Here is a 140,994-nt window from a genome sequence, read left to right as displayed (position 1 = left end):
TCCCTGCCTCTTGGGCAAAACATAGAAGTTATGTAGACCTGGAACTTTTGTATGTGAGTGGTTTAGGTATCTGACTGTTGAGCTGGAGGTTACATGTTCAATTCCCCACTGTGCTTCCTGTGTGGCCTTGGGCAAGCTGCACAGAATGAGGATGCCCCTAAGGGAACGGTAAACCACTTCTGAGTATTCTCTACCCGGAAAATTCTGAAACAGATCACCGTAAGTCAGAACTGACTTGATAAGACAGCATCGTCATCATTATTGAACAGGAGTATTATTATTTTTTTCCAGGTGGTTAAGTAGGGATACCACTGATTCTGCCACATGACAATTGTAGTCATTGCATTATTTATTGCTGTGTTTTCCAATATTTTTACACACAACCACATTCGAGGCTGTCCTACCAAATACCCTGCTCTGCTTAGGGGAGCATTCTGTGCAACCCCCGGCTCAGCTCCCTTTTCCACTTTGAGTCAGCGGCTAATTTTGCTTCAAATTTCTCCAGATGCTAAAAGCCCCTCTCAGACCTCTAACAGCATTTCTAAAACTATTTTATCCATTTCCCAAGCAGTCGGTGTTGCTAATGTAGTCCCACCCTTAGTCTGTTTAAGCATATTGACAAAATTTAAAGGGAGGCAGCAAACAGCGGCTAATTTTGCTTCAAATTTCTCCAGATGTTAAAAGCCCCTCTCAGACCTCTAACAGCATTTCTAAAACTATTTTATCCATTTCCCAAGCAGTCGTGTTGCTAATGTAGTCCTACCCTTAGTCTGTTTAAGCATATTGACAAAATTTAAAGGGAAGCAGCAAACAGCGGCTAATTTTGCTTCAAATTTCTCCAGATGTTAAAAGCCCCTCTCAGACCTCTAACAGCATTTCTAAAACTATTTTATCCATTTCCCAAGCAGTCACGTTGCTAATGTAGTCCTACCCTTAGTCTGTTTAAGCATATTGACAAAATCTAAAGGGAGGCAGCAAACAGCGGCTAATTTTGCTTCAAATTTCTCCAGATGTTAAAAGCCCCTCTCAGACCTCTAACAGCATTTCTAAAACTATTTTATCCATTTCCCAAGCAGTCGGTGTTGCTAATGTAGTCCCACCCTTAGTCTGTTTAAGCATATTGACAAAATTTAAAGGGAGGCAGCAAACAGCGGCTAATTTTGCTTCAAATTTCTCCAGATGTTAAAAGCCCCTCTCAGACCTCTAACAGCATTTCTAAAACTATTTTATCCATTTCCCAAGCAGTCGCGTTGCTAATGTAGTCCCACCCTTAGTCTGTTTAAGCATATTGACAAAATCTAAAGGGAAGCAGCAAACAGCGGCTAATTTTGCTTCAAATTTCTCCAGATGTTAAAAGCCCCTCTCAGACCTCTAACAGCATTTCTAAAACTATTTTATCCATTTCCCAAGCAGTCGCGTTGCTAATGTAGTCCTACCCTTAGTCTGTTTAAGCATATTGACAAAATCTAAAGGGAAGCAGCAAACAGCGGCTAATTTTGCTTCAAATTTCTCCAGATGTTAAAAGCCCCTCTCAGACCTCTAACAGCATTTCTAAAACTATTTTATCCATTTCCCAAGCAGTCGGTGTTGCTAATGTAGTCCCACCCTTAGTCTGTTTAAGCATATTGACAAAATTTAAAGGGAGGCAGCAAACAGCGGCTAATTTTGCTTCAAATTTCTCCAGATGTTAAAAGCCCCTCTCAGACCTCTAACAGCATTTCTAAAACTATTTTATCCATTTCCCAAGCAGTCGTGTTGCTAATGTAGTCCCACCCTTAGTCTGTTTAAGCATATTGACAAAATTTAAAGGGAAGCAGCAAACAGCGGCTAATTTTGCTTCAAATTTCTCCAGATGTTAAAAGCCCCTCTCAGACCTCTAACAGCATTTCTAAAACTATTTTATCCATTTCCCAAGCAGTCGTGTTGCTAATGTAGTCCTACCCTTAGTCTGTTTAAGCATATTGACAAAATTTAAAGGGAAGCAGCAAACAGCGGCTAATTTTGCTTCAAATTTCTCCAGATGTTAAAAGCCCCTCTCAGACCTCTAACAGCATTTCTAAAACTATTTTATCCATTTCCCAAGCAGTCGCGTTGCTAATGTAGTCCTACCCTTAGTCTGTTTAAGCATATTGACAAAATTTAAAGGGAGGCAGCAAACAGAAACAAGTGGGGAAGCAAAGGCCAGTGTGTAGTGACACCTTAAAGACTAACCAGGTTGGTTTCAAGTGATCAAAGGTCACTTGATGGGATGGTTATGTAGCTGCTAGAGTGGGACATCTTCATGAAAGACTGGAAGCATAATTGCTGATTATGACAGTCTAAAACAGTGGGAATGGCAGAGGGCCTGTCATTAAACAGCAGCACGATTGCAGGGTTAAAGTGGTGGTTTTCTTCTTTAAACACGTTGCCTACATCACATCAGACAAAAACTCTCAACTTTTCAGAACCAATATTCGGTTTTAGAATGGCTGTCTTCTTTTTTCCCTCATCCCACGGGCAATATTTAAGAGCGAGTGACACAACGAGATGCAGAGATTATTCACAAATACCATGAAACCATGTGTAGCTGTTGCTTCCTTAAATCACGGTGCCTTTCCTCATCCCATCTCATTATATTCAGGGTTGGGTTGTTGTTTTTTAACAAAGGGCCCCATCTAGCGGCATTGAATCATATTTTTTAATCAGGCAAAGCCCAAAGGAAAATAATAGTAACACTATATTTTTTTAAAAATTCAATTACATTGAAAAATTAAAAAAAAAAAATTGGGTTTTGCCTGATATGGTTGCACAAACTAACACGGCTACCTCATATTTTTTTAGTGGATCTTGGGTGTGAGGATTCTTCCTACAGGAAATACAAATCCAGTCCTAAGTAAAAGCCTTCCAACGTGGCCATCATCTATGCCTAAGCTAGAGCTGTTTGGTCCCATAATAGGGCTATTATTTGGGGGAGTCATTCTCGGAAAGATAGAAGGATCTCTTTAAGGAGATCTCTTCTCTAAGCAAGAAGAAGAAGATTAAGACTTGGAAGAGCAGCAACAAAGGAACTAGAAAAGATAATCAAATATAAAGCTGTGTAACTGGAGACGAAGATCAAGATCATCCATATCCAATCTTCATGTTTCCAACCTCCATGTATGGGGTGTGAAAACTGGACAGTGAAGAAAGTTAACAGAGAAAATGAAATGCAGTGGTGCCTCGCTAGACAGTTACCCCGCATGACAGTTTTTTCGCTAGACATTGATTTTTTGCGATCGCTATAGCAATTCAGAAAACAGTGATTCCTATGGGGGAATTTCGGTGGACAATGTTTGGTCCCTGCTTCGCAAACCGGTTTTCGCTAGACAATGATTTCGCTAGACAGCGATTTCAGTGGGACGGATTATCATCGTCTTGCGAGGCATCACTGTGGTTTGTTTGAAAGTCGGTGTTGGTGGAGAGCCGTACAGATACTCTACACAGCTGGAAAGACTAACAAGTGAGCAAAATGGAGGCTGTCCCTACTTTGAGAACATCATGAGAAGGTAGGATTCTTTGGAAGAGACAATGACACTGGGAAAGGTGGATGGCAGCAGGAAAAGAGGAAGACCGAATAGGAGATGGGCTGACTTCCTAAAAGAAGCCACAGGCTTGAGTTTGCAAGAGCTGAGAAGGGCAGCTGAGGACAGGACATTCTAAGGATGGCTCATTCACGGGATTGCTGTAAGTCTGGGTTGACTTGACGACACGTAACAACAACAACTCCCAGTAAAGGAAATGTTTCTGGTGCAATCAAACACAATAGATCTTGCTGTCTAGCCACATCACCCTAATTTGCACCTTCAAGAGCTGAGCAAGCTGCAATAGAATAAACAGACAAATCTAGCTTGTTGGAAGAGTTTTCCTCATCGTGATAGAATCAGTGTAATGTGTTTTTTTTTTTTTTACTGTTACTGAATGCTCCAACCCTTCTCCACCAAAAAGAAAACATCTTCAGGAAGAGGTGGCCATCACTTGCTTTTCTGTGTGTTACTGAAATGTGGACTGAGGCCATCAAACAGCTGAGAATTCTGTTCATAGGAAGTACATATGATGTAATACTGAAATTGTCATTATATTCAAAAACCCAAGCGTAGGAGAGAAATCAAAGCAAAATTTTGGTAGTTTGGAAAGTATGATTTGTTCGAAAGAGTAAGAATTTTTAAATTATTTAATATTATTTATTGAACAGTTAGAAGTGGTAAGAGGCATAAGGCAAAGGAATGTTATAAATTAGTCAAGCTAGATATACACATGACTATAGGAGAATAGCCCTTTTTAATGTTCTTTTGAGTAGCAAAATTCAGAGTAGGGCTCAAATTGCAAAATGAGAAATAAAGGAGCTGATATCATTTCCACTTTGGCATTGTTTTCCCTTGAGAGAAGATATTCGTGTCGTTTGGAATCCAGTATGCCAAATCACCTGAAAATCCAGGAATGAAATCCCGTATCTCTCCAAGGAATTTTTTCAACTCTTTAGCAGAGGCATAACCTAGGAAACAAATGGGAATTAATGTACATTTTCCACCAGAACACCATTTTAAAACACAGAAAAGACCAGAAAAAAACAGGACTAAGCCAGAAGGAGGAAATCATAATGTTTGATCAGTGGAAGACCCATCTTTTCAGGCAGGCGTTTAACAATCATGATTTAATCTGTGAATGCCTTTTTAAAGTTAAGATGGTTTAAAAAGTTTTCTTGCTTTTAATTAATCAGTGATATTTTAATCAGCAAATAGTTTTAATTTTTTTAATGTTTAACTTATTATGTGTTTATTTCTATCCTTTTTAATATTGTGAGCCACCTTGGGTCCCCTTATCGGAAGAAAAGCGGCCTATAAACAAAATAAACAAATAAATAATAAATAAATTACTACAGGCTTAAAGAACACAATGTGAAAATGAATAGGGATACAAAGTTTCCTCCTTAGAGAGTTATTGATTTTTATTTACTCTACTGACTTTTAAATAAAACATCATCTTAGAATTGCAGAGCCAGAAGGGATCCTATAAATCATAAGGTCCAGCCCCTTTCAAAGAGGCAGAACCCAACCTCTGGCTTCACCTAAACCACTGAGCTGTCCATGAACAATTTTTGTTCTGAAATAGTTTTGCTGCTATATCAGGCCCATTCCTTATTACGTACAGTATTAGGCAAAATAAGTGGATGTCTGAAGTGGCAGAAAGGAGAAATACAAGAGGAAAAGCCATACCCTGTGGCCTAAGCAAGCCCACAATGGAAGAGTCTCCCTCAGCACCAGCGCTGAAGAAAGACAACTTTTGTACATTGAATGGGAGAGAATTATCGGTAAAATATCTTGGGCTGTCTCTGTATTCAGTCGCCACTCTTCCAAGCTTTATGTATTTTGGCCCTTAATGCAACACCTAAGCTATACCTTCCTCTTACCTGTCAACATATTACTTGCTGGATAATCTTGGAGCGGAATGTACAGCTGCTTTTTTGTTTCCAATGCCCTGGGAGCGTGACTGTCTTCACTGTAATAACAGAAATCATTGTATTGCCAAGGGTGTTGGAAAGTCTTTGGGTCCGTATCCCAAGTCCCAAGTCTGACTCTTGGGTAACAAGTCCCAAGTCTGAGTCCCTATTAAAAACAAGCTCCCCCCCCCCAGAAAAAAAGGGAGTGTGGATCAGTTCTGAGTCACAAGCTGAGTCCGAGTTATTGAAAAAAAATTCCAAAGTTGAGTCGGAGTTGACTTAAGTCCGACTTGACTGCAAAGTCCCACGACTCAATTTCCCATCCCTGTGTATGACTATTTACAGTTACAACATCATTTCCTTTTGTTTTTAAATTATACATATAATGTTAGTGAGATCTTTTAAGTTCAGCCACGCCTCCTTTCCATGTGATTGTTACCCGAGAGCCAAGAATCCCTGAAGTGCCCCGAAGCTGTCATTTAGGGCAATGCGGGGAAGCAAAGCGATCTGGGCCCAAATAACGCCAGCAGCCATTTTGCTGCTTTCTCCTAAAACTCACGGACTGCAGTTCTGCAGCAAAATCTTCCTTTATGAGCCTCCTCGCTATATTCTGATTCGTTCTGCTAAAATTAAAAGCTGAAATAAATCTGTTGGGGCATTGAAACGAAATGGTTATGATCCAACTGATGGAAAAGATTCTAATAGTAGCCATTTACAATGAAAAGTTAGAAACGGAGAATGAGCTGGTGGAACTGGCTTTGGCTACTCTCGTAGGATTACTGACAGACCCTTTTTACAAGATCACCACTACCGGTGGATTTTAGTCATTGCACTATCTTATAATTACAGAGCCATCTCAAACAACAATGTTTAGGAACCTTCTTTCCAGGCCTTCCTTGCTTGTTTTGTCTTCTTCTTCAATCCTGCTGTTTACTTCAGGTTGACCGCTCTGTGGATAGTCAAAATGACTGTGGTTGAAACTGTGCATAAGACTTTGTCCAACAGTACGATGTTATCAAAGAGGTCACCAGCCCCATCAGTGTTAATCTGATACTTCAGTCATTTATATATCAATATTGGTGCACAGATGATTCCTATCTGAGATGTAAGACTTAGGATGGAACTGTCCAGACTGACGGTTTTGAGTCTGGGGTCAATCTGCCACAAAAGGTCTGTTGAGGTCAGGGAAGGGAAGGAATGATGTGCACTTTGGTGTGCTCCACCCATCCAAATGGTAAACAACTCCTTCAAGCCTGATCCGCTGTCAACTAAGTAGTCTGCAGAGGGTCAGGGGAAGTGGATTTTTTTTAAATGTCACCCCTCTCTCCCTCTGTCAATACTGTTCCGTTTTTTTCCTTTTCCCCCTCCCTGCTTCCCTTCCCTTGTCCTCCCCCCACCTTTTCTCTCCTCCCTCGGAATCTGAAGTCACAATGGCAGAAGCTGCTATCTTCAGGCTAAACAAGTGTGCCAAAAAGAATGCATGCCTTACTGCTGGACCAGAAAGGTGCACAACAGCTCTTAAAGGGGAAGGATGAATCATAGAAACACCTGCAGCCAAGGTCCACAAACCATGCCACCAGTGATCTATATATCATATCTGTATGTCAGTGTGCACAGGCCTTTACTCTCGTGTTTCACTACTGGCTAGATGACTGTTGCACCTTTATCGGTGGTAGCAAGAGACAGGCTCACCATCCTTCCTGCCTAATGCCAAGGAAGGAAGGAAGGAAGGAAGGAAGGAAGGAAGGAAGGAAGGAAGGAAGGAAGGAAGGAAGGAAGGAAGGAAGGAAGGTAGGTAGGTAGGTAGGTAGGTAGGTAGGTAGGTAGGTAGGTAGGTAGGTAGGTAGGTAGGTAGGTAGGTAGGTAGGTAGGTACATGGAAACAAGAACAGAGACAACTCTGCAGAATGAGAGAATCAGGGGAGCACTACAAAAAGAAATTTCAAATAATAGTGGTCACATCCTCTAGTTAGCTCCAAACAAACAAAACATTGTCAAGATGAAAGATTCCCCAGGACATTGTAATATTTGCTGACTGTCTCAGGGCAAATAGTTTCACCTTGAGCATTCTATAATGGTAGTCAAATTGCTCCTTAAATAATTTTGCTGCATTCAGTCCCTACTCCCTGGCTGGCTATTTCGAGCACATTTGCTCCCTGTACTGAAAATGATTATATAAACATTCAATGCACAAATTTCTTAAATAGCAACATTAACAGAACAAATAACAAAACTGAAGTCATGTGCATTCAAGAGGTTCTTCTTACCTGCAGCTTTGGTGTATTAGATATTTGGTCCCATATAAAGCAACCAATTTTATCTCTAATTTCTGCAGAAAATGCAAAACCAAAACAAACCAGAAAATTACCTACACCCAAAGTGAAAACAACTACATAACAGCAACAACCAAGCAATGCAGCAGAGATTTAGTAGGTAATTCAACACAATGACCATCAGTGACTGCTGATGAAATCCTGTGGCACAACTTTATGCAGCACATCTTTGATGACATCATCAACCCTGGCCATTTTGGGAGAAGTAAACATTTCCTGTCTCCCCCATCCTCAGGTTCCAAGGAATTCTAAGGATCCCATTAACTCTGAAGAAGATGCAGAAATGTCCGAAATTCATTGTTGTTAGTCCTCCTGATCCTGTTGCTGGTCCCATCAACCAAGATTTTTGGACCTTAAAGCACCTCCTTCCTCTGCCATTTTATGGCTCCCAAAGGCTTCCTTAGGACAAAGAGGATCCTAATAATCTCTGGAATCTGCGGAGTAGAGGATAGGAAGCATTTTATTTCCCCCAAACTGCTGTGGTTGATGACATCATTCAAGTTGCATGGCTTGAAATTGATCAACAGGATCCCAGCCCATATTTCCCTTGAATTTCCATACAAAGCTGTCAATACAACAAAACTGGGCTAGTGAGCAGCAGAGGAAACCAACCAACAAGACTTCCTCACACTCATGTGATGGACCGGGGGGAGAACAATCAAAGTTCGGTAGTTTGTATAATAAAGTATTATATAATTAATGGTATAAGAATTGTAACCCTGAAAGTGTGAATTTAACATGCAGATTTGATGAACTGCTGGTAGAGATTATTTCATGACACACATATAGAAGGTGGGAAATTAATTTTTTTACAACTTAAAAAGTACAGTTTAAGTTGTAATATACTGAATGTCACTAGAGGCTGTTGCAGAGCTATTCCAAAGTATAGGGAAGTATATTTCAAGTTGCTGTATGAATGCGGCATTTTTCCAGATACATGTGATTAGCAACTTTGCCATTCTTGAAGGGTAACTACCAGACAACAACAGCAGTGAGTGGTAACACTGGTGGATCTTTCATAGTGACATTCAGGCTAACTCCTGCACAGTACTGTACAGGAAGAGAGGAAGAGAAAACCACTTCTGGGTAATTTATGCTTTGGAAACTCTATGATGAGACGGTCTAAAATGAAAAGAGAGATAGTGCTGGAATCAAAATGCCCTCAATCAGCTATGGAGAAGAGCTACAGATCGGTTTGAATAGCACTGTTGCTAATGAGACAACTAGATTAAACACAAAAAGATGTAATAGTTATCTGCATTAATTTCAAAATGAATAATACTGTATATTGAAATGAATGTGGCCTATTGGGTTCAGTTATCATTTATCTCAAAATAAACACATGAAGAAATCGTAAGTACAAATTTGACCATTGCAGCTATCTGGGAGAAAAACTGACCGCCCCTGAAGTCAGCTTCCCGGCTTACAGCCCCTGCAGACAGGTGTAAAAGCAAAAGTTTTTTAAAAAAAATTAAAAGAGCAACTAAACAATATCCACACTAGAAGTGAATCTACTGAATAAAATTGTGACTGTTTTAACAGTTTACTGGAATGGGTTTGATTTTAGTGGAGGATTTGCAGAAGCACAATTATTTATTTTGTTTTATTTTTTGAAAAAAATACCGAAATTTGGGGAGAGACTTATCCCAACCTGTTTGCATACATGCACGTACCTTGATGCAGGGAGGCTGGTGGAAGAAGAAAATGCCCCAATGGCACAGCGGGGTGTTTCATTTCAGAGTTAGCTATCGCAGTCAGATAAGAAGAATGAAAAACGGTAATTCGGTCTTCAATATAATCTAGGCTCTTGTGTATTCTAGAAGAGGAGAAATTATAAAAGTTAAAAATAAAGCATCCAAGCACAGTTATTTAAATTTGCTCTCAAGCAGGATGAGCCCATGCATTCAGAGGAATAAGGTGGCTCAAAGCCGACATGGAGGGTAGCGTTAAAGAATATCAAATTAAGTGATTTACTCTGTTATATTTTTGTACCACTAGAAGGGGTGCCACTTGTCCTCCCTTCGCACCAAAAGATCTCCCAATTTTGTGTTCGCTCTCAGCTTTTATTTTAAGTGGAATAGCTCAGTGGTTTATAAATACTTTTTGCAGGCTTCGTTGCAGAAAAGACTTTGAGAGCATAGTCAGAAAATATCCACTGGAAGCAGAAGGAGGCATAGAGGGTATAATACCCGGATCCAGACCATGATCAGTATTGATAAAGGCCGAGCCGATTAATTAGTGACAAAACATACCTTTTTGTATCAGGGTGGGAAGCATCGCTGCTAAAAAGATAATCAGCAGCTTTCTGAGTTGTGATCCTTCCTCCTTCAGCAACTGCAAGAAAACACCACAGGGAGACAACATGGTTCTTTATATGGTATGCTTGCTTTTGAAAGAGAGAATTTAATGATTCATAAGCATATCCCCTTTGTTATCAACTCATGGAGCATCATGGCTGATGATGTCATTGCCACTGATTGATGAGGTCATCAGCCTTATGCAGGGCAAACAAGATTTCAGCCACTGACAGTTTTGAGGGGTGGAAAGAAACCGATAAGGGTTGTCATTTTGTCTGCAAACATGGAGCAGGTGGGGGAGGCAGACCCTTGGCACATCCCAAGCTATAGGTTCAAAGACTGGACTTCTGAATGCCACAACTGTTGGGAACACCCATCAGTGTAACTGGGGCTGGATCTAAAGGCTTCACAGCCTGGGGCCCGCGGAGGATGATCCTGACATTTGCAAGAGGTCACCATGTTAGTCTTTTGCATCCAAACCATCCAAGTATTGGGTCATCTTAAGGGAGGGGGAAAATTGCCCACAAAAGCATCCAGAGACTGCAGCCCATCACATGCATGGACTGTTGTGTCTCTGTTGGCAGATCTTCTCAGCTAGGCTCAGAAGGGGAGGATGATGAGGAAACATCTGACATCAGTTCAAAAAAACGAACGGGAACGGGTCAATGGCAAAGAGGCCAGCTTCAGCATTTGGTCTAGCACAGCATGGTGGACCCAGAGCGTCCATGCTTCTACGACTCCTCCTCTTTCTTCTTCTTGTGACTACAAATGTTTATTTTATTGTTTTTAACCTCAAAAACATGTTGTCCTTTCTGTCAATAAAAAGAAATACTTCTTCTAAGTAAAGAGAAGTGATTCCTTCAGATGGCAGATGTTGGTGAACCGTAATAAACTCCGGAGCTCTTTCCTCTGACACATCCCTTACCCAGAAACTTTCAAAAATAGACTTTTGGGAGGGTATTTTCCCATCAGTGTTAAAGAAAACTCCCATGTCCAGCCATCTTATGGGAAGCACCCCTCTCATCCTTGGCCTCAGGCAGCAGCCGGTCTTGGGCTGCCCCCAAAGCGCTTGAAACCGCCGGTTGGGACGATCAAGATGGACCAACTCTTTTTTTGTTTGTTTTGTTTAAACATGAAAGCAACTGTAAAGCCTGTGTGAAGGAAAGGGATCAAAATGAAGGTTTCTGTGTTCTTTGCCGCTGAAGTGATACACTAGGCTACCTCTCTATAATAAGAACGATAATCATCTTCTAAACAACTTCTAAATTTGTTTATTTAATTTTGTGATTGTTTTATGATGATTATTTTATGATGTTTTATAACTGTTCGTAAGCCGCCCTGAGTAGACTCTGTCTAGAGGGGCGGGGTAGAAATCAATCAATCAATCAATCAATCAATCAATCAATCAATCAATCAATCAATCAATCAATCAATCAATCAATCAATCAATCAATCAATCATAATGTGCCGTCAAGTCAGTTCTGACTTCTACTGACCCTTTCCAGGGTTTTCCAGGTCCTTGGAAGTGGTTAATCCTCTTCCCTTCTTCTGGGGGGGGGATCCCTAGGACAGTGCAGCTGGTCCAAGGCTACCCAGGCTGGCTCAGTTCCCCCCCCCCAAGATGGCCACAGTGGGGATTCGAACTCCCCACCTCAGACTCCCCAGCCAGATATAGACCCAAACCACCCGATACCGATGGCTACAAAGAACCTGTTCACCAGCTGCAGGTGCCAAGAACTAGCCCTACGCCTGTGAAAATTAGGTTTAAGTTCCTTCAGGCAGGAATGAACGCCACACATCACTTACCCCCCCCACACACACGCCCCCCCCCAAGTAATTTGCCCAAAAAATCAGTGTTTGTGGGGCATGGATGGAGAGACAGGCAGCAGGGCCGCTTCAAGTATAATTTTGTTTGTCACCCTTGAGGGGGAAAAATCAGAATACTGTCTTTGGAAAGAAAGAGAGCTGTCTCTCCCTCATCCCATGGATGTGGGAGTCAGCCCCCCAATGTTCCCTTCCCGCTGAGGGGGGCCATGGAGGTGTTTCCCCCCCCAAAGGAGATCCTCCCTCACCCCAAAGGCTGCAGAGGTCCGGGCAGACGCTTTGGGAGAACCAGGCGCTGCAGCCCTGGAACATCTTGCCCTGAGGCAAAAGGACAGCTGGGAAAGGACCCATTTTCCCGCCTTTTTTCCCCCTCTCCCTTCGATACAGTGAAACTTGCATGTTGCGCACACATAGTCTCTGACCATGTCACGAGCGCATCCTTTAAAGCTGCCTTTAACCACGGGCGGCCCTGGAGGCTGTCCGTGGTTTTAAAAAAAAACTTTATAGGGCGATTTATATTCATGATTAAATCACTGTATGGTTTTTAAAGGCCTTTTTGTTATTCTTTTATTCATCATGGTAAACCCCCCTAACGTCGGCTGGTTTGGCTGTTGTTTTATGTCCGACTGATTGATCTTCTTGCCACAGTCTGTAACGGCTGCCATAAATAAATAAATAAATAAATAAATAAATAAATAAATAAATAAATAAATAAATAAATAAGTAAGTAAGTAAGTAAGTAAGTAAGTAAGTAAGTAAGTAAGTAAGTAAGTAAATAAATAAATAAATAAATAAATAAATAAATAAATAAATAAATAAATAAATAAATAAATAATGTTGTGACGGGGGCCCATAAATTGCTCAGGATAATGCTTGTGCTCATGGAGCAGTATATAAAAATGAATGAATGAATGAATGCCGGCTTGTGTACACACACACAAACCACAGGAAGCCACAAAACAGATATCCTGGTTTTCCTCTAAAGAGCGGATGGTGGTTTATACACGCAGGATAACCCAGGCAGTCTCACATCTAAACAATTTGTTTCCACAATAAACATGTTCCACCGTTCCTCTAAGAATTTAAATGTGTTCACGGTTAATCGTGACCAGGTTCAAGGTTGGAGGGGGAAATCAGCAATATGCCCTTTGAACATGGCTTTTACTCCATTGATGGGTTTAACTGGGTTTAACTGGGTCTGGAGGGCAGCGGTACCCTTCCAAGCAGAGCCAAAGTGTCAGTACCAGCGTTTTAATTTTTACAATTTCCCACATTGCCCAGATGGTCAGCGTGGTGGGGAATTAAAATACTGCCTAGACCCAGTCAGCTGGAGTTGTTTGGAATTCCTGGACAGGAAAAGAAAAACCCAAATATTTAAAAGGAAGAGCTGAATCATGTGCTAGTGATAAATCCTGCCCTATCATGTTCAATCACATTGACAAATAGACAGTATGCAAGAAAATCTACTTTAAAGTTTCCTACAAAAGAAGAGTAATGTTGGGCTTGATTTTCTGTTTACAGTAGTTTATCAGCTCTGCAATTCGATGATAATGATGATATCTGTTGCAATGAATAGTTTACTGAATGTAGAACACAGGCAAGAATGATTTCTAGACATGAACTTCTGCCCTTCAGAAATAATTCTTTCTGATGCTGCTTCAAGGAGTGAGTCAACATGCTGCAAATTCAACTTGAATGTTCTTTTATTTTCTTTCATCCAACCAATACAAAAGAAGGCACAAATACATCTGTTGTTAGGGAATGAGTCCTTTGCACAAAGTTATTATTTCTCAAACGTCACGCTTGCGGTATACTAGCTTTTCTGACTTCTGCTATTGTTTTGAATAAGCTGACCACCTCACTAAACGGTGAATTCCACCACAATCCTACCGCTGTGACTGTTAAGTTAAATATTTGCTAAGAAATAATACTGATAAGGCCCTGTATTTCCTTTGCCAAATGAACCTGAGTTGACTGGTTTTGATTTTTTTTTAAAAAAATTGTTTTTTAGATTAAAAAAAAGACAAAATACAAAGCAAACAAGGAGACGCAGAGAAACCGAAAGTACAAACTTAAAAAGAACAAAAATATTACTTTTTTAAAATGTTTGCTGTTTAAGGAATGGTGCGCGGATGTGTGGGGCATACACACAAACACACACCCTTTCTAAACAGCTCCCATGGAGTAAACTCTGCTCCTGCCTAATGTAATGTTTCGGAATGACCCATGTAAGGATTCCATGAATCTATGATGTGATGCTACTTATGGGAGTTGGAGCAGGGTGGATTTCTGCCCCTTTTCCAAGACCAGACAGAATGGCATAACCATCTTCATAGCGGAGTGGTTGGAAGGAAAAAAGGATCGTTATCAGCACTGGAGTAAATACGCTTGCATCACAGGGCCGGGCTGGATTTGCATCAGCTGCCTGTTCTCATCAAAACTTGAACCCAGTTCCTATGCGTTATCTGCCTGTAGTCCATAACAGCTTCAGGTCATGCTTTTCAGAGGGAGTTCCATCTAAATATTAAACCTAACAATCCGCAGCGGTTCGCTGTTTTCTCCAGCATCATTCAAACACGGGCAAAAGTACGGGTAGAGTTTCTCTGTAAAAGTGTCCGTGAAAGTATAGATGTGGGACATTTGGCTGGCGTCGTAAAAGGACACCTGGCCACCTTCGTAATCCAAATATATCCCAATTGAACTGGGATTCTTGGCCAGGGTGAGGCCTTTGGGATGGACATCCACAGCCTTGAACTCGTTCTTATTCCTCAGCTTTATCAGCCAGTGGCCATCTTTGGGGGACAGTGGATAGTTCCCCTTCCGGTTGACGCTCTCTCTGACCACCCCCAAAGTCCACTTGGTCTTCTTCTGCACGTCCACTTCCCAATAGTGCTTCCCGGAAGTGAATCCGGTCGCGCCCAGGACAGAAACACTGCAGTCAAACCTTTCTGGGAGGTCTGGCAGGGCTTTCTTGGCATCGTTGTGCCTCACACTGGTCAATCCTTCTGAAAGAATCAAGTTCGGATGTGCTGTTTTCGGGTCCAGAGTCATGCAGGAAATGTCTGGTTAATAAAGAAGAGCATAATTAAGGTAGCACGGGAAGCAAGGCGGTTTAACACACAATAAACAAGGACCCGTTGCAGGAATGTGGCATATGATGCAGTGCTTTGCAGCCGTGGGTCCCCCTCCTAATACAGTGGTGCCTCGCTAGGCAGTTACCCCGCATGACAGTTTTTTTGCTAGACATTGGCTTTTTGCGATCGCTATAGCAATTCGCAAAGCAGTGATTCCTATGGGGGAATTTCACTGGACAATGTCTGGTCCCTGCTTCACAAACCAATTTTTGCTAGACGACGATTTTGACAGCTCCCTCCGCGCTCGCAAACAGGTTTTTAGGATCTAAGCTTCGCAAGACAGTGATTTAAACAGCTAATTGGCGGTTCGCAAAGTGGCTTTCCTATGGCCAATCTTCGCTAGACAACGACAATTGTTCCCCATTGGAACGTATTAAACAGGTCTGAATGCATTCCAATGGGGAAATGCTTTTCGCTAGACAATGATTTCGCTAAACAGCGATTTCAGTGGAACGGATTATCATCGTCTAGCGAGGCACCACTGTAAAGCTTTTGAGTTAAGGGAGATATTTAAGGAGCGATTTGATCAACTCCACATGGTTCAGTGGGGACTCGAACCCAGGACTTCTAGTCCGCCACTCTCTCCACTACATCACGCTGGATATCTAATCAGATATATATCGGGGAACAAACATTCCATCTGGGTAAATCAGACGTTTCATTTCACTGAGGCAAAAACAGAAGCAGAAATAAATCTCTGCCTGGCCTCATTATATAGCACATCTATGCCTTTGTTAAATCCAGATTTTAAAAACTAACAATCAGAACTGGACATGTTTTTACCTGGACTAAGGATGGATTTCATTTCTTTCCATACCGCGTAATGTATGGGCCCCTTGAACTCTCCTGGGTTCAGGCTCCTGCTCACTAATTCACAGGGAGATGAATTTTCAGCTTTTTGGTCCATCCTGCATAGAATTCACATTCCGGTTAGTAGGAAATAATGTGCCTGGGTTTTTTTTTTTAAATCTTAAATAAATATATTATAACGGCCTGTATGGGCTAGTGTTGGATATCAGGGTTTTTTGGGTCTACTTTTTTTTTTCAAAGAATCCTGAGATCTATCAACCAGCCCTTGCATAGCCTGTGGTTTCTTTTAGGGAGCCAATCCCTCTCCTACTGTATTTGGTCTTCCTCTTTTCCTGTTGCCTCCCACCTTTCCCAGAATAAAATTCAATTAATTCCTTCTCGGCCCATGGAAATCACGTGATAATTAAGCAAAGTAAGGTGGCTGTATTCTCTTTCTAGACACAGATCTGTATCTAGCTAAGCTACCTCAAATACTTTTCCTTTGGGCAATTTAATACAGAAAAGAGGAAACAGTAGTTGCTTTGTTACTGCTTTTTTTTTTTAAAACGGAGATTCATGAATCATTGCTGACCTACTGCAGACTATCCAGAGATTTACCTGCAGGTCCAGGTGTGTGTGTTTTTTCCACTCTTAACATGTGGCCGAGATTCACATTTAGGAACATGTCCTGACATATGGGGAAACTCTTCTTTTGAGCAGATACGGCGTGTGAGGTATTTTTTCTGAATTAGCCTCCACACGAGTGAGAGTAGGAGTAAAGCTTTAAGGGAGAAAAAGCCCTATTTCCGAGCCACAGTTCATGTATCTGTGACCCTACACCTGTAGATCACACCAAAGAGTTGTTGCCGTTGTTGTTAATTTATTATATTTATTTATTTATTTATTTTATTTCTATCCCGCCTATCTGATCATATTAGACCACTCTAGGCGGCTTACAGTAAAAACAACAATGTAATTTTAAGACTTTACAGTAGAAACGTAAATAAAAAAATAAAGAACAGAGTAAGAAAAAAAAAAGATCGTCAAGGGTTTTCTGTTGGGAAGGCCCGCCTATACATCAATGTTTTTAGTTGTTTCTTAAAAATGCTCAGCGAGGGAGCCGCGCGAATTTCAGGGGGCAAGTTGTTCCAAAGGCGAGGAGCCACCGCCGAGAAGGCCCGGTTTCTGGTCTTTTCCTTTCGGGCCTCTCTCGGCGTTAGGCTCCTCAGCCTTATCTCCTGGCTCGCGCGAGTGACACGGGTAGATCTAGGTGGGAGAAGGCGTTCCGCCAAGTATCGAGGTCCTAAACCGTTTAGGGCTTTGTAAGTAAGCGTTAACACTTTGAAATCAATGCGGAATCGGATGGGCAGCCAATGCAATGCGGCCAGAGTGGGGGAGATATGTTGGTATCTTCTCAGCCCACTGAGTAGTCTGGCCGCCGCATTCTGCACCACCTGTAGTTTCCGCAGCAATCTCAAAGGTAGCCCCACGTAGAGCGCATTACAGTGGTCTAATCTCGAGACTACAAGCGCATGCACCAGAGTGGTGAGAGACCCCACATCAAGGTAGGGCCGCAGCTGGGCTATCCGCCTGAGATGGAAAAAAGCGGAACGGACCACGGACGCCACCTGGGTCTCCATGGTGAGCGCCGGGTCAAGATGGACACCCAAGCTACGGACCCCATCCTTGGCGGGCAGGGTCACCCCCCCAAAAATGAGGGAGTTTCCCTTGTCCCCAGGTGTGGGGGAGCCCACCCTCAGTACCTCCGTCTTGTCCGGGTTCAGCCTCAGCCCGTTCTCCTGCATCCATTCCTGTACAGCCTCCAGGCAACGCCGAAGGGACAGAACGGCATCTCCTGCAGTTGGAAAAAAGGAGATGTAGAGCTGTGTGTCATCCGCATATTGATGGCACTGCGCTCCACACCTCCTGATGACCCCTCCCAGCGGCCTCATGTAGATATTAAACAGCATTGGGGAGATGATCGACCCCTGTGGGACCCCACAATTAAGGCACCACGGGGCCGAAACATTCTCCCCAAGCTGTACTCTCTGGGGACGGTCCTCCAAGAAGGAACGGAGCCAAGCAAAAGCCCGGCCACCTATCCCCAACTCGGCGAGCCTCCCCAGGAGGATACCATGGTCAATGGTATCAAAGGCCGCTGAGATATCGAGGAGGACCAACAGAGACACTTTGCCCGTCGGCCTCCCTCAATAAGTCATCACACAGGGCGACCAATGCCGTTTCTGTCCCATGGCGCGGCCTGAAGCCCGACTGGAATGGATCCAGGGCATCTGTTTCATCCAGGAACGCCTGGAGCTGATCGGCCACCACCCTCTCGACTACCTTGCTTAAGAAAGAAACATTGGCGATGGGCCTATAGTTGCCAATTTCGTCCGCCGCCAAACTGGGTTTCTTTCTTATGGGCCTAATGAGTGTTTCCTTGAGGGCAGAGGGAAATCTACCCTCAAGGAAAGACCCATTAATTATTACAGTAGCCCATTCCGTTGTTGAGGGCCTGGCTGCCTTGATTAGCCAGGCCGGGCAGGGGTCCAAAGAGGAGGTGGTGGCACGACAGCGATCAAGCGTCCTGGCCACAGTGTCGGGCGATACGGGCTGAAAAGAGTCAAAAGACACCGGGCAAGACGGAGCGCTGGACATCTCAACTCGACTCACTGTATTCAAAAAAGGAGCGAGATCCCGGCGGATGGCCTCCACTTTGGATTTAAAAAATGCTGCAAATTGGTCCGGGGTAAGACTAGGGGGAGGCCTATCTCCCGGGTCAACTCCGGATAGGTCACGTACTATACGGAATAGTTCCGCCTGCTGGTTGGATGCCTCACTTATCCGGTTAGCGAGGTAAGTTCTACTGGCAGCCTTTACCTTAGACTGGTAAAGGTTAGTTGCGACCTTAACAGCTATACGATTGAAAACCGTCGGGTCCTTTCTCCATTTGCGCTCCAGCCGTCTCCTGACCCGCTTTGACACCAGAAGATCCTGGTTAAACCAGGGCGCCGGGCGATCTCTGCGGCGGAGAGGGCATTTAGGTGCGATCGTGTCAACGGCACTAGTCGCGGCGGTGAGCCAGCCGTCAACCAGGGCCTCGACAGGAGCGCCAGCCAGGTCAGCCGTAACCCCTCTCATGGCATCCTGGAATCCAATCGGATCCAGTAGCCTTCGAGGGCGGACCATGACAATAGATCCCTGCTCCCTGCGAGGGGGGAGGGCCAACTTGAGGAAGCATTTTATTAGGTGGTGATCCGACCATGACAAGGGGACCGACTCAAGGTCAGTCATCATCGGTCCACTTTCACTCCCATTGGTGGAAAAAACCAAATCTAATGTATGGCCGCCCACGTGCGTAGGGCCGTTGACATGTTGGGACATGTTCAAGAAGGCCATGGTCTCCAAGAACTCAAGAGCTGGTCCAGCGGGCTCTGCCCCCGCATGCACGTTGAAGTCCCCCAAGACCAATAATCTCGGGGAGCTCAGCAGTGCCGCGGAGACAAAGTCCACCAGCTCCGGTAGGGAAGTGGCTGGGTCGCGGGGAGCACGGTAACCCAGCAAGATCCCAATACCGTCCCTGGCCCCGATCCACACGTGGAGAGCCTCAAGACCTGGTTTTACCACCGAGGAGCGCCTAATTACTTCCAGGTTGGATTTATAAATGATGGCAACTCCCCCCCCCGACCCTCTAGTCTGCCCTGGTGTTGGACAGCATAACCGGGCGGGCAGATGAGAGCTAGAGGGGGACCCCCCTCTCCGCCAATCCATGTTTCGGTTATGCAGGCCAGGTCTGCATCTTCCTCCAGAATAAGATCATAAATGACAGTTAAGTACTGTCAAGTTGGAACCGACTTATAACAACCCTAACAGAGCTTTCAAAGTAAGTGAGATATTTAAGGAGTGGTTTTACCAGTTCCACTCACCTGGTAAGTTTCCATGGCTTGAGCGGGGAATCGAACCTTGGTCTCCAGAGGCCTAGTGCATCTTTCTATCCACTGCGCCACACTGGGTATCTTATGCTAGACTCATACAATTCACTACCTAAAGCGGAACCTAAATAACCCCATTTGAAGCCAAAGCATCAAGAAGTCTTGCCTTCATAATGATTAAGTAAACTACTTATTATCATTTTTCCTATCTTTGTTTTTAACTTGGGTGATGTGGAACATGCGTTATGCTAAGTATCCCTAATTGAGCACAGGGGTTGATCGAGATAAAATTGTTTGAAACCACTAGTCTCAAGCTGTAGCAATTTTAAACTATGGCTTAACATCATGGCTGAAACCACCAAGCCCTATTTCTTTCTAAATGTATTAGATCATCTTTAGATAAAACAAGACTATATGCTTAACAAATACTTAGAAGAGGTGCTCCCTCAAGTGGTGAAAGACATCTGTTTGTCATATCACATGGCTTTTCCTCACCTTTGTGCCTTGCATTTAGTGTAAGCATGGGCTTGGTTTGCCAGACAGATGGTATTTGTGAGAAAATTGAAATATTGGAGGGAAGATGGGTTAATTAAAAGGAATATGCATTCTCCCTTACTTTGACCTTAACTTACATATGGTGTGGGTTCAGAACTGTTAGCCCTGTTCAGCTACACAGGATCTGTTGGAAGTTCAAAGAATGAGGGTATTAAAAATGTGGGACCTTCCCCATTCATTTGGCATGGACATACATGCAACCCAGTCTTTGGTGTACTGAAATAGTAGATGCAGAATACTACTTCCCTACACCAAGTTGGAACCGACCTGTCTTGCTTGTATAATCACACAGACCCCACTAAGACTAATATGGAATAGTCTGAGAGGTACGGCCGGGACACGGAGCAATGCCCAGGGGCGTTGGCTTCCCTCAGTCTCCTCCATCTATGAAGTGGTGAAGAATCTGTGTCTTGTGTTACAAATTACTAAAGCAGGTCTGCTATAATGGTTTGAAAATTCTTTCTTACAGACTTACCCTTACCTTTCTACAAAAGCTTTTATGCCCTGTCAGAGAGAAGAAAAGGGAGGGAGATCAATTTATTTATTTATTTATTTATTTATTTATTTATTTATTTATTTATTTATTCATTCATTCATTCATTCATTCATTCATTCATTCATTCATTCATTCATTCATTCATTCATTCATTTACACTACCCAATTAGTGCAAAGAACTATTCTGGGCCGTTAACAACCATTAAGGTGAAATAAAGAGCAACAATAAATCAAACAATAAAAATGATAATAAAATATAAAAATACTGTAGAACAAATCTGTTCCAGTTTCACAACATGGGTGAGCCGAAGACATCAACCCAGATCTGGGCGGATAAGGTAGATGGGCAGTTCATGTGAGTTATCAATCAGCCTTGGTTCCAGCTTGTTCAGGTAGCTCTGGATGACTACAGAAGAGCTACCTTAGGAAGCTGCGAACAAGGTGGATTGCCAATTTCTCTCTCTCTCCCTGCTCACTCCTGTGTGGTCAAGCAAATTCAGCTGGGGAACCCTAAATCCTCCCTCAGTCATGTGGGCTATTCCCTGATGCCAAGCCGATGGCCTTTGCTGGTCCCAAACTCTACAATGCCCTGGAATGAATGCATCAACAGTATTCCAAACAACGGTGTAGTGCCAAATATATAAACCTTACTTTCAAGAAGCCAGCAGAATTGTGTTGGTACAGCCGAGCCTGAATGCAGACCAGAGTATCCTTAGCGTTTTGAGATCGGTCTTGGATTTTGTTTAGATTTCCTTCCATTTCCTGGAGGAGTATTTCACCCTCTTCCTTTAACTTATTGATCAACATTTTCTCCTTGCCATGAAGAAACTGGTGCAATTTTAGGAATTCCAAGGATATATGGTACTGAAGTTGCAATTTGTTCTCCTAGAATAAGAAAAATGATTGCACAAAGCAAATTGCAATCTAGCAGCTGAATCAATCTAGGGGAGTGGTTCCCAATCTTGGGTCCCCAGATGTTCTTGGACTAAAACTCCCAGATGCCTTCACCCCTAGCTATGCTGGCCAGGATTTCTGGGAGTTGTAGTCCAAGGACATCTGGAGGCCAAAAGTTGAGAATCACTGGTCCAGACTATTACCTGCATTGTAACAATTAGGAAAAAAAAATGCAATAACGTTGTTTTCCTTTTAACAGTGGGCATGATAAAATAAAGCTCAATATAAGATTATTACTGTAGGCAAAGTATGTCTATATTACCTGCCCTGACCCCACAACACCTGATTATTCTTCCAATATTGTGCAGGTTATTTGTAGATAAATAAATACGATGTAGCTTTCATAGACTACTAGGTAGTCATCAGCACTCTGAAAACACAGGAAGTGTATACAGAAATGTATTTATTATAATGATTTCATTTTTACTCTTTTTCTTTCTTTCTTTCCCAATGCGCTCTTTCAGTCTATTTTCCTCAATAATACTAATGACAAGATACTATTTTAGGGCTCTGATGAATAAATGCTACCCACTTTATGACTATTAATCTTCTCTTCTTGGGCATTCTTCAAAACTTCCAGCTTCACCAGGATGGATCTGAGCTGAATTCTCAGCATGAGCAGTTTTTCCTGTAAATGGAATGTCAAAAATAATGTTATTCTTTGCCTGGCATGTTGGTAAATTAGACTCGGGACACAGCTAATTTATTGGCCGCATAAAAGAATTGTATAAACACTTGAGTGGGACATAAACTTCACTGGTAATAACACAGGGGTATACTCTAAACCAGTGGTTCTTAACCTTTTTGAAAGAAACGCCCCCTTGAGCCATTGAGGAAGTTATCATCGCCCCCCTCTTATTTCTTATTATATCTTATTTATTTATTTATTTGTTTGTTTGTTTGTTTGTTTGTTTGTTTGTTTAAGACACTTAAATCCAATGACCCCTGAAAACAAAATTCAATTCCAAGAAAATGAAATGCCCCCAAAAAGTAACATTTAATGATTTAGTTGCAAGCAAATTTTAAGACTCAAAAAGAAATATAAAAAGGGCATAAAAATGCAGGAACTAAAAATTTCAAGACGAAAACTCTGAAACTAAATTAAGATAGGAGGAAAATATATATTCATGCACATTGTAAAAAGGTTGCAGCCATCTTCACAGGTTTGCCTTGCTCCAGCGCTCCCTACCGCCCCCCTCTGCTCCAGCGCCCCCACGCCGCCCCTTTTCGTTCTACCGCCCCCCTGAAAAATGAAATTGCCCCCTGGGGGGCATTATCGCCCAGGTTAAGAACCACTGCTCTAAACAAGCCACCTCAACTTCATGTCTTCCAGATGGGTTGCTTCTTCATGGAAGGCCCTGTCCAGATTCAAAAATTCTGCTAGCTGGAAACTGGGATTTGTAGTTCTTAACATTTGGAAACACCAGGTTGGAGAAAACTGCCGCAACCATGTTCGTGTAAACAAAGGAGGGAGATCCTCAGCATGAATTAATGGTGTAGGATGCTTAGAACTATGTTTTTCGACTTGTTTGCCAGTGAATGGTGAAGTTCTACAGAGGAGAAGATTAGTAGCTGTGAAGGACGGGAGAATCTTTTTCAGCCATTAAATCTTAATCCTCTTGATTTCAGATAAAATCAGTGGGGATTACATGTGCCAGCTTTTAGGTAAGGTAAAGGTTCCCCTTGACAATTTTTGTCCAGTCGTGTTCGACTCTAGGGCGCGGTGCTCATCCCCATTTCCAAGCCACAGAGCCAGCGTTTTGTCCGAAGACAATCTTCCGTGGTCACATGGCCAGTGCGACTTAGACACGGAACACTGTTACCTTCCCACCGAGGTGGTCCCTATTTATCTACTTGCATTTGCATGCTTTCGAACCGCTGGGTTGGCGGGAGCTGGGACAAGCGACGGGCGCTCACTCCGTTGCGTGGATTCGATCTTACGACTGCTTGGTCTTCTGACCCTGCAGCACAGGCTTCTGCGGTTTAAACTGCAGCGCCACCACGTCCCATATGCCAGCTTTTAGCATGTGCAAATTCCACTGATTTTAACTGAAATCAATAAGACTTTTTAATTTTTTTTAAAAAAGTGTGAACTTTCCTGTATCAATAGATGATTTCCTTCATTTTGAACTTGTGTTGTGTCGTAGTTACCGTATAGATCTGTACTGCATCTGGAATGAGAAGAAACTGGGTGCTTTGATCTCTGGGCGTCTGAGTTTCTCGGCAAGTGAAACAAGCTAGCTTCCCCTCCGGCTTCCAGTAGAGGGTTAAGGGTTCACTGTGTTCAATGCACTTCTGCTGACGGCACCCCACATGGAGAGTCTTAATCTTATCGGCCATTTTCTCCAAAGCTTTGTTTACGATGTACTTTTGGTCTGGCACACTGGCGTGGCATTCTGGACAGAAAATCCCTTTCTTCTCCCATAGTGCCTCCAAACAACGTTTGCAAAAGTTATGGCCACAGGGTAGAATAACAGGCTCTGTAAAGAGCTCCAGACACAGACTGCAAGACAATTCTTTGGTGAAGTCGTCGGCGTGAAGCTCCCACGAAGCGTCGGAAGAACTGGGGATGACTGGACTGTTGTCCCCCTCATTGACAGAAATCAGTGAGGATGTAGAGGGGTTTTTGCTGGTGGATGTGGACATGACGCTGGAAAGAATAAAATTATAGTAATTGTCAATATAAACTTTTCCTATCAGAGGGATAGAGAAATGAGAACAAATGTTGATCATAGTTGTGAAGCGCAATAAAGCTTAGGAGGTAGCTATGTGAGAAAATCCTAGACCACAGTAGGATGACCTATGTTCTATGACTGTGGAGCCCTTCCTTTGAATTATTTCTAAATATACATTTTACTTCTTCCATACCTATGGATATATATGAATTTATTTACAAGTACTTATAATATATAGGCTGAAATCCTGTTGCTTTGTTACTTATGCAGAAGGCAAATTGCACGTCATTCAGTTGCTTCTAGTTGGCAATTAGTCACCTTTCGGATTGTGGTGTGAGTTTGCACTTGCCACTTTCATACATGCTCAGGAATTCCAATAGGGGCAACTGTTTGCCAGCAAAAAAACGGCTGAAAGTTTACACCCTTTGCCTTCTGCCTGCATAATGATGCAACAGGATTCCAGCCACAATGTGAAAATGCAGAGGAAAACAATACAAAACTTAAATTATCGATCTATAAAGCAGATGGCAATGCTGAAACTACTCCAGGAACAGTTGCAAAACTAAGTAATAAAAAGGAAGAACTGTTGTTTTAAAAAAAGCCCTGTTATATTTTTCTAACATCCTAACATTTTTAGCTTTACTTCTGGCCTGATGGCGAGGTATGCTATAATCATTATTCCCATTTTTACGCAGGGGACAAAGGATTCTGGGGTCACTTAATTCAGGACTAACAATTAAGGATTGCCCTGGAATTTGAATCAGAGAAACTGTACACCCAAATATATTCCCTATACTGCTATACTAGATCAGCAAAGATCTCGTAAAATGAGAAACAGTAAGAAATAGGCCAGTTGGTTTTTAAATAAGAGCTTAGACTGGGATCATTATGTGATAGAATATATGCCTATGTCAATCAGTTGTGTTTTGAATAATCATAAATGGATTTAATACTCATAAACAGTTCAAATGTGTTTAAATTTACAGTAGAGAATAGAAGGCACAAAGCAAAAAAATGATCCATCTGGAAACATTACACGGCTCTAGATTGTCTAGTGGCGAAGTTGGTCATCTTTTCAAAAAAAAAGCCCTCTTGGTTTCCTATCCTATTTCTTACAGACTCACCTGTTTTCTTCAAGTATTTTTTTTCCTCCCAAGAGAACCCCTTGCCTTTCTTCTACCCTACCTGATTAATCAGCCTCAGAGTCCTGACTAGCAACTGCCACTCGCCAACTGTTTTCTAGAAGATTCCATTTGGGCTCCGATTAAGTTATTTACTTTTTACTCCCTTCTATGAAGCTCAAGGTGAGATCAGAAGGAATGTCCACGAGTCAAGCCTGATTTTTTTATCATTTTCTTAGCATCGTCTTCCTTTTTTTTGTATAGACCTAAAACTCTTTCTCATTTGAGATGCACGAGAAGAGCCTCTGCCTTCAAAGGAGGGTCATTCTGTGCTATCAAGTTTCATCGGACTTACAGCAAACCTAACAGAGTTTTGGGCACATCCTGAGAAGACAGGATTCTCTGGAAAAGACAATCGTGTTGGAAAGGCGGAAGGCAGCAGGAAAAGAGGAGATCCAAAGACGAGACAGACTGACTCCCTCAAAGAACCCCTAGCCTGGAGTTTCCAAGAGCTGAGCGGGGCTACTGAGGACAAGACAGTCTGGGGACTGGTCATTCATAGGGTTGCCAGAAGTTGGGGGCAACTTAACCGCACATAACAACAGAGTATTTATGGTAGGTGAGATATTTAAGAATTAGTTTTACTACTGCCATCCCATTTCCATGGCCAAGCAGAAATTCAAAGCAAGTACCCTTGAGTTCAAGCCAGAGTGCGATCAGATAGTTGCAGGATGCAATCAAAGGGCTCATCTTTTGTATTCTGATCCACATATTTTTAAAAGGTAGAGAAACAGCCAACGATGCTTCCTAGTTCTTGTCGTTTTCCTTGTAGCATGGGAAATCTCTGTCTACTCTTCCTTTCATGAATGTTGTGTTGCTCTAGGTGTGTTGTTAAGATGATCAAATAGCTAACAGTAGCCTCTGTAAACTGGAAGGAAACACTCCTGCCCTTTACTCATTTCTGATTTAATATTCTACCCAGGGCAGAAGCAGGAAGTGTTGTTATTCTCCTATGCTGTCACATCAAATCAAACTTAGGAAATTTAGAAATTGAGAAATGAGTGACCTCCAAAATATCCTGTAATTAAGAGTCCTTTCCAACCCCCTGCACACTCAAGGCCAGGGGTTGGGAGTTTGATCCCCCCACTGGGCCTCCTTGGCAAGGGGCTGGCCTCTGTGATCCATAGAGTCCCTTCCAGCTTTTCAGTTCTAAGATTAAGATCATTTCCCTTTCCAAGAGCTGATGGCGTAATAAGGATATTACAGGGAGTTTCACACCTGAACACTTTATTTCCACAATAAAAACCATTCATGTAAGAATTTAAAGGTGTCCAGAGTTAGCTGTTGTCCCACTGTGACTCTGTCCCGGATCGTCTCATCTCTTCCTTAGGACTCCCTCCAGCCACTCCTTTAATCAACGGCAATTCTTTATTGGTTCACAAACCCAACATTTCTACGACGTGTGGCTGTAATGCAGTGAGTGACAAAAAGACGACTCTATCCCAGCTTTCAACAATGTTCTGGAAGCTGAACCGCCTCACTCATGACTTCGCTTTTCGCTCTTAAAGGGATGCCACCAAACCCTGGCTCAGTTATGCAATCTTAGAAATAAGACAAAAATAAACGATGCATCATGAAAACTGCTCCTCTTCTACTTCCTGAATAAACCATGGTCATTGCTCAAATAGCTCTTCCCTGCTTCTTAAGTGTTGTTTCCTTTTTTTGAAATTTCAATCAGCTTGGATGTATATGTGTGTGTTCTGTGCTGTCAAGTCAGAATTGTCTTATAGTGACCCTAATAAGACTTTCAAGGTAAATGGGATCTTTAAAGGAGTGCTTTTACCAATTCCAGTTCGTCAGTGAGTTTCTATGGTTGAACACGGATTTGAGCCCTCTTCTCCAAAGTCCTTGTCCTTCTCTCTATCCACTACACCACACTGGGAATCCTGGATATATTCCGATTCTATAATCATTGTTATTGCTTTATCGTGACCAAACCACAGCCCAGCAATTTGACAAATGCAGTGTATAAATTAGTAGGCATCCTTGTCTCGAAAGACTATGGTAACGTGCTCTGTATGGAGGACTTGGAACAGTGTCTAGTGTGGCTGAGGAGGCCAATTCGAGAGTGACAATCTCTTCCACACTGAAGACAAATCCAATCTGTCCCCTGTCCAGCTCCCTGGTTTTGCTGCTTTTGTGACTTCCTCTTTGCCTCGGCCTGCTGGACAAGGGTCTCTTCAAATTGGGAGAGGCCATGAAATTAATTAATATGCCTGTTTACTAGTGATAATACTGTAATGGAAACTGGCATGTTAAATAACTGGAATCCTTTTTCTGAACTCAGCTGTAGCCATACATTATGGCCAAAATAGTAGATTCTGAATAGTAGATTCTGGGGTATAGACAGGGGTGGCTTGTGGGTTGAACAGGGAGCCTCTTCACCCCAAAATTGGGGTATGTGAATCCTGTCCTGATCACAAGTCACCTTTGAGTTTGCTGCCTATGTAACCAAAATAAATGATCGCAAGGATTCCTCCCTAAGGCTCTTGAAGGATGCTCCGATATTCCGTAGCCATGTTTACAATGCTATCCTGTGCAGGCTTGGGATTATGTTCCACCACGTTGGACTTCATTCTGAGCCAACGTGCTGAGGTTTGCTCACCAAGGCTGTTCCCCTCGTTTACTCTTCTTCAGGCGTAAGCCCCACTGAACGACACAAGATTTCTTCTGCAATTGAAATGTAGAGGACTCCAGAGCGAATCGATTAATCAAAACCAGCAACAGAAAATATTAGTAGTTGTACTTTATTAGACTGCTCCAAACATGCAGAAGTTACATTTTAAGGAATGCCAAAGGACAAGCTGATTTACAGTATATTCGATTACAAAGTATGAAAGATTTGATCTTTTAAACACTGTTACAAAGATCTTATCAAATTCCTGGCAGATTTTAAAAGCAAATGTTGAAAGCAAAGGCAACAGAAAGTTACAAGTTATTTAATCAAATTGCCCAAATATTTATGCTACTGTAACTGAAGGATAGTTCAAATTGCCAATGCATTCTTAGCTTACAGTGGGCATACCTAAAAAAAGCTGAAAATCATAACCTCAAAATCTCTAGAATAATAAACTACATCAAGCATCCGCAACCTGATACACACAAGCAATTAACTCATGGATCCTAGTGTGACCCTCACCGCAAAATCTGGGAGTGAGTTGCTCTATTGCTCAGCTCCATTAGCATTATGTCAGAAAACTGTATAATGACATTCATTATTAGTGGTTAGCAATACAAGAACAGAATGTGACGTATGCTCAGGAAATAGATGAATGCAATTCTTGAAATGCGATGCTCTTCAACCCTGGATAAAAGAGGTAGAAAAAGAATCCTAAGCTGTGTATTGTATTTATTTTTTAAAGAACCAGCAATGTTTGAGTAGTGAATCTAGTACCGTGCTAACCTTTACATCAAACCCCCCCCCAGATGTTTGGGTCTCACTACTGGCCATGCGAGGTGAGCCTTATGAGAACTGAACTCTAAAGCTTTTGAGGCCAGCTACCAGCCGAAATCTCTCTGCCTCCAACAAAACCTGATTCCCTTATATCAGGGGTCCCCAACCTTGGGCCTCCAGATGTTCTTGGACTTCAGCTCCCAGAAATCCTAGCCAGCAGAGGTGGTGGTGAAAGTTTCCGGGAGCTGAAGTCCAAGAACATCTGGAGGCCCAAGGTTGGGGACCACTGCCTTAAAGGACTGTCGTAGTGAAGCCAACTAAATACATATGGAATACGTTGAACATTTTAAAGTACTATACTAATGTTGTTTACATTTATACTATCTTTTCCCCTTGTTTACTTAACGTTTATGAAAAGTGCATTTCTATCAAGTTCAACTGTTCTTGGTCAACAACACACAACCTTTAAAAACCTATGCATGGATGGGGGCTTTGATTATATGTTTGTTGAATGAGTGGGGAATGATGCTTTCATATGTTTCTTTCGGTGTACACAACCGAGAATAATGGCATGCAACTAGATGGGCAATATACAAATTCAATCAATCAATCAGACAGTCAATCAATCCCTTTTAGAACAGCAGAGGTGGAAGGGATCTTATGGATCACTGAGTCCAGCCCGTCAAGGAGGCCCAATGAGAAATCAACTTCCAACCTCTACTTAAACCACTGATCCAACTAGCCAGCTATACAATACAGAGCTTGAAAGTTACTTGGTTTGCTGATTTTGCAAGCTGTAGGAAAAAAAAATAACATTCCCAAATTCAGATTCGGGTCACATTATTTAAAGTATACAACACAGCACTGCTGGCTCAGTCGGACTGCTCACGGCCTTGGCTACTAGGAACGGAACATCTGCCTGAAGATTTTACATCACCATTTTGTCAAGCCAAGGATCATCTCTCTGACCCGGAATGTGCACTTCTGCAAGGAAGAGGGGCCAGATTCTATCACTGGCTGCAAAGCTGAGACAAAGAGGTGTCGCAGACAGATAAGCTGCAAATCTTCTATTTTATATCCTATCTACCCCCACCCGCTTTTAAAGACTAGCTTTACTAGGAAACAGATCAACGGGATTTTAAAGTAAGGTGAAATTTCCTCTTTTAATACACAAACATAGCAAATTCACATCCAACCCATGAAAGAGCCATACCATACCTGGTTTACTGGGACCATCAGTTTCTTATTAATAGTCTGTAAAAGAAGGCAATGGCGTCAGTATTTTTTAAATACAGGGAGATCTCTCTGACTTTCTGTTGTATAATGAATCTTGTTTTATTTCCTTCCTGCCTAACTGTTTATTGTGCTTGCAGCCCTTCTGTCCTGCCATTTGCCCAAGGGGGTATTTTCTGTTCACTGTCCTGCTTTACAAACAGAAGCGCCACAAGGCTGAGCTGAAGACATGGGATGGCACATGGCGCCTACACACTTGTTCAGAGTTCAAGAGATAGACAGTGGTGCCTCGCTAGACGATGATAATCCGTTCCACTGAAATCGCTGTTTAGCGAAATCATTGTCTAGCAAAAAGCATTTCCCCATTGGAATGCATTGAAACCTGTTTAATGCGTTCCAATGGGGAAGAATCATCATTGTCTAGTGAAGATTGGCCATAGGAAAGCCACTTTGTGAACTGCCGATCAGCTGTTTAATTAGCTGTCTTGCGAAGCTTAGGTCCCAAAAACACCCGTTTTGCGAGCACGGAGGGAGCTGTCAAAAATCGTCTAGCGAAAATTGGTTTGCAAAGCAGGGACCAAACATTGTCCAGCGAAATTCCCCCATAGGAATCACTGTCTGGTGAACGATAAGGTGCTTTCTCGGGGAACCCAAGCTACAATGATCCACCCGTCTCAGAATGTGATAGAAAAGGAGCAAGAGCACAAAACCCATTCCCAGAAGACAAAAGTAAAATACTCACCCAATTTTACAATCTTGGCTTGCTGCAAGCTATCATGTTCCACTTTGCAGGTGTACACAGAGTTCTGCTCAGGAACAAATTCTGCAGAGACCAACAAATGGAAGGTCCAGTCGCGGTCAAAGGAAAGATCGGACTTCTTCACATTCTCAATTGGGACATTATCCTTGAGAAGAGTGATGTCGATTTTGGGAGGATGGAAGTGCTCAACATAACAATTGAGGGTGTTGGTTTTGCCGAACTCCACTGGAAAGCGGGTATACACCTGGATGTCTGGTTCTCCTGTAGGAATGAAGAAGGAGAAATTTACCCAGGCTATTCTTTCCCATGGACAGCCCCTACTGGTATTTAATATATTTCGTTGAGCAACTTTGGACTTGACTATTCCCTAGTAGCTGCTCGACTGCTTTCCAACCTGGGAGTCACATCTTCCAGCCCTATCTCTTGTTTCATTTTGCACTCTCTTATCATAATAAAAATGGTGACTACAGAATAACTACACAACGTCAGATTTGAGAATGAAGAAACTGAAACCCAGACATGTCATAAACCCAAATGGAGACTGCAGCCAAGAAATCAGAAGACTGAGGCTCAGAAGCAGCAATGAAGGAATTAGAAAAGACCCTCAAGAGCAAGACTCTCTGGGAAAGACAATAATGTCGGCAAAAGTGAAGGCAGTAGGAAATGCGGAAGACCAAATATGAGATGGATTGACTTCCTACGTAAAGGAAACTACAGGCATGAGTTTCCAAGAGCCGAGCAGGGCTGTTGAGGCCGGGCCATTTATGGCTCATTCATAGGGTCACCACAAATTGGAGGCAACTTAACAGCACATAACAATTCTTTCACATCTTTTACTGCCTGTGCAGTAACGATAATCAAAAACCATTTCCAACCCTCATGTTATTTCCCTATACAGTGGTACCTTGCTAGACGATGATAATCCATTCCACTGAAATAGCTGTTTAGCGAAATCATTGTCTAGCGAAAAGCAAATCGTTGTCTAGCAAAAATCGGTTTGCGAAGCAGGGACCAAACATTGTCCAGCAAAATTGACCCACAGGAATCACAGTTTTGTGAACTGCTATAGCGATCGCAAAAAGTCAATGTCTAGCGGAAAAAACTGTCATGCGGGGTAACTGTCTAGCGAGGCACCACTGTACTGTAGAAAGCTGAAAGACTGCACATTTATTTCTGCGGTGTTGGCGTTCCTCTCCACTTTATCGATATACTAAAATATTTATATATTTACATCCTGCCCTCTCTTTGAGGAACACAATTGGGATCGATTTCAGACAATACAAAATGATGCAGAACATTATACAGTACAACAAAACTGTTTCCTAACATATCTTAACAATTAGGCAGAAATATATAATAGATAGAAACGGGTAGTTTAATTCCACACAATTCCTAGGAGTTAGAGCCTGCCTGGGTGTGCAGTCTCTTCCTTCTGTCGAGGACACACAACAAATGCACTGGCTTGCATTCCAGCAGAAGAGGTTAGGGTTAGGACGTTTACTGGCTTAGAAACCAGGAGGAGGGAAAACAGAAAGTGCAAGCAGCATTTGCTACTACGCCATTTCACCCTTCCTCTTATTACTCTTTACAACCGGGCAACATTGAGTCTGAACAGGAATTTCTGACTCATTAAAAAGCCCTAGAAACAAGCCAATAAACAGGCGTTAATGAAGCCCCTAGTGCCTCCCAGGGCATCAGGAGGATGCTCAGAAGGGTAAGAAAGGAAGAAAATCTGTTTAAGGCATTTTATTCGGGACAGGAACAGCAACGATTAAAACACCTAACCTTCCCTCCATTACTCCCGAGGCCAGCAGAAGCAATGTGGGATATATACCCACATTTCGTCTATGGCCAAATCGCATCAGCATGCATGCACTCCTTCCTTTAAGAGGGGCTAATTCCACCTACATTTCCCCCACTCGTCCCATTTTTGTCTGATCTAAACACAGCCACCCTACTATCTTCCATAACGGTGTAGCAGAAAGAAGTAGTATACGGGGATTTTTGCCTGTCTTGGTAGACAGCTTCAGACTGCGAAACTATTATAATTGAAGAAAGAGTGCAAGAGAAAAGGGTTAACCTCCCTCCATTTAAAAAAAAAAAACAGTAAATTCCCCACTTTTGCTTTGCTTCCTGTTGCCACTGCTCTAATCAGATTCAGAGTCCTCCTGCCCTGGCAAATTTTCGGCAAAAATAAAAATATTTGGGAAAAAAATCTGAGGACAAATTTCCTGCGTCTCGTGCAGCGTGGGCCCACAAACTTTCTCTAGCACCCTTTCACTACAGTTTCTGTCATGTTCTTGGTTAGGGCTCGCCCAAAGCTGTTGGCTGCCGTCAGCAAAAAAACAAAATGGCATCCCATTTTGAACTATATACAAAAGCCAAGCATGGCAGTTGAATCTTTCTGCTCTCTTAGTGGCACAACAGCATCCTCTATATTCCACCTGATGGCAGCAGGGTTGTTTACAGGGGGGGGGGGGGCTGCCTCACACACAACCCTCCCCTCCCTCTATATTACTGCTGCATCATCTTTGCCTAATGGTAGGGTCGGCTCCATTCCCGGTCTCTTTCACTCTCTACAGATGTGCTACAGGATGAAGCGAAGAAAACTCATCCTTGCTGGAAAAACTGCTTCTTCTAAGATGATGCTACCAGCTCTCAACAGGAGCCGTGGCTTGCATGAAGCCGATTATTAGTGGGAGTCGGGAAAACACAGAAAAAATTAATTCCACATTAGCTCATAGCGACAAGATTAATGGTAGCAAGGAATTCGAAAGTAAAGTATGATTTTCAATTAAATTAACAGTATACAGAAGTTCAGGATATAACTATTAATGATAGAGTAACATGCAATATTAAACTAAAGAAGGCTTTCATAAATAATAATATTGTTATTGATATCTGGGAAAAATTTATTACGGTAATTTTGTATTAATAAAAGGGAAGGGCCATGCACCTTTGGAAGAGTCAATGCAGTTCTGGAAGGAAACCGGGGTTCCATAAATGTAGGAAAAACTAGTTATACCTCCAAACAGTCCCAGGGGAGAAGAGCACTTTATTCATATATGTATTTATTTATCTATTTAAAATATTTTACCCTGCCTTTCTCCTTGAGAAGGACCTAAGGCAGCTAAAAACAATGAAAGACAATATTTAACGTTGAAAGAAGTATATCACAGTGGTTAACACAATTAAAAAGTGATGTTTAAAAATTATGAACAATGAAGGAGACCTCTTACATCAATTAACAAGTAATATTAAGGCAAAGATTAAAAGGCATACATTTTTTTAAAAAAAAGTCACTCTGAGAGGAAAACACAAGTAGTACAAACAATCTAACTGTAACATTGTATTTTTAATGTTATTTAGGTTTTTCTAGGTATGTATATTGGTTTGCTTGCATTTGTATAAATACAAATTTTAAAAAACCTGAGCTGCCACATGGCAGATTGTTTTTTTCACTGAACAAAGCACAAGCTCAAATCCTGCCCTGCAATTAATTCAGAAGAAAAACAGAGCTCTCTGCTCTCCTTCAAAAACCAAAAGAAAAACAAGAAAACTGATGAGCAGGAATTTCCCTCGGAAATGTTCCTGAATCACAATAGTTTTCTTCAGGTTTTCCCCTCCAGGCCTCACCCTCTATCCCAGATTACTGTGATACCGCCCAGAGTAGACCTTTGGTCTAGATGGGCAGGATAGAAATCCAATAAATAAACAAATACTGTATATTGGGAGAGGAGGGTTGACATGTTTTCCTAAAGAAGGCCTCATTGTTAGAAAATAATAATAATCCTAGAAATGCGGAGCTAGAAGGGGCCCTATAGATCATCAAGTCCAGCCCGTCAAGGATGCACAACTAGGGAATCGAACTCCCAACCACTGAGCTGCACATGTTCTGGTCTTCTAAATTTTACTGTCTTGCTCAGTACAGTCTATAGCTGTAGGCATCCTTCAGTCAAGAGATACTAGGGTAACGTGCTCTGAAAAGAGGACTTGGAACAGCGTCTAGTGTGGCTGAGGAGGCCAATTTGAAAGTGACCACCCCTTCCACACTGAAGACCAATACCACCTGTCCTCTGTCCAGCTCCGATTTTGCTGGTTTCAGGGCGGACTTTTTGCCTCGTGCTGGACCAGTGCCTCTTCAAATATGTACAAACAATCCATGCTCCCTGATTCTAGTCATCCAACTCCCATCCTGCATTCTAAGCTGGTTTGGGGGGTGGCATCTCTGGCACCCTCTCGCCTTGCATCTCAGCCAGGGGGAGGAAGATGTGCCCAAACGGGGCCCCGCCTGCTGTGGCCCCATCACAGGCCTTAGCGGTTGTAGCATCTGCCCAGATCATAAATATTAATATCATATCTGCATAGATGGAGAGGCGGAGTCAGGAGAAAGAAGAGACTCAGCAGCGGGAGGGGGAGTGAGAATTTAGGGAGAGTTGGAAAGTTTTGGGAGTTTGAGTGGGAGCCTGCCTGAAGGAGGATGTTTACGAGTTCACAACATTCACTATCATCCTCTGCAAGACGAAACAATTTCTATTTGGTTCTTTCAAAAAAAGAGAAAAGGACACATCGCCTGCACCTCCATTATTAATAATTGGTAACATTGATGTAATCAACTGGTGTCCACTGAAAAACATGTACTGTAGTGTGAACACTTAGGTGAGACAGGCAGGAGCCACGTGGGGATTGTGGCAAGGGGCAAGTGGTGTGTATCACACCATCCCAGACATCTTGCCTCTCTGGAATTGCAGAAGCCCCAATAAAAGCCATTATTCCTCCGCACAAAGACATGGTCTGGACGTGACTCCCGGATCTCTGTACCCAAAGCGTCTAGTAGGTGCCTGGATCTGTTTGCCTGCATTTGTATAAATACAAATTAAAAAAACAACAACTGAGCTGCCCCATGGCAGGGTGTGTTGTTTTTTTCCCCACTAAACAAAAAGCACAAGCTCAAATCCTGCCCTGCCATGAATTCAGAGGAAAACGGAGCTCTCTCCCGTCTCCTTCAAAAAAAGAAAAGAAAAAGAAAACAACTGAGCAGGATTTTCCCTGGAATTTTTTTGTTTAAGGAAAGAAGCAGAAGTTCGAAAGAAAGAAAGAAAGAAAGAAAGAAAGAAAGAAAGAAAGAAAGAAAGAAAGAAAGAAAGAAAGAAAGAAAGAAAGAAAGTGTTAGGGAGTTCCGCAGGCTGCAATAAAATGAAGTCTTACTTATTACGGCTTTCAGAGCCGTGATGCAGATCGCAAAAACGACCCAGGTCAGGTAGCTCGCCATGGCCTGCTCCACAGTACAGACGCGCAAAACTCCTCGGAAACCCCCGCGCTGCACCCGCTCCGTCTGAACCGCCCGCTGCGCACCTTCTTAACGCGGACGCGCTCCCCGCTTATAAGGCGCCCTTCCTGCCCCAATCGGAATAAAGGAAAGGGCCTCGCGTCATCAGTAGCTGGGCAGATCTCCCTCCGCTAGCGAGCTATAACGGGAAAGCGGTGCTTTCCGACACATGCGCGCTCTCGACGCGGAGCGAAGTTTTCTTTCGCTTTTGGTTGTCGAGAAAGGGCGGCTCGATTCCGGGAAACGAGCGGCCTCCGAGGCGGGGAGAGGCGGCTTTCCGAGGCTGACTGACATCCAGGATAAAACCGGCAGACCTTTGATTCTGAAGCCGCGCAGGAAAAACAAAAATATTTTTATGGACCTAGGAGTCCAGGTGAACGTGGATCAATGCAATGTATAGCCAGAAAAAATAAAATAAAGTTATTTTTAAAAATGATATTATGTGCCGTTGACTTGCTTTCGAATTGTAATTCATCTATTAATTAATTGCTGCACCCAGACTTTGGAACTCCCTCCCACTGGAAGCCAGGCTGGCCCCATCTTGGCTGTCCTGCAGGCAGGCAAAAGAGGCTTTTTTTTTCAAAATGGATTGTATCTTAACTGCTTTGAATGTATTTTGTTAATGCTTTTGTTTGTTCCTTTTCTGTTTGATCCCTTTCAGTGTTTGTATACAGTACTCGCTGTTGTTAGCTTTTAATCCTGCCTTTTTATGTTGTGAGCCACCTTGGGTCCTTTTTAAGGAGAAAAGCAGAGTAAAAATATTTCAAATAAATTTAAATTTAAAAAATTAACAGCCCTGCTCAGATCTGCCCATCTCATGTTTGGTCTTCCGTTTTTTTCCTACAATCTTCCGTTTTTCCTACTTTGATGATCGTTTTTCAGTGCCTCTTGTTTTGTCCTGAAATGTCCAAAGTATGATAGCCTCACCTTAGCAACTTCAAGATGGATTTGATCTGCAGTTCTTGTATTTATTTTTCTGACCCATTCAGGCAAGAGAACTAAAAACTGCCTGCTTTTGGGTGCTTATGAGGCTTCAGAAACCATGCAGTCAGCCGCAGGATTCAGAGCATGTGATAGAGAAAAATAACCCAGAAATCTTATGATGGATGGAAGACGAACAGAGTGGAAGCTGGTAAATGTTAATTAATAGGCAGAAAAAGGAATACAAAAGACAGAACATTTGTCCAGCGAAGTGGAAATTCCAAAAGAGAACAATAGCAATATCAAATATAAATGTAACAACAGAAAATACTGTAAAACATAACATATATAAGACTAACTTATATATGTTATGTTTTACAGTACTGTACTGTATTTTCTGTTATATTTATATTTGATATTGCTATATTTTACAATTAATTTTAAAAATGCCACTAATTTTTTTCTCTTTTTTCTTTTTCTTTTTTTTCTTTTTTGGTCTGATACTACGTGCATAGACAAACATGACTACTCTGAAAAATCATGAATTAATGACCTCTAAGTGGTCTTGTCACTAACAGCTCTCCTAAGAGTTTGCAAACTAAAAGTCATGGCTTCCTTTACTGAATCAGTCCATCTTGTGTAAAGCATTCCTCATTTCATACTGACTGGCACTTTCCCTAACATTATTGTGTTGTCCACTGTGTCTTGTTTTCTCATGATATGTCCGAAGTACAGTACTAGATCTGTTTAGTGATTTGAACAACCACCAGACTTTTAAAGAATTTTGTGTGCTTCCACTGCATTAGAGGTAAAATACAAAGGGATTATGATCTCACATGCAGGGGCTTGAATAAGGCAGCCATTTTCAGTAGAGGGGTCCTGGTACATTTGAAAGGGGCTACAGACTGAAAACAATTATTCGCACCCTAATTTATAAAGTCTGCTATGTGACTTATACAATCCTGATTTGACCTTTATTTCTTTCATATTGTGTTTATGGTCATGGCCAAAAAAAGGTTGAAAATGGCTGGAATGGGGTGCTATTTTGGAGGAAACTTGACATTTCTGAGAATAGTGAGAGCAGAATCAACCCCCATCTCCTTGTGTCTAGAGGCAGATCCTGGAGGATTTCTTTATGATGAACAGGGAGTCTCTAGTCGATAAAGCAATAATAGATAATGATACCAATGCCTATATCAACTTGGTATTCAGTTCACAAGGTGAGGGGGGGGGACCTACGACTATTCTTGCTTTCTTTCCATAGAAATGGCTTACAATAGGCAGGATATTGCAGGCCATTAGATGCTTTGGGTTGGGGTCCCCCTCAAGAAGAAGACCTAACCTAGTATGATTTTTCAGGATGCTCGTAATAGAAGCCCTACCCCAAAAATAATCCCTAGTTAAGTGAAACCCTGCCCTCCACTATTGTGTAGCAACCAGAAGAAGATGACATGACTGTATTTGAATAAATGTAGATGGTTGTACATTTTTTAAAAAAATCCCCTGAAAATAACTATAACACCGATCTTGCTTAGCAACACCGGGTAACAATACCTTGTGATGTCACGTTTCATCTATACAAACACCTGGCCTAGCCCAGTCTTTTAGATCATGGCCTCGAAAGAGGGAAGGCGGTCTGGAACAACAAGTACAAAGAACAAAGGGAAAAGGCAAGATTTTTCAAAGGACAGAACAAGTGGGAACAGAATATCAAAGTATTATTGCTGTTTATTTTGCAGCTGCATTTACAGCCAGACCAGAGAATCAGCAGCAGGACCATCCCGAGCCGCCCCACCTCGCCTTCCTCCTCCTGTGCAGCAGGAGTTCCCGGACTGCCCGCAGGGGTCGTTGCTCCTAAAAATCCAGGTACGTGCGTGCGTGCTTGCGTGTGTGTGTGTGTGTGTGTGTGTGCAGCGTAGCTCCAGGAGGGATCGTCGTCATTGTCGTTTAGTCGTGTCCGACTCTTTGTGACCCCATGGACCAGAGCACGCCAGGCCCTCCTGTCTTCCACTGCCTCCTGGAGTTGGATCAAATTCATGTTGGTAGCTTCAATGACCCTGTCCAACCATCTCATCCTCTGTCGTCCCCTTCTCCTCTTTTGTTCATACTTTCCCAACATCAGGGCCTTTTCCAGGGAGTCTTCTCTTCTCATGAGATGGCCAAAGTATTGGAGCCTCGGCTTCAGGATCTGTCCTTCCAGGGAGCACTCTGGTTTGATTTCCTTTAGAATTGATAGGTTTGTTCTCCTTGCAGTCCAGGGGACTCTCAAGAGCCTCCTTCAGCACCACAATTCAAAGGCATCAATTATTCGGCGGTCAGCTTTCTTTATGGTCCAACTCTCACCTCCATACATCACTACAGGGAAAACCATAGCTTTGACTATTCGAACTTTTGTTGGCAAGGTGATGTCTCTGCTTTTTAAGATGCTGTCCAGGTTTGTCATTGCTTTCCTCCAAGAAGCAGGCGTCTTTTAATTTCGGGGCTGCTGTCTCCATCTGCAGTGATCATGGAGCCCAAGAAAGTCAGAGCTGTCACTGCCTCCATATCTTCCATTTCCCAGGAGGTGATGGGACCAGTGGCCATGATCTTAGTTTTTTTGATGTTGAGTTTCAGACTGTTTTTGGCACTCTTCTCTTTCACCCTCATTAAGAGGTTCTTTAATTCCTCCTCACTTTCTGCCATCAGAGTGGTATCATCTGCATATCGGAGGTTGTTGATATTCCTTCCTGATCCCTTTGATGGGCTTCAGTTTGCTTATAAAGAAAATAGATCAACCGAGGATGCGATCAATACTGTGCTTTATATGGCTTTATCCCACTTGGAAACACAAGGGAATTATGTAAGAATGCTGTTCGCGGACTTTAGCTCTGCTTTTAACACCATTATACCCCACAGATTAATAGACAAACTTAAAGATCTTGATTTTCCAGATTCTATCTGTCTGTGGATTTTGGATTTTTTAACAAATCGTCCACAAAGGGTTAAACTGAATGACTACATCTCTACTGACAAGATACTCAGCACTGGCACTCCACAAGGCTGTGTCCTTAGTCCACTACTGTTCTCCATTTATTCATCGGATTGCACCAATAACCATCCCAGTAATAGGATTATCAAATTTGCAGACGATACTACACTAGTAGGACTTATCTCTGGGGATGATGAGTCTGCGTATCGGGACGAGGTATTACAGCTATCCCGCTGGTGCAAAAAAAACCAATCTTTTATTTAACATCCAAAAAACCAAGGAATTCATAGTGGACTATAGGAAAAAAAGAGCAGACATTCAGCCACTGTATATAGATGGAGTTTGTGTGGAACAGGTGGTTGAATGTAAGTTTCTTGGGACTATCATAACAAATGACCTAACTTGGAGTGCAAACACCGCTGCGTTAATCAGGAAGGCACAACAACGGTTGTATTTTCTAAGGATTCTTAGAAAGCAACAATTGACTGAGAGTTTGTTAATCACCTTCTATCGGAGTTCGATTGAGAGCATATTATCCTACTGTCTCTGTGTATGGTTCACGAGCTGCACAGTGGCAGAGAAAAAGGCAATTCAAAGGGTGATTAAGACGGCCCAAAACATCATTGGCTGTTCACTCCCCTCTTTGGAAGAATTGTATAAGAACAGATGTAAGAGGAAGATATCTAACATACTGAAAGACTCCTCTCATCCGGGATATCAGCTCTTTAAACTATTACCATCAGGAAGGAGATTCAGGGTATTGAAAGCAAGGACAAGCAGATTCAAGAACAGTTTTTACCCAAGTGCAGTATTGAGTTTAAATGCGGGGCCATAGGTTTTTGGTGGAATTTTAATTGCTGAGAGAAAACGGGGTATCTATATTTGGATGGTGAAAGTTGTGTATATTTTAACTTTTTTTTGTAGTGGTGTTGTCCAGTTTTACCTTGGGGAAGAGCACCTCATTTCGTTGCACCCACTTGTGAGCACAATGACAAATAAATTTCTTATGTCTTATGTCTTATGTCTTCTTCCGGCAATCTTAAATCTGGCTTGGGATTCCTCCAGTCCAGCCTTCCGCATGATGTATTCTGCATATAAGTTAAATAAGCTGGGAGACAATATACAGCCTTGTCGTACTCCTTTCCCAATCTTGAACCAATCAGTTGTTCCATATTCAGTTCTAACTGTTGCTTCCTGTCCCACAAATAGGTTTCTCAGGAGATAAATAAGGTGGTCAGGCACTCCCATTTCTTTAAGGACTTGCCATAGTTTGCTGTGGTCCACACAGTCAAAGGCTTTTGCATAATCAATGAAGCAGAAGTAAATATTTTTCTGGAACTCTCTTGCTTTCTCCATAATCCAGCGCATGTTAGCAATATGGTCTCTGGTTCTTCTGCCCGTTCGGAATCCAGCTTATACTTCTTGGAGTTCTCGGTCCACATACTGCTGAAGCCTACCTTGCAGGATTTTGAGCATATATTTGCTAGCATGTGAAATGAGTGCAATTGTACGGTAGTTGGAGCATTCTTTGGCACTGCCTTTCTTTGGGATTGGGATGTAGACTGATCTTTTCCAATCCTCTGGCCACTGTTGAGTTTTCTTGCTAGCATATTGAATGTAGCACCTTCACAGCGTCATCTTTTGAGATTTTAAATAGTTCAACTGGAATGCCATCACCTCCACTGGCCTTGTTGTTAGCCAGGCTTTCTAAGGCCCACTGGACTTCACTCTCCAGGCGAACTGCTGATGCGATGTTAATAGGGGATGCTTCTTTTTAATGTCGCCTAGAGTGGTCCTAACACGACCAGATAGGTGGGATATAAATAAAATAAAATAAAATAAAATAAAATAAAATAAAATAAATAAATAAATAAATAAATAAATAAATAAATAAATAAATAAATAAATAAATAAATGTGTGATCTGGTTGTATCTGCTTATTTTCTGATAAATTATAACGTACGTTATAGGATATTGCAGGCCATTAGAGGGAATGGGAACTTTTTAAAATAAATGACCATTTTTTGGGGGGGAAAACAAAATTGAGGGTTGAGGATCATGGGAGTGAGTGCCCATCTCCACAATTAAAAGATGGGCGTAAGTGATGCGCCAGAACCCTGGAGGTTGGTCGATGCTGAACTTCATGCATATGTGTGCATGTTTTTTTTTCTTCCTGTGTGAACCTTCGGCATCTCTCAGTGATCAAAACCAAAGCAAACTGAGCTTGTTTATGATAGGGTGACTGTCCAGGGCAGTTCATCAGGTTGTCTAAATCAGTGGATCACCTTGGGTGATCCAGGTATTCTTGGACTGCAACTCCCAGAAAACCCAGCCAGCGCCGCTGGTGGTGAAGGCTTCTGGGAGTTGCAGTCCAAAAACACCTGAGTAACCCAGGGTTAAGAACCACTGCTCTAAACGAGTGTCCAGTTCCACCAACATGCCTACCTTGTCTTCCTGGATGCTCCAGCTGGTGCTTAACCCTGAAGTGCATCAGCCCACTGCCTCCAACACATGCAATCAAAGTGTTGTGAGAGTGTTGGCAAAGCACCAGCACCGTCCATACTACTGGACTTAGAGAGACCATAGTTTGGATTTAGGAAAGCTAGGTTTCTGTCTTTGGGTTATCTCATGTCTTTGGTCTTTTAAATCTCTCCATAGCACTTTCCATATACCCAACAACACAAAAAACCAAAAAGCAATGCAAAGCCACTGAAGCTGATCCAGATCAGGAAGCAGACACTGGTGGACAGTGGTTGTTGTGGGTTTTTCAAGCTCTTTGGCCGTGTTCTGAAGGTTGTTCTTCCTCACGTTTTACCAGTCTATGTGGCCGGCATCTTCAGAGGACAGCACTCTGTGCTCTGGTGCTGTTTGTTTGGGAGCTGAGTATTTATGGCTGTGAGATCAGCTCAATGAGAGGTCAACAAAAACACAATGATCACCATAATCACCCATCTCCTGAAAAGGACAAAAGCTGATTTCACAGCCATAAATACTCAGCTCCCAAGCCAATTACACCAGAGCACAGAGTGCTGTCCTCTGAAGATGCGGGACACAGAGACTGGCGAAATGTCAGGAAGAACAACCTTCAGAACACGGCCAAAGAGCCTGAAAAACCCACAACAACCATCAGATCCTGGCCGTGAAAGCCTTCGCGAATACACTGATGGATAGCTCAAATCACGGTGTAAAAGACGACATGTACACCAATTGTGCCATTAGGCTGGCTTAAGCGCTGAAGCAGCCAGTGTTGTACGGAAGTGCGTAATCCTAATCAAACTGGAAACATTTTCCCTGAAGAGGGAATCTTTGCATTAGCCATTCATCTCTTCTCTCAACAAACTTTTTCAAATCATCTTTTTCAGGACCCAAGGAGGGTCATCGTCAACATCAAGAACACTTCAGAGTCCCATACTGCCTCCAGACAACATTTGCAGGGTACAATAACAGTCTCCGTAAAGAGCTCCGGACACAGACTGCACGATAATTATTTGGTGAAGTCGTCGGCGTGAAGCTCCCACGAGGCGTCGGAAGAATTGGGGATGACTGGACTGTTGTCCCCTTCATTGACAGAAATAAATGAGGATGTAGAGGGGTTTTTGCTGGTTTTGCTTTGCACTTTTGAAAGATGCCACCAAACCCTGGCTCAGTTATGCAATCTTAGAAATAAGACAAAAATAAATGATGCATCATGAAAACTGCTCCTCTTCTGCTGCTTCCTGCATAAACCATGGTCACTGCTCAAATAGCTCTTCCCTGCTTCTTAAAGTGTTGCCGGCCAAGGGGGGTGTTTCCATTTTTTTTTTTTTTTTTTTTTTGAAATTTCAATCAGCTTGGATGTATATCTATGTGTGTGTTCTGTGCTGTGAAGTCAGAATTGTCTTATAGTGACCCTAAATAAGACTTTCAAGGTAAATGGGATCTTTAAAGGAGTGGTTTTTCCCAGTTCCATTCCTCCAGTGAATTTCCATGGTGGAACACGGATTTGAACCCTCTTCTCCAAAGTCCGTCTCTCTATCCACTACCCCACACTGTGAACCCTGGATATATTCCAATTCTATAATCATTGTTATTGCTTTATTGTGACCAAACTTGTTATATAAAATGCACGTGCATTTATTTTCTCATGTACAATTGCTGTATTTATACAGAGTTTCCTTATGCCCTGACTATGAACATAAGAGAGATATCTTGGACCACATGAGGCTACTGGTTTTGTGCACCTCTGGAATCTTTCTGGTGCCTGCCATCATCTCTCCCGCCTCCCGCTAGAGAATGCTGAAAACTGAACCTACAATACTTATAATTCAAAGTATACACAGCCCAGCAATTTGACAAATGCGGTGCATAAATTAGGGAAATTAATAAATATGCCTGTTTACTATTGATTATAATGGAAATTGGCATATTAAACATTAACTGGAATCCTTTTTCTGAACTCAGTTGTAGCCATACATCATGGACAAAATAGTAGATTCTGAATAGTAGATTCTGGGGTATAGACCGGGTGGCTTGTGGGTTGAGCAGGGAGCCCCTTTGCCCCAAAATTGGGGTATGTGAATCCTGCCCTGATCACAAGTCACCTTTGAGTTTGCTGCCTACGGTAACCAAAATAAATGATTGCAAGGATTCTTTCCTAAGGCTCTTGAAGGATGCTCCGATATTCTGTAGCCATGTTTACAATGCTATCCTGTGCAGGCTTGGGATTATGTTCCACCAAGTTGGACTTCATTCTGAGCCAACGTGCTGAGGTTTGTTCCCCTCCTATACTCTTCTGCAGGCGTAAGCCCCACTGAACGACACAGACTTTCTTCTGCAACTGAAATATAGAGGACTCCAGAGCGAATCGATTAATTCCTACTAAATTTAAGCGACCCAGCAAACGACATTAAAACCGTATTCGCGGAAACAGGGAGCACCGAGAGCAGCGACGGCGGCACGGAATCCACGCCCTCGCCCGTTCGGTCCCCACCTCCTCCCGCTGCTGATTGGATGCTGACCTCCCTTCTCCCCGCCCACCCACCTACCTCCTCCTGGCCCCGCCCCCTCGGCGCGGGCGGGGCTTGCGCTCCCTCTCCTTGGAAACCGCCTGTGGCCACTTCCGGCGGGGCTTCCGTGGGGGGGGGGAGAGCCGGAAGTGCCTTGCTCGGCGGCGCCCGGGCGGCGGGGGCGATGGCGTCGGGAGGCTCTCCAGGGGACCGGTTGCCTCCGCCCTTCCCGGCGGGAGGAGAGGCGTCGGGCGGCGGCCCCGGAAGGGACAGCGACTCGGAGGGGGAGGACATCTTCACCGGCCGCCCCGTAAGTGGCTGGGAGGGGGGGGCAACTTCAGCCCCCTTTATTTTGGGGGGGGTCTTTGGAGTGTTATCTCCCCCCCAAAAAAGCAGGAGCTGAAAATTCCCGGGGGTGGGGGTGGCTTTGAGATCCGAGTTCTACCTTGCTCGTCTGCACGGAGTTCCAAGGGCGACACGTGATGGCTTCACCACTCCGCCCCTTCCTCACGCCCATTCCTATCACAACTCCAGCCCATCATCATCCCCACCACAAGGTTGCAGGGTAGGTCGGTTTGAGAGAGAGAGAGAGAGAGTGGCTGCTGCTTTATGGCCCTGGGGGAGAGAGAGGAGCGAGGCTCTCCCAGGCGTGGATGCGAGGAACCGCCGATAAGGGAAGCCTCTCCTCCTGACCCCCACCCAGCCAACCCATAACTGAGATGAAAAGTCTCAAGGGGGTGATCTGGCAACATCCCAATAAGCTGATTTTTTTTTTTGGGTAATTTTTAATTCAACTGCTCAGGAGCAAAACCCATTGAATCACTCCCAAAGTGGTGGCATTGTGTAGGATGATGATTTTATTATAGCCGGATCATTTTTGAACTAAAGTCAGCAAAACAGTGTTGGCTTCAGTTGCTAGAGGTGGATGCATGTGGTTTGCCTGCACATTCAAACACAAGAGCAGCCGGGTGAGACCAAATAGCACTGCAATGCGAAAAGGACAGTATCCTGGCTTCTCGTGTTACAGTATCGGTATTTTTTTTTTGCCTTTGCCTCTTTGTACACAGATGTACGGTTACATGTACACGGACCCACAAACACACAGCCTACTCTCTCTCCACCTGTATAGGTGTACCTGCGCCATGCATGCAGGTGGACCCCAGCAGCGAACGTTCAGAATCCTTCATGTCTCTGAAAGCGGGGGACTCCAGCCTATGAAACGGATTTGTTTGATTTCATATATATACCACGCCGTGCTTTGTTTTTGCAGCAACAGGCTTCGCCCGGGTGCAGGCAGTTGTGCAAGCCTCGGTTTGGGGTTGTAAGGGTGACATCTGCGAAATCAAAGCTTGGCGTCACCGTGTGCTCTGTGCTAGAACTAAAACTTAAACTTGAAATCAACCGAGTTCTAAACTTTTCCTGTTAGGAAGGATGAAATCATATTTTTGTTTTCTGGTTTTTTTGGGGGGGGGGCTGGATGCACATTTCCAGTGAGAGTCCAGGCTTTGGTTGGGCTCAGATCAAACTTTCAGATCCTAATTTTGTTGTCGGTTAATATATACACAATTCTGCATTTCCCCATCTTGGCTCTCTCCTGGCTCATTAGGAAGCTCTCTCTTCACAAAAAGGATAATGTATTCTGTTTTTGCTTCCTTCCTCAGAGTTTCTCCTATTCTTTTTGCCCTTTCAAGAAGTTTCATCTGCTTTATCCTGTACTTTAGTTGGATATTTAAAGGATAGGTCGTATCCCCTGAGTGGTCTTCAACTTCTCAGAGAGCTCTGAGCCATTCCTAGCTTTCTCACTGAAGTGTAGCCTTAAACTTGGGTCTCGTAATTTATTTTAAATATTCCAGGTGTGAATTAAAAACTCTATAAATTGTCTTTCATCATGTGTGTGTTTTATGTATTAAATTGGTTGTGCTGCCCTGAACAAGATACATGAGCAGTTTTGTGAATATTCCAGCAGGCCTCTGCCTAGAAAGCAAGCTATTCTTCTTCTTGCAGAATATTTAAGGGGAGGATGCTAGTTCATTAATCCAGTGACTCAGGATAGGAACCTGCTAGCACCGATAAAGACCATTTAGCTGTCCTGAGCCAACAATGTCTTTAAAAGGCTGTCCTGATTACGTATGGACATCTGTGTCCATGTTCCCCAGGCCATCTTGAGACTAGTCCTGGCGTTTTGCATCATGGGATGCGCAGTATTTATTTGTGAGCAGAGTCTAATGCAGTTAAATCCCTGGCAAAACTGTTCTTCCTCATATCCCACTCCTCGTAGGGGGAGAAAAGGAGAATGGTGGGTCATGTTTTAGTGGATAGTTGTACCATTGCTAAAAAGAGAGAGAGAAAAGCTTTTCTTAGTAGATTCTGTGCAGTAATATTTAATTAAGTAAAAGGAAGTTGATTGTGATTATCCACAAAAGAGAAATTGAGTGTGGTCTATAAGTTTCTGATTGAGGAAGAACTCATCAGTAAGCTTAGCATGAAAATGACTCTGGGAATCTGGAAACTGCACCATTTCTGCAGAAATCCTGCAAACCTTACGAGGCCTTTCATGATGACTAGAGCCGGTTGTCTTCAGTATTCCCAGTGCTCTGTTTGTTTAGAGAGGGTGTGTGTGTGTTACCATGTTCTTGCACTGTTTCTGATCATACACGAATTGTCTCATACCATCCAGCAAATAGGAAGTAAAAATAATCACATGAACCATCTAAGAAAAGCTTAGAAAGCCAATGAATTAAATTCAAAACAGACATTAAATATGTAAAATCTTCAGCAGCTGAAGTAGCAGCAGAGTTAAAAGCTTGCTGGGAGAGCCTTTTTTTATTCTTAAGACAACTGCTTGTATATCGTACTCTGAAGCATCTCTTTAATTTAAAAAAATACCATGTCTATCTTTGGTAGCTGCAAAATAAATGATAGAATGAGAAAGCAGAAAGGCACAAACTGTATCTTTTGGGAAGTAGAGTACGGTCTAATGTTGCTTTAGGACTGTGCATTGCAATGGACAGCAGGCATGTATGGAACTAAAAAGCTTAGGCCTAGCTTCAAACTTCAGCATATACCGTATTTTTCGCTCCATAAGACACGCCTTTCCATAAGACGCACCAATTCTTTAGGAGAAGAAAACAGGAAAATATGTGTTTTCTTATGGTGCGAAAAATACAGTACTTTACAGAGCACAGCGTGGCTTTTTCAAAACTGTGAGGAGACTCAGTCAAGCAGGGTTACCCCAATTGCTTTTTGTTCCGGTAATAAAGAGGCTGACTCCGAGCACTGCCAGCATTGTCTAGGATTGTGCTGCTGTGGTGTTTTTTTGTGTGTGTGCTTTTTTTTTTAACTGCCAACCCGGTTGCACAGACAATGTCAATGCTGTCTCCAGATACCCAAAGCATTGTTCCTTTGGAAAGCTCCTCGGGAAACAGTGGGCGTTTAGAAGCAAAACGTTACAGTGGTGGAACAGGGTGTAAAGGGCACCAGGGCCTGCTTTGTTAATTTTTCCTCAAAGAGGTGTGTTGTGATGCTGAAGAAGAACTACAATTAATTGATTAAAGTCTTTAATAGTTTTTTTAAAAAACGGTTACAGCCACTGAATAAATGGGAAATGGGTGAAAGTGGTGGCCTCTTTGGGGTTGAACAATGCATAATATCCATATTATACTCTGCTTGGTGTCTCTCTGTGTGTGCTTTGATAAGGATTTAACTCTGCAGCTTGTCTAATGTCTGTTTTCTGTGTCTCAAGAGTAAGCTGATGTCCCCAAAGGAGGAGGCACCTGTGCTGGTCAGGAGCAACTGCAAGACAAATGGCATTCAGGACGAACAAGATGATCGGGACCTATTTGCAGGTATGTTTTCACATTTATAGGAATGTAAGAAGAATCCGGCCAGATCAGCCCAAAAGGCTGTGCTCCCCGTCCTTCTGTTTCTTGTAATGGCCGTTAAAATTCCTCAAGAAAGTCCAAAGATGAGAAATGAACATAACAGCGCCTTCCTGCCTTAGGTTACCCAGCAACTGGCTTTGATGTCAGAAGTAATATACAGTGGTGCCTCGCAAGACGAACGCATCGCAGGATGAAAAAACCTCAAGACGAATGGTTTTTTCGCTCGCTATGGTGCCTCACAAGATGGTTTCTTCTATGGCCATGCTTTGCAAGACTTTTTTTTCCCGAGACCGATGCCTCACAAAACAAAACAATCATTCGTCTTGCGGGGTTCCCATAGGAATGCATTGCAATGCATTCCTATGGGAAGCCGCTTTTCGCAAGATGATTTTTTCGCAAGACAGCGCTACTCACAGAGCGAATTACATTCGTCTTGCTAGGCACCACTGTATAGCCATTGTGATTGCAGCTCTTGTCCTCCCCTGTGTGGTGACAAAGAAATAGCTTACCTACCGATGATTGCGCAAGGAGGGAAACGATTGCATGATATAAATGTGACTTTTGTGTCCATCCTGCCGAACTGCTTCCATCGAATGCGCTCTCTGAGCCTCAAAGACCCATTCAGAATCACTATATATTCTTTGCCTAAAGGAGCACTTTGATTTCTCTTCTGTGGAGAAACTCTGGATGGTTTTGGAGTCATGGCTCAGAGGCTGAACTGAAAATTGGGAAATCCCTAAGCTGAGTCTCGCATCTCCCAAGAATTCATTTGGAGGCGTCTTGGGCAACATTCTCTTAACTTCAGCTTCTTACATGTGAAGCATGGAGGACAGAGAAGAAGGCCGTTTCAAGAAAATGGATGTAAAGCCTCTAAATAGTTGAAAGTGTTGTACAAAGGCTAAGTTACACCGGCTGAAATATAGTAGTGTAACAGATGCCACATACAGCTGATGACGTAATCAGCTGCGGGGGGGCAGGTTATAGAAATTAAAATCATCTTGTTAACCAACCCACTGCCAGTGAAAATTAAAGATTTCTCCCCATCTTGAGGCCCCAGATAGCTTCCACACAATGAAGAGAATCCCAAGGAAACATCAGTACATTTTAGGGTTGGGGGGGGAGTCAGATATTTTTAATTTCTGACAAAGCACCACAGTCAGTGTCACCAGACTTAAGTAGTATAAGTTGTACTACTGTATTTCAGCTGATTAATAACAGGGATTTCAGCTTCTATATACCTGAATCCCTGGAAAAGAAGACCTGCGTGTCTGCCAATTTCATTAGAGTATGACAGAAATCCAATGGAAACAAATTTATTGGATGTCTAAATCTGGCAAAGAAGCTCCTACAGGTTACAAACAAGGCCAAATTTGTAGTAATTGGATCATTATTTTGGTTTTTGGAGAGAGCTGTGTACAGATTGGTCACTGTTTTGTGAGATTTGAAATCCATAGGCCTCTTGAAGCTTTTAGGCTAACCCATTCTGTAAAGTTTGAAAGCTCCTAAACAGAGGAAACTCTGTTACCTGGTCTGCAGAATGCTGTGTGTGGGCTTAGTTTTGTTGGCGAACGCAGGTTTTCTGAACTTACACACTTTCTTAATATGCATTTTTACAGCTGTTTGGGCAATAATGAGACTGGTCTGAGAGCAAAATAATGTTTTATGCAAGAGCAGAGGGTCAGCGCTTACCGTATTTTTCGCTCCATAAGACGCACCTTTCCATAAGACGCACCATTTTTAGGAGAAGAAAACAGGAAAAAATAATCTGTTTTCTTCGCTCCATAAGACGCACAGACTTTCCACCCCCCTGTTTTGTAGGGGAAAAGTGTGTCTTATGGTGCGAAAAATACGGTATTTTTGTCTATTTAGTGTATAACGTAATATTTACTGCCTAGCTTAGAGTAGTGGTTCCCGGCATTGGATCACCCAGGTGTTCTGGCACTGCCACTCCCAGAAACTCTGGCAAGCACAGCAGGTATTGGAGGCTTCTGAGAGTTGCAGTCCAAGAACATCTGGAAATTCAAGATTGGGAACCATTGAACCAGACTATTTTTTCACAAGCTTTTGTGGGCTACATGCACTTGTCAGAAAGCACGGGAACGCACATAAACGGAGTGTGTATACAAGGACTGGGGACAGAATAAAGTCTGTGCGAACTTGTGTCTTTTTGGGTTACATTTAATCCAGTGACATTTTAATACTATGAATGTTTAGTCACGTTTTATATTATAAGCTTGCGTCCTTCAACTTGACTTGTTTTTTAATTTTGCAATGATCTGCCTTGAGTCTCACGGTTGAGAGAAAGATGTGTGCTGTAAATCAGATCAATAGATAATATTCATGTTCCTTGATCATTAATTATTGGTTGCCAAAAATGTAAATGAAGGACAGATGTTAAAGCAGAGGTGGTTATAACGTCATTTCGGTGAAGCAAGATTCGAGTCATCTTTGTCGCTGGTTGTTAGGCACGATCACATTCCAGCCCTTACAATTCTTGTGGTCTCAAAGAAGCTGCATCTAGATGGCTGAAGGAATCAGGAAGACTGCTTCTCTGTCCCTTGTTAGAAATTTCGCCCTTTTTCTAGATGCCACGGTGGAATTGACCCTGGATGGTGTATCAAACCACCAGAAGAAAGAGACAGCGAGTGTCTTCAGTCCTGCCCCTTCTCTAGAGAAAGCAGCAAATTCCTCTTCCAAGCATCAGTCAAAAAACTACGAGGAGGTAGGTGCTTCTGTGTTTGGTTTTCTGTTGGGACAGAGTGGATAGTCCTGGCTGCTTTTGCAATGGCCCGCCTAGAGTGGTCCTGACCCGACCAGATAGGTGGGATATAAATAAAATAAATAAATAGTTGTACATCTCTTGCTCGTTTGGCCTGCGGCCATAGCTGATCTTTACTCAGCTTTGTTTTGGCCACCTCTGCTCTCTTGAAATGGTGTCTCCGAAGACGGTAGATGGATGTGGGGCCCGTTGGGCAGATTTCACCCATGGGAAGGGCGCCTTTGATTCTTCCCGGGAGACTTTTAGATCAGCTGGAGTCTGGTCTGGATGTCCTACAGCTAAGAGTGGAAGAATTCCTGAGCCCAGGAATTTGTTTCGAACAGAATGGTACCCATCGAATTTGCACACAAATACGCTGGCTTGATCGTTGCCAAGCTTAAAATGCAAAACTCAAGTCAGTGTAGAGATGAAGCTGGCCAGAAGCCTTTGAATCAAAAGTAAAGGTCTCTCTTCTCCAAACAGCTAGAAGAAGAAGAGCAGGAAGACAAGTTTGAACTCTTCGTGGGAGTGAGTGATCCCGAGAAGATTGGTGAGTCATTTAAGAAATGGAAATGAGTTGGCGTCATGGGTGGAGAAAAGTGCATGGGGCTATGAATTATTTGTTATTATTATTATTATTATTTTGATTGAGTAAGCCTAGTAATCGTGGGCTGCTTCTGCTGATCTGCTCAGATGTACACATGTATTACAGAAAGAAGACAGAACTATCTTCGTATCAGCCAACCTTGGCATCAAACAATGATAGATTAGTCTAATACTTCTTTGTCCTGGCCCGGAGGGGATGCAAACCTTGATTAAAACTTCATTCTTAATAGGTGCACTATTAAGTAATTCAGAGCAGCTAAGGGCTATGCCGTGCAGGGACACCCAAGACGGACAGGTCGTAGTGGAGAGTTCTGACTCAACGCGATCCTCCTGGAGCAGGAACTGGCAAGCCACTCCAGTATCTATGCCAAAAAGACTCCATGGACAGAAACAAAAGGCTAATCTGACCCAACTCCGGGAGGCAGTGGAAGACAGGAGGGCCTGGCGTGCTCTGGTCCATGCGGTCATGAAGAGTTGGACACGACTAAACAACAAAACGTCTGGAAAACTTGTGGCTATTCAGATTTCATTGGATTGCAACCTTCATGGGCCCTTACAAACCAAGTATATGATGAGGGATCATGGGAGTTGTAGTCCACTCAACTAGAGAGCCACATGGGGTATTACTAAAGGAAATAAATGCACCAGTTGTTTACCTGACAGAAGCGGTGTTTCAAGGCCAACGGGAATAGAACTTGCACAGTGTTTGAAAGGTGCTCTGTTCTCGTTCAAATGATAGTCGCTGCCATTGGGCTCCGTCGGCCGCAGGGCCTTCTTTGGCCCCAGGATTCTGGATGCACCTGTCCTCGTTGCTGCACAAATAGTCTGGCTATTGAGGGCAGGAAAGAGGAGCAGGCAAAAGACACTCTCTGTGCTTCGGGAAATGAGCTGTGACTGGCTTCGGGCTCTCTGCGGTCCAGAGGACAGACCCCAGTGGGTTCGGCCAGCTCGCCACCCGCTTTCTCGTCCCCCTGCTTCTGTGTTCCTCCAGCTGCCTTCACTGCCGTAACAACCGCTTAATTGTTCCGCTCGGGGCAGATGGGCACGGCTCTCTCAGATCCGGCACGAGAACAAGACGCTCCTTATTCCGTGAGACTCCTCTTTGTAGGAAAGGGAAAGCAAGATTTGGCATCTCCTGGAGATGCTCCTGTTAGGGGAGCTTCAGCGGCCGACATCCTGTAGCATGTGTGGGAGGACAGTTGAAGGAGGGCTCCCGGACCAGGCAGTCTCTCTCCCTCCTTGCACGAATAACGGGCTAGGTCGAAAACCCTCCGAATTACTGTGTTCCGTAGCGAATCAGATAGTTCGTCTGGCTGATATGGTTGGTTCGGTGGGAAGTGTTCAGAACAGGCATGCATCGCATCATCCTCAACTGGGTGTATTCTAGGTTAGCTGGCCAACTTCAGTCAGTTGGGAGACCAGTTTCATCCCCTAGAGACCTCCGTGTGAGCTTCCCATACATACTCCTCAAATGCTGCCATTCAGAGCAAATCATACTGCCCTAAAACTCATGTCAAGCAAGCCTTTTTCTGCCTTAAATGAGATGATTCTGGATTTTGGTGCTATAGTTTTCAAGAGTATTGACAGCTGTAGAAATTGGGTAGGTACGTGTGTGTGTTTCTGTGCTAGTTTTCCTGTTTGGTACACCAAAACTATCTTCTGTTTATGTTAGAAGATCTTCACCCCCATTTTGAAGCGACACTGTTGTATTATTATAATTTCATTTCTGGAGTCTCTTAGATTTTGTGGGTGATGGTTGAGAGATCGTGAACCACGCTAAACTGAAATGGGTTTTAGCATTCGAGCAGAAACATAAGGAATTCCAAATGCTTTTTTTTTTTTTTTTTTTTTTGGGTAGAGCACAGACAGGATAGGGCCAAAAAATTTGACATGCCTTTGTAAGAAGATCACAATTTGTAAGATGTCACTTTTATGTTGGTTCTTTTTATCACTGCAGATAACTTTTTGACCCGCTAAAGTCTTAAATCCAGCTTGCATCTTCTCTACTAGTAAATTTGTATATAAATATGGAAGCAGGCTCTGTGAACCAAACTCAGAGTTAGCTGCCATTGACAGAGACGTGAAAGAAATCAAAGTCGTTTCAGCCTGAAATGTGTTTTTTTAAAGTAGAATTCTTACTTATGCAAATGAACGATATAGGTTGCGTTTAAGAAAACTATAGAAGCCCTATGAGGACTAAAGGAGTTTGAGAACTAAAGCAGGGTTTTTAAAAAAGTTTTCCAAGCTCTAAGTGTGTGCTGTACTCAAAATGACACCTGAGACTGTCAACAGAGGCAATTCTCTACATGGGGAATTGGTTGCATCAACTTGTTTACTTTTGTGATGAGCCCACTAGATGGAGGTATGGGTCAGAGCATAAGTGTTCCCTGGTGATCTAAATTGCTTGGTTTCCTCTTTCCGCAGGCGATGGTATGAATGCTTATGTAGCCTACAAAGTGTCAACGCAGGTATGTCAGATCTATTCACAAAGGCCTGGATATACTTCCTTCTCCATGTAAATTGCAATGACTTTTGCTTTGCTCTCCCACAGATACTGCCTTGTACTCTGAACTCGGGGGGGGGGGGTTACTTACGGCACACCTTTTCACCGGGTGATCTGCTGTTTTAATTCTAAAGTTTCCAGAGCTCTCGTGGTGCACGCCAAGCCAGATGTCCAAACTACAACATCCTGGGAAAGCTTATTATGCATTCTATGGCTAAATAAGAACCTTGAGTTCTGAAAGAAGGCCAAGGGGAAAGAGATTAAACCTTGAATAAACCTGGCATAAACCTTCGTTTAATGAGCTGGTAGAGAAAACTTAACCAGCAGCTACCAGGGGTGGAATTTGAAGCCTGTGGCCCCAGATGTATGGCTGCAGCTTTGGAACTCACTTGGAAGAAGCAGACCTCTGTCACAAGCATCTGCCATGGTTTGGGGGACTTTGATGATGCATTAATCGCTTACACAGTGTCAAAGCTTTACACAATTTACAAAGCATTGTACAGTGGTGCTTCGCTTAAAGATTACCTTGTTAAACGACAAATCCGCTTGACGATGAGGTTTTGCGATCGCAAAACGATGTTTTAATGGGCAAAATTCACTTCCCGGCAATCGGTTCCCTGCTTCGGGAACCGATTCTTCACATTACAATGATCAAAACAGCTGATCGTTGGGTTTGAAAATGGCCGCCCACTGTGTAAAATGGCTCCCCGCTGTGCTTTAGGACAGATTTTTCGCTGCACAGGCATTGGAAAATGGCCACCTTATGGAGGATCTTCGCTGGACGCTGAGGTATTTAGCCCATTGGAACACATAGAGCGGTTTTCAATGCGTTTCAATGGGCTTTTTTATTTCGCTTGACGAGGATTTTGCTCTACAGCGATTTCGCTGGAACAGATTATCCTTGTCAAGCGAGGCACCACTGTACACATATTTAAAACCAAGTACCTTCTGCCCGCAAGCTTGCAGTATAAAGAGACGCGTCTCCTTCAATCGGAAGGTGGCGTGTACAGACAATGAGAACGAGAATCAATAACCAGTTCTTAGGTTTATGTAGCCATTATTAAACTCTGATTGGAAACCGTGGAGAGAGGGGAGGAGCTGAACAGCAGCTGAAAAAATCATATTTAATAGTTTGGAAAATCATATTCAGTGGCCCAAATCCTGTTACTTAATGTGGTAAGTTGCACTTGATTCAAACAGGCCTACTCTATGACTTACTATGTGAAATTAAGTCACAGGTAGAGTAAGCCCATTTGAATCAATTGAACTTATGGAAGAGTTGACTCACGAAACTTCCATTGATTCAGCTGCCCTACTCTAGTGTAATTTCACAGTGTAAAATTTTGTTTTGAAAATGGGAAAAACTTCATACCTACTGGTTTCTTAATTCCGATCTTAACCCATCACGTTATGATGTGCAGTGTGTATCTAATTTCTATATGTATATATGTTTTGATGCAGTTTTAATTGTGAAGTTTCAAATAAAATTATGGGAGAGGCAGGCTTGAAGGGAGAGTTTTTTTATTTATCAGAGCGGTGTGTAGTTTAACCATGGCTGTGAGTGGAACCGGCTGGGTTCTGCTTTCTGGCTGCTCCTAAGCGGGTGATCTGTAATGAGTCTTTGTCTTCAAGAGGCAGACTGTTTTCGCTTTCACAGAATGTGGAAGTTTGGTAAAGTCCGCCTTCTGTCCCTTTTGCTTAACGTGTAAGAACAAGACTCTTTGTAAAGAAATGTGCTTTCTTGCTGGAAACCTCAGGTCCTTCTTTATCATATTTGGAGATTTATTTATCGTTCAAAAATAGTATGCAGGATATGCAGCAGGTCTTCGGTGTTTAACTGGTAGACTGCTTAGCTGAGAGGGTGATATCATCCATGGAGGACCACGTTGATCTCTGGGGAGGAGAATCAAGGACTGGTTTTGATCAGTTTAATTAAAGGCCCAGCTCGTGGGGGAGGGGGAAATATGTCATCATAGGCATCCTTCAGTCTCGAGAGACTATAATAACATGTTCTGTATGGAGGATTTGGAACAGTGTCTAGTGTTTTGACGCTGTACGCAAAGCTGGAGTGTCCTCTCCAGGGCACGAAGCCTGGTAAAATAATATGGAGGATAGGCTGATACCCAACCAGCAAATCCCCCCTCTCCACGTCACTGAAATAGTCCAGTGGAAAGGCAAGAAACATGTAGGCTGCATAATTAAATTGCAAATCACTGAGAGAGAGAGAGAGAGAGCACTTTAATGTTATGGTGCGGTTTATAAGCAGCATGCTTTTTAATTGACAAAAAGGCAGTGATTGGAGAAATAAAATGCATCATTTCTTCCTAGTTCTGAACTACTGATGGCTTCAGTTTCAAATTTGCGTCCGCCTGGTTGCTAAATGGCAAAATGTCCTGTCCGGAATCCAAAGGGCTGCATAGTTTGTGTTGGTGGCCAAGGAAATGTTTTATTTATATTTCCTGAGCAATGATCCTTCCCTCTACAGCACGGGGAAACAGCTCTCGAAACTACGTGTGGGGCAGCAGTGCATGCATGACACAGCATGGAGTGTTTTTGCCGAAGGCAGAGCGAAGCCCGCTTGTCGGGGTTTCTCCTTAGGAGAGAGGGTTTTCTTCCAAGGCTTTAGCGCTTCTGGAAGCATAATACCTTTATTTAAACGTAGACGTATTTGAAGTGTGGAGCGCTCTGTATTCATCTGATGGGTTTTTTTTTTCCCGTTTCCTTCTCAGACCACTCTGCCCATGTTCAGGAACAAGCAGTTCACGGTGAAGAGAAGGTTCAGCGACTTTCTGGGCCTGTACGAGAAGCTGTCCGAGAAACACGCACAAAATGGGTTCATTGTTCCTCCACCTCCTGAAAAGAGTTTAATAGGTGAGGTGGATCAGTATTTCAGTGAGAAATGGGATCTGACACAGGCGCTGTCTCCTGTCTTATGACGTGCCCCGGAGGCGAGGGTTGCCCTGGCTTTTTATTTCGTGTGCCAACCCGCTCACAAAATGAAAATCCCACTGCCATATGAGATTTTTTTTTTAAAAAAATTATTTTTATTTTATTTTATTTTATTGGCCTGACATCTAGCTTGCAACGGTCAGTTGAAACCCTGCGGGCACCCTGGTGTTGTCCGATTCTAGCTGTGCATAAGTTAAGAGGGAAGAAAGAAGGGGGGAGCAAAACTGCTTCTGCAAACACGCATCCCTCCTCCTCCTCCCCCGTTTTGACTGGTCGGAGGAGCCCCCGAAGGACGGTCGGTCTTCCGAGGGGATTTGCTGGTGGGGTTGCTGAATGAAATCGTTGGTTACCCAAACGGAAAAGCTGCTGCAGATGGTGGGAAAAGTGAGCCCGGGGACTATCCTTGCCGATTTTCCTTGACAGCTCTGGGCACTCCAGAGGCCAAGCCGAGTGGCCATATCGGTGCCTACTGCTGCAACGCACCTCTTGCGTCGTGCCCTTCTATCAGCATTGCTGTTCTCCATCCGTCCCAGTTGGGAACAAGCAGGAATTCCCTAAAGGCCCCGGTCGCTGCTGGGCCAGAATTGTTTTATAAGAAGGAAGCACAGCCGGTATTCAGCATGAAGATCATTCTGTAGCATGAAGATTTGGCTCAAGAGAGTGAATAGAGGTCACCCATTCCCACCTCTTTTTCTTTTACCATTGAATAACAAGGACTTCCTTTAGAGACACAGTTCTGCTTGGGATGAACTTTATGCACTGGAGTGGTGTTGCTCATGTAATGTTTTCCTCCCTTCTTACTGGGCTGTGCCAACACTGGTGGGGGGTGGGGGGCATGGTGCTTGCAGAACAGAGAGTGGTTTCCTCCTATCGGAATAAAAGAACCCCCCCCCCCTTCCATTTGTGCTGTTGGTCCTTCCGGGTCAGGGTTGGGCAACTGTAGCTCTCCAGATATCCTGGATCTGTAATTCCCGTCAGCCCCTAGCCAGCATAATCAGGGAGGTGCAGTTGTGGAAGGTATGAGAGATGTAAATCATCTTTACTCTGATTTTAAAATGCTCAGCGCATTTTGGCACACAGCCTTCTTCAGGATACACATGCATATACACGTGTGTGTATACACACAGATTCAGATGCACACATACACACACATACGTACCTACGTATGGATGTAACTACCGTGTTTCCCCAAAAATAAGACAGGGTCTTACATTAATTTTTACTCCTAAAAATGCAGTAGGGCTTATTTTCAGGGGATGTTTTATTTTTCTCATGTACAGCCATCTATATTTATTCAAATGCAGGCATGTCATCTTCTTCTGGTTGCTGCACAAGGGTGGAGGGCGGGGTTTCACTTAACGGGGGCTTATTTTTTGGGGTAGGGCTTGTATGACGAGCGTCCTGAAAAAATCATACTAGGGCTTGTTTTCAGGTCTGACAATCAGCCAGTGTGAACTGATCACATTTGTGAGACGTACCAAGATTCTTAGAACCCAAATGTCCTCCCTCTTGTTCCAGGAATGACCAAAGTAAAAGTTGGGAAGGAAGATTCCTCGTCCACAGAATTCCTGGAGAAAAGGAGAGCTGCTTTAGAGAGGTAACTGTTTGTATCCCATGCGGGTATCTGTTGTAGCCACAGTTGTGAAAGAGCACTGCGTGTGCTCCACTTAGTACGGATCCTGTATCAGGAAATCGATTCATCAAAATAATCTTCCTTATGTGGAATTAATAATAATAATAGTTCGCCATCAAGTCAGTTCTGACTTAGGGTGAGTCTTTTTTAGGGTTCTCCAGGTAGAGAGTACTCAGAAGTGGTTTGCCCATTCCCGTCCTCTAGGGGGCGCCCTGAGACTGTGCAGCTGGCCCAAGGCCACCCAGGCTGGCTCTTCTGGTAGATCCAGAGGGGAACTGAACTCCCAGTGTCTGGCTCAGCAGTTGGATACTAACCCCTGAGCAATGCAGCCATCTCTATACGGTATTAGATATTTTATATAAGGAACATTAGAGCAGATTAAAGTCCTGTTCCTGTGTTAGTCCTCAAAGCATGTGGGGTGATGTTGTGGGTGCGGGCAAGCCCTGCCTGGCTGCAGTCCTCCAGACCTTTCTGCGTTTGGCTCCAAGGCTAGCCTAGCAAGCGAGTCTAACTGAATGCGTTTGCAATGGTTTAGGGATCAACAGGCTTGATGAGGAAGGGCTGAAAATCACAGAAAGGCAGGAAGTACCATTCCAGTGGTTTGCATTTATACTGCCTCTGTAGACCTCGGTGCTAAACCTGCTCAGGGGGTTGGAAGTGGGGGACATGGGCCCAGGGCGGAAGGGTGTGCCCCCTCTCCCTAGTGTCATGTGAGCCCCGCACATAGCTAGACGGAACGGCTGCACAGGGCGTAGATGGGTCTATGTACAAACCAGCAGCAGCTCCCCCCAGATCTCAGGCAGACCCCTCTGATCCCAGCCTTTTTTTGGCCAAGGCCTGCCTTAACCTGTCTATGCAAGAGAGGCCGGGAGAACAGGCAAGAAGCAGAGAGAGAATGAGTGATTGCATGAGAGGCAGACGATTCCGGGGGAAATGCCCAAAACGTTTCAGATACAAAATAATTCATTCCCTGTTTGTTCCTGGCTCTTGATCCTCAGGCTGTAGCCCACTGAACAGACTAATTTTGTTCTTTTTAAAGCTGGTGTCCGTGAATTCATGAAAGAGAGTCCCCCCCCCCCCAAGTTCTTTCCAGTTGGGTCCCTAGTCTGTTTCTTTGCCTGGTCACAATCGATGGGAACGATTCTCGCTCCTTGTGTATAAGATGGCTCTGGTTGACCAGAATGGATCCTTTTAAAAGGCCAAGGATGATGGGAATCGGTTCACAATGGAAATAGTTTTAAACACCACCCCAACTGAGGAAGTGAGAGGAGAAGTGGCGTTATCGCAGTTCTTGTTCTGCTGGGGTTTCGTGCTTTCGCTTGCAGTGATACAGAAGGTTTTAGAAGGGTTCCCTTTGCTATGTCACAGTTAAGGTCTGTTTACTAAAGGTATGCAAGAAGAAGCAAGCTACCGAGTATGCCTTCAGAGCCCAGGCCTGTGATGCTATAGTCCTAATCAAGGCTCTCTCAGTGTGCGGTTTATTTTGCAAACCAAACGCCAGCCATGCACAAGGGGGGGGGTGGAGAGGGATCGGTAGGTTTGGGGAACCCCTTGCAGGCGGAAAAGAATAGAAAGAAAAAAATCTGCAAGGGAGGACTGAACCCCCAAAATGGATTTGGTGAGGAATGAGTCCATGTGGTTGCCACGTAATGCTCAGGATCGGTGGTGGTACATCAAGATCTCCGGCTTCTGGCGGTTTTAAAAATTGCAACCACGAAAAAGTTTTCCCCTCCTAAAACACTAGATTGCTGGAAAAGGAAGAGGCAGAAGGGAATATTTTTTTCATCACGAGCATTAATCATTGAGAGGGAAACATATTTGTCATCCCTTACAGGTAGAGTTCCAGTGTTGCGGCCTAATCCATGTCCATATAGAAAGTATTGTTGTGATATGAATGTGTGTCAAAAAATACAAAGCGGAGGAAGGCCAAATCCCTCCATTCCTTCTCCCCAGGTATCTTCAGAGAACTGTGAGCCACCCAACCATGCTGCAGGACCCCGACGTCCGAGAGTTCTTGGAAAAAGATGAGGTTGGTTTGTCGCCACGCCCACGTGCGCGCGCTCTCTTGTCCGCGAGATGCTTCCACGCTTGTGACCCGACAAGCAGCCCTAACATGGTTTATTTGGTTAAAAACTGAGGAATTCATGCATGCCTTTTAAAAGATGTGCTTGAACATAAGGACCTTGTGTGTCTGTGTGTGTGTGGCTTTTTTGTCAAACGTTTTTTCAAAAGCTTTTCTGAATTGCTATGGGGCTGGAAAAAAAATACCAACCTTTTATCCTGGCTTCTCTGCAGTCCCTCACCTTTCCCACTGACGCCTAATCCCTTGCTTCTGCTTTTGGTGATTGAATCCTGTACTTGTTCCGCTGTGAAATGAAACCACCTAGTCAACGTGTGGTTTTGTTGCAGTGACTTTTGTATCACAGCTTCTCACTGGGGAAAGCTGTCTGGTCGGATTGTGTTTCTTTTTGAAAACGCAAATGCTAGTCCATGGACAGAGATCAGAAGCCCTCAAGACGTATTTTTTTTTTAAAAAAAGTCATTATTCAAGCATTTCTGCTTCGCCTGTTAGCCAAAAATACCCATAGAGTAGCTTGCAAGGGTTAACATTTCTGTCATTACCCTTAAATTTAAGATATTAAAATGCAAAGAATAAACAATGAAAAGGGAAGGAGGAAGGGAGAAGTCCATATGTTTGTGGTATTTGGGAATACTTACTCTTGGCAGTTCAGACATAAATTTTGTGGTATCGCTGTAAGCATGTGAAGGACAGAATAAATTTTGAACGTACTTGTTGTAATCCAAATGATGACTTCTCCAAATTCTGAATTCTTGTTTGTTTGTTATGTCTCGAACTTGTAATCCTGCCCAATTAGTGCCGTTGACTATTCTGTGCGGTTTACAACACATGATAAACACAGACGATTAAAATGTTAACAAATAATAAAATATTAAACCATGAAGCAAATAACACACAAGTGCCGCTGAAATGAATTTCGGTAACTCAGCAGGACTGGAGGCACGAATCGTGTAGGGTCAGCCTGGAAGGTCTCCCTGCAGAACTGCATTTAAAGTTGCCCTCTAAATGTTAACAGGGAGAGGGGGGCCAGGCATAGCTCGGCGGGGAGCGGATTCCAAAATGTTGGAGCCACCGCAAACAAGGAGCATCGCCCTGGGAAGATTTGGTGGGTCAGGTAGATGACCGTGGGGAGAGAGGCTCCGATAGACCATGTGGTCCGAAATTGGGAAGGGCTTTGTATGGACATTCTCCCTTTGCAAGGGACATATATAACTCAGGATTGGTTTCTGCACACTTTATCTCTTGGAATCTTAGCTCGTTTGCAATTCTGTTCTTTTCTGACTTTGCACGTCTCTGGATATCAACGTTCAAGTAGCCCCGTTTGTAAGTGTGGTAAATAATTTGATTCCCAACCTCCTCACAGCTGCCCCGAGCCGTTAGCACCCAAACGCTTAGTGGAGCTGGCCTTCTGAAAATGTTCAACAAAGCCACCGATGCTGTCAGCAAAATGACCATTAAGATGAATGAATCTGACATTGTAAGTACCCGCACCTTCTTTTGAGTGCCTTGAGGTGCGTGTTTCATTTCTGGATTTTATGCGCGCCTGGCGGTGTTTCTGAAGCGAGTGCCTAAGTAAATATCGCACTGATTTTCCTTCAAATCAAACTTAGTTGTATTTGTTTTTTCTTCCTTTCTCCCTTTCAGTGGTTTGAGGAGAAGCTGCAGGAGGTGGAGTGCGAGGAGCAGCGCCTGCGGAAGCTACACGCGGTTGTAGAAATATTAGTTACTCATAGGAAAGGTAAACTTCCAGGTGGCACCTTGAGGGGGGGGGAAGTTGAATGTGCTGACGTGAGAACTTTTTAGGTTTGCCCATGGCATCCTAGATGGGCCATAAAGTGCTCCTGATGATATTTTGAGACGGTTTAGCCAACTGGGAAAAACTGTGGTGATTCTGAAGGTGAGGGAAAGGGGAGTTTGTGAGGGTAAGAGAGGCTGCATCTTTGCAGAGGTCAAAATGGAGTGAATTCCAAGTCTGATAAGTCAAGGTTCTTCATCTTAGCGTTTTGTGGCATTTTCTTTCCCCATCTGCACCATATTCCAGCATCTCAATGTGTTTCCTTCATAGGTTGTTGGACGGCAGCCCCTATTGGCCTGTGCCAGTGCCAACACTAAGTGTGTGGGAGTTTGTAACATCTGGAGGGATACATTTTGCTCGCCTCTGAAATAAGATGTGAAGTCAGCATGAATCTCTCTTCCCTAACTGGATGTCTTCCTTATGTGTTGGCCTACAATGGCCATCATTCGAGGCAAGCATGCCCATTGAGCATTGTAGTCCAGCACATTTTCAGGGCTCCCGGTTATGCTGAAACAGCTGGTACTAAGTTAATAAAGGGGTGGATGGCATTAACTGTAATGTTTTCCTTCTCATTGTCCACTTGAAACTGGCCTAGCTCTTGGCTGTTCAGTTTCTTGTGTATGCCATTAAGGTAAAACCTCCCACATACAGTATACATATGTTTGAACGGTCCACAGGCTGGTCGTCTTGGAAATTGGCTACTGTAATGCACTCTACATGGGACCTCCTTTGAGGCTGATACAGAAGCTTCAAGGGGGCCAAAGTGTGGTAGCCAGATTGACTGCTGGGGTGAAGAAATACGACTATTTCCCCCCAATTCTGGTTTGCCTGCATTGGTTACTGGTTCGCTTTCATGCCAGGTTCAAGATTTTGGTCTTAACATACAAAACCGGTTTGGGATCTCATTATTCATCTGAATGTCTTCTGCCAAGTTTGATTACCTGTCTGACCAGGTCTTCATAGATCTTGCACCAGTGGATGCCGACACCTTGAGAGGCCTGGAAAACGTTAACCAGAAGCAGGGCCTTTTCAGCTGTGGCACCTTCTACAAACTGAGCTTTCTAAACAATCTTTGGGGGAGGCTGTCCCAAATGGATTGAAACAGAGGAGGCAGTAGGAGGGAAACCTGATATGCTGATGAATAAGCCTCTGTTTTTTATTTCTTGTAGATTAGGTTTAGCTTGTAATCGTTTTATACAAATTGTGTCTTTGGCTCTATTGTTTACTGCCAAGAGTAGCAATTTGCTAGAAGTGCAGTATAGTGGGTGGGTGGTTGTAAGGAAGGAATTCAGCTCTGAAAGAAACTGTTGGAAAAACCTTCCCCTCTACCTTCTCCCTCACCTTTCTTGGCTCGTTTGGGCTCCATGTATTGCTCCAAAGCACTGAGCCGCCCCACTCTGGCGGCACTTAATGCTCCCCTTTCTGCTCCCCAGAGTTAGCCCTGAACACGGCTCAGTTTGCCAAGAGTCTCGCCATGCTGGGGAGTTCAGAGGACAACGCCGCTCTTTCCCGGGCGCTCTCCCAGCTGGCCGAGGTGGAGGAGAAGGTGGAGCAACTGCATCAGGAGCAGGCCAGCCGTGACTTCTTTCTCCTCGCCGAGCTCCTGAGCGACTACATTCGCCTCCTGTCCGTCGCGAGGGTAAGAGCAGTTCCACCTCCCCTCTCTCGGGGTAGGCTTTGGGAGCAAGGAGCTCACATCCAACAGGGACGTGTCAAGCGGTTGGACCCCTCTGGCCATCTTCGGTCATCAGAGAGAAGCTCCCAGTAACACCTTGATGTGTTCTGTCTCAAATGCATGCAGGTCCCCTCTGTACATTTGTTTTGAAACTGTCAGCATGCTTTAAAATAGTTTAAGGAGTCCGTACGAGAAATAAACCAGCAAACTGAGCAATCGGAGATCAATTGGGGTAAAGATTGTATAGTAAGCATGCTGCTTATATACCGCCCCATAGTGCTTAAAGTACTGCAATTTAATTATACAGGCTACACATTGCTACCGTTTCCCCCCACACACACACACACACGGGTACTGACCTCATCTGGAAGCTACCATGTGAAGAAGCAGGGCCTGACAGTGGTGGCCCCTCCCACGGTTGGCTTCAGGTCCGATTCCTCTCGGAACCTAATCTTGATCAGCCCTTCCCTTTCCCCGCAGGGTGCCTTTGACCAGCGCATGAAGAGCTGGCAGCGCTGGCAAGATGCCCAGATCATGCTGCAGAAGAAACGAGAAACCGAGGCTCGGCTACTTTGGGCCAATAAACCTGAGAAGCTCCAGCAGGCCAAAGAGGAGATCTCGGAGGTGGGAGAGCGCCCCAGACCCTGACTCGTGTCCCCAGCATCCGCCCCACCAACACCACACTAGCCCCGGTGGGTGCGGGTGGACGAGAGGATCCAAGCGTGGCCTCGTGGGCCATGAAAGACAGATCCTTGTCAGGGGGGGGCATGTTCTGTGCCACTGCTCAGAATCCTGTTTGCTCCCTTGCTGACTGTTTTTGGAGGCTAATGAAGCTGCCCATTCCACTTCCATTAAATGTGGGAGCGGGGTGGTAGTGGTGAAGCCATCATCTTCATCTAAGAGCAGTGGAGAACTCCCAGCCTTCCTTACTCTCAGGATGGCCTCTCTAGTTAAGTGAGAGGACCACCTGCCTGGTTAAACAAGCCTCTTCCAGATTTTTTAGCTCCTTCCTGGTTGGGCCAGTTTGACCATGTTAACGTGCGGATGAGTCGGCTGTGCCTGGTGCATCGCAGACGCCCTACACGCGTACCTCCCCCCGCACCCCTTGTTCGTGTGAAATGGATGCTGTGCTCACAACATAACGGCTTCTGTGTCTGCAGTGGGAATCTCGTGTGACGCAGTATGAGCGGGACTTTGAGCGGATATCGGCTGTTCTTCGGAAAGAAGTGCTGCGGTTTGAGGTACGGTTGAACTTGTGCATTGGACCTTTTAGCCTGGCCATAAGATCCGATCTCAGCAGCAGCTGAATAAGGGGTAGGCAACACAGAACCAAAGCATCACACACAAGTGGCCCAAAATGTGTAAACATGCTTCTTGGGGGTGGGTGGGAATTGAGCGCTCCGAAGATCCCCTTGCAGCCTCTGTGGGGGCCATGTTTCGAAGCGAATCTGCCATATTTTGAAGTACCTTATTTGCAGGTTCAGTATCCATGGATTCACTTATCCATGGTCCAATTTTTTTTAGAATCCCCCAAAATATGTATTTTAATGATGAAGTTACCAGAACTGTATTCTGTGTTTTTCAGCATGGAAACAATCCCTAGCAGATGTGTGCTGCTGCTTGCTGGAAATATTGCCCTTCTGCTCTGATCTGAAGAATTTGAGTTAAATCCAGTTTTAGAGTAGACCTATTGATTGGATGTAGAATAAAACAAAATTATAATAGACCCACGGAAATTAATGGGGTGGGTTAGTGCTGACTAATAACCCGTATTCATTTTGATGGTCCTACTCCATAGGTAGGGTTTAGCTCTTGGAATATTTTTGGGACGGAATGGTGAAGTGTAGTTAAATCAGGCCACTCTCCTCCTCTTGATAAATCAACTGCCTTTGTGGAAATAAGAGTTGCCTCCTTCAAGGAAAAACATCTGATGGTGACTAACCTTTTTTTAAAAACATGATATCCCACCATCCATTTCAAGGCAGTTCAGTCAAAATATGCCATTGTTTTCTGCACTGGTTTGAGACACTGAGCCAAGGGTGTTAAACCTAGTTGTGTTTGTTTTTCTTTATTACTTTATATGTTGATTATATCCCTTCCTGTTTACTCTTACAAAACTGGGGGTAGAATACAAGAGATTCAGGTCATCTCCTATCCTTACAGTCACCACACCCAGACTTGCTTTACTTCAACAAAGTAACTACATTATGAATTTCACATTCCCCTTGTAGCCTGTGTTGTCCCCTTGCCTCTTGAATGATAGCCCAAATCCTGGTCCATCTGCAATCTGAGCTCTGCCTGTCCCTTGCTGTACGGAGGGCGCTGTCGGTGATCCGTAGTACGAGGAGACATTTTCTGGCATCCCAAGGATCAGATCCCAGTAACACCTTGATGTGTTCTGTCTCAAATGCATGCAGGTCCCCTCCCTACATGCGTTTTGAATCCGTCAGCATGCTTTAAAGCAGCCTGTAGCCGTTTTTTAAAATACATAGCATGAAAAGAACTGGTCACGAGTATCAAGTCAAACCCCCCTGTGTTGCCTAGAGAGGCTTCTTGCTGGAAATGTGCCGTTCAGCTCTGAGCGTGGTTCTTTGATTCTGTGTTTACAGAAGGAGAAGACAAAAGATTTCAAAACCCATGTGACCAAATACCTGGAGACGCTATTACACTCGCAACAGCAGGTGAGTAAACAATCGGAAACCTACCATTTCCAGATGTGGGTGGCTGTCCCCAGGAGGCTTTGTGGAACACCTGGGTCTAGTGAAATGCCTGCTTTTCTCATGCATCGATCCGGTTCAGCTTTCCATATTCTTGGCTTCACAAGTCCCTGAATGTCTAGGACAGAAGCTCGAGGCTGCTTAAAGACCGTATTATGCCAGGCAGAGCACGCTGGCGTGTTTTTGTCCATCAGAGGGGGTTCATACGGGTTCATTCTTTTTAGGGCTGATTTTTAAGAAACTCAGCTTCCACTGAGCAGAGAAGGCAATGAAGTCCTGGGGAGGTGTGGATCGTGGCAGTAAAGGGGAATTTACCTATGGAACCTATATTACTTCGGGTGGGAGGGGGGCTCTTTCTGCTTAAGAGCCCTATTCCATTTCAGAGAACTTTTCAGGCTCTGCCTTCTACTGATGACTGGGCCTAACAGAGCAAAATAATAATAATAATAATAAAGAATAGCAGTCTGCTTTTTTGCTTCAAATCCTTACTGCCATTCAGTCTTCAAAGAGGCATTTCAGCCTCTTGGAATGGGACTAGAGTCCATACGGAAGGTGGGAAACGGCCCTGCAGAAAGAGGTGCCTCCACCAGAGGCAGCCAGATGGGGAATCGGTCCACGCAGCCGGAGTTCCCCTCCCTGACGGCTCATCTTTTCTTCTCTGTTCAGCTGGTGAAATACTGGGAAGCCTTCCTGCCAGAAGCCAAGGCCATCTCCTAACCGGGTCAAGATGGAACTTACGCTCCGGACTGATTCTGCCTTTACTACATTTATACACATTGGCCTTCCGAGGTGGACCTCACAGAGCCCAATAGACTCCTTTCCCAGATAGTAACTCTTCTAACTGTATATTTTTTTTTCAATTTAGGTTCATATACACAATATATATTTTCCTACCGAAGAGAGACTAGTTTCCTGCTTATATTAAGACCCACGACAGTAGGTAGTGGAATAGGGTCAGGGTGTGTGTGTATGTATGTGGTTCATGGATCTTCTTTGGACTTTGGCACCGGACTCGGGCGGACAGCCTGCAGTGCAACGGCAACTATGTAATAAAACTCGAAATCAGGGCACCGCGGCTAATTTCTTTTCTTTCTTCGCAGTGGTTAATAATACCCAACTAGAATAGGTAACGGAGCAAACAGGGCCATTCCACTGAATTTCACTCTTCTGGAGAAAAAAGAAGACGCTGCGTGAGCGACTGTGCCCTTCACTCTGGGAATCCTTTGAGACCACAGGTGGCAGCTGCTTTCACGTGGTCCCTGCTGGCTCAACGGAAGGGGCAGTTGTGGAATTTTCTCCCACGTTCAGGGATTTTTGTCCTCCACGTGGTGTGGTTTTCTCAGGTTATAAAACCTGTCCTCCACTTGCTTCTCTTTGAACAGCTGCTTTCCAGGATTCTGCTGCTCCGTCTGTGCAGGATCTGGACCTTGGGAAGCAGGGGCAGAAGTAGGGAAGAGATGATGATTTCTGCCTGCTGTAAACCAAGTCTTCCTGGGGACTTAACAGCATCCTCACCCTGTGGGATACTTCTTACGCTGTATTGTATGATTTTAGTTGTGCCGTTCTCAATAGGTAAATATGGGGAGAATTCCTTATGCAATGGCCGGATAGCTCAGCGGTTTAGGTCTCTGGCTGCAGGGCCAGAAGGTTGGGAGTTCGATTCCCCCACTGGGCTTTCCTTGACAGGGGCTGGACTCATTGACCCATAGGGTCCCTTTCATCTTTGCAGTGATTACTAAATTATAATTGGAACCTGTGACACAATCATAAGCACAAGCTATGGGGGTGTGGCTTTCGGAAAACTTGAAATTGCTTCAGATGGTGTTTAATCCCCCTTTTTTCTATGTTGTCTGCTCTTCCAAATGGCCTGTCCAGATCTCTAGTTTCCAGAACCACCATTGTTTTTTTTGGGGAAAAAATCTCTTATTTTTTTAGTAAAGAAGGCGAGAGGTGGGGAGGGTATAAACTCTACGGATGGCTCCATGTATTTGGCTTAGGAAAACATGACGTCCACTCCCAGAATGTGCAGTGGAGTTCTGTGTTCGAAGCCTGCAAAGCGTTTGTTTGTGCAGAGACGCCTGGCCCCCCAAGAGAGGATGAGAAGACGAGGGCAGAGTGAGCCGGAATGGATCCTGTCTATTCCGTCGCCCATCAGAACCGTTTCGGGATCTGAGCTGGTAGAACTGCAGAAAGTGTGAGGAACTCTAACTGGACCCCCAGTCACGCTGAACCCTGCCGCCCACGCTATTGATTCAGCCCCCGCCATACTGTCATTCCGTGTGCAGTCATCCTGGTTAAAATAAACCCACACTGGTTAGGTTAAAAACACCTCTGTGTTAAAGCAGCCTGTTCTTTTCCATCCAAGTCATGGGTGGGTAAATTCTCAGGAATGAGCAGGTATTTCCCCCCCCCCTTTCTTCTAGACCCTGGCAGGCCCTCCGACTCGGCTGCCCTTCTCCAATGCCTCTTGTGCTCATCGGAGGCCACCGTGGCCGCTGCCGCAGGGAAGATTGCCCCACGCACTCAAGTTGGGCACTTCTAGGGCTTGCCTTAGGCCTTAAAAGGCTGTTTCTAAAAACGACAACAAGCTGCCAGGCCTTAAAACATGCCTGATGTGAAGCTGGGTGCAAATCGCACGCCCGGGGCACTTCTGAGGAATGCCGCTTGCAGTTTGAAAGCAACTCTTCCCCCCCCCCCATGATTTGGGGGGATTTAAGGGCCTCCAGGAAAGCTCGAGGGGCTGCATTTTGCCTATGCGGCTCTGTACCAGGTATACAGTCCAGATGTGCAGAGAGCCTGTGTTTTTTTGGATCATGAGTCCCAGAATTCCCCAGACTTGGGGGATCCAAAAATCCCAATTCCTCCCATTCCCCTCCCCCAAGTGTGGGGGGAAAGACCTGGCCCTTTTGGCACCAAGCCTTGGCCTCTCCCTTTGGCAACCCCACAGAAGCTGGAGGTGGCGATGGTTCGGTTCGTGGGAGAGGGGAGGCCTTCTCCTCCCGGCGGTGCAACGGATGGATGTTGGTGTCAGCTTGCATTTCAGCTGCCCATGAAAACACGGCCTGTCCCCGAACATCTTTGGGGTTTAAAGATCTTGGGCAGAAATTCTCCTGGGATCGATCCTGCAGGTTTAGAGTGGGTTTTGCTTGACCATCGATCCCAAACTGCTTATTTTGGGTACCTGGGGAGAGAAGGTGGGCTGTAAATCATCTAAAGAAAATCCTCAGGAAATACAGGACTTTGAGGGGGGCGGAAATCATCCAGTCTGGGAATAGAGTGGAAGATGCTTTTCGTCCTGCTCCAAGAGCCTTGTGAGATGTGAGATGCCCGGGATCAACGAGAACTATCCACTCTTGGGGGTGCGGTCAGTGAAGGGGCGGAGCCCAGCCGGCGCAAAAACCCGCAGAGGAGAGGCAGGAGGCGGCTGATGAGGATGATGAAGCTGGCGGTGTCGGTGCCCTCGGTGGGGCTGCGGGCAGCGGCGCCCGAGGGCAGCCCGGAGAAGGCGCGCACGGTGAGTGGGGAGGCGGCCGCTGCGCGTCTTGGAATTCGTTACCCGTGGCGTTACCTGCGCGTTTCTTCCGTTCCGTTCCTCCTGGCGGTGGCGGAGACTCTCGGAGGAGGCCGTCGGAGCAACGGGGACGGGGCTTCTCTGCCCCGAAGGGGAAAGGGGGCGAGCGGGGAGGGTGCCGGAGAGGCCCGGATCCTCCACCAAAAATAGCCCCTTAAAAGAAGCAGGAAGGGGGGGGACTTCTGGGGCCAGAAACTTTTCAAAGTCCGTTTTCTCAGGCGTCTGGAATGGCAGCGCCAGTTTGGCAGCCCGGCGCCCTCGCGTTACTTTTGGGGGATGACCCATCCACACCCCCAGCATCTCCCACCGAAAAGTAACTTTTGGGAGCGCGCGGATGCCGGGAAGGAGAAAAAGCAACTAGTGAGGTCGGGGAATGCAAGAAAGAACGAGCCTGGTAACCGCGTTAATTAAATCAACCCTTTTTAATTGAATGAACCACATTAATGAAATGCACGGAAGTAATTGCAGCGGCCCTTTTAAAGGACAGGGTTGTTGATAGCAATACGGGTGGTGGGATTAAAAGAAAAGAGCTCTCGCCCATTCTGCCAAAGGCAGACAACTGAATTTCCCGGTTGGTGGTTGTTTAAAAGCCCAGTGCCCAGCTTGGAAAGGGCCCCATCCTGCTTAAAACGCTCTCGGGCCGGTTTCCAATGTAATTATGCAGCTACATATTGGCGCGTTCCCCCCCCCCCGCGCGAGCTGGGTCTTTAATTAATTTACCAACTTCTGGAGGATGGAAGGATGATGGAACGAGTGGTTACTAGGAGAAGCACCTGTTTCAGGAGGTGGCGGGGACCCATGGGACTCTCTGTTCATTGATCAAACTCCAGGATGTTCGCCTTACTGCCAACAGTGTTTCAGATGGCCCTGAGCTTAATCAATAGTTTAAGCTCAACACACACACACATATATACATATACATATATATAACTGGATGACTTCCAGTGAATAAATTCAGTTTATCTGGAAGTTGAGTCAATATATAAATATATAAATATAAATAAATAGATAGATATTGATATATAAATATATCAATATATATAAACTTCTGAACATTGAGGTGTTGTCAGAAGTTTGCAAAACCTCTCTTCCTCTGCCCTCTCCCCACCCCAAAAAAAAAACCCTGTTGAGGATTTTGCCAAGGTAGTTGCAGGCATCTCTCGGTCTCTCTCCAAATGCGTGTGGTTCTGGCTTCCCTTTTTTTATTCAGCGCAAAGTTTATTTAGTATGCTCTCTCCACCCTGCTGGCTGGTTTGAAGCCAGGCGTCACCTCTACTCCTCAAAGAAGCCTTTTGTGATGGGATGTTTTTCCATCCCCCCCCCCAACACACACACACACACACTTTGCTTCAAAAAGAGACCCAGCTGCAGGGCGCTCTGGGGAAAGAAAGCAAAAAGGCAGTCCTCTCTCAGAAGGCCCCGGGGAGGCCCCTTTTGGCGCCCAGTGTTGGAAAGACATCCTGCGGGTAGAGCTGGTGGGCATGCCCCGCAAGCCACCCCCAAGCAGGATCCAAAGGGGTCGGCCTCTGACTCCTAGGACCTTCAGGCAGCAGGAAGTCTTAAAAGGGGGGGACGATGGGCAGAGCAGCTTCCCTCTGACGCACCTCTGGCATCGTCCCCGATTGGGACAAGGTGGTCAGCAAACACCGTAGCATGAAGGAAAGAGGAAAGGGTTAGGGGAGGAGGGGGACTCGGCGCCAACTGGACATGATCCTCTTTGACGTTGCAGGTGTTTCAAGTGGACGTCCTGTACAACGGGAGGAAGCATTCCCTCGAGAAGCGCTACACCGAATTCTACGCCCTCCATAAAAAGGTGAGGGGTGGGGGCTTTTACCTGTGAAAAAGCAGGGTTGAGACCTGCCTTTGCAGGCCTGTCAGAATTGGTCCCTCTTGGACACCCCTTCCCTGTAGATGGCATTTGGCAGCATTTCTGGATCTATTCATGAGCCCCCTTTGGGGTCCCCTTTGTCGTCCACTGCACCTCCCTGTGAGAAGAGCCAGCCTGGGTGGCCTTGGGCCAGCTGCACGGACTCAGGATACCCCCTAAAAGCAGGGAATCCTAAACCACGCTGGAGTATTCTCTACTAAGAAAAGTTCCCCATAAGTCAACATTGACTTGATGGCACTTGAGGATGATGATGGTCTTCTGGTGAGCTCAAAGCAGTATTCATCGCTCCTCTCCTTCCCACTTTTATCTTTCCAACAGCCCTGTGAGGTAGATCAGTCTAAGAGAGAGCCTGGCCTAAGCGTGTTTCCATATTGCTGGCAAAGCTTTTGTACCCGGTTGCTGAGGAAGGAAAGTGGAGGGTGGGGGGGTGGGGGGGGTTCGGTCCTCTTGTCCTCCTATCTGGCCTGAGGGCTTGCATCCAGCGCTTCGGGGTTGGCCGTTGTGGGAACAGACGGCTGGCTGAGATAAGGCCTTTGGTCGGGCGATGCCCCAGGGCTCTGCGGATGCTTTCACTTTGACCAAGGCAAGAAGACACTAAAAGGCAGCCCCCCCCCCCCCGGCTCATAAGAAACCCTTCTCGGATCAGTGATGCTTAGACTTTCAGCTGTTTTGGACTAGAGCTGAGCACAAACCAGGAAATGAATTCGTGCTGCCCACGAACCACCCCCAAACCCTGGAAAAACTAGACAATTCACTGTTACTCTGATTCATGCCAGGAGGGGAGGAGACGCTGGCACCCCGTTGCCTCCCTCCTCCGTCTCCCCACCACGTCCTCTTCCTCCTCTGCCACCGCCGTCTTCATAGGCAGAAACGCAGGCCTCCTAGGAGGAGGAAGGAGAGGTGGTGGTGGCAGGACCAGGTAGGGGGGCCGTGGGGGCTGCAGTACGGGGGGGCATCCATTTTGCCAAAGCGAAACAAAGCACCGAGCAGAAAGAAGTTCAGCCTTCCATTTGGTTTCTGTAAAACGGGATCCATGAACCGAACCGAGAACCAGCCCAGCTCACGTTTCGTTCGTTTGTCGTTGGGTCTGTGCCCCATCTTGGTTTTCGACTCCAGACCCCTCCAAGAAGCCCCAACCGTTCTGGCTGGCGGTCCAAGGACTTTGGGAGCTGATGTTCGACTTTTTGGAAGCCCAGAGAGGCCGAGAGCCAACTTGAGGATGCGACGCCTTCTCTCTAGAGTTCTTTGAAGTGCTGTTTTTCCTAGATCAAGGGACGTGGTGGCGCTGCAGGCTAAACCGCAGAAGCCTCTGTGCTGCAGGGTCAGAAGACCAAGCAGTCGTAAGATCGAATCCACGCGACGGAGTGAGCGCCCGTCGCTTGTCCCAGCTCCCGCCAACCTAGCGGTTTGAAAGCATGCAAATGCGAGTAGATTAATAGGGACCACCTTGGTGGGAAGGTCACGGCGTTCCGTGTCTAAGTCGCACTGGCCATGTGACCACGGAAGATTGTCTTCGGACAAAAACGCTGGCTCTACGGCTTGGAAACGGGGATGAGCACCGCCCCCTAGAGTCGAACACGACTGGACAAAAATTGTCAAGGGGAACCTTTACCTTTACCTTTTCCTAGATCAAGAAGCGATGCCAGGTGCCAGACTTCCCGCCAAAGCACGTCCCTAACTGGATGGCCAAGGTGATGGAGCAGCGACGTCAAGGCTTGGAAGCTTACCTTCAGGTGGGTGGAAAGGCCGAGGACCGCCTGCATGAAGATGAGTCAGAACTGGCTTTCCTAGCCAGTCGGGCTGGGCGTGGGGTGCTCACTGGGTCTCCTCGTTGCAGGGCGTCCTCTCGCTCAACACGAATCTTCCCAAGGAGCTCCTGGACTTCCTGAAGCTCGGGCATTTCCAGCAGGACCCCAAAGCCAGCAATTCAGAGTAAGTGTTCTTGGAATGGGGAGGCGGAATAAGGAACCACTCCCCGATCCCCATAGCTAATAGACACAGAATGTAAGGCAATACCCTGGTTGGCGTTTGCTTATATTTTCGCAAAAACGTATTGTTAGGTGTGATCAAGTCACTCCTGTCCTACGGCAGCCGTATGGATTAGTGACCTCCAAAAGGTCGTGTCACCAGCAGCCCTGCAGAGCTTTTGCCGACCGTGCCTTCCTTTAGAGTTAATCCATCTCATATCTGTTCTTCCTCTTTTCCTGCTGCCTTCAGCCTTTGCCAGCCTTTTTTCCAATGAATTCCCCCCCCCCCGCCCCTTACGTGCCCAAAGCATTATGGCTTCAGCTTAGTCCTTGATTCTAATTCAGGCTTAATTTGATCCCAAACCCACTTATTTGCCTTTTTTTTAATGGTCTGTGGATTTACACACCACCACATTTTAAAGGAATACATTGTTTTGGGGTTGGCTTTATTCACGGTCTACCTTTTGCATCTGCGTATAGGAACTGGGAATACTGGCCTGTAAATGATCTTCCACCTTATTCTTGAGCGAAACATCCCTTACACTGGATGATCTTTTCCAGTTCATTCATAGCTGCCCTTCCTAAATTAGCTGAATCCTGCAAATTCTAGAATGAGCCTCCATAAGATGGGGTGGGTGTTTTTCTCCTGGAACTTTGCACCCCTCCTGCTAGTTCTAATAAAAGGGGGGGGGGGTTCCTTTTGTTTTTGACAGCCCCAGTTGCCTGCTCTTCCACCGACCTGTTATAAACTTCCGCAAAGATCCCTATATACACCCGTTCTTGACCACAGGTAAGTTCTGGAGCGAGAGGGAACAGGGGACAATCCCTTGGGAGGTGGGGGTGGGATTCAGGTTGGTCATGGAAGACGACCACCTGTTTTCCAGCAATAACACAAGCACTGTGAGCGGATGCTTCTGCTCTCCTTTTACATCCTTGGGTCTGTGAACTGGAGCCAAGGCAAAATTAAATGGCTGTTTCTTCCCTCTGTATTTTAGAATATGTGGTGCGTTTGTATTTTTTTAAAAATTTATCATGCAAATAATGCAACAAGTTCAAGCTATCTCAAGGATTGGGTCTTCCTTTATGAGCCTGCCCTGGTGTTAAGATCCTCGGGGGCGGGGGGCTTGCTTTTGGTCTTGCCACCTTCAGAGGTGTTTGGTGGGGACCCGGGAGAGGGTCCTCTCTGTGGCTGCCCCCAGACTTTGGAACTCCCTCCCACTGGAGGCCAGAGGGGCCCCCATCTCGGCTGTCCTTCTGCAAGCAGGCAAAAGACCTTGCTCTTCTGGCCAGATTTCCCTCAGTGACCAGCTGGCTGAATGGGAGTTTTTAAATAGATTGTTCTACTTCACTACTTTGAATGTCTTTTGGGGTTGCTTATAGTTTCTAGAACAGCATTTGTTTAATCCTCTTTAGTGTTTGTATACGCATTGTTAGTTTAAATACTGTCTCTTTTAATGATGTAAGTAAACCACCTTGGGTCCTCTTTAAGGAGAAAGGTGGGATAAATGTTTTAAAAAATCAAGTATTTAAAAGCCACTTAATCAATGAAGAAATGAAGAAGAACATAAGGCAAGGTGGGAGTTTCATTAATCAGATGAAGATAAACCAGAAATGGATCAGAGGAGCCAATGGGGCCAGGGGCCCTGAAGGAGTGGGTGGACGAGCCGCATGAGATTATAGCAGGGAGAAGGAATATTGTAGCCTTCTCATGGATGGGACTCTCATCCTGGTCTTCTAGGAGCTGAAGTCAAAAACACATCTGGAGAGCCAGAGGTTCCCCCATCTCTGCTTTCGATGGTACTTCTGGAGAAACAAGGTTGTCTTAAGCAAAAGGGGCCAAAAGCCTGCAGGAGGTTGTGCCCAGGCTCTTAACCCACCCATCTGCCCTGCTAGGCTGGGAGGAACAGTCACTACCAATGATATTCTTTTGGGGGCATGATTAGCACACAGGACCCTGGTCCTATGTCATCTCTAGCAACACGAGCGACCTCTGCCGGTGGGCTACGGGACACAGCGCTGGGCTCGAGGTGCTCCCGACACTAACCCGACTCCTTTTTCCTGCTCAGATCCGCTGCCCGACGTGGTCCTGAGTGGGGTGCTGCAGGGTCTCTATTCTCCCGAGACCCTCGCCTGCCTGAAACCCACGTTCTTTGTGGGTACCCAACGGACTCAGCTCCCCCTCGACTTGGCTTCTGCTCCTTTGCTACCCGTCTAAGAAAACTCTTGAGCGTGGAGGTGGCTGGTCTCTCCCAGAAACCCCTTCGACCTCCTCTTACCGTGAAATAATAAAGGATCTGGAGGAGAGGAAGGCGGATGTTGACCTGCGGCAGGAATTCTTGGGGCGCCACCCTGTGCAAAACCTCCCCTAAAGGCCAGAGAGAAAATGGACCCTATTGTCTCGAACAGGTATCACTTAGGCTGCGTTTGTCCTCACATGATTTGGGGGTGCCTCTAGGGGACGTGGTGGCACTGCGGGCTAAACCACGGAAGCCTGTGCTGTAGGGTCAGAAGCAGTCATAAGATCGAATCCACGCAACGGAGTGAGCGCCCGTTGCTTGTCCCAGCTCCCGCCAACCTAGCAGTTCGAAAGCATGCAAATGCAAATAGATAAATAGGTACCACTTTGGTGGGAAGGTAACGGCGTTCCGTGTCTAAGTCGCACTGGCCGTGTGACTACGGAAGATTGTTTTCGGACAAACGCTGGCTCTATGGCTTGGAAACGGGGATGAGCACCACTCCCTAGAGTCGAACGGGACTGGACAAAAATTGTCAAGGGGAACCTTTACCTTTACCCTCAAGCCCTGGTTAAATTGAGGACAGTTCCAAGAGCATCGGGGAGCCACACGCTCCTTTCCTCTGCCTTAAAAGCCAAATGTGCTGCTTATATACCACCCCATAGCACTTCAAGCACTCTCGGGGCAGTTAACAATTATGTAGGCTACACATTGCCCACCCCTCCACGGGCTGGGTACTCAATTTACTGACCTCAGAAGGATGGAAGGCTGAGTGAACCTTCAGACGGCTACCTGGGATTGAACTCTGGGTGAGCTCAGTTTTGGCCGCAGCACAGCAGTTTAACCCCTGCGCTATGGGGCTGGCCTTAAGGCTCCCCTTGGGGCCAGGCTAACACCGTTGGGCTGCAACAGAGTCACAAAGCTGGCACCGCTCACAGCTGGGATACCAAGAAAGTGCTCCTGTACTCACTGTCTGCTCCTAGGATCTGGAGCCGGGGAGAACTTCCTCCAGTTCCAAGCCATGGGAAGGAAGTGACTCACAGCAGGGAAGCAGAGGTAGCGCCCTCCCTATCTATAGGTTTCTAGGACTGGGAGCAGATGCAGCTGGGCCAGGACGCCACTCCAGCTGTGCCTGGTGTTAGGAAATGTTCTCCCACCTGCCTGCAGCCTGAGCCTTCGGAAGCAATACAGAGGGAAAGACTTGGACCGACTCCACTTAGCCCAGTCCTGTCTCCCTAGGTTTCCGACAGGAGCCTTTCTGGGCATGCCTGGTGGCCTCTGATTTAATTGCTAAACACACTGGACCAGGCTGACATTCCAAAAGCAGATGAGCTTTGTTTATTTAGGGATGGGACGGGGGCTGCTTCATCATCACCCTTGCCTAGGCTATGAGAAGCAGTATGGCAGACGACGTCAGTATTGGCCAAACTCTAGATAGGAATCTTAAGCCCTGGGATGATGGATATCCAGATGCCCTCGGACCAGAACGCTGCTCACTGGCAGATGATTTAAATTCCAAAAGGATTTTGCAAGGCTCACATCCTCGCAGTTGGCAGGGCCAACGGGTAGGATCAAAAACATCAGCGTTGCGTCCACTCAGAACACCTCCTGCCGGGCATTTCAGAGACATTGAGAGTGAAGGAAAAACCCAACAACACAAAAACTAGGAGAACCGCCACTGTGGAAGGGAGCGTGACCCTGAGGCCAGCAGCTCCCGGCTTCTGCTAAAAGATTACATTTTCGGGGATGTTCCCGCTGTTTTCTCAAACAGAGTAAATGCCCTGCTTTGCTCAGAAACACAGCGATGCCTTTGGGTGTTGACTGTGCAACATTTGCTCATCGTCTGGGGACCTCCTGATTTGACTTTCTTTTCGTCTGGAGGTCACTAAAAGGAGGTACAGTGGTGCCTTGCACAGCGAGGTTAATCTGTTCCGATTAACCCTCGCTGTGTGAAAGCATCGTTGAACGGGGCAGGAAAAGCCATTGGAACGCATTAAACATGGTTTAATGCATTCCAATTGGGCCGAATAATCACCGCTCAGCGATGCTTCCCTATGGCCGGCAGCCATTTTCGCGCCCTCCCCTCGCTTTACGAGGGCACGAAAACGCTGCACGCGGCCATTTTGGGGCTTCCGGCGGCCATTTTGTAGCCGCGGAACAGCTGATCGGCGGGTCGCAAAGCGAAGGTCGGTATGCAGGCACCGTTTTGCGATCGCATTTGCGATCACAAAACCGGCCTCGTAGAGCGGATTCATCGCTCTACGAGGCGCCCGTTGTGCGAGGCACCACTGTACTGTTGTCCTACCTAGTGGGTTTCACGGGTGTTTGTTGTCACCTACCATTCCTGCCTAAAGCAGCCTAGCCACGAGCCCAGGGCAAAGCCACTGGGTGGGAAGGACAGAGACAAAACTGCCAGCAAGCGAGGCACTAGTAGAAAAACACAATGGTCATGTTTAATGGCCCCTGTGCTTCTTACAAAAAAGGAATGAGACGCCCAATACCTCCACACAGGAGGCAACCCCCCCCCGGATGCCCGCAGAGGGACTGATGGAATGAACAGTTGTTACAGAAATGGAGAGAACCATCACCATTGAACCGGCCGAGGAAAGCTGGCCACGGCGGAGGTGGCGAACCGCCGGCGCCCGCCGGATGTCGGATGGTAATGAGGCCTCAGCATTGAGTGTGGGGCCCCCCAGCCCTTTGGCAAGCCAGAGTCTTCCCCCCTGGCCCTTTCTGCAGCCACGAGCTACTCTTTGGCGATGGCAAACGGTTTCTCCACCTCGATGGTGTTGCAGTCGACAATGACGACATCCTTCAGGGGTTTATCCCGACTGTCCGTCTTCGTGTTCTCGACCTTCCGCACGACGTCCTAGACGCAGGCAAGCAGCCGGGAGGAGAAAGACAAGAGATCAGGGGGTGAGCTCACCTCACAGGGAGGTCACAACACAAAGCCAGTATCAGGGATGTTTCTGCCCGCCCACGTGGGCTCCATCCTCAAAAGCTAGTTGTGGTTCTGGACTACAGGCCGGGCTGGCTTTGGAATCTCAGAACGGCCGTCCAAAACGAGTCACTTTTCCGAAGCTGTGCCTATTTCGGCTGGTCCTAACACCTGGGAGCTCGCAGGGATCACCGGGAGAGCAGGAATGGGCAACGTACTGTTAGCTTCCCTTTAAAAAAAAAAGTTAGGAATAAAACACCATGTGCTTCAACCCGGGGTTCCCAGAACTGTTTCCGGTACAAAAGAAACACAATTCAAATTTCTTAGTAGCTCCCAAGGAAAATGAAAAAGCGTGCAAACGGTGTCTAAAAGATAAGCTTGCCTCCAGACAAACTGGGTACAAAACTAAATGGTACATCCAATAGATCTGAAACTGAAAGAGAAATCAGTGTGTGTGTGTGTGTGTGTGTGTGTGCTTGTATGTGTGTACACACACACACAGAAACACACACCTTTATTTCAATTTTTAAAAGGCATTTTAATCTGAAATACATATTACATCCTGAGACTGTAGTTTCTTCTTCAGAATCCGATCCAGGCAAACTGGCCTTCTGGGGATGAACGGGAGGTTTTACAGATTGAGGAAGTCATCAAGGGGAAGCCCTGTTGCCACCCACAGCCTGCCCCCCCCCATATCTGCCAGCTGTGGGATGCAGAGAGAAGATTCCCATTCCCATTTCACTGGAAGGATGAAGAACGTACTGGATTACAACTCCCACCAGCCGTAATCAACAGTTCTTGGGTGAAGGACGATGGGAGTTCCAGGTCAAGCCATACCGGGAGGACCACAAAATCCTCATTCTTGACTTTGCACACAAGAAAGAAGGCTCACGGCGTCAATCCCAAGCTCTTTCTTTCATGTTCAGGAGGCTGGCCTTAAGAGTCTAAACCAGTGATGGTGAACCTTTTTGAGCCTGAGTGCCCAAACTGCAACCAAGACACCTGGAATATTTTCCTCTTTCAGTCCCCTCGTTGCTGCCACTAAAAAACCCGTTAAGGTCCGGTTAAGCCACACCGAGAATAAATGGTTCTGTACAAGATCAAAGCCATCCTTACCATCCCTTCCAGGACTTTGCCAAAGACGACGTGCTTGCCGTCGAGCCACGACGTCTTGACGGTGGTGATGAAGAACTGAGAGCCGTTTGTGTCCTTGCCAGCGTTGGCCATGCTCACCCACCCGGGCCCGTAGTGCTTCAGCTTGAAGTTCTCGTCCGGGAAACGGTCACCGTAGATGCTTTTGCCTGGCAGGGAGTAGAGAACGAGCCATTAGCAGGGGCGTAGTGGTAGAATCGACAAGGACCGGCGGTAGTTCAGGACACCACCAAGAGTTCCCTAATTAACATGATACATTAGGATCTCTGTACCCACAAGGTATTGGTCTCAAGCCCCCAGCGGATGCCGGAAACAGCAGATAATAGTGAACGTTATACACAGCATGGTAAAAGATAAAACGTCCAGGAAAAAATGTATTTTCACCATGTATTACTAGCAATGGCTACTAGAGGGAGCAAGAGACCATGCTATGTACAGTAGGACCCCCTTATCTATGGGATCAGTATCCACTGATTCACTTATCCACAGTCTGAAAGTATTAAAAACAGAAGGAATTTTAAAAAATTCACATGTATTACCAGAACCAGCTGTTACATAACAGCACTGATGTTACCTGTCTGTCATGGGTTTGGAGGGAAAGTTCCATCCTATGGGGAGTGGAAGGCGGGACATCAGGAGGAGGGGCTGTACTGTATAAATATGTGATGCCTGTGTGGTGAAGAGAAGATGCTGAGACAGACTGTGAGACACTGGGTTGGGACGAAGCAGCAGCTGGGGAAGAAGAAGCTGTTGTGGGAGTCTGTGTGTCTGACAGGGTACTACTGTGGGTCAGAGTACCACCCTGATAGGTTCAAACTGTATGCTTGTGTGTGTGAGAATAAGCCACGTTACTTTATTTTATTCACCTGATTGTTTTATTTACCCTGTTTGTATTTAAAATAAACCTTATTCTTTTATTGTTTAAAAATCCATCCCTGGTCTGTGTGACTTATTATAGGGAATGGTTGGTGGCAGCTTAGTAACTGTGTGATAGATCCCAGTAGGTCTGGGTTTGTCACACCAGCCACCGTGATATGAATATTTATGACTGAAGAATTAATAGCATGGTCTCTGGCCCTCTCTAGTGGCCAGTTTAGGTAAATACATCATGAAAATATGTATTTCTAGTTTTTTTTTTTCTTTTAATGTTATTAATATTTTCAGACTGCGGATAAATGAAACTGCAGATACCAATCCCACGGATATTGCTACTGCTGCTCTTTCCTTTTTACTCAGCACTTAAGACGTGTATGTTAAGATTTTCTTAACGGTGTACAGAAATTGAAAAGCGAAGGTGGTCTTTGCCTGGAGGCTCGCAATCTAACAAATACGATACAAGAGGAGGCTGGAGGAGGGATGAGAAAACCACCGTACCTTCACTGGCCAAGGGAAGAGGGGTTTCCTGGGAGCGCCGTCTCCTGCTGGAGCTCCTTCTTCCAACCAGGCAGATTGGCCCTGCAGCTCTCTCATCTCCGGTCAATGTTTCTAGGTTCCCTCACCCCACCCACCTTCTAAGGTGCAGCACAGCTGGGCAGGGCTATCTCGGCTGGATCTGCCTCCCCCTCTGGAACCTGGGGCACTCTGAGCAATCCAACCAGCCAGTCATTGTTTCCCTCTAGCCTTTAACACAACTCAATACTTCTGCTGCTAGCTAGACAGGGTTCAGTGCCCACAGCATTTCAGTTCCATCTTGCACTTTTAATACGTTTCTCACCACCTGGACCGAGAGGTGAGACAACAAATACATTAATAAAACAAGTTGCCTATAATATCTAACCTAAGAGTAAATTCTATTATTCCATTATTTCACCAAAGGAGGATGCTTGGAAAAAGCTTCCTTAAACCAGGAAAAGATGACCCTCAGATAGGAAATGCAGTTCTCATCATCCATCACCACTGGCTAAACTAGGCTGATGGAACCCATAGTCCAAGAACATATGGAGGGCCATGCACTCCCTAAGCCTGCCTTTAATGAACAGGTGGCAACTGCCTTTCTCCTAGGAAGCTGGGCTGAGGGCGAAGGCCAGGTCTGTTTGCATGGATGCCTTGCTGAATTTTTTTTTCCTGGGCTTTTTGTCTCCTGAGCACATGGCCTGGGGGTGGGGCCTAGGGGTGGGATTTCCTGATTTAAAAGAGTGTGTTCCAGGCCCCTGAACCCTTTCTCCTAGGAAGCTGGGCTGAGGGCGAAGGCCAGGTCTGTTTGCATGGATGCCTTGCTGAGTTTTTTTTTTCCTGGGCTTTTTGTCTCCTGAGCACATGGCCTGGGGGTGGGGCCTAGGGGTGGGACTTCCTGATTTAAAAGAGCGTGTTCCAAATTTTATATCTGGCCTTAATATGGTAAATAGGAAAGGCAATGAGACTTGCATAAGCCGGGGAGTCAGGAAAGTTTTTAAGGATCAGATCATACTTTTGCACTATTAAAGAGCAGGCCGGGTAGGTGGGGCTCGTCAGCCATGGAAGGCAGCCCATCTAGGAGAAGGAAAACTCCGACTTCAAACCTCCACTGCCTTGTGGCTATATCCACTCATGGAAAAGGATTCAGGAGTTAACCTCGAGGCAAAATCCGGAGCTGGAGTCCCGAAGGCAGCATGTGTCGTTCTGCCAACTCCTGCGACATTGCTGGAACCAGTTGTATTGGCTCTTGCCTTTCCATTGGACTATTTCAGCAATGTGGAGAGGGGGGATTTGCTGCTTGGGTAACAGCCTATCCTCCATATTACCTTACCCAGGCTTCATGCTTTGGAGAGGACACTCCTCGATTCAGAGCATGTTACCATAGTCTCTCGAGACTGAAGGATGCCTATGATGATGGCAACTGACCATATCATTCCCTAACTTCATAGACATTTAAAGGGCAACTGGGCCCATCACAGAGGAACAGGCCACCCACGGCTGCTCCACCTGATGGTTCCGAGATGCTGCTTCTGAATGTTTCCTAATGGGGCAAACTGTCCTTGCACCTGGCTTGTGGGTGTCTGCTCTCTCTCTCACCTCCTGTTCCGTCTCCTCGTGTGAAATCGCCTCCCTGGATCATGAAGTCCTTGATCACGCGGTGAAATTTGCTCCCTTTGTAACCGAACCCTTTCTGAAATTGAAAAAGGGTCAAGGAGTGAGGACCACGCGCAAATCCCCAGGACCTGCTCCAATACTCTGTGCAGTTAGCCTTCCTCGGGGCCTCGACGCAAGAAACAAGACTCTCTTCTTCTCCTCTGCCAACGGCAGAGGGTTCCAGCTCGCTGGGCAAAGCGGTGGAAGTTCTAAGCAAGCTTGGGGAGGCCTCTGGAAGCTTTAAATGTTCTGGCCTGCAGCTCCCAAGAGCCCCACCTGGCACGGCCACAGGTAAGAGTCTGTTGAAGCTGTAGCCCCAAACATCTGGAGTGGCGGTCCCCAACCTTTTCGGGACTGTGGACCAGCTGAGGAAGGCAAGGCACCCTCCTCGTGCTCTGTGAAGGAGCGGACGCTCTCTTAGGTGCATGCACAAAGCAGTGGGGAGTGCCCTTGTGTGCCAGCACATGAAATCGCTCCCCACCCCTTTGTGCTGGTGTTTGGGCACATGTGTGAAGGGGTGTGGGAGTGCTCATGCCAGCACTGGCAGACAAAGCAACTGGAAGTGGGTGGGAGGTCTGTCTTCATGGCCTGGTCTGGTTGACGACCTCTGATCTGGAGGGTTGGAGTTTCCTTCCTCCTGTTCTAGGATAAGAGTCTTTGCTTTTGCAAGGCAGGGAAGGCATTAGCAATTGTATGCTCCTGGCAAAAGGCCCCAGAGCAGGCCAGCATGCTGCTTGAACAGGGGACCCCCGAAGGCCTCAGTGCTTGCCTCTACCAGCTACCCAAATGGCCCAATGATCTTGCCATCCTACCTTACAGCCTGGCATCCATCAGGGAAGGGCACTGAGACATTTTTGGCAGGGCAACCTAGTTAGTGGATTGTTCTTTTTTCAAAGGTAATGTGAAAAAGGAGAAGCTCAATAACAGAAAGACTTCCATCTTGTCTTTGCACACAGTCGTGTGAAGCAGGAAAGCAGTCCCTGCCTGAAAACACTCATGGAATCAGCTATACCCAAACAAACCTCTGTTGCAGTTTGACTACAATATAAAGGGCCCCTCCGGAGAGAATCCAAACACCCACCTAGCAGCTAGCTTAGACACCAGCTTGCCCAAGGACCAGCAACAGAGGTGTCCCTGTTCTTCACAGCTGCCACGGTTGCAAACATCCCCTAGAACAATGGTTCCCATCCTTGGGTCACCCAGGTGTTCTTGGACTACCATCCCCAGAAGCCTTCAGCAGCCGCTGTGCTGGCTAGGGTTTCTGGGAATTGCAGTCCAAGAACACCTGGGTGACCCAAGAACAGGAACTACTGCCCTCGAACCCAGAAGCGGAGAACTCTGAATAAACAACAATAAACAACAAGACTATGCTGGTTTGTATCCCTCGTGGTTCTAAGACACAACTCACCTCTCCTGTAGACAAGGCAACGAAATTCTCCACCGTTTTGGGAACCGTCTTTCCAAAAAGGCCAATGACGACTCGGCCCACGTCTTCGTCCCCGATCCGCAAGTCAAAATATACCTGGATGTGAGTAAAACGAAGGCTGCTCGTGGACTGGTTTCATACTAGAATGCATCCCGTCTTCTGTGTCCAGCCAAAACACCATCGGTTTCGCCTGACACGTCACACGGACGACGCTACAACTGAAAACAAGGCACAATTCGGCACTGGACTGCAACTCAGAACGCTGTTGGTTCTGCTGCATGTTTTCGGTATTGTTCTTTCAAATAGATGTGATCTGTGGGTTTACAGCTTGGTTTTTATGCCGAGTTTCCATGACGATCGATCGGATCAATTAATGAAGTCAGAGGACTAATTTTAACGAGGTTCACTGCAGCCGAAAGTACCAACACAGTTCTAAAAAAAGGGTAAATGGATTGACAGGCTTAAAGGCTTGGCTTGCAATACTGCAGTTTAAGCACTGTGCCGTGGAGGTTTGGTGGCCCCACTGAAAATATCCCCTTCTGTCCTTGAGCTGCTGGAGAGCTCTGTGGAGCCAGAGGTTGGGGGTTCGATTCTCCACTGGGCCCGACTCCATGATCCATGGGGCCCCTTCCAGCTCTGCAGTTCGAAGATCATATTATCCCCTTCTGTGGCAAAGTACTTGAGTAGTTTTTGCTGGGACAATTCAGGCAATCTTGGGGGGGAAACCACGACCTGCATTCATTTTGGTCTGTTTTCACATCAGGGTTTGGTACCAATGCAAACGTCTTAGAACAGTGGTTCCCAAACTTGCGTCCTCTGATGTCCTTGGAATAGAAAACTCCCAGAGATCTTCACCACTAGCTGTGCTGGCCACTATTTCTGAGAGCTTCAGTCCAAGAACATCTGGGGACCCCAGTATGGAAGCCACTGGCTTAGAGGCTAAGACAGACGTTTTCTTTAAAAGTTATTCTCAAGAACTTCAGTAGTTTAGATACATGTTCTCTGATGTTTGATTCTGCCTTTTTAAGCTATAAGCTCCTTTATTTTTGGATTCAAACATAATTTAAATTCTACTGACAACTTAAATTTTATTTTTGAATGTACTTTTTTTTGCAACTTCTTGTAGCTGTAAGAATTTTGAATGGAAATCACACCTGTAGCTTTTTATAAGTTGTAAGGAGGCATTTTTAAAGCATTTGTGCCTACAGTTTCTCCATAGCTGTATGATTTTTGGATGTTTCCTAACTTTGAAGCATTTTTGGGCTTATGGACCCAGAAGCAACGTAAACGAATAAAGATTGTAGAAGCAGACAAGCTGATGTCACCTGGAGTTATCGTAACAGTGAAAAGACATACCTTGATACTCAGATGAATTTTGTTACTATTTTAAATGTTTGATTTCATTCTGGCATTAACTCTTTTTGGGGATAAAGGCCAGCTGTGATGAACACAGGCTCCCGATTTATTTATTTTTCCCTGGAGGTCTATAAAGTTCTATAGGGCTCTTGGGGAGACTTCAGCCATCAGAATCCCCAACCTGACATGGGCTTCTTTTTTTAAAATGAGATATAGCATCATGTACTCTCAAAAGAGTCACGAGGTTGTCTCCAGTTTTTACTGCATTAGACTAATCCAGAGCTCCCAGATGTTGGAAACCTTGTGTGTTTCTGGAAAGCAGAATCTTCTGGCTGCGATCCCAGAAATTCATGTTACCAAGTTCTACCAATACAGTGGTGCCTCGCTAGACTATGATAATCCGTTCCACTGAAATCGCTGTTTAGCGAAATCATTGTCTAGCGAAAAGCATTTCCCCATTGGAATGCATTGAAACCTGTTTAATGCGTTCCAATGGGGAAGAATCGTCATTGTCTAGCAAAGATCGGCCATAGGAAAGCCGCTTTGCGAACCGCTGATCAGCTGTTTAAATCGCTGTCTTGCGAAGCTTAGGTCCCGAAAACATCCGTTTTGTGAGTGCAGAGGGAGCTGTCAAAATCGTTGTCTAGCGAAAATCGGTTTGCGAAGCAGGGATCAAACATTGTCCAGCGAAATTCCCCCATAGGAATCACTGTTTTGCAAATCACTATAGCGATTGCAAAAAGTCAATGTCTAGCGAAAAAACTGTCATGCGGGGTAACTGTCTGGCAAGGCACCACTGTAGCTTTAAAACAGAAACAGGACTTGGGCTAGATGAACGCGACGGCCTGACTCAACAACGTAAGGTCTTGTGCTAAAGCTTTATACAGCAGCGAAGTACTAAAGATGCCACCAAGATGCAGATTTGGAAAGGGACACAGCTGCACACACACACACCCCAAATCTCTCAACAGCACATCCTTCCCACTGACCTGCACACTTCTTGGATGGAAAGGGTCTCCAAGCTAGCCAACCCTGTCCGTGCAGGACAGATGGAAGGGAAGGGGGCGGCTGACCTCTTAACTGCACCGGCCTTTCCTAACCACGACTGTTGTCTGTGCCGTACCAGTTCGTAGCAAACAACAGCCGTGCCAACTCCGCTGGTTGTCTGGCTTTGGGCTTTCCAGAGGCAAGTGATCAGCAACTGTACTAAACAGGATGATGGGCTCCATGGTCTTTTGGAGTGATTCCACCAGGCTCTTAATGTAAGCGGCACCTGCCCAGATTTCGCAGGGTGGCTGACAAGAGTCTCTCCTGGCAGCCAGAAGGAGTGGTAGGGAGGGTGGCCGAGTTTAGGGAAGGGCTTCAACCGAAGACCTGCTGCTGGAGAAGGCCCTCTTCTGAGTCCCACCACGGAGGACCCTTCCATCCGGTGGAGACACCCAGGGCTTTCTCTGCTATGGGACCTCCACCGTGGGGCGCCCTTCCCCCTTGGAGGCTCAGTGGGCACCAACATCAGCATCCTTTCAGCCCCCCCCCTCCAAGGGCAGGCCATCAACGTTTACATAAATGAAATGATAAATAAATGAAGCAGGATGTGCTGTGTAGGCTGGCACTCCCATGGTTTCTCCATCATGGGCTACGGGGGCCACCTCCGCCAGGGAGTTTTGATGCACGACGATTCGTATCAGCCCCCGCCTCTCGGTTTGGGGATGATGGGAGCAGGAGTGCCATGAGATGCAACGGGGGCCTGCTTTTTTGGGGGGGTTACATCCAGAAAACTCGAGATCAAGCCTTCTTCCCCAGGTCTGAACAGGATGATGTACTTATGATGAGACCACCCTTTGCACCGACTCGGTGTGTGTGTGTGTGTGGGGGGGGGTGTCCATTGCACCGACGCCCACCCATTTGCACGACTATGACGTCACCCGGCCTTTTCACTTTCCCTGCCCATTCATACATGGCCGTGCCCTGGAATTTTTTTTGGGGGGGCTGCTCAGTGGGCCTCGGAGGCCTTTAAGGGTGTGGGGGGGAAATATTTGAGGAGTCTCCCCCCCCTCCCCTCCCCCCTTCCCCTCCCCCACCAGGCCAGGCTCGGCTCGCCTCACCTTGGCTGTGACCTTGGGGCCCTTCTTGCGCTCCTCGGCGTGAGTCCCCGGGAACAGCAGGAGCAGCAGAGAGCCTCCCAGCCCCAGCAGGGCCGCCGCCGCCAACAGCTTCATCTTCCTCCGCTCGCAGCTCCAGCAACGCCCGCCCGGCCACAGAGCCCGCCGCGCCGCCGCCAGCATCCGCCCCCTTCCTGTCCCCCCCCCCGCTCCCGCTCGCAATGGTACGGGCCCAAGGCGGGGACGGGGCGGGGCAAAGGCCTCAGCGACGGGGATTGGCACGTTCCATCTCCGGGGAGGGGGGGGCGGGAGGAGGGCGGCGGGAGCGAGCTGGTCGCGACAAAAGGAGTGCCACGTGTCCACAGCGCGGTATGGGGGGGGCAAGTCGGATCAGCCAATGGGAAGCGGGCACGGGGCGGCGGCGGCGGCGCTCTGATTGGACCACGTACGTGGCAACAAAGGAGAGGCCGAACACGAGGCGGTTCTTTCGGCAGGACTACGTTACCCAGCGAGCGCCGCGCGGGACGCCCTTTTCTGCAGGGCCGCCCTTCGCCTGTAGGAGGCGGTAGAACAATGGAGGGAAATGGTGTCTCTTCCGGAGCCAGTGCAAGGATGAGATGTCTCCTGGGGCTGATGGGAATTGTAGTGCATCAAAACTCCCTGGCGGAGGTGGCCCCACGTAGCCCATGATGGAGAAATCATGGCAGCGCCAGCCTACACAGCACATCCTGCTTCATTTATTTATCATTTCATTTATGTAAACGTTGATGGCCTGCCCTTGGAGGGGGGGGGCTGAAAGGATGCTGATGTTGGTGCCCACTGAGCCTCCAAGGGGGAAGGGCGCCCCACGGTGGAGGTCCCATAGCAGAGAAAGCCCTGGGTGTCTCCACCGGATGGAAGGGTCCTCCGTGGTGGGACTCAGAAGAGGGCCTTCTCCAGCAGCAGGTCTTCGGCTGAAGCCCTTCCCTAAACTCGGCCACCCTCCCCGCCACTCCTTCTGGCTGCCAGGAGAGACTCTTGTCAGCCACCCTGCGAAATCTGGGCAGATGCCGCTTACATTAAGAGCCCGGCGGAATCACTCCAAAAGACCATGGAGCCCATCATCCTGTTTAGTACAGTTGCCGATCACTTGCCTCTGGAAAGCCCAAAGCCAGACAACCAGCGGAGTCGGCACGGCTGTCGTTTGCTAGGAACTGGTACGGCACAGACATCTTACAGTCATTAAGACCGGCAGCCATGAATAGCCTCATCCTCCATGAAACCTGTCTTACTCCTTTTGAAAAGCATCTTTTGCATGACGTTTCAAAATTCATACTGAACCAAAGGAGGATAAACCACCAGTCATGTATTTTGGGAACCAGAGGAACTGTGTGCTATTTCTGGTACGGAAATGTGGCGTCCGTGTAGCTACTCTGACAGCTGTATTCTGCATGATAAAAAGGGGTAGGCACATAGTTATTTGGGTTTTACACAGCATTTCCCTGCAAACCACACATTTTTCACTGCAGGAATGCCACTGGGTTGAGGCGAAGAACAGTACAATTCCCTCTTGTTAGCTCTTTACAAGCATCAACAGGAAACAATGTTTAATACAGATATACATGTTCTAGCTTCCAAGTATACTTGTGTAAAAGCAACAAACTATAGACATTCCCACCTTTTGAGTTCTTTGCAATAGATCACATGAATTCCCAGCACATCATATGTGCAGATGTTTAAACTATGTAAAACCAGCTGCCTCTTCCTTTATATATTAACAAGGATATACAGTGGCATTTCTGTGATCTAACAGGGTGGGAAAATGTATGAAGCAGCTTCAAACAGAGTATGTACTGGGAATATTTTCAGACCTGTTTTGTCAGTGAAAGAGATTTGAGGCCAAGCGAAAAAAGGACCGAGATGAACAGAGCAAAGTTGATGTTTATTTTACATTAAAAGGGTGCAAATAGGGGAAAGGAGTATTCAAGGTACACAACGTTTCTTGCAATGTCCCAGTAAGAGAGGCACATCAAAAAGATCAGTAGCAGGACTCAAAAAGTTCCTGGCAAAGTAAAATCTAACCAGCGCCAGAGGAGGGAGCCTCCTACACATGATGTACATGTAAGCCCTTATCCTGGTTGAACCATTTCAAATGCATTTGAAATCAACATTCATGTTAAAAAAAAATATAGGACATTGCATGTCCACTGCTAAATTCCAAAAGCAGTGCCGGGATTATGTGAATAAAACATTGCATTACGTGTTTAAAATGAACTGATTAAAAATCAAAAGGCATTTCAACGAGAATCAGACATGTGCACACAATACTTTAAAAAAAGGGTTTTTTTCACAGCTGATTTGTTCTTATTTACAGTAACAAGAGTTGCACTCATCATTATCCCAATCATCCCAGTTTTAAAAGCACAAAAGGCCTACATTAAAGAAAACAGACATAATAAATTATACATCACAAGATTTCCAATGGGAACAAGCCACTTAACTGCGATTTCCCTGTCTGGGGAAGATGCATTTATTTGGTATGGTCCACATGCCCCCCACAAACTGATGCTTTTCTCTGCTTGCGAACTGCTAGGGCAGACTTCATCAATGCCAAGTTGCTTTTCTAACCGTAGAAGCCAACTTGTTCCATGTTCCACAGGGTAGTGTATACCATGCAGCAGTTTGGAATAGCATTTGTTTAGAAAAAAAGTGATCATTTTCCTGAGACAGTCTTAAAAGGACAAGAGAGGATTTAAAAGGATTAAAAGCCTTTTTTTCCCTCTGCCTATATTTGATTGGCATGCACCTGCCATGTCTTTGGGAGGGCATACGACACTCAGAACAGGCACTGGGAGATAAGGTAACATCTACCCGCTTGGTGTAAGAGCGTCCCAGTCCTCCTCAGAAACCACCGGCTCTGAAGGTTGGTTTTCTAGAACTCAGAATGACATCCCTATGAGGTGCTGATGGGCTCGTGGCTAATGCACCATTAAGCTAAGGAGAGGGCATCCTGATCAAAGGCTGAGGTTTCTTTGCAAGGAGTTTCATGATAAAGCATCCACAGAATTACCTACTATCCACCTTCAGCTCAAAGATTGGCTGTGTAGAAATACTGAAGGGATGCCTTCCCCCAGCCCTTCCAGACTTTCACACAGGGAACAGTGATTCCTATCATTTCAGTACAAAGCAAACTCCTCCATACACACAGACAATGTTAAGGAAAGTTTTAAGGAACCAGTTCCATTCCAGTCATTTACCAGGATATGCATAATACAAACACAGCATTTAAGAACTGCCAAGGCAAAAAACAAACAAACAAACAAAAAAACACACAGGCAATCTTAGGGCCAGTTACAGCTGAACATCACACTAACATCAGGGTCCAAACACATAAAGGAAGCTCGCTCATGTTTCAGTTACCGAGGTGCAAAACAGTACAAAACTAGCATTCCAAGCAACAACAAAAAAATTAGTATTTCCCTTCAAGGGCTGATAAGCGATGCAGAAAAGGTATTATCTGCGACCGTCTTGAAATGTTAGTAGTATTTTGAGAAAGTAGGGATTATGGCTTCATATTTATAGCAAGGTGTGCATTTGGCGCTTCACATCCATAAACATGGTCTCCAAACCACATAAAAATCAGAGGAATGCCCATCAAGGCATCATCTTCTGCTCACCCTTCTACACAAGAAACCACTCACCAATCTCAGGAGACACAGACCTGCACACCACACATTCATCAGGAGGGGGCAACACAAGTTTGCTTCTTGGAAGTTACTGTAAACGGTGGAAGATTGTTTAGGTTCTGCTGTGGACAAGATCCCTGGGAAAGACATGCCAAGAGAAAATAATACTTTGGACATAATGATTTCGGAAGCCAGTTGTGGTGGTTTAAAAATAAAAGATTTAAGACTGAATATCAAGAGGGAGGAATGTTTGGAACCCAACAGCCACGAGCTGAAGAATTTCCTCATTCTGGCAGTGCGAGTTCTTAAGGGTGATAACACATCCATTTCTCTGGCACTGCACCAAAGCGTCTCACAGAAAGGAAGTAAGGATTATAGAAATCTCAAGTCTCTCCCACTAGCAGTTCAAGGAAAAGGAAGCAGCAGCAGCAAGCAGAGCAGACAAATGGCAGCCGTTTCCCAGCAAGTTGTGATCAAACCCAAGAGAAATCACGGAAAATTAAGGACTGTAGTAGCTCTGCAAAGAGGATTCATGGCCCATGCACAAACCCAGTGGTTCTTAACATTTGTTACTCGGATGCTTTTGAACTGCAACTCCCAGAAACCCCAGTCAGGACAGCTGGTGGTGAAGGCTTCTGGGAGTTGCAGTCCAAAACTCCTGAGTAACCCAAGGTTAAGAACCAGTGCACAAACCCATGTCTTCCTAAATGGCAAAAGGGAAGGAAGATCTTAGACAAGGACTTGAAAGGTTTATCCTTGTGAGAACTGACCAGAGATAACTTTGTCTCTAGCAGAAGTGGGTGTGATGCACCGGCCCCTTCGTTCCCACAAAGGAAGTTAAGTGTGGGAGATCAGCCAGTGGAGAACTAAAAGACGACTCTGGAAGCGAGACAGTGTCCTCAATTGAGTAAACTTGGCCAGGAATATCTGGGGAAGACACAACAGGAAGAGAGAGGAAAGCAGACTGCTAAACCTTAATTTACAATCTTATCACATCTGTCTGCAGGACAACAGTAAGCATCAAAATAATCCGTTAATAATGCCAGCTTTGTCTTACCAACGTTGCACTGATCTGCGATAAGGAAGTACTGTATGTTAGTTACAACATTCTTTTTAAAGTTGCAAGCCTTAAGTAGCCAAGAAGGAAGGGGGGGTAAACCTTTTCAACAGATTGCAGTTCTCAGAAAAGGGTACAAACCCCTTTCAGGTTGATGCTCGTTGCTTCCCTGGAACCAGCTCTGATGTCAAAACTTTATGACAAACGACTGGGGACTGTTTCTGAAAAACTGACTTTTTTTTTTGCTCATAGCCTCTCCACTTTCATCCAGTTGTGTACTGGCTGAAAGATTAGCCTGTGGTTAAGGAAGGGGTCATAGAAGTAAAGCACATTAGGCTGAGACCTCTAGTTCCTATCAAGTGCCCATTTAATTCAGAAGTTAACATCCAAGTTTTAGTCTAGAAAGAACTCTATGGCAAGTTGTTCCTTTAAGGAATGGCTCCTTGAAGACCAAAATGCAAATGAGGGATAAAACTGCCTGCTTTACAAATATATTTTTCCTATATACAGGAACATAAAAAAGCATTCATAAGAAAGGTAGATCTCCCGAGTAACGGAGAAGTAGTCCAGAAGCAAAAGTGTTCACATTAGACTGCTTTAAACTCTGAAAAGTTCTAAAGAGTTCTTTAAAAAAAAAAAAGACAAAGACCTTGCTTTAAAACGTAACCTCCCCTATTTGCAAATTCCAGTATCATCATCCTCAGCGGAAGAGAATGAGATTGCCTTGTAGAATAGAAGTGTTCCATTTTGGAATCAGTGCTAAGAACTTAGCAGGGACCCCGACGGAGACAGACCACCAAGCGCTCTGCTTGGCCAAGCTGGAAACGTATAAATGGAGTTTTCCTTTTGGAAATTCTGCCTATTCTCTTCCTCAAAGATCAGGCATGATTTCTCATAGGAAGAGAAGGAAGCATTTTTTTAAACAAGTGGCACGAGAAATGGTTAGCCAGAGAGGGAGGAGTTGAAAGGAGGGGAATGACACAGATTTAAACCAGTCATTCTTACCCATTGTGGGCAAAGGCTCCATGCTCCATATTACCTCCCGAATGCAGGAGAAGAGGAACCGGAAAAATGCAAAGAATTGAGGGCGCAAGCTTCCTGGAAAGACAGCTTGTGGGACAAAAGTCGGTCTCTATTTTGGTTCACAGGCTGAAGAGCGAAAGGCAGCGCAGAACTCATGAGTGGCCATTACCTTTATGTGCAGATGAGACGGTTAGATGAAGAAGAAGAGCAGTAGAACCATGGACTGAATATTTACGTTTTGACAGAAATCAGCAGGATCACTGCCGGGAGAGTTGCTTCTCCTCTCTCTCCTCTCTCTCTGAAATAGGTTTTTCGGTTAATAGCAAACACTCTCTCGCACCTTCTCTCCACAAGTCCCAAGTGGAGATGCCCACAGATGCCCGAAGCAATCTCAAGGGCCGCAGCACCTTTGAACAGGGATGGAACACAAGACTTCAAGGCGAGGCCTGGGACTCTGAAAAGGAAATACTGTGGTTTTATTCTAAAGCATTAAGTAGCTCAAATGGCAGTCCAGAGGCTTTCTTGGGACAAATTTCTTAAATTTCCAAACGGATCTCAAGCGATCTCCAGATCGGTACTGTGGAAGTCTGCAAGCTGAGGCTTGAGATACAAAACTGAGTGAACACTGCAACACTCACTTTCACTGGATGAGGGGGTGGGTCACGGTCCACCTTGCAAGGCATGTTAATAAACGCCCTGATGGCTAACAGAGAGAACTACAGGCAACATACAGAAGGACTGCTTTGACGGAAGCCACATGATATTACATTTCCACAAAGGGTCTCAAAAATCTTTGCAAGATCTGGTTTGACAGGAAGTCTAAGGCATCGGCAGTCTCCTCTTCCTGACGGTGTAGCTCTGCTTTCTTCAAGTGCCTTGTCCTTTCCATATTACTTGCAACAGTCTGTATTTCCATCTCCTTGACCTGCTCAGAATTCAGCCCAGCTGACTTTTCTCTCTCTCTCCTGCCAGCAGAAAGATTTCCAGTTCCAAGCAGGTTAGATCAGGCACCATGGGAAAAAAAAGAAAACATCACAAGAAGGGTGTCCACTGACAGCTGGAAAGGGCAGCTGAAAATTCAAGTAAGCTTCGGTGCACAACCAACCATGGAGTCTCAAAGCCTCAGCATAATCCTAAAAAGATTCCAAATGTGGCAGGCGGAGGAAGTCAAGAAGAGGCTTTGCACTTAAATACAAGCTGAATGTGTGTGCTGGCATCATTCACACCCACACCCACAAACAAAAAAACAGACCCACATATACAGCATATGCATACTCGTAATGCTAAAAAGTAATAAAAAGTGCAACAACACATGTTCCTTTAGAACAGACACTTCTCTGTAACCATTCTGAGAAGGGAGACATCACAGAAACTCGTAAATCAAGGCAACTGGAAGAGTGAATTCAATCCTCTTGCTGTTGGCTTATTATCATGGAATCTGCAGAGTGCAGTTAAGAAGATCCAGGTCTAAGCTGCCAGCACAGCCAAAAACTAAGCCGTCTGGAGGAAGAGGAGTGGCAGAAGGCCACCCTCTCCCCTCCACCACTTTGAGCCCATGGTTCACAAAGACCCTCTTGAGTGGGTGGGGGACGGTAGTGGTGGTGGTGGGGAAGCATACTGAGAACACAAGAGAAAGGGAGCAAGAACAAAGCACATTCACCAGGAACACCCTTTTGCTGAACGGCTGTACAGAGGTGAAGGTAGCCAGCCAACCTTCCCAACAAGGGCAACCAGTGCCTGGGAGTATGCAGTCCCGGTTTCAAAAGGATCCTCCGGTGCGTAGTGAGCAAGAGAAACCGTTTAGGGAATCCACCTGCGTGTTTATTTTTGAATATCCCTCCTTCCTCTCTCTCTCTCTTTTTTTGGTTTTAAAGTGTCCCTTGTTTCTTGGCCTCTCCCCCAAGAGAAGCCCCATTCAGTAAGACGTGGCAGGAACAGCCGGTAAACAAAGTCCCCCAAAGACCTCAAGGAGACACCTGTCATTTCTGGCGCTGGAAAGTCTTCTTCCTTTTCCTCTTATAGAAGCAGCAGCACCTGGAGCACAAAGAACACACAGCAAATCAATACTGAGGATCCCGGGGGGGTCTCCCGTAAGCCCCTTTCTTTCCAAAACAACATATGGGATGGGGACAACATCTTCACTCTCAAGAACGCACCATGCACACGCCTTCCCATACCCACCTCTCTTGCAAAACATGCATGTTTTTTTAAAAAATAAATACCTGGATACTTCACAATGATCGCCAGAATGCTCCAGAAACCCATATGATTTTTTTTCTCTGAAAACTGCAATAGCTTGAGACTTTTAGCAACAGACTGTGTGTCATCTACATTCACACACCAATTACAACAAACAAACGGCAACTTCAACCAGAACAGCTCATAGTCTAAAAGGCCTCCACGGGGTAGTACACACTGTAGGAATGGCATAATTTTAACCAACCACGTTCTTAGAATGAGATGATGTGTTTCCTGTACAAGAGACCAGATCCTGTTTTGACGTGCAGGATGCCTTCAAGACTAAAACTGTGATCTACTCTTAAAATAATTCAGAAGTGTGAAGACCCTCATACAAGATGCTGTTGAAAGAGACAAATCAACATACCAAGAAAAGCTATAATTACTTCCTAGCCATACAGCAAAGAAGTCCAAAATGGATTATGAACAGTATTACTTCAAAAGAAGAACACAGGGAGTGAAGATCCTGCCATAATGTAAATGTAGGTTAACCTGATCTGGAGTTTCAGAATATCTGAAGAAAGGTTCTATGAAAAAGATAAAATTGCGTTTAAAAGTCCAAAGAGAGAATACTCTATACACCCGTATTGCAAAATAGTTTTTGAAACATTTTCTTTTTATCAATGACTCTGAATGTACACTTGACAGACCGAACACTCTTGTGCCCCTTTGTCAATATGCCTAACAAAAACGGTACATGCGCTAGGCAGTGATTCCCAACCTTGGGTCTCCAGATGTTCTTGGGATAAAACGCCCAGGAAGCCTTCACCAAGAACTGTGCTGGACAGAGTTTTCTGGGAGTTGTAGTCCAAGAACATCTGGGGACCCAAAGTTGGGAATCACAAAACCAAGGCGTTGGCAACACAAATTTCCTAAGCTGAAAATCCACTGAAGAAATTAGTTACTATTCATGAAGCTTCATACTAAGCAAAACTTGTTAGTACTCTTATAAGGCACAAAAAGACTGCTGCTGTTTTTTTGGTTCAAAAATCTGATTTTGTTAATAGACTAACTCCAATCAGAGGAGTCTGGACTGTTTACTGACTGTTCCCCTTCTATCTGTAATCAGAAGATCTTCACCAGTGCATCTGGTGGGGCCACTGTGAGATACAGGAAGCTGGACTAGATGGGCCCTTGGCCTGATCCAGCACAGCTCTTCTTATGTCCCCATGCTGTCCCCTTATAACAGGGGCAACCTTTGAGTGTTCTCCCATTCTTGGTTGCACGTGGTTCACTTTTTAACCTGATCTACATGCACTTTGGTAGACAGAATTTATTTTACAACCTCAGCTTTTAATCTGTGCATTAGCACCACCACTACATTTCTTCTGCCACCAGATGTAGGAGAAAATTATTTTTCACCCAAGAACAATGAAGCAGAAGACAGATAGATGTCTTGACTGCTGCACTTTGAACAGACTTTGCCCCATGTGACCATGAGATGCTTCTGTGGTTTTGAGAAAGAAATCACAATGAAGAACCTATGCAAAATAAGAAACTATCCTACTAGTCTTGTAGAGAGCACCATTATGTCCCAAAGAGAAGTAACTGCTATTAAGATAAAGTGAAACACATTCCATCATTAGTGTCTATAGTGTATCTGCCATGGCCTGCCTCAAAGAATCATACAGATGTGGTCATACATGTCCCTCTTGGTATCAGGAAACTCTTGTATATTCCACTGTCTCTTTCTCATAAACAGGTTAAAATCTATTGAACGTACATGTACATACAAACACTTTAAGGAAACTCAGAAGAGCCAGAGGGAGATTCTGGGAGTGGACATGCCAGTTGGGGAAAATCTGGAAGCCATTCTGCTTGAACAAGTTTTGCCCTTACACAAGTGGACAATCCAGTTACAAATACCTTACGCTTGCACAAGGAGGTCCTAACTACCTCCTACACAAGCTCAGTAGAAGTCAAACTGTTCATGTCACAGTTTGACTAGCAATTTGACCAAACAGAATCCTGTCCCAAGTTTTTACACCACAGCTCAAGATTGTCTATGGCTCTGCTAGGAATTCACTAGTTTTGAGGGCTGAACACTCTGAGAATATGCATGCATGCTAGGTATATGGGACTTCAGGGCTGCAACCATCTTCACATAGGATGCAAGCTGCTGAAGCAACAACCAGCACAGAATTGGAACACCAACAGGCAGAGCTAAAGAATTCAGGTCTGTGGCAATTAAAACTGTCTACCACGTTGAGTAACAGACGTCTGCTGGCACATACCATTTTGTGTGCAAGACGAACCAGCTTCACTCCTTGGCATTTCCATGTAGGACCACAAAAGGTTCCTTTCTGAAGCCCTGAAGACTCACTTTCAGTCAGAGTAAACAAGGGTAATGTTAGGGAAGTTACGCTACCCACCCCACAATACATGGAGAGAAAACATTTGGAATATGTGTAGGGCAAGAGATGGGGATTAAAAGAGAAGGGGATGGATGGGAATAGAACCTTGGTATGTTTCATTCCCAAAAAAGGGGGAAGACAAAGATGCTCTAAAACCCGTTACACTTTTCCCAAATCATGTACAGAACCCGAACATCAACTGCAATTATAGCTCTAAATCGAGCCAGAAAAGTAATCCACTTTTCTTCATAACTACACTAAGCTCTCTCTCCCTTGGTTTCTGCAGCTTAGATATGGACCCTCTTGCCTGTGGTGGTCCCATCAGGACTTGGAGAATAAGTATACAATAGGATGAAGCAATGTAGATGCCTCGAAAGGACAAGGACGAACGAGGGCACACGCGATAGCTAGAAAGATGACACAAATATTGGTGAAAAGGGCAAAGGGCATCAAAGCAAGGAGTGTTCCAGTTTTCTTCCATCATGGAACACCTTTCCCCATCTATCTGGCCTTCGAGCAGTTTAAGTCTCATCTAACTGGCGAGAGCCAGTATGGACAGAATGTCGGACTAGGACTCAGAAGGGCTGTGTTCAAATCATGCTTAGCCAAGGAAAGGTGTGTAAGACGACGGTAAAGCGCTACTTGGACATCTCGCCTACCTTGAAATCCCAATTAGGGTTGTCATGTTAGAAACAAAAGATGGGCGCACAACAACATCCCTTCCACCACAAAATCTGAAGCTTTAAAATTTCTTTTGCCGCAAAACAAGGCAACGTCCTCAGCTTTTCCAATAAACTTACATTACTTGCTAACAAATTACTTTGCTGAATGACTGAAATCATAAAGCATTCTTATCTCTATAAGGGACTCCAGGAAATCATATCTTCCCGCCCCCCCAAAAAAAGTAAGGTACACTATAATTTTAAGGATGTCAGATTATTTTTGGACCTCAAGGTCAATTAAGATAAGAGAAAGGTACATAAAAGTTTATACAGATTTGGGTGGGTCCTGTTTTACAAGCTGAAAGCCTATAAAGCCACATCCCATGATTTTCCTACAAAATGCAGGAAATGTGGGAACGTAACTATCTGAGTGTATGCTTGATCAAAAGAAGCTGAAATCTGTATCAAATACAAGACTGAGGGCCTTAATCCATATGATTTTTTAAAGAATCTAGAATGCCCAAGTGTTCCACACAGGCAGCTGCAAGAATTACTATAAAGCTGTTAATAAAATACAGTTCTGGAAAATCAAAGACTGTCAAGAATAATAAAAACTCTAAATGTGTAGCAACTGCACTGCTTTTCTAAGAGATGTACTTGTCATCAGTATTTTTTGTAGCTGACAAAGGGACCAAAACAACAGGCAACACCCATCTGAAATCTATCATTTCCAGCTTCAAATACTACTATCTCTATCTCCAAGGCATGTATCCAGAACCAAATCCTTGCTCCTTGTCCTAAGAGGGCCTGTTTAGCAGATGCCACCCCTCCCTGCTACTTTATTTCGCTTGAATCTGTCAATGGAGTTTGGTTCACTTCCCCCTTCTATGTGAACCAGAGTGAGTGACTCACCACAAGTTGAGCATTTTCAGCCAGCTACAACAGACAGGGTGAAGAGAGAGAGAGAAAGAAAGACCAATAAAAACACAGAAAAGGAAGAAAAGAAACATTAGTACAGAGGTGGGATGGAAGCATGGCGGGTCATGCAAACATGCACTGCAGATCTGTGATATGCACCAGATCCATCTGCCTTCTCAAATCTGGGGCCACCTGAACCTGTAACTGGCATGGGAGAGATAGTATGATCAAGGGTAGCCAAGGGGGATAAAAACATTTTTTTTATTACAACAGCCGGGGGGAAATGAGAGAAGACCATTGGAATTATATCTAAAGGAAAAGTCCTCTAGAGCAGTGGTCCCCAACCTTGGGCCTCCAGATGTTCTTGGACTTCGAGTCCCAGAAATCCTGGGCAGTGGAGGGGGTGGTGAAGGCTTCTGGGAGTGGTAATTCAAGAACATCTGGAGGCCCAAGGTGGGAACAATATTCTACAAGATGGGATTACGGGAGCTAGAGTTCGAAAAGATTAGTTTGTCTCCCTCAAGTTAGTTAGGAAATACAATGAGGAGTGTTTACAAGGAAATGCAAACGACGACTGCTTGGAAAGACATGGATATAAATAGCTCAGAGCTTCAATGCAACATGAACGTTGATTAAAATTATACCCCTAAATGTTCTTATAAATTACATCCAGCACCATGGAATGAGACAAGATGTGGTCCAAAGCTCTGGAGAGCATAGAGGTGAGACAGGGAGATTTATTATCTAGCTTAGGCAAGGCAGCAGCAGCAGCAGGAGAAAGACTGAAAACAGAGGCAGTGGCTACTAACGAGCTTTTGGTTAGGACGGGTTATAAACTGTAGAGCTTTAAGCAGAATACTAGAAAGAAAAAAATATCAAAGCTGATGTAGAAAGCAACATGATTTAGGAAGCCAAATGCCATTAGTGACATTTTCCAGCAAAAAGGGGAAGCATGAGGGGTTTTAACACTTAGACAAAGGGAAGCAATAGCTGCATTGGAAGACAAAAACGAGGATTAAATGACTTGTGAAGTGAAAAATATATCAAACTGCTACCTTTATGCAAAGAAGAGGAAAAGGATGAGTTGGAAAAGTTAGTAGTTCTGTTCTAGCCAACAGTACAACCTTACACATATCTATTCTGAAGCAATTCCCACTGAGTTCAACAGAACTGACTTCCAACTAAACGACCGCAGGCCAAGCTGCTTAATTTGGTACATTGACAAGACACACAGGACATTAGCCACAGAACTGGAAAGCGTAATTTGCTCAAAGCAAATAACTGAAATAAACAAAAAATAAATTAAGGCATTCACATAAGGGTAGTAAACACTAGTCGTGGAATCTATATGTGAACAACTGGAACAAAAGTCTAAATTGTGATTATTTGAGTGTCTCTAATGGGAACAAAGAAGATAAACGTTAAAATCAAGTGAGACTAAGAAAGACATCAAGAAAAAAAAAGTTAAGGAATGTAATTCAGGATGAGAAAATGATCTGGCAGTGCTCAAGGCACCAGACAGGTCATGAGAATATAGAGCAGTTCTTAGGTTTGACTAGAAGGAGGTACCGGAAATTCTGCTAACCAGGTAATCAGTGAAGCTGACACAGCAAAACTAGTCCGAAGAAACAGAGACAGGAGCGTTGGGAGAGAGAGGAAGTAAAAAGGACCAGCATTAACATGTACAAGGAAGTTTGCAGTTATGATGATTGAAGGGAAAACACAGGAATAGATCAAGAGGCCCAAACAGATGTTCAGCAAGCAACATGAGCCTCCCCCAGGCAGACTAGGCACTTGAGAAGAATCTTCATGGTACACAGAACACAATACAGTACTTAGAAAAAAAAACTGGACCCAGATCACCTGGGTTGCAATACTGAAGACAGAAAAAATGTATTTTTAATCTCTCTCTCTCTCTCTTTCTCTTTTAGAGACGATCTGCTGAGGTGTGGCTGCTGTAGCCAATGCACCAGAGCTGAGAGCTTGAACACCAGCATGGATGTGGAAGATGGAACTCCTCCTTCATCGAGAAGATTCCAAACAAGGTGGTTCTGTATGGGTGCAGACCCTTTAGTGTAAATGCATACAGACCACGATGAAGCTCTTTACAGAAAAAACAAATATCCCGCTAGAAGAAACAGGGGAAAATATGGTATCTTAGTAGCATCGCCTACTTAAAAATGCAGTCCCAGGTACATTTCTTGGCAGTTCAGTTTCATGAACTGAAGTATTATTTATTTCCAAATTAGCACATATGTATGGTAGTGCAATGATTAATACAATGGTATTCATCATTTTGTTAGAGGGACTCTAGATTATTTCAGTTGCCTGGCCCTGTAAAAAAATAAGTGGCTTAATGGAGCTTAGCTGATACTACAGCGCCAGAGCAAAAAAAAGCCTCCTTGCGGAGAACATCAAGCGAAGAATTTTGTAAAAGTTACTGACTGGGGTAACGGGCAAACGGCGAAGCCTAGTTCATTTGTGTGGGTTTCCCCCAGTCGCCATGATAGCTAAATCTCCCAACTCCATGTCAACTGTCAAATGCAGGAGCCTAAGTTATATGAAGCTACTTCAACTTCCATTCAACAGTCTAACTTTTAACATTCTTTTTTTTAAGGGGGTGAAAATACAATGAAGCATTTATGTGGCTTATTCCTCAGCTAGCGTCTTTTACCTTCGCCTTTTCCTGCTCTGACACAGGTTGAATATAAGCCAAACTGAGGGTGCCACGAGAAGGAGGTCTTCTGTAACCCCACCTCAGATAGTCAACATCCTCACTCCTTTCTTCTTCCCATGGTGGGAAACTCTTGTCTTGGGTTGTTGACCAAGGGGGAGCTGGAGCTTCTGCACTTCCCTCAACAATTTGCTCTTGTGCCTGATGCCTTCTTTCCTGTCTCTCCCCCCCAATTATGAGAGTTTTCTTGGGGTTAGAGTAGAACGTATTCTCTCGGCTTCTGTCTTAGGGTGTTTAGAAGCCATTGGTTCCCATATCCAGGGATCTCCCTTGATAACAGGCTCCTGTTCTTCCATCGTTTTAATTTCCACACTTTCACTTTTATCTACCAGACAGCCTTCACTGCACTTAAGTCATTTCCTTCCCTGCATCCTTCCAGATCTCACTCTCCTCTTGCCCCATTTCCCCTTCCTCAAACAGACAGCTCTGAACAGTATATATGGCCAGAATCCTCTTGGTGATTTTTACATGTGCATAAGTTAAAGTGCGTAACTCATCCACCGATTAAGGAGGCCTGGTCATACAAAAAAGGCAGCGGGGGCAGAAGGGGTTGATGGCATCTAATATTGTCATTGGTGCCTTGTTAGTGGCTTATTACCGTGGTGACCCAGGTAGCCGGCTCAAGGTTGACTCAGCCTTCCATCCTTCCGAGGTCGGTAAAATGAGTACCCAGCTTGCTGGGGGGGCAATGTGTAGCCTGTATAATTAAATTGTAAACCGCCTGGAGAGTGCTTGTAGCACTATGGGGCGGCATATAAGTCCAATAAATAAATAAATAAATAAATAAATAAATAAATAAATAAATAAATAAATAAATAAATAAATAAATAAATAAATAAATAAATAAATAAATAAATAAATAAATAAATAAATAAATAAATAAATAAATAAATCACCAAGAGGATTGTGGGCAATAAATATCCAAAAGATTCAAAATCTCTCCCACAAGATGCTGATCATCTTCAGAGCAACCAAGACTAAGCGATTGGTAGGGAAAGCAAAGTGCAATTTATTAATGTTTGCCACAAGCATTCTCAATTTTATTTATTTAAACATATTTAGATCCTGCCTCTTTGAAGCTTGAGGTGGCTATGAAGCTCTCCTGAGGCCAATGGAGTATTTAGGCGATTACTTCATCTCAGCTGGATGTTCAGACCTGAAGCACAATTAAAAGTATTGCATATACTGTTTTGTTTTGTTTTTTCCCCCTAACTAACAAGCTTCTCCGAGCATTTACACAGCACAGTGAATCAAGCATCACAGTGCTAGCAAAGAAGCCTATTCAGCCCTATCGGGACTGTTGAGGGAATTCACCACCACTGCATGTTCAATAAAAATGGGACCCCTCGACACCTTCTCATCATAATGATTCCATAAGTTTTAATTTCTGATTGTAAAGCAAAGGAGTTGACTGCTAATCATAACAGTTCATCTCACGGCAACGGATCATGCAGAATATCACCGGATGGCAGAGAGGGGGGAAAAATGCCAAAGCAGTGTTCCTCAAAAGCTAAGCAAAAATAATTTGCAAGACTCAGCAGGAAGCTTGCATGATATCTATGGCAAAAATAGAAGTCATTTACAGTCTGACTGGGAACACAAAATAATTTGCAACAATGAATAAGAGACCAAACACACAACTTCACATTCAAGGAATGAGGGAAGCTCTGGTTTCTACATTCAGAAGAAGCACCTGAGGTACTTAATGTGCATACACAACTAAGGGCGAGAGTCCTAAAGTTACACAATCCACGATGCATGCAACTTTTAATTCTTCTGAGTTGCTTCTCTCTAATTTGCATTGCATGCTCTGGTGAAAAGTAGCACCCGCTAAGCAGCCCGAGCGAAAAGCAGCTGTGCCACTGTCCACATGGCTGTAGTCGGCATGCAAAAAATGGAAGGGATTTGCCAGCAGGTTATGGATATGGGCACCAAACATAGTGACACAGAGACATGTTTCACATACAGGTGATGGAGGAAAAAGCTTGTCTGCACAGCACACATACTTAGCTTCCTCCACTACTTCCACGTCAGCATGTGCTGCAAGCTGTATATTGGAGGGTGGGCCTGCTGGTTCATCGGCATTCAGCTCACCATTGGTTGAGCTTACCACCTGAAAAAGAAACGGAAACCTCCCGTGAATATAAAACATAGGCTCGAGAGTGCACCGAAACCCTCAAAGAGTGCACGGGAGGGCTACCTTCCAGCCATAGGGTGAAAAGCAAAAAGAATGCAGAGGCAGTGGGAAGAGGGAGTGAACTGAAATAGGCAGCAAAATCAAAATGAAGCAAAATATAGAGCAAAATATACATAATGCACACAACAAAAAATGTGGATATGACTCTCGATGATTTATGGGTATAAGGCACCGCTTTTTCTATATTTATCTTACTAAATCGGAGGAGATGGCGGAGACTGAAATTGTAATCTTCATGGAAAGTATGTTATCTCAATGTGTTATAGCTCTAATGGGGAAACAGTGGAGCCCTCTGATGCTTTGTATATGTTGTACAAGTGTTAGCTGACACGCTAGTAAAATCTTGCTAGCTAATTCCGTGTTGATGTCTTCTTTATGGTTTCAACAAACATAGAGACATTAACAGATTTACCAAAAACAGTCTCTGGAACAGGGGAGCAGGCAGAAGGGATGTACGGGCAAGAATATTCAACTACTCAATAGTGATATGAACCCCCAGCTGCATTTACAACCCCTCTTGTCAAAAACCTTGCGCCTTATACTAACTTCCGTACCACTTTCAATCTACTTTTCTCAGTCCTGCAACTGACTTTGCATATCAGATGATGGAAAAGGAGGTGTGTGTGTGGGGGGGGGGTCTCAAAATATGTTCAGAAAGCTGGAAGCTTCAGATTGTTTTGGGCCATTTAGGACCTTTCCATTCAAAAGCGCTCTAGCTAAGGCCAACAGAAAAATTTATCCCACCACTCACAGCAAGATTCACCAGCTGTCAATCAGATCCTGGTTCCACATCAACCACACACAAATCTGCATAGAGGTTACATGCCTCTTGCTAATAGAAAAATGCAAAAAGTGACATTTCTGGATTCCGACAACTCCACAGCTCCAGAGTCAACATAAAAAACAGCCCTGACGACGGTTAGATCTGGGCAATTGGGGAGTCTAAAGGAATAATTTTCCTGTTCTCTACCTGCCAACACAGTTCAGGGAGATCGGGGAGATAAACCTTGCTCCTTCTGACACCAAGCATCTCTGCAGAAATAAAGGATTCCATTCATAAAACAGCACTGAAGAGCATGGTCCAATTGTGTTGCTCTGCCTAAAAGCTGCCCGGTATTTTCATGCCCTGTCCGTGACCATTATTAAATCAAAACGGCTGTCGTACTGGTGTCTCAGTAGCGGCTACTGATATTCTATACTATCTTCTCCCCCAGGCATTCCACTACAGGCCTTCCTTGCATCTCTGGGAAAACTGCATGCTAACTAATTTTTAGGCATACAGTCCAGTGTTCCAAATTCTGTCTAAAGAATCAGCCTAGGCAAAAGCCGACAATATTAACACTTGCCCAACACTGATTCTCACACTATATCAAACTGAGGCACCGTGTGCCACACAGATATTCTGAAGCTTAATCGGGTTTTCGCATCCTGGGACTCTTTAGGAGAAATGACCCACATATTTTATGTGAAACATCAAGAGATTAAGATGCATGTCGAACAGTTGATTCGTAAGAAGGTCATAGGAAAGCGCATCCCATTACGTTAAGAAAGTGGAGCCGGGCAGGAAAGGGCAGTACCTGAACTGATCCCCCATGCCACTCTGTAGCCAAGTGAGAAGTCAAAAACAAAGCGTTCGTTGGCCGCGTCGCTGAAATGTCCCAGTCTCCTCGGCGCTCGGCTGCAGTCTACACAGGCATTGCAAGTAAGAGAGCAAAAGGACAGGAGAAAAAGCAAAACTGAACCAGAGGGAAGCAAAGTTTTATTTCTAAAAGCATGTGGGCAGAGCTCAGGGAAGAAAAAAAAAGCAACTTATGTTAAAAGAATTTCAGTTAAGTACTAATTATGAAAGGATTATACTATCCTTGTTGCACAGAAGTAAAAAAGCAGAAAAGGCCAAAGCAGACATCACAATGTTTCTTTTAAAAGGGCTGAATAAGCAAATTTTGACACAATCTGCATGACCGCAGTGGGTCTCAATACAAGAAAAATATTTCCGTTTTATATAGCGGTTTCAATTCAGAGGGATCAGCCTCCCCCAATCAATCGTGGACTGAAAAAATTCATGCCCTCCTCCAGGATTAAATGATTTGTACCATTAACAAACCTGATTCCGGTGAGGCTGTAATGAGGACCGATCCCTATGTGCATGGGGGTCTCTTGTGACGGATGGTCCAGAATCCACCTGCATGGGCCCCACGGGAGTAGGCTGGAAATACACACAGAGCTAAATGTCAAGGTCAATCCCAAACAATCCATGTTGACATAACAATTCATTTGGGAAGGAGAACCTAACAATTGCAGGGCTCATGTTTTCAATTACAGAGGTAGTTTGCTTTAAAACCAGTGCCATCACCCTGCAGAAACCGTCATTCAAAAATCCAGTATACTCTCTGTACAGCCTTTTTTCCTATGACAAATACAGTAGGACCCCATATTTGTGGGAACAGTATCCGCTGATTCATTTACCCATGGTCAGCAAATATTAAAAGAAAAATCCTAGAAATATACCAGTAGATTTCTACCAATGTCATTACCAGAACTAGACACTAGAGGGTACCAGAGACCATGCTATGTATAGTGTTCAAATCCCAGGTAGCCGGCTCAAGGTTGACTCAGCCTTCTATCCTTCCGAGGTCAGTAAAATGAGTACCCAGCTCGCTGGGGGGGGGGCAATGTGTAGCCTGCATAATTAAATTGTAAACCACCCAGGGAGTGCTTGAAGTGCTATGGGGCGGTATATAAGCAGCACGCTTTGCTTTGCTTTGCTTTAGACACTAGAGGGTACCAGAGACCATGCTATGTATAGTGTTCACTATTTAAACAGTGTTCATTATAATCCACATTTTCAGCATCCACCGAGGAGCAGAAACTGATCCCCCACAGATACCTGGACTTTACTATATGCCATTTCTAATCTAGAGCAGGAGCAGAGGACGTCTGCCCCGCCAGACATACTGGACTTTACCTTCTAAAAGTCCTAGATGGCATGGCCAAAGATAGAAGGTTTTGAGAGGTGTTATCCAAAACATGTGGAGGTCAAAAGATTCCGCACCTTCTGATCCAAACCTTAGAAGTACATTCCCTTTATATTCCAAACTCTTTAGTCTAGACAGCAAAATACTCAAGAAGAAAAGTTCAGAGATTCCCAGGATGATAATAGAACCCATGGCTTGTATCAGCAGAAGACATACAGAGATAGTGTTTCGTCCCCATCTCTACTCCTTTTACAACTTACAATTGGCCTGCCAACCCAGTCGTAGACATAATCAAAAGTGAAGCCTCTCTTTTCAAATAACTCCGTGAAGATTGTTCGCAGGTAATCGTAATCTGGTCTTTCGAAGAAGTCTAATCGCCTGACATAACGAAGATAAGCAGCCATTTCCTCTGATAAGAGAATTAGGAAGAAGCAATGTCAGAGGCATGGATTAGGAAAAAAAGCAGCAAACTACTTTTCTAGGTTCCAGAGTCATCAGAGCAATCCAAAGAAACAAGCGAACTGTCTTTAAATCTGTGCCATTGGCTATCTATTGAGTCACATAATTTCCAACCAAAGTACACGAGAGAAGCCTCGTGATGCAGTGGCTAAACTGCAGCCAAAACTGCTCACAACTCAGGTTCAATCCCAGGAACCTGGCTCAAGGTTCATTCACCCTTCCAAGGTTGGTAAATTGAGTACCCAGCTTGCTGGGGGCGAGGGCAATGTGTAGCCTGCATAATTAAATGGGAAACCACCTAAATCATGTTTTAAGCACTATGTGCGTAAAGAATGTTTTAAGCACTATGCTTTGCTTTTGTTTTGAGACCCTTTAGGTTTATGAAAAGGCAATCTCAAACTGCCAATACATATGGTGGGCAAGAGCACTTGAGGAAAGAGGTGGTATTCAGACCAGTACTTCTGGATTCTCACTGACAAGGAGTCAACACAAAACATTTATGCAGTTTCAGTTTTTGAAGCATATAACCTTAACAGGCCAAGGGGAGTTAAAACACATTGATACTGCAATAGGCTCGTGTTCGCAGAAACAAGACAAGTTACCCAGAGGAACACAAACGAGTGGAAAGCAGCAAACAAGGCTACCTTTTAATACCAATATGGGACTACCGAGTCCTTGCCTCCAAGTCCAGTTGAGGTCAAAGGGCATCAATAGTTAGATGGGGAAGACAGAGTCTACATCCTTAATTTGAAGTCAGTAATAAGCTAAACTAGCATATATTTGAACGGGCTCTCAACATATGCTGTTCTGAAGTTTGGAGAGCTGCCTATCGAAATCGGAGTCCGTTGAGAGAGAGGCAGCTCTGTTGAACTATCTATGATAAAGAGCAGCACAACAGTTGTCAAACTGCAAGAAGCTCCTGCTTTCTTGTGCTGCAGCTGCAAGTTTGAGCGAGGGAGAAGGTAAAACACTGCATGGTGCAAGTAACTCTCTCTGCAGTTCTCCCACTCACAATATGTCACAGTTACTTGTAATCACCAAACTGTACAAAGCCTCTAGAAGAAATGCTCCCAAAACAGAGAAATCTTCAACAGCTCATCCTCAACTAACCAAGCATCAACTTAAAAGAGATCTACTCAAAATTAACACTACCTCCCCTGATCAGAAGAAAACGAGACAGTCGTGTTGGGCATCAGGAGCTACATCCCAATTCTAGGGATCATCTCACTTTGAACATTTAGCTCAGATTTTATTATTACAAACAGAATATATCATTTGAACCAGATTTTAGTACTATAAACCAAGCATGCAACTTCAGTGTGTACAACCACTGAATTACAGCCTACCAAATAACTAAATTTCCTATTTTTGTGGTGGAAATCTGGGGACAAACGAGGAACATAAGGCAGGCTGCCCTAGGCCAGGAAGTTACTATGCATTTGATGCCTTTGATTCTATTCACAGTAATATATGTTTCATGGGCATAAATATTTGAAGCCTTAGGAGGAAGGTGGCTGCAAGTAGTAATTTCAACATACATTAGGGGAAAAGCAACGAATAATACTAAATTTACAGCTGACTCAGATGCTTACCACCCTACTGGACAAAGAGTCGGTGGAAAGTGTCAGGAAACTTCATCGGGTCCAAAATGCAGCAGCCAGATTGATGACTGGGGCTGGTTACATAAGGATCACATAACCCTCCTGTTACAGCAGCTCCACTGGCTGCCGATCAGCTTCCAGGCACAATATAAACCACTGGTTTTAACCTATAAAGGCCTAAATGGCCTGGGTCCAAGCTATCTCAAAGACTGTATCTCCCATTTATGAGCTGGCTCATTGTATTCAACTTCAAACATTGTCTTTCAATGTAAGCTACCTTGGGTACTTTTTCCAGGAGAAAGGCAGGGCAAAAATATTTCAAATAAATAAATAATAAATTGAATTAAGAGTCCCGATACCACTCTATGAACGCATTTATTTTGATAGCTGAATTCTTTAAAATACCACTAGAAGAGACCAGGATAGCACCTGGCCTGAATGACGGAAACATACCTGGGAAGTTCTCACAGAGAACATCAATTGGAGTGTTCCTTTTCGTATCCCCAATCTTCTGATATCTCTCTTTTAGCGTGTCAGCCTGTGTAATACAAAGATTTCTTTATTTTTTAAAAAACTATTAGCAGGTGGTCTAAAACAAAGTCCTCCCCCTCCCAAATGCAATAGGGGAATAATAATGAAAGATTTTACAAAGCTATTTTAAACTAAAATAATATATCTGAAGTTATTTTAACATTCTAAGCTAAGTGTAGGAAGAAGGCAGAGCCAGACTGGGATCTACTGGTAGATCTCTGAGTGATCTGCGGGAGATTAGCAGGAATGTCCAGTTTTCAGTCATTTAATAACAGCAACAACAAAATGATTTCCCTTCCCTGAAACCCGAAATTGCCGCCAGGTAAGTATAACCTGCTCCTTCTACAGAAACAAGGAAAACCACTAACACCGTACATACTATTGCTCTGCATAAATTTCAGGGTGGGCTTATGACTTTTTGCTCTTACGGGTAGAGTAGAAAATGGAACCCCTCCTCCCAAACTGAGGTATACAGTACCAAGATCAATCCATTTATTTTGGAATTTGGGAACAACAATCCCACCTCTCCTCGTCTATTGAGAAAAATATAAAAATAAATTAACAATGATCAATTTGCTGCCTTTTACGACACCAAACATCTACTGCCTTCTGCTACCCAGTGGACGGACCTGACTCTGCATTAGCCTGGGCCCCTGAAGGTCTCTTTCCAGAAACACGGCCACCACCTCCTTGGCATGTGTACTGTGCTCAACTAGAGAACACAGATTTTGCACCCACACAAATCAACTGGAGGTTTTTCAAACTTCTAGCCTGCAGCTCTGGCACAATTAACCTACCCTGTCTCCCATTAACCTTACGGCAGGCACACACTGTGCTTTGCATCTATCCGGACAAAGAATAACATTTGCAACAGACAACACGCCAACAGAGACATTTTTTCAACACAGAAAAGACTAAGAACACCATATTTTCCTTCCGTAAATGGAAGACGTCCAGATTTTTATTTCTTCCTTACAACAGCTCTCTTCTTCTCAAGCCAAAACTCCTTTTTCTTCCTTTTCCCTGTCATGTCTTCCTTAGCTTCTAGGGACCAGAATAACTTCTAGGTCAAAACTTATAGGTTTTGTTTTTTTTCCTTTCTAGGATGGAAGGGAGGATGTCAAAGAGAAGTATCAGCCTTGGGGAAGGGAGTAGAGGACAGAGAAAGGCACTGTGGAGGACAACTGCCTAGGAAAAGCAGTCAAAATATAAGCAGAAACTAAAGGTTTCCAAAGTCTAGAAAACAGACTGAAAAAGGTTGGAAAACTTTTTGTAGCTAACTTTGGTGGCTTAGCAGGGGAAAAAATGGTGACAGTTTAGAACAAAAAAAGGGCATGACATCTGGCTAGTTGGTAGAACTGAATTCTTGGTTGCCACAGGTGCTGGTAAGTCTATTTATTAATTGTTGGTTAGAATATTGGCACGGATGTGTCCCCACCAAGAAATAAGTCACCCGGGAAGTACTGTATATATCAGAGGCACGTTCACTGAGCACACCCTGTAGAGTATACCTTAAGGCCTTGCCATGGCAAACTACCTCGAAGGAAATACATGAACATGTGCCCAAGGGCTTCCAAGTCATCTCTCCGACTTTGCTCTGAAAGGCATAAGAAAGGACACCACTGCTTTATATGCTCTAAAAGATACTACAGGTACTGTACTGTTAAAACGTATTTCTAGCTCCAGTACAATTTGATCAGCAGGGACACATTCATTTGTAAATAGGTGAGAGAAGACGTGACAGATGTTAAAAAGTGTAGCCTGACTGGCCAGTTTTATTTTGAAAGTGTAAAAACATATTTTTGCATTCTTCTTTATGTTTGTCACTCCAAATACCAATGTATGGACAGTAACATTAATTCATTGCAACGCTAAACGGTAGGACCCTTCTGCGGAGACTGGTTCCAAGCCCCCCCCCGCTCCGCGGATGCCAAAAAGCATGGATTATAGCAAACACTACACCTAGCATGGTCTCTGGCCCCCTCTAATGGCCAGGTCTGGTAACTTCATCTTTAGTAACATGTATTTATAGGATTTTTCTTTTAATATTTTTAGGCTGTGAATAAGTGAATCAGCAGATTCTGATCCTGCAGATAGAGGGGTCCTACTATAGTACAGTAACAGCTGTCGAGCTCTCCTTATTCCAGCCTTTGGTCCCAGATCCACTGAAGTGCTCTCAAATCTATTGCTCTATCTTTTGCTATCTAGTTTTCAAATCTATCTAGTTTTCAAACCAGGTGCAAAGTAAATCTGAAATTCTAAGCATTCAACTGCCTAAGCTGAAAGTACTTTAACAGTATAAATTGTGACGAGAAGAACACTACTTTAAAAAAAAAACACTAACTGATGACAACAAACGAAAGTGAGCCAACCTTTGCCAAGGTGTGTATTGATGGACATGTATCTTGCTGTTCCAGTTAGGCTCTTGTGTTCCCTGTAAGGTATGTGTTTTTGTGTTTCAGGATCAATGAACTCCTTGGCCAACCCAAAGTCTATTATGTGAATGACATGTTCTTTCTTATTTCCTTGACGACCAATCAGGAAGTTTTCTGGCTTGACGTCTCGATAAATGAGATTCTTTGAATGCACGAATTCCATTCGCGTGATCTACAAAAGAACAGAACTACTGTAGATAATATTGAAATGCCTTGATTAAGAAAAACAGTTGCCAGCTCTTAATGGGCCAGTGTTCTCTACAAAGAAAGAAACATTGATACAGTAGGACTGCGGTATCCAAGGGGAATCAGTTTCAAGGTCTCCCTGGCAGATGCCAAAAGGCACAGGTATAGAAACGCATAACACACAGCATAATCTCTGGTCTCCTCTAGTGGCCAGTTCTGGTAATACACCTTGGAAATGCGTATTTCTGGGGTTCTAAGTATTTTCAGGAGGTGGATAAGTGAAATCCTAGGTACTGACCCCATGGCTACAGCGGATGTTAGGCTGGTAAGATGTTAACATTTTATGATACTACAGATCATTTTATTATCTGCAGTATCACAAAATGTCTTACCAGCCTAACATCCCAAAGAATATTTATCAGCTGAAGTAAAGAAATATGTCTCTTGATTTCCCCCAAGTATTAGGGAAATACAAGACCAGACGACTAATCTAATGTTTCTAAAAATGAGGACCTCATGTGCCAAGGAACATTAGGGTGCTGCAGAGGTTCCATAACATGTTCTAGATAATACAACTCATGACTTCATTGTTCTCTAACATGAATATTGCCCAGAACACACTCAATATCTGCCACAGAGGGAGACATATACAGGTACTGTAGCGACTGGTAGACAAGCCAGCACTGCTAATATTTTCACTACAAAAATTCTTCAGAAGCTTCCAAAAACTCCAGAGTTCCTTTGCAAACAGTCTGAAAACAACTAGTATAATTTATCCTATGATGTCCATTATTATAGGGCTCAAAAATCTCTTAAACTATTCCATGAAATCTGGCTCAAACACCACTCCCACATATTTAGCATAATTCACCTACAATATTACATTTAAAAGTGTACAGTACGTCCTTGTGTGATAAAAGTGGCCGTTTGATACAGGGACTGCCATCTTACACAGTCTACATTTCATTCTGGAGTCAAAGCTTGCAAAGCATAGGGCATGTATGTGTCGCATTTAATGTATGGTAGTACAGTGGTGCCTCGCATTACAAGCGCTCCGTTTGACGACGAAATTGCATCATGACGAAGATTTTGCGATCGCAAAACGATGTTCCCTATGGGGGAATTTCGCTTTGCAATGATCGGTCCCCTGTTTCACTAACCGATTATTGCAAAGCCAGCTGATCGGCAGTTTCAAAATGGCCACTGGGTGAAAAACATGGCCGCCCGCTGTTTTCTGGCACGGATTCCTCGCTGCACGGGCAGCAAAAATGGCCGCGCTATTGAGAATCTTCGCTGGACAGTGAGTTTTAAGCCCCTAGGAACGCATTAATTGGGTTTTAATGCGTTTCTATGGGCTTTTAAAAATCGCATGATGACGTTTTCGTTCGACAGCGAATTTTCGGAACGAATTAACGTCGTCATGCGAGGCACCACTGTATATGCCTGATGCAATACTTCTTTTTGGGGAAAAACTTGTACTTTTCAGAAACGTTTAACATGAAAAATTAAAAATTCAAAAACATAGGAAGCGTCATGCTGGATCTTACCAAAGGCCTATCTAGTCCAGCAATCTGTCCCCACAAGAGATCAACCAGATGTCTATAAAACTCCCATGACCGACTAATACATGACAACAGTGTCACTTGTGCTGCTGGCATATGGAGACAGAGTGCCTCTAATACTAAAGGTAATACATAGCAACCATGACTAACAGCCATTAAAAACCCTATTGTGTGTGCATGTGTCTAAAAACTGATGGATAGCTCAGTGGTTTAGGCATCTGGCTGGAGAGCCAGAGGTTGCGAGTTCGATTCCCCACTGGCCCTCCTTGACAGGGGCTGGACTCAGTGATCCATAAGGTCCCTTCCGGGTCTATAGTTCTAAGATTATTATTAATATTAACCTTCCTTTTTTTAAACAAATGTCCAAAGAAAAAGAGATCAGAGTTACTTCTAAAATGAAAAAGTTTGACAGACTAACCTACTACTTGCTGGATCTACTGAAACTAAAGTCTAGCTGTCAGGGTGACATGACTCTGAGAAAGTTTTTTGTTTACCTCCTCAGACAAACAAACCGAACAAGCTGAAATCACGGAGATAAAATAAAAAATGAAATGCACCACCTTGCCTTACTTACCAGTTGGATCGCAATCATTAAGACTGTCTTGAGAGTGAATGTTCTATCACAGAGGTCAAACAAGTCCTCCAAACTTGGACCAAGGAGCTCAAGTACCATGGCGTTGTATTTTCCACATGGCCCATAGTAATACACCTGTGGAAAGCCTTCAACTGAAATGATATTTTTAAACAGTTTTAAGTCATCAAGACTGAAATGAAAGAATTATTTACAGTATTATAATTTCTACCAAGCCTGCAGTCTTTGCTCCTGCCATGCAAACTGACTCCAACACTGTACATCATGCATTCACAAAAGCTGCTCCCAGGTATCTTGACAGACAGCTAGGGACGTTCTAAGGAACGTGGTGGCGCTGTGGGCTAAACCGCAGAAGCCTGTGTTGCAGGGTCAGAAGACCAAGCAGTCGTAAGATCGAATCCACCTGACGGAGTGAGCTCCCGTCACCTGTCCCAGCTCCCGCCAACCTAGCAGTTCGAAAGCATGCAAATGCAAGTAGATAAATAGGGACTACTTCAGTGTGAAGGTAACAGCGTTCCGTGTCTAAGTCGCACTGGCCATGTGACCATGGAAAGATTGTCTTTGGACAAACGCTGGCTCTATGGCTTGGAAACGGGGATGAGCACCGCTCCCTGGAGTCGAACACGACTGGACAAAAAATTGTCAATGGGAATCTTTACCTTTACCTAAGACAGCTATATTAATAAATCTGTACACTGCCTTTGTACACTTATTGGTTTTGGCTATAAATCTTGTCTTTAAGGATGTACACTACCCTAATGACCTTTTTGAGGAGAAAGGTGGGATAAAAATATTTTAAATAAATAAGTGAAATAACTATATATCTGGCTTACATAAGCTTGCATATTTAATGAAATACTGGGATCACAAGAGTTCTTATTTCTTCATACACACAACAGCCTTGAGGTACTTCCAGCCCTCAAGTACTGCAACTGTTGAGACCAATCAAGGTCAAATTATGTAGCAAAGCTGATGCACTTCATGTTCAGGCACAATATTGAAAGCACACCATTTCACTGTCCAAAACTCTTCCATCAACCCTAGCGATGTTGCTGGATAGCTTTCGAGCATATGCTTATATCAATTCCAGGAAGAAACTTAAGATTGTTAACGGCAGGGAAAAACCAAAAGTATAAGGTGACAAGAAAAGGGTCTGAATCCTGTACGCAACATTTCAGCAATAATAACCTAGAAAGAAAAGGAACTATGAAACTAGCCACACTCGGGATGGGCAGGAACCATTGATTCAGTGGTTCATACTAGTTCATTTAAAAGCCAAACAGGTGTTTTGCATCTCCCAGTCCCACCTCTGCTGGTGGGGGCCCACTCAGAGGCAACATCCTGACTTCCCTCTACCATCTCCTCCGGGAGCTGAGCGGGTGCCCACTGGCAGAGGTAGGGCTGGCAAATGCCCAACACTTGTTTGGCCACCAAACAAACCTTTGCTGTTCTTTTCCCCACCTCTAATCCATACCAAGAAATGAAGGGAAGGGGGGAAACAAAGAGGAAAAAGAACAGTCCTATTTCATCAGATCCAAGAAATTAAAGCCCTGAGCAGGGCTATGCCAGGACATTTTGGATGTCACTCATCCATAGGGTGACTCTAAGTCTTAAGTAGCTTGACAACACAAAACAAAAACATTAACTCCAAGCCTTAACATACTCATTTACCACAATCTTTTAATAGTTCCTAAGAGGAATCTTACTTACCTGCAGTGCCAATGTGTTTATAAAACCTATATTCTAAATGCAGCTGTGGGGCCCGGGATTTTAATGGCTCCTAAGAAAACAAAGATGCAAATCAGGGCTCTATAGGGGAATATATATTTTTCAAACTCAACTGGATTTCAAAATTTGCTACCCAATATTTAGCTTACTTTTGCCAAAATAAACTTTCATACAAGACAACCTAAAAAAAAGTCAAGGACTAAAAAGAATATTCATTAAAGTAATAAGAAAATTGTTATTCACTAAAAAAAGCTATTCCTTTTTTTTTTTTTTTGCATGTTAACATAACGAAGTACATAAAGGCAGCTTTTCAACGCTGTCTGTATGGAAGCATATCATTACTAGGTTTAGCACAGAAATGCCTTCTATCAAGCTTGTGTAAGATAGCACACTTAGCATATCTGTCCACAAAAAAATCAAGAACACAGGCAGAGTTATGCAAAAGTTGTCCTATTTTCCCTAATGTTCAGAATTTGAAAGATGCTTTAAAATGGGAAGGTTACTCACCAGTTTGATTGCTACGTATTCATTTGTATAAAGATTTTTGCCTGAAAAAGAAAGAGGCTTTAAATATCACAACCATGACAGCTGAATCATTAACATCTATGGAATGAAAAAATAGGTTTACCATATAACATGATCAATTTAGGTCAAGTACAATGAATGAAGAATCAAGTAGCATCTTAAATCTTTCCTGATTGCAATCTAATTCTTCATCTGAACTGAAGTATGTTATACCTACTAATTTCCGTATTTATCTATCAATAATGGGCAACTCATATTATTCCTTTTAGTCCATCCCCATAGAAAGTAAGAATGAATTCCTCAGCATTTTAATATTTATTTTATAAGTATTTAGAAATAAATGCAGAACTATTCTCAGGAAAGTTGGACCACGTACACTCCTACAGTTAAAAAAAGCAAAGAAAGAGGCGGAAATGAACTTTAGTATGGCAAAAGGATAGTCATGAAATGCTCAGTGCATCTCTCTCTCTCTCTCTGTATTTATATACTTTAAATTTGCGTAAGACTCAACCACAATATAATTTGTGTTGTATAGCATTTACATTACTTAAGTATGATCCTATTGCCTCATGTTTTTTCTTAATGTTTAATTGACGCCTGAATGTATCAAATTTAAAACACTGATCTATTTCAGATATTTATACACATAATCTCCTGTTCCTCTGAGTTACAGATTGATTCAAGTAAAACTAAAATGAAAAAATAAACTAAAGTAGTAGGGTTTTGTAATTCAAATCAGGATGATAAAAAGCTTCTCCAGGTACTAAAACAGTAAAAGTAAAATGAAAATTCAGTTCTGACAATAAGGGGAAAGAATAAAGGTGGTACATGTTAAAACCAAAAGAAAATTAGCTGCGGTAATCTGCCCCTAGGCAACTATGGAAAGAGAAGGGAAGACTAAAAGCCTGTACCTTAAGAAGGTTTACAACCTGATCAAAGACATTTTAATAAATTTGTCCTATGGAATTAAGCTGGTCAATCAAATGATTAATCATGTATTATTTTACAAAGGCAGAGACAAAATTTCTGAATCAAGAAGCATGCTTTATTTTTAGATAACACAAACAACATAGCAAGCAGCCACTTAGAAGCAGCACTTCTTCTGCATACAAGAGATAAATACCTAGAAGACTGTCTTTCCCAGATTGTATAATGTGTCTGAAGATTAATATATGTTTAAAAACTGCCACCTGATTTAAAAAAAAAACTGGTTCATCCTTAGTCTGAGTCCTGTCAGCAGAGAAGATTTAACACTTCCTTGGTATCAAATCTTGACAACAACAACAACTTTTCCTCTCTATTACATTAAGCACATACATTTTTAATGGCATAAATTAAGACTAGAATTATCTTCTGTGATTAATGTGGCCACAGCTTCTGCAATGCAATGCAAAGCAGCCTCAGCCCTGAGCAATTTGCAGGAGTAGGGAGCAGGCAGACACCCTGCTTCACCATCCCCCCCCCCCGCCTGGCACATCCATCCTGCAGATGTCGCTCTCAAGACAGGCATTTATTGTAGACAAACAACTAACTGCTGCCTGGAGGAAAGCAGATGTTTTAGCAGACCAAGTGTTCCAAAGAAAAAGTAACATAGGCTGGGAAGCACCAAGTCCTGCTCTGCAACTTCTCTTCCTCTTCCCCTGTTTGTGTTGGAAGCAATCTGGTGGTGTTCCCAGAAAGAAGGAATTAGCCACAGAGTGCTATCGTTGCCTACGGGACACCCAGATGTTCTCGCATTCCACAGGGAGGCCCCTTAAGTGTCCTCCCTCTGCCACCTATTAGCACAGGTGTCACAAACCCTGAAGCTTGCTTGCTTGCTTGCTTTTCTTCCTTCCTTCCTTCCCTCCCACCCTCTTTCCTTTCTAGCATGGGACAGGATACGTTGAATGAATAAATGCAACTGATGAAATCGAGTACAGTGGACCCTCGACGTATGGAATTAAACCGTATTGGAATGGTGGCTGCAGGTCGAAAAGTCTGTAAGTCGAGGCTCCATTGACCTACAATGCATTGAAAACCAATTAATCCGTAACTGGCCATTTTCGTTCCATTTTGTTTTGTTTTTTTCCCCAGTCTGTAGGTCGATTCTCCGGCTGCAAGGCAAACCTAAATTTTGCAGCCAGAGAAGTCTGTAACTTGAAAAGTCTGTAAGTTGAGCCACCTGTAAGCTGAGGGTCCAATGTAGCAAGTCATCACTGGAGTACGCCTACTGAATCAGTGGGGATTTGGAAAATAAACTCCTTTATAAGTTCCACGGATTCAAGGGACTATTCAAGTGGTGACTTGCTATTGGATTTCAATAACAGAACATTATTTCTGTGTTTCACTGTATGGACCCAGCCCAGACATGTAAAATTCACACCACTGTCAAAGTAGGAAAGAGGGAAAAGTCTTTTGTTTTGCAGGGGCCGGGGGGGGGGGGGACACCACACATACAAATTCATCTGATTGAGTAAAAACAGTGTGGTCAGCCCAATGCAACTGCTGTGCTCTTACCTAACCTGAGCTCTCCAAAATTTCCGCAGCCTATCTTCTTCCCAACTCTGAAATTGGGTCCAACCATAAGAACACCGGTGGCTGAAGCAGAACTTGCTGCTCGGGCACCATGTGTAGTTCTTCCTGGATTTCCTTTTGTTTTCCTTTCATCTTTCTCCCTAGTAAGATGGTCCATGATCTTAAAATTAAAAAAAAAAAAAATCTTCTAGTGAGCAGGATTTGGATTTTGTACTTATTCTTGATGAGAGAAATATATATCCAGAAGAATCATTGGTTCAAGCTATAAAATTGTTTGGGTATATTTTGGCATCGTATCCAGGTTGTTCAATTCCTGACACCAGACATTTGAAGGGTGAGTCCCAAAGCCTCTGCGAGGAAAAGGGGAATCTTACAACCTATGAAGGAAAGAAAAAAAGGACAAATGTAAGACCAAAATCCTATTCCGCCTGCTAAAATAGAACTCATAGCCACCCTGTTTGCCCGAAAATAAGACAGGGTCTTATATTAATTTTTGCTCTAAAAACCGCATTAGGGCTTATTTTCAGGGGATGTTTTATTTTTGTCATGTACAACCATCTACATTTATTCAAATACAGTCATGTCATTCATGTCATCTTCTGGTTGCTGCACAAGGGTGGAGGACGGGGTTTCACTTAACTAGGTCTTATTTTTGGAGTAGGATTTGTATTACGAGCATCCTGAAAAATCATGTACTAGGGTTTATTTTCAGGTTAGGTCTTATTTTAGAGGAACAGAGTACTTTGAAATAAGTCATCTTCAACTCTTGGTTCCAATATAACCCTTTGTTGAATGCTGTCGAGCTTATATTATAAACCTGAACAGAAATGGGTGCTTTTTTCCATTCCTCACCCTCTCCCCAAACTCTATAAATTTACAGTTTTCAACAGAGGGTACTCAGGAACCCTCTTGCAATGATGCAATGATAATTCTAGAATCTAAAAGGAACACAGTATAAAACAAGCAGGCCACTGTGAATCTAGATATTTTGGGAATTCTATTCCCACAATGCTGACTAAAGTTAATGGGAGGGCTGGTCAAAAACAGCTGAAGGCCACTACTGAAGAGCATCTTACATTCGTATCTATTGACAAGGAAGAGGATACAGTTGAACAAGGGCCCTAATAGGAAAGGTTAATGAGACTGGATGTTTAATGCAAAGAAAAAGACAAAAGATTGCATTCTATCATACTAAGGGCAAAGATAGATATTACAAATCACACCCTAAAATGTGTTGTCATTTTCCTGCTGGCAAAATGTTTTCAGTGCACCAGCTTTTGACATCAGCTATATTAGTACATGGCAGGTTGGGGTGGGGGTAACTTAGGCATTTGAACTTTTACATTTAATAAAGGTAGGAAACAATTACGATATGTCCTAAGCATAATGCATTTTATGTTGCTAAAGTTATGAAAATTGGTACCAATGAAATAGTAAATGCTCATATCTATCCCCACATATATGTACACAAAACACATGGTGTTTTCCCCCCATGGCTTCAGAAAAGCTCTTGTTCTGCGCAGTAATACTACTTCATGTTTACTCTGGATAATCCAAAGAGAATACAAGTTTATGATCCGATTAGTGTTTGGTGTTCTACTCTGAGAACGCAAATAGCCAATTAGGTTGTTAAGATGCTCACCACATCACTAGATAAGCAACCATATGCTATAACCTAATAGTGCAAACTCACAATGCACAACAGCGTCTGTATATATTTTTAATAAATCAACCCAGTTTAACTATCTCTTTGCAAATCAGTCAACAGCTGAAAGTGGTTTCCATGGGAGCAGCTCACAGTTGTACCCACGCAGCAGCTCCGAGAAACTGACAAAGTAGGTGGCCACAGGAAGAGCTAACCTCTGGTAATGTAAAGGAGCTGTAAGGAGAATTTTGCAGCATTACATTCTGCTGTACTCATAAGTCACGGGTTGCTTACTATTTATATTGCCTTATGGTTCTGCTTCCTCTCTTTATCATCCACACACCTATCTTTTTTTAATGAGTCTTCACACTACAGCAGGTTATTACTCAGTTAAAAGTTTATAAACAGCTTGCTATTTAAAAATTGAATAAAAAGACAATAAGGCCTTGCTCATAACTGGAAAAGATTACTGAATAGAGTAATATATGAAAGAGTTTTACGATAAAACCAAAAGAGTCAGCTGTTGAGTTCTTCTTACATTTCACACATCTTCCAAGAACGCTTGAGACAGCTAATAAAATATATCAAAACATATGACATCCTTTAAACTGTTACCTAGATCACATAATTTCAATCTGCTAATTTACTAACATAACTAGAAATGTTTCCAATGTGACTGGGCTTTGTTTCTATAACTGGCTCAATACATTTCTCTTAGCTGCCTGTTCCAATGAATGGGGCTGGGAGGGGCATCTAAAAATATTTGTGTCTCCTGTTGTTTTCCCTTCATCTATGAGAACAAACAGCTGAACTCAAGATGCAGTTGGGCTCACATAGTGAAAGGATATTATAGCAGATATACAGTTTCATAAAAGCATACTACTGCTGCAAAGGATCACGTAGTTTATAATAGCCTATGCAATTCACAATGTGAGCTAGATCACTTCTCGATACAGCATGAGATGGGCACGAACCTCGGTTCAAAGGTCACAGCTGCCATGTGTTCATTCCCCTCCACCTCCCTGGCCAATGACCCACTCACCCGATGGAACGTGCTCCTCTCCTTCTGCTCTTTGGCTGTTCAACCAGTCCCTGGTTAGAGCACAGGCTTCCCTGCCCCATTTCTTCGGCTGATCGCCCACTCAGACAAGGAGGCAGGACAGGCAAAGCCATGCTCCTGCTGGTGACTGGTCAAACAGCCAAAGAGGAAGAGGAGAGGAGCACGCTCCAACTGGTGAGTGGGTCACTGGTCGGGGAGGTGGGGGAAGAGAACACACAGCACCCGTGGTGACACATGTATGAACTAGCATCATCCTCTGAATGGAGGTTTGTGCCCATTTCTACACAGCATCAATCACACAGACTTTTTCTGAATATCAAACCATATTTTACAATGTAGTAGTAAATCCTAGACGTAAAGTTATGAGTGGCAACTACAAGAGACCCTTTGGTGCAGGGAGAAAGGCAGCATATAAATAAAACAAACTAATTAATTAATTAATTAATTAATAGCTAATAAAGCTGTTAAATTTACCCAGATGTACACTGCCAAAGATTCAAAGAGCATCTCTAAATAATACACTAGTTCTGTATAACTAGCAAAATCTCAAGCTCTAATTACAGTACTGAATATCGACTTCTGTCATCTCTGGACTTAAGGGAATCCACTACTCTATAGCTGTCAAGATGCTGGTTTAGAAGAGGATCATTATTCTACAATGATCTAAAAATTAAAAGAAAAAACACATGGCAATAAGAGCATATTAGATAACTCTAAATCTCATTCATTCCTACTGTTTTCACACACGTAATGAACTGAAAAAAACAAAACAACAGGGATGGTGTGGCAAAAATTTCAAGCACAAATTTATGAGAAAATCCCATTGTGAGTGGCACCTATAGAAGCATTTACATTAAAAGTCCTGAACCAGAGAGGAATGCTGACCATATATGAAAATCTGTTAACTAATGAGCAGAAGATAAAGGACAAATAAGAGCTTGAAAAAATGGGCGCAGCTGTTGATTGGCGGTCAACGGTAAAATTAGAATCAAGATACGAAAAATATAGGACTGTGGGTTTCTTTGAGGGTAAAGTCCAAGTGGATAGACTGTGGATATATATGGATGAAAGAATAATTTAAAAACGTACATATACTTATTAGAATATGATTTAGCGGATGAGAGGGTGAAAGAGACAATAGTAAAATGGGCAAAAAAATTTGGATACAGTGTGGATCTCGATGATTGGACTAAGATGTGGAAAGAAAGTTATAAGATGCTTAAACCAGCAAATCTCAGAGAAAATATCCTTAAAATGTTCTACAGGTGGCATTATACACCTGTAAGATTAGCAACAATATCAGAGGGTAACAGCAATATACTGTATGTTGGAAGTGTAAAAAGAATGTAGAAACTTATCATATGTGGTGGACATGCGAAAAGGTCAAAAATTATTGGACACAGGTATGGGACTTAGCAAAAGAAATCACCCAGCATAAATTAGATATAAAACCTGAAATGGCATTATTGAATGTCATATCAGGAATCAATGATAATAAATTGAAGCATTGTCTTATGTATATACTCACAGCAGCTAGATTACTCTGGGCCCAAATATGGAAAACCGAAGAGGTTCCAACGACAGAAGAGCTGTTAAAGAAGTTACGGGATACAGCAGAACTGGACACTCTATCAGAAGCACTACGGGAACAGCCAAGAGACTGTGTAAAACAAAGCTGGGAACTAATATATTCTTGGGTCCAGAAGAAGACAGAATCGTAGGGCAAAGTTTATGATGCATGTATATTTACTCAGTATATACTGAAAATGAAATTGGGGGAGCAGAGGGGTTAACGAAGCTGGAGTCTCTGACTCCAAAGGGGGGATGAGTTAGTTTAACTTGAGGGGTTAGTTTTTGCGGGTTTTTTTTCCCTTTCTTTTTCCCTTGTCTCTTATTTGTCTCGCTTTTTTCTGTGTAAAATAAAATAAAAAACAACAAAACCAACATTAAAATATACCAAATCCTACTGGAGAACAATGTCCAGTAATAAAGTTACATATTCATAGCTAGTCTTTGTTTTCCTGTCAGTCATTGACTGCTAATGTAAGAGCTCATTGTGAGAAGCACTCTACAAGCAAATCAACATATGACATAGAAGGCACTATTTTACATCACACCGAGAGAGAAAGGCAGTCCCAAAATCATCAGTGAAATAGCTTTGGTTTTTAAAAAAAAGATGTCATAAGTTTGTAAGCATTTCATAAAAACTTGCAATAACCAGAAAATGAACCAAACTAGCTTCAAAAACCTTCACTGCAAATGCAGCTAGGTAAAATGCCACCACTGCCAATATTTTTACAAACATTGTAAATACAGGACCATTGTAGAGTTCCCTTAAAACCCAATAGTATTCATCTAAAGACTAGGGACAAAAATAAGAATCGTTTTCTTCAGATGGATTCAATTGACACAGATTTCTGTCTTCAAAGCAGAAGCTATATGACTGTACCTGAAGAGATGCAGCTCACAAAGAATGGAGCATAAAAAGAACAGTTCCCTACCTTCACATACTCACGTTATCGTTCTTAATTACATTCAGTAATTCTCAAACAGATATGGCTCAGTTATTTTTGAGATAGTCGCCCAGAAACAGAATATGAACATGTATGATCAGATAAGTCCTATTTTGTCATGATTAATTATTTTCTCCAGGACTTTGCATCAGGAAACATAAAACAAACCTATCTCAAGGAAGAACATCTGCATTCAGCCCAAGGCCACCATGTTGATAAAGCTGGCCGACGAAATTTATCTGAAGGTAATGTCCACAATTTCACACATGATGCTTTTGATATGAAGCTAGGGTGGAAGAAGTATTTCCAAAGGGACAGGCTGACCTGTGCAATGAAGATTCTTTGGAAAATATATTATTTTGATTTTTCTTCCACCATGAATATGAAAACATACTTTTGAGCAGCGCTATTGACCTCACTGTGCAAGAGTTCTTCCCAGATAAGTTACAAAACTTCACATGCTTACTACTTCCACATGTCATGTGTAGTGGCTAGCCAAAAATGAAATATGTAGATAATCGCACTGTACTCTTCTAGTGTCAGAAACTACCAAGCATAACAAAAACAAAAGGACTGCAGCACTTTTTAGACTAACATTTATTTTAACATGAGCTTTTGTGGATTACAATCCACTTCTTCAGACCCACACACTACAACTGTCATGTTGTCTACGGTACAAAGTATTATCTGATTCAAGCCTATGCCAAAAGCTAAATGGATAAATGATGAGGAATTATTTCAAATACATTAGGGAACACATTTATGGACAAAGTTGCACTAATCTGAGACTACTGGGTTTGATAAATCAACAATGATATATCATATACTGCATTTTTAACAACATTAGATTATTCTATCAAAATCTGCGGAGTTTAGATTCACATAACTATCCTTAGGCTGCCACAATAAGATTTGTTAATATCTTATTTCTGTTTGTATATATGGAGCTTGTTCTGTTTCTGAAGACAGAAAACCATAGGAAAGAGTTCTTGTACAAAACAGTAAGAAACAGTGCACAATAGCTGCAGAGCAATGGAGAGTAAACAGTTAAAATGAATTTTAGTCTTATGTCCATACGTAAAATACAAAAACAGAATTGGGTAGTATCTGGATTGGGCCTCCAAAATAGTGGCGGGGGGAGAGGGAATGGGGGGGGAATCAGGTTTCAAGTCTTTCAATGCTCTTTGTTAGGCTGGGTGATGCAAAATTTGACAGGAAGCAGCAACAGTAATGTTCAACCTTCCATTTTGGCCAGATGTTAAAACCTGTTAGAGCTGTAATTAATTAAACTATAAAACTGTGACAGCAAGCATAGAAAGCCAGCCAAAGGTGTGAACTTAAGAGATTGTACCTCAAGGGACATAGACTCCATTGCCCATCTCTATCTCTACACAAAGTGTTTGTGGGACTTAGTGTGGTAGGGATCAAATCATTTTTTTCTTGCTGTAGAGATTACTATACTGTACCCTATTTTTGTTAAATCAAAACTGAACGGTTATACTAAAGGTGAGTCACTTCTGAATGCTATTGAGTGTATATATCACACATAGGATTTACCCGCACACTATGAAAATTTTAAACATCTTTTGCCATGACCTACCGTCCAAGATAAAAAAAAAATGCTAGTGTTTAACGTAGATACAAAACCCTAAGGCACATGCAGTTTTCTATCTACACTATAAGAGACATTTTCAGAAAAATGTGAAATGTACAAAGTTAGAAGCAATGTTAATGTTCTTCTAAGCAGTGATTCTTCTACAAAGCAGTCCAAATCTGATAAACCATAGGTAAAGTTCCCCTTGACATTTATTCCAGTCATGTCCGACTCTAGGGCGCGGTGCTCATCCCCGTCTCCAAGCCGTAGAGCCAGCGTTTGTCCGTAGACAAGTTTTCGTGGTCACGTGGCCAGCATGACTAGACACAGAACACCGTTACCTTCCCGCCAAGGTGGTACAGTACTTATTTATCTACTTGCATCTTTACATGCTTTCGAACTGCTAGGTTTGCAGGAGCTGAGACAAGCAACGGGAGCTCACTCTTACGACTGCTGTTCTTCTGACCTTGCAGCACAGAGGCTTCTGCGGTTTAACCCACGGTGGCACCACATCCCTTAAAGTAAACCATACCTTCACACAAATATGCTTAATATTAACTTTGATTTTAGACCATACACAAATACATGTCCAAATGCAATACACACATCTCATGTTCATTACATACTATACACAATCTGTACACAAGGCAACTACTACTTTGCATATTAATTACAGTATTAAATATATTGAAAATGCAATATAAATCAAAATACAAGCATTTTGTCTCCATATGTCCATTCCCCCTCAGTTCCAGAGGAAGTAAAGTGCAGACGCTAGCCACTGAAAAACACATCAAAATATCAGCCTCCGCTTGGATCTCCAAGTACAGTTTGTAACATGAACTGCTGCATTTAATATACTGAGTCACCAAGACTCAGAAAGGGGAAAAATATATTAAAGAAAGCCACAGCAGTGAGGAATCAGGAAGCCTTCCTTTTTTCCCCTCCAGTGTAGCCACCTCTTTACATCTACTCAGTTCTTTAGCTTGGCCACCTAAAAAGAGGGAGGGGCAACTTAATAGGACAAATGGGAAATATAAACACTCTCTTAACACTCAGACTATCAGAGTACAGTGGTGCCTCGTTAGACGATGATAATCTGTTCCACTGAAATTGCTGTTTAGCGAAATCATTGTCTAGCGAAAAGCATTTCCCCATTGGAATGCATTGAAACCCGTTTAATGCGTTTCAATGGGGAAGAATCCTCGTTGTCTAGCGAAGATCGGCCATAGGAAAGCCGATTTGCGAACCGCCGATCAGCTGTTTAAATTGCTGTCTTGCGAAGCTTAGGTCCCGAAAACACCCGTTTTGCGAGCGCAGAGGGAGCTGTCAAAATCGTCATCTAGCGAAAATTGGTTTGCGAAGCAGGGACCAAACATTGACCAGCGAAGTTCCCCTGTAGGAATCACTGTTTTGCGAATCGCTATAGCGATTGCAAAAAGTCAATGTCTAGCGAAAAAACGGCCAAGTGGGGTAACTGTCTAGCGAGGCACCACTGTATATGATGAACATGCAGCAATCCACCAGTGTGAATCAACAGGTCGAAAGAAACTCAAAACCCAAACACGGGATAGACATAGGTAGCCAGTGCTCAGGCTGTCCAGGTAGCCACCATTATGTTGTATCTAAAGGGACTCTCTATACACAGCAAAGCCTCTCTCCCCCCCACCCACCCCGTTTTATGACCCCTCACAAGGCACCTCTCTGGCTATTTTCTGCAGGCCAAAGGTTGATCCAGGGACTGCCCTGCCCGGATCCACAACTCTGGCACACACCTCACCTACATCCAGGCCCTGGAGGTCTGCAGGGTTTTTCCCCTCAGGTGGCCGAAAGAAGGTACAGACAGGCATCAGGGAAGAGTCCTTCACTCCCCCCTCCCCACCAACACGAAGACACACACACACACTCACACACACCTTATTTGGGGCAGGTAGCCTTTGGTGCCTTGTCACCCTCCTGTCCCCGGGGGGGGGGGGCAACGAGTTCGGACGTTACTCTGAACGTGCCTTCGAGTTCAAAAAGTTGCCCTGGGAAGCAGGCCAAAACCAGAACAATTAAATAAAAACTCACGCCCGCAACCCGTCACTGCCTGCGCGATGTATTTCCGCGCAACAGCTCCTGCCCGCCTCGGGAAGTCCTTTTTACATCCCCTCCCCAAAAAAAACAGGGACCGAGGCCGAGGGAGAAAACAAGAAGCCAAACCTTCTGGCCCCAAAGAGAGCGAGCGAGCGAGCGAGGCCACGGCTCCATTCACACGTTACCCGCGAAGCCTGTGAGGGCGAACCCGCAGGTGGTTGAGGAGAATAACGGCCCGGCCGGGGCAAGTCCCCGGGGTTCAAGGGAGAGACACACACACACACACCCCTCACAAACACGCAAACACACACTTCAGTTTCCCCTCACAAGCCTATTCCCCCCCACACACACACAAACCCCCACCGGCTGCTGCCGTGAGACAAAAAGAGGCAGGGAAGATAAAGGCGAGAGGAGGTGGAAGGGGGGGGAGGACACACGAACATGGCGAGCGGGGAGGGGGGGCGTCGGTGGGCCTCCCGGCTTGGCCTCCTACCGTCCTGAGGGAAAGCGGCTCCTCCGGGAGAGAAAGAGAGAGGGTGGGGGAGGGAGGGGGCGCCAACCGGGGGGCCTCGGCCCCCTCCTTCGCCAGGCACACTGAAGGGGGGAGGGAGAAGAAAGCGAACCACCCCGGAAGCTCTTCCCGCGGGACACGCCCTACGCCGGCCAGCGCCCTATCGGAAAGACGCGAGCCGGGCCGCGGCGCCGTCACAAAAGCACTTCCGGGTCTCGGCCGCCGCGGCCGCGCCTTAGCAACCGCATTCGGTTGCTACGCGGAAGCGAGATATATATTTTTTTCCTGAGGAAGGGTAGGTGGGTGGTGGCAGGGAATCCACGGGCGAGGTCACGTGACGGGATCGGGGGGAAAAAGAGGGGATTTCACCCCCTTTTTCTTGTTTAGGAAGAAGCGGGGCGGAGCGCAGGATGCGATGATATGGGGCACTGGTTTATATTTATTTATTTATTTATTTAATTTATATGCCGCCCACTCTACCCAGAGGTCTCTGGGCGGCTTACAATAATTAAAATTCAATACAATGATTAAAATACAATTAAAATACAATTAAAATAGCCATCATCAAGACCCACAGTTGTTATTTTTATGGGGGCAAACGGCACGCGACCCACTGAAAAAATGACCCTGGGGTTGGCGCCGGTGATAAACTCCAAAAGGGAAGACGGTTGCATAAACCGATTGCCCTCCGAGGTGGCCAAGAAATAATTCTGCTTTTCGGGTAATTTCACCAGGAGCTGGAAATAAAACAGATTTGGAGCAATTGGGCTGTGGCCAGGGATTGCCTCTGCCAAAGCCAGAGGGGTGAGGATCCACAGGGAGAGAAAGGTGTGATCCTTTTCACGGGGAGGCAAAATCTAAGGGCACAGGTCTGTGTGTTTCTTGTAGCAAGGTACATACTATGCTTTCATCAGGTTACCTGGAGCGCTGCCCTAGACGGCAGGTTGTACACACACCTGGATGACTAAATTAGCTTAGATATCCTCTTATACTAGGTATAATGTGTGCAGTAATATTTGATTTGTGTATTCAAAGTATTCCTGTGGTATCACAATGCGCTCCTTGTCAAATCACCAGCCGTGGGGGTGTGCTTGCTGGACATCCATATTAGAGGTTCACTCCATAGCCCGTAAAAGCAATTATGGGAATTAAAAGGGGGAGAGACTTGATAGTCTGGGAGACATAAGCACTTTTGTGGGTTGGAGAAGGGCGTACATGGCCTTAAGCAGGCTGCGAGATACAGAACTGGTCAAAGAGGTGCATCCGTGCGTTGCAAAGAAATGGGTAAGACCCATGCTGGGTAGAATAGTAAGCATCCTATTCAACTGAAACTGAGGGGCAGTAGGTCAATTATATATGTACTGTACTCTGTAGATATGAAATACTGTAACTGACTAGGTGGAATTTTGTTTTGAATTTCTTGTAACTTTGTCTCTTTAAAAGTTTGTTCAATAATATAAGGGGGGGCTCCTTTTGCTTTAATGAGAGCCTACCAGCTTTTTCAAATAAAACTGCATTGTACCTTTACTGGTGTTCTTTGTTTTGGTCTCTTGCCATAGAGAAGCCCTAGGTTCTGTATTTTGAGTAACAGTTGGAGGGAATTAAAACGCAGAGTGGAAGCAATAATTATTTTAGCAATTATCTCCAAGGAAGCAGCCATGTTGCAACAAAAAGTTGTTAACACCATTAACCAGTTTTAGTTTCAGCCAGTTCTTCCATAGATGTCTGTATTTCCACCCTACTATATATAGGATAAATGATTTTTCCCCAATAAACTCTGGGATTAAATAAATCAATTGCAGCTTCAGCTGAAAGGTTCTCTAAAAACAATATAACAGGTAGCTGTTGTAGCAAGAGAAACCACAGTCATGTAGCATCTAAGAGTAACTCATTTTAATCACTAGTCTTATAGGTGCTACAATTACAGTATTTCAGGTTTCTCTCCTGAAAGTAGAAAACATTAGTCAAAAATAGGGAAGAGCCGTTTTTCAGATTTCCTGGTAGCCACCTTGCAAAAGCGTCAATTTGTTTTCAATGCGTTGGTTAGACACTGTGAAGGAGGTTGAAGTGGATTTTAGTCAACTAAAAAGATGGAGAAGGGTTAATGAAAGAGTTCCTTTGTAGCCTTCTTAATTAATAAATGCATACCATCAAGTCAGTTCTGACTGACAATGACTCTTTTCTGGGTTTGTAAGGTAGAAAATACTCAAAAGTGGTTTTCCATTCTCTTCTGCTGGCGCACCATGGGGCTGCAGTTTGCCCAAAGTTACATAAGTGGCTCTTCTGGGATGCAATTACCAAATTTTGGGACACAAAGTCCCCCCCCAAAAAAAAGCATAGTATAACTGCCCTTAGCGTTCTCTAGAAGGCACAAAGAAACTTGAATAAGTTTGTTATGTAGTGTCAAGTCAGAATCGACTTTTAGCGATCCACATCTCACTACTAATTTCAGTACTACATATTTTAAAGAATTTTGACATGCATAACTGACCTCACTATTGCCAGAATGTTTACAGTATCTAGTCCTTTGAAAGTTTGTGAATAGTATTGACACTTTCTATATTTTTATCTATTTCATCCACATAACTTGTAGTTCTGTGCCTTGGGGGAAACCTGGCTAGATCAATGAAAGCTCAAGACTAACCTATTCCTCTTAAAGATGTCACAGAACCCTGTTTTTACCTTAACAGTTGGTATTATAGTAGAAACTAGTGGTGACACACATTCTTGTGTAAATTAAGTGATTAGCATTTCATTTACTAGAGCCAATCAACATATCTAAGCAAGGATTGACTGTTTACCACCCAAACATTTTTTTGTGAAAGTTAGGTAAATGTTTCAACAACTGTCCTTTGCATCTCAAAGGCGAACAAGGTTTAATTTGGTACTGTGGTCTACACAAACTCAATAAGGCTGGTCTTTAAGGTACTGCAGAAGTGTTGCTTTTGTTTTAGCTTTTGAATGTTACTTCTCAATTCAGTTAGCGTACTGCTTGCATTCCCTAACCACTCAAGCAGTTTGTCATGTAAAACATGATAGTGTTTACATTGTCACAAGACTCTTTGTTTTTCCCAGTGTAGATAAATGAGCTGTTCTAAAGGCATGGCTGAGTGGGCACATCGGTGTAGAACGCAATACATTAAGAACAAATGTTCCACGTGGAAGACTTCTCAGCCTGCATCTAACAGTTACACTGAAGTGAGTCGTCTCTGACTCATGCTTTCAAATGAATGTTGCATGTAGCACGTCCAGAATGTAACACATTTACAGCAGATTCCTGTTTCATGGAACAGAAAGAAGAAAATAACTTCTGGTGCAGTTTGGCCATAAGCAGGAGTAGGGAAGCTTTTCCAAATACCTTATTTAAAGCAGTCTCAGACTCCCAACATGAGGCATACCATATTTGATATTTTTACACATTCTCTGCATAATTTCCACACTTGTTTGCCACGATTCTAGAAAGACTCCTAAATTCATTCTATTTGTGATTTTATGCCCCAATCCTTACTAGAACAAAAATGGAATAAAAAACAAGTCTTGCTTTCATACACATGCTCATAAGATTCAGACAGTCAAGCCTGTGCAAGACACGGCTTTTCGATATGAAGCATTTGTTCCACCATAAGTCCCGTTCTCAGTACTGAATAAATCTGGGTTGTATTGGCATTAGCATTTCTCTTTAAAAGAACCATTCTCTTCTCTTTAAGAGATCAGCATATCTCATATATGTATATACATTTTTAAATCTTGAGATCTTTTAAAATCTTCTTTACTGCATTTTTGTTGTTTTTGAGCAGTAGTGTAATGGTACTGGAAAACCTGACCAGGTGGTGTGTTTTTTTAGGCCCAACTTGCAGAATTCCTCAGGCAGCTGTGGTGCTTCGGGAACTGTAGAAAAAACTAACACACCACTGTACATCTCTAGTGAACATAAAGCTGCAAGTCCACCTCGTTAACACCAAATTGCGACCCATGCCAGAAAGCTATACAAAAGGAAAATCCATTATTCTTTAATTATTTCATAAGTTATTTTATTATAAAGTTAAGTTTCCTTGGCCTTCCAAAAGCATTTCAGTTAAGCCTTCTCTTGGATTTAGAAAGGAAATCCAAACGTAAAACTCAAGAACGAGTTATAGTAACACACAAATAACAAGATAATGAAATTTAATAAGACAGTCACGTTGACTTTCATATGGCAAAATCTTTAAGTGCTCTGAGAAACAAACATTATTTAACATAAAACAATTAAGTACTCATTACTCAGCATGACAGTGCTTCATGGGCAGCTAATCTCCCAGGAGAGACTGATCTCAATTCCATACACTCATTTAAATTTGGAGGTCCTATGAATAAATAAAGACCTTTACGCAAAACGATGCATACAAAATATATACAGAAGCATGGCGAGATCTGCCAGCAGAAAAGGTGAGAAGCTCATCATACTTGGTCATCTTCCGAGAGTGTTCCGTGGTCTTCAGGATAAGGAGGCAGGGGGCGAGCTCTGCAGAGATAAAGACGTTAACAATGTAGTGGCTGGGCAATTCTTCAATATGGAGAACCCCATGATGGAGGTTAAGAATGTTTTAAAAATTAAACCTGCTTTTATTTATTAATTAAATGTATACCCCGCCCATCTAGACACATGTCTACCCTGGGCAGTTTTTTAAAACTTCAGTTATTATAAGAAACAACAAAAGTTTTAAAAGCATACACTTCCCCCTTGAATTGTACAGGTCTGGGCAATGGTTTTGGTTATACACAGGTATTTTCTTCGATAAACAGATATTCAATAAATACTGTGCCCCTGGTCACCCAGACCCTCATGAGTTCAACCCTAAAGGTGATGAAATAGTCTACTTGCCCCCAAATGCAACATCTCTAATTCAGTCTCTAGATCTGGGGATCAAAAGGAAATTCAAAGCTCTGTCTGGAACTGATTGTCAACACTATGGAACAGAACTACAATACAGAGAACTGGTGTGTGTTTGTGAGAGTATCAACTGTTTATACTTTGTAGTTGATTTTTGGGGGGGGGGGACATAAAAGTTCTACATGAATTTTGGACTACACAGGGATCCCACACCCCAACTCCAGCTTTGTTTAAAGGGGAACTGTACCATAAAGTATGGCACGTTGATTAAAGGTATGTTATAGAGAGAAAACAAAGACATAAATTTCTTACTTTCTTCTACTTTTCTTTATTCCGCTGCATCCTGGTTCCTCATCAGAGGGCTGGTTCTCCTTTTCCAAATGTTTCGAGGGCTGCCTAAAAAATTCTCCAATTCCTTTTTGCCATGGTGGTATTGGCCTCACACACACTGGATTGCCACCAGCATACTTACTTTCACCTGCTCAACATGATTAAGAATGTATTAATGGCTGGCAATTTAAAAAAATACACAATATAATACAATAAATTTTTTCAAGCCAAGACAAAATGTACATTAATATATAGGAAACTTGGAACTCGAGGTTAAATTCAACAGCATGATTTACACCGCATAAAGCAGTTTACAGCATCAGCTACTACAGTTCTTCAGAAATTAAGGATTTTCAATCCCGCCCCCAGGGTCCGAAAGGCACCCTTTCTTTGCAGGAAGCTTTTGAGGATCATGTGATGGAAACAGTTTAATTCTGAAAATTTCCACTAGCAGGACTTTTTACCCATGATGAAAGGGATTCCAAGAGTGCCTTAGATTTTTAATTTCCAAAAAGCTCAGCGGCTGACATCAGCCTTATGTACCATAAGCTGCTCCACTTAATTTTTCAGCCAATGTCAGTTGCAGTCTATCTTCTTAAAAGTTTAATGAAGACAGAAGATAGGCAGCTGAGGTAACTTGCTGCTGAATTCTATCATACATAACATTCCAGCTAGTTTAAACAACACAACTCTACATAGATATTTTTCAGGAGCAAATCCAGTTCAGTCCCATGACACTTATCCTCCCTCAAGTGTGCAAGACCGAAACCTATCTGTTCAGGACTGAATCCTAGACAAAGATTCCACTGTTATAGCACATCTGGGGGGGCTATTCATCAGTTTAAAAGGAACTGCCTAAGACAGGGAAAATATTCCTGATTATTACACAACACCCACAATCTCTTACCACCTACCATGCTAGCTGATATTGCTGGGAGTCAAAGTCCAAAAATATCTGGAGGACCCACAGTTCTGCACTCCAGACCAGAAGATGATGGGAAGGTAGCTCACAGTTCATAGCCCCACCCCAAGGCCCATTAAAAGCCAGCACAGAATCAAACCTCTAACACCCAATACACTCACCTTTTCTAGAGGTAGAAGAGGGGCTCACATTAGCACTTCCAGAGCCAAGGACCTTCCGGGGAGCCCTCGCAGCAACCACTGGAATTGCAGGAAAAGGACAGTATTACAGGTTAAAGAATAGGGATGTGGTGGCGCTGCAGGCTAAACCGCAGAAGCCTGTGCTGCAGGGTCAGAAGACCAAGCAGTCGTAAGATCGAATCCACCTGACGGAGTGAGCTTGTCCCAGCTCCCGCCAACCTAGCGGTTCGAAAGCATGCAAATGCGAGTAGATAAATAGGGACCACCTCGGTGGGAAGGTAAACAGTGTTCCGTGTCTAAGTCGCACTGGCCATGTGACCACGGAAGATTGTCTTCGGACAAAACGCTGGCTCTATGGCCTGGAAACGGGGATGAGCACCGCCCCCTAGAGTTGAACACGACTGGGCAAAAAAATTGTCAAGGGGAACCTTTACTTTTACCTTACAGGTTAGAGAGCAACTTTGATTTGGGTCTGAGCTACGTACCCAAAAAACTACATATTCCCTTATAAATCTGTTGAGTATTAAAATCAACAGGTGGGACCTTTCTCTGCATCCTGCCACCCACCCTCACTGGTGAGGATATGAGAGAGAGCGAGAGAGGGGATCTTCTCTGTCACTGGCCTGACATTGCAGAAATCCCTCCCAGGGGAGGCCAGGCTGCTTCTCCCGGCTCTCCATCCATGAGCAGGCAAAGACCTTTCTGTTCAGGCTGATTTTAACCCCCTCAGGAATAGGCTACCTAAGCAAGGGAAGGGGGTCTTTAAAATGGGGCTGCCTAGGTTTTTTTAAAAAGTTTTAAATTTTGTTTATTTTAACATTACAAGCCACCTTGGGTCCATCTGACAAAAGCAAGTCACCAATATTTTAAGTTAAGTTAGTTCAGTTTTATTATAGTCATAGACCTGAAAATTCAATTATATATATATAGAGGACAATATTTTAAAGAAAAAAACCACATATATTTACACCCACTCCCTCCAACAGTGCAATTTTGTACAATTAAACCATAAGATTGCAAGGTTCTTTATTTAAATGTCACCTAACAGCCACAAGCCTTAGTGATAGATGTGTGCAGTGGACAGAATAACACACTTAAGACTCAAGGGTTAAAATCCACACTTCTCCATGGAGCCTTACAGGACCAGACCATGGGTGAGCACTGGTAAAACAAACACTCCTTAAATGTCTTGAAAACCAATTAGGATCATTATAAATTGGAAACAATATCATAGCACGTCACAAAAACAACATAAAGTGACCCAGAGCATGCCAGCCTTACAACTATCCACTAATACAGTACAGGCAAATATTTCTACAAAATACAGAAAAATACTTAAATTCAGTGTATATCAACAGAGGATGATGGACCAAGGAGAGGCCTTGGCCAAGGGCATCCGTCCCGCCTGAAGCCTGTACCATTTTAGGGCAGGATGTCTCTGAGCCTCAATCCCATTGCTGCAGGGAACCTATCCTAAGAATAGGAACCTATCCTAAAAAATGCTTCTACAGACTCTAACTGACTAATACCCTTGAGAGAAGTACAGTACTTGAACATTTGAAGAATGCTAAAATACTTATCCCGCTGTTCTTCAATGATCTCACAACCCACTATGCTCCACTGTCTTCAGAAGTTAAAGGCTGTGGTGGAGCCCCTCCCCAAATCTCAAGCCCACCAGCCATCTGGAACAGGAAAAACTTAAGTTTTAGACAGCTGCCAAGCAGTTACAAGGAGGGCAATGCACCGGAGTACCTTCTAATCCTAGCAGGCCCCCAGATTTATCAAAGGAGAAGGCAGAAATCAACTATGCCCTGACTAAAACTGAAAAGCCACCTTCCTAGCCTCACCCTTGCAAAGATAATGCCCCCCCCAACAAAAGGATCCACAACTCAAAGGCTCACATTTTTCAAACGGGATTGTACTGCTCTGCTGCTTCTAAATGTGGTTTTTGCATTGACTCTATTTACCATTGTCAATGCAACACGTGTTTCATTCCTTTTCACTACATATTTGTATGCTTACTGTTTTTAGCTCAATTTTTTAAAAAACCAAATTGTTGGGCTTCATGGCTCTCCAATACAGTATTTTAGTACTGATTTCATTTACTGTTTTCAGTATAGCACTTCTTTAATTCTTTTCCAACTTACCGTTTTTAACTCAATTTTTTCCCCAAACCGGATTATTGAGCCCTGTTGCTTTTACATGTGTTTCTGGTATTTATTTTTTTTATTTACCGTTTTTAATACAGCCCTTGTTTAATTCCATTTTACTTTTTATTACTTAAGATTTCAAATACCTGTAGTGTCCTTTTAATAGTGTATACCGCCTGGGGCCCTTTGGAGAAAGGCGGTTAATTTTTTTTTTTTTTACACACAACCCACCCTTCCCTCCAATCCTGTCGCGCACCTGAGCGCGCGCAACGATCATGACGTCACCAACCGCGGGAAATTGCCCTTGCTGAGCGCTTTCCTCCGTCAAATTGGGAGGGAGGCCGTTCGCACGTTTCTTCGCAGCATCGGGTGCGCCCCGAAATCACCCCTAACCAGCGGCAAATCGTTGCATACCCGCCCCACCGCCCACGCAGCAGGACTTGAGCCTTTCCACGGCGAGCCGTTCCTCCAACCCGTGATAAAAATACCATCGGGTCATTAAAACTTTCCTCGCCCCCCCCCCGTTTCCTTCAAAAGGGTAAAAAGAGGGGCCTCGATCCTCCTTGCCCTTTTTCCTAGACCGAGTGACAGGCAGCCTCCCCGCACAGTCCCGCGCCCCTGGATCCCTTGCCTTTCCGGTAAGCTCCGCTGGATCCACCGCAGTCCGCCTTGGTCCGCACCATCCTGGCCTTCCCAGGCCGCGCTGCGACACCAGGGAGCGGAAAAAAAGCCGGCGCGGGAGCAGAAGCGCGACCGTCTCCGGCCACGGACTGGGACCGTTTGTCAAGCTGAGCCGCTGGGATGTTGCTTTTTTTGTCCTTCCCGCGCGCGCGCCTCGCTCCCATTGGCCCGGGCGGGGGTGCCGGATTGGCCAATCGCAGGCGGGCGGCGGTTTGAGGAGGCCGTTAGAGAAGCGCGTCTCCTCAGCTCCCAGTCCTGACGAGCTGTGAGGGGGTTGGGGTGGACTTGGTTTCCTTTCGTTGCGCTTGTCGAAATAATTAATACGTTCTCCTTCATGAGTGTGTCCTTTGGTCATAAGGACTGAAAATACATTTCTGAGTTTCCCTCGGTTTTAAGCTTCAGGCTGAATTGGCCTCAGCGCACCCGCCGCCCAGGACGCGGTTGCTCCCTGAGGCAAATGGCAACGGCGGTTCTCCCAACGGGTTTCCTTTTAAGCATATCTAGAAGCCAGAGCTGGACTTATTGGGGCACTTGAGGTGGGAAAACGCCACATTTCTGAGAGCGCCAAGAAAAAAAGCTTCAACTTGAACATTGGGTGGCAATTGGGTACACTTCTCACGTCCAACATGGGCTGCCTGAAGCAGCTGCCTCACTCAACCCAATGGCAGGGCCAGCTCTGCTGAAAACTGTACTTCCACTGCTTCCCGGAGTGAAGTTACTATTATCCACTCAGTTACTATGATTCTAATAAGCTTACTATTCTTAGGTTGAAATCATAACATCTAAACTAGGCTAATTAATCATCTTAGCATTCTGCAACTCACTAAAGCCGGGCAAACCTCTTCCTCTCTTTTCCCAAAATAAATAACTTCCTTTCACATACATTAACAACAATTTTTCTACTTGTCTTCAGACCACCTTCTTTCTGACACTTTCAAACTGTTAATTAATTAGGATTATGAGGGCGTAATACAGTTCACATACCCCCCCCCCCCCCCATATTTCACATGAGAT

At 44.2% G+C, this 140,994-nt stretch overlaps 8 protein-coding genes and 1 long non-coding RNA gene across 10 annotated transcripts; 3 read left to right on the top strand and 6 right to left on the bottom strand.

Moving 5' to 3' along the window:
• Positions 1-4,284: 4,284 nt before the first annotated feature.
• On the bottom strand, positions 4,285-12,220 carry TERB2 (telomere repeat binding bouquet formation protein 2). The gene is made up of 7 exons (XM_078381046.1): positions 12,157-12,220; positions 10,040-10,121; positions 9,461-9,603; positions 7,722-7,852; positions 6,334-6,404; positions 5,426-5,514; positions 4,285-4,510 (listed from the first exon to the last, which is right to left on the bottom strand). The coding sequence occupies exons 1-7, from the start codon at positions 12,218-12,220 to the stop codon at positions 4,368-4,370; spliced, it is 723 nt and encodes a 240-aa protein (XP_078237172.1). The 3' UTR covers positions 4,285-4,367.
• A 1,373-nt stretch (positions 12,221-13,593) lies between these two features.
• Positions 13,594-26,379, bottom strand: TRIM69 (tripartite motif containing 69). The gene is made up of 6 exons (XM_020808093.3): positions 23,920-26,379; positions 22,301-22,396; positions 21,466-21,699; positions 20,800-20,822; positions 15,826-15,950; positions 13,594-14,970 (listed from the first exon to the last, which is right to left on the bottom strand). The coding sequence occupies exons 1-6, from the start codon at positions 24,499-24,501 to the stop codon at positions 14,426-14,428; spliced, it is 1,605 nt and encodes a 534-aa protein (XP_020663752.3). The 5' UTR covers positions 24,502-26,379; the 3' UTR covers positions 13,594-14,425.
• Positions 26,380-28,355: 1,976 nt separating this feature from the next.
• B2M (beta-2-microglobulin) lies at positions 28,356-36,385 on the bottom strand. Its single transcript, XM_020808065.3, has 4 exons — positions 36,220-36,385; positions 30,994-31,272; positions 30,237-30,272; positions 28,356-28,928 (listed from the first exon to the last, which is right to left on the bottom strand). Exons 1-3 carry the CDS (start codon positions 36,281-36,283, stop codon positions 30,265-30,267), a joined length of 351 nt encoding a protein of 116 aa, XP_020663724.3. The 5' UTR covers positions 36,284-36,385; the 3' UTR covers positions 28,356-28,928; positions 30,237-30,264.
• Positions 36,386-45,323: 8,938 nt separating this feature from the next.
• Positions 45,324-68,881, top strand: SNX1 (sorting nexin 1). Its single transcript, XM_072981562.2, has 15 exons — positions 45,324-45,524; positions 48,957-49,059; positions 51,681-51,817; positions 52,337-52,403; positions 54,884-54,927; positions 57,692-57,833; positions 59,430-59,508; positions 61,498-61,573; positions 62,988-63,101; positions 63,269-63,362; positions 64,853-65,058; positions 65,575-65,718; positions 66,255-66,335; positions 67,704-67,775; positions 68,478-68,881. Exons 1-15 carry the CDS (start codon positions 45,399-45,401, stop codon positions 68,526-68,528), a joined length of 1,536 nt encoding a protein of 511 aa, XP_072837663.2. The 5' UTR covers positions 45,324-45,398; the 3' UTR covers positions 68,529-68,881.
• Positions 68,882-71,184: 2,303 nt separating this feature from the next.
• Positions 71,185-77,548, top strand: SNX22 (sorting nexin 22). Its single transcript, XM_020808066.3, has 6 exons — positions 71,185-71,325; positions 73,112-73,195; positions 74,899-75,003; positions 75,108-75,202; positions 75,951-76,027; positions 77,304-77,548. The coding sequence occupies exons 1-6, from the start codon at positions 71,239-71,241 to the stop codon at positions 77,450-77,452; spliced, it is 597 nt and encodes a 198-aa protein (XP_020663725.3). The 5' UTR covers positions 71,185-71,238; the 3' UTR covers positions 77,453-77,548.
• A 2,351-nt stretch (positions 77,549-79,899) lies between these two features.
• Positions 79,900-89,727, bottom strand: PPIB (peptidylprolyl isomerase B). The gene is made up of 5 exons (XM_072982055.2): positions 89,497-89,727; positions 86,018-86,131; positions 84,553-84,646; positions 81,526-81,710; positions 79,900-80,340 (listed from the first exon to the last, which is right to left on the bottom strand). Exons 1-5 carry the CDS (start codon positions 89,674-89,676, stop codon positions 80,218-80,220), a joined length of 696 nt encoding a protein of 231 aa, XP_072838156.1. The 5' UTR covers positions 89,677-89,727; the 3' UTR covers positions 79,900-80,217.
• Positions 89,728-91,395: 1,668 nt separating this feature from the next.
• CSNK1G1 (casein kinase 1 gamma 1) lies at positions 91,396-130,993 on the bottom strand. 2 transcript variants are annotated; one of them, XM_072982052.2, is made up of 13 exons: positions 130,831-130,993; positions 121,432-121,826; positions 118,918-118,958; positions 118,393-118,462; positions 116,665-116,816; positions 114,280-114,514; positions 113,419-113,504; positions 111,830-111,914; positions 109,577-109,725; positions 108,446-108,547; positions 107,919-108,026; positions 106,151-106,257; positions 94,849-97,272 (listed from the first exon to the last, which is right to left on the bottom strand). In XM_072982052.2, exons 2-13 carry the CDS (start codon positions 121,604-121,606, stop codon positions 97,218-97,220), a joined length of 1,365 nt encoding a protein of 454 aa, XP_072838153.2. In that variant the 5' UTR covers positions 121,607-121,826; positions 130,831-130,993; the 3' UTR covers positions 94,849-97,217. The 2 variants fall into 2 exon arrangements, with proteins under 2 accessions (XP_078237074.1, XP_072838153.2); XM_078380948.1 differs by lacking the exon at positions 107,919-108,026 and having other exon boundaries at positions 91,396-97,272.
• A 4,002-nt stretch (positions 130,994-134,995) lies between these two features.
• PCLAF (PCNA clamp associated factor) lies at positions 134,996-140,100 on the bottom strand. The gene is made up of 4 exons (XM_072982161.2): positions 139,931-140,100; positions 137,132-137,209; positions 136,031-136,196; positions 134,996-135,349 (listed from the first exon to the last, which is right to left on the bottom strand). Exons 1-4 carry the CDS (start codon positions 139,980-139,982, stop codon positions 135,286-135,288), a joined length of 360 nt encoding a protein of 119 aa, XP_072838262.2. The 5' UTR covers positions 139,983-140,100; the 3' UTR covers positions 134,996-135,285.
• On the top strand, positions 136,192-138,065 carry LOC144584591 (uncharacterized). The gene is made up of 2 exons (XR_013538947.1): positions 136,192-137,240; positions 137,597-138,065. It is a non-coding gene; the product is annotated as an uncharacterized LOC144584591 (long non-coding RNA).
• Positions 140,101-140,994: the final 894 nt, after the last annotated feature.

The sequence above is a fragment of the Pogona vitticeps genome, chromosome 12 (assembly GCF_051106095.1).
Source record: "Pogona vitticeps strain Pit_001003342236 chromosome 12, PviZW2.1, whole genome shotgun sequence".
In the NCBI taxonomy this organism is placed as follows: Eukaryota; Metazoa; Chordata; class Lepidosauria; order Squamata; family Agamidae; genus Pogona; species Pogona vitticeps.
Note: the sequence above shows the minus strand (reverse complement) of the source record. Positions and strands in the feature narration are given on the sequence as shown.

Excerpts from the sequence above, each read along its gene's own strand:
- TERB2 (XM_078381046.1), bottom strand. The coding sequence starts at position 12,220 with ATGTTCCAGGGCTGCAGCGCCTGGTTCTCCCAAAGCGTCTGCCCGGAC. Across the intron at positions 9,604-10,039 it reads TCCCACCCTGATACAAAAAG|AATACACAAGAGCCTAGATT; the intron begins GTATGTTTTGTC and ends CTCCTCTTCTAG. Across the intron at positions 7,853-9,460 it reads ACCAGCCTCCCTGCATCAAG|GTTATGTAGTTGTTTTCACT; the intron begins GTACGTGCATGT and ends TTGGTTGTTGCT.
- TRIM69 (XM_020808093.3), bottom strand. The coding sequence starts at position 24,501 with ATGATCAACATTTGTTCTCATTTCTCTATCCCTCTGATAGGAAAAGTT. Across the intron at positions 20,823-21,465 it reads ATTCTGCTGGCTTCTTGAAA|GGCATAAAAGCTTTTGTAGA; the intron begins GTAAGGTTTATA and ends TCTCTCTGACAG. Across the intron at positions 14,971-15,825 it reads GAAATCCATCCTTAGTCCAG|ACATTTCCTGCATGACTCTG; the intron begins GTAAAAACATGT and ends TTTATTAACCAG.
- B2M (XM_020808065.3), bottom strand. The coding sequence starts at position 36,283 with ATGGCGAGCTACCTGACCTGGGTCGTTTTTGCGATCTGCATCACGGCT. Across the intron at positions 31,273-36,219 it reads GGCTCTGAAAGCCGTAATAA|GAGAACCAGACATCCAGGTG; the intron begins GTAAGACTTCAT and ends TCATTCCTACAG.
- SNX1 (XM_072981562.2), top strand. The coding sequence starts at position 45,399 with ATGGCGTCGGGAGGCTCTCCAGGGGACCGGTTGCCTCCGCCCTTCCCG. Across the intron at positions 65,719-66,254 it reads CCAAAGAGGAGATCTCGGAG|TGGGAATCTCGTGTGACGCA; the intron begins GTGGGAGAGCGC and ends CTGTGTCTGCAG. Across the intron at positions 66,336-67,703 it reads AAGAAGTGCTGCGGTTTGAG|AAGGAGAAGACAAAAGATTT; the intron begins GTACGGTTGAAC and ends CTGTGTTTACAG.
- SNX22 (XM_020808066.3), top strand. The coding sequence starts at position 71,239 with ATGAGGATGATGAAGCTGGCGGTGTCGGTGCCCTCGGTGGGGCTGCGG. Across the intron at positions 73,196-74,898 it reads TCTACGCCCTCCATAAAAAG|ATCAAGAAGCGATGCCAGGT; the intron begins GTGAGGGGTGGG and ends ACCTTTTCCTAG. Across the intron at positions 75,203-75,950 it reads CCCAAAGCCAGCAATTCAGA|CCCCAGTTGCCTGCTCTTCC; the intron begins GTAAGTGTTCTT and ends TGTTTTTGACAG.
- PPIB (XM_072982055.2), bottom strand. The coding sequence starts at position 89,676 with ATGCTGGCGGCGGCGCGGCGGGCTCTGTGGCCGGGCGGGCGTTGCTGG. Across the intron at positions 84,647-86,017 it reads TTGCCTTGTCTACAGGAGAG|AAAGGGTTCGGTTACAAAGG; the intron begins GTGAGTTGTGTC and ends TTTCAATTTCAG. Across the intron at positions 80,341-81,525 it reads GCAAAGTCCTGGAAGGGATG|GACGTCGTGCGGAAGGTCGA; the intron begins GTAAGGATGGCT and ends GCCTGCGTCTAG.
- CSNK1G1 (XM_072982052.2), bottom strand. The coding sequence starts at position 121,606 with ATGGACCATCTTACTAGGGAGAAAGATGAAAGGAAAACAAAAGGAAAT. Across the intron at positions 118,463-118,917 it reads AATACGTAGCAATCAAACTG|GAGCCATTAAAATCCCGGGC; the intron begins GTGAGTAACCTT and ends TTGTTTTCTTAG. Across the intron at positions 97,273-106,150 it reads GAAGTAGTGGAGGAAGCTAA|GTGCTGCTGCTTCTATAAGA; the intron begins GTATGTGTGCTG and ends TTTGTGCTCCAG.
- PCLAF (XM_072982161.2), bottom strand. The coding sequence starts at position 139,982 with ATGGTGCGGACCAAGGCGGACTGCGGTGGATCCAGCGGAGCTTACCGG. Across the intron at positions 136,197-137,131 it reads CTCTTCTACCTCTAGAAAAG|GTGAAAGTAAGTATGCTGGT; the intron begins GTGAGTGTATTG and ends CATGTTGAGCAG. Across the intron at positions 135,350-136,030 it reads ATAAAGAAAAGTAGAAGAAA|AGCTCGCCCCCTGCCTCCTT; the intron begins GTAAGAAATTTA and ends TTATCTCTGCAG.